At 50.2% G+C, this 101,702-nt stretch overlaps 3 protein-coding genes across 6 annotated transcripts; 2 read left to right on the forward strand and 1 right to left on the reverse strand.

Annotated features, from left to right (window-relative positions):
- Positions 1-1,356: 1,356 nt before the first annotated feature.
- Positions 1,357-12,841, forward strand: LOC144720787 (vimentin-like). Of its 2 annotated transcripts, XM_078597827.1 has the most exons (9): positions 1,357-1,944; positions 3,071-3,131; positions 3,752-3,847; positions 5,473-5,637; positions 6,451-6,576; positions 7,067-7,287; positions 7,927-7,970; positions 9,125-9,198; positions 10,818-12,841. In XM_078597827.1, the coding sequence occupies exons 1-9, from the start codon at positions 1,427-1,429 to the stop codon at positions 10,851-10,853; spliced, it is 1,341 nt and encodes a 446-aa protein (XP_078453953.1). In that variant the 5' UTR covers positions 1,357-1,426; the 3' UTR covers positions 10,854-12,841. The 2 variants fall into 2 exon arrangements, with proteins under 2 accessions (XP_078453953.1, XP_078453955.1); XM_078597829.1 differs by lacking the exon at positions 7,927-7,970 and having other exon boundaries at positions 10,818-12,022.
- Positions 12,842-18,690: 5,849 nt separating this feature from the next.
- LOC144720788 (rho GTPase-activating protein 21-like) lies at positions 18,691-56,651 on the forward strand. Of its 3 annotated transcripts, none has more exons than XM_078597830.1 (24): positions 18,691-19,204; positions 24,631-24,804; positions 25,538-25,583; positions 26,523-26,615; positions 27,992-28,070; positions 29,082-29,136; positions 29,729-31,556; positions 32,351-32,479; positions 32,828-32,942; positions 34,875-34,932; positions 36,566-36,715; positions 37,479-37,781; positions 38,558-38,619; positions 40,244-40,383; positions 40,979-41,127; positions 42,688-42,843; positions 43,525-43,603; positions 44,236-44,309; positions 45,473-45,562; positions 45,948-46,073; positions 47,000-47,041; positions 47,627-47,732; positions 51,264-51,298; positions 52,424-56,651. In XM_078597830.1, exons 1-24 carry the CDS (start codon positions 19,139-19,141, stop codon positions 54,173-54,175), a joined length of 5,907 nt encoding a protein of 1,968 aa, XP_078453956.1. In that variant the 5' UTR covers positions 18,691-19,138; the 3' UTR covers positions 54,176-56,651. The 3 variants fall into 3 exon arrangements, with proteins under 3 accessions (XP_078453956.1, XP_078453957.1, XP_078453958.1); XM_078597831.1 differs by having other exon boundaries at positions 32,831-32,942; XM_078597832.1 differs by having other exon boundaries at positions 26,526-26,615.
- A 13,073-nt stretch (positions 56,652-69,724) lies between these two features.
- LOC144721119 (pancreas transcription factor 1 subunit alpha-like) lies at positions 69,725-72,666 on the reverse strand. Its single transcript, XM_078598515.1, has 2 exons — positions 72,179-72,666; positions 69,725-70,751 (listed from the first exon to the last, which is right to left on the reverse strand). The coding sequence occupies exons 1-2, from the start codon at positions 72,664-72,666 to the stop codon at positions 70,457-70,459; spliced, it is 783 nt and encodes a 260-aa protein (XP_078454641.1). The 3' UTR covers positions 69,725-70,456.
- Between the last annotated feature and the right edge of the window lie 29,036 nt (positions 72,667-101,702).

Below are 101,702 nucleotides of genomic sequence, written 5' to 3' on the forward strand. Positions count from 1 at the left end.
GAGAACATGCAAACTCCATATATATGGTAGGTATCAGGGTTGGGATCAAACCCACGACTTCCTGCAGTTAACATCTCGCCACGGCGAGTCGGACCTTTCAGGATTTGTTTCAGTTGGGCAGTTAACATCCAGATTGTTTGCGTCACTGCTATCAGCATAAACATAAACCCCGGTAAAAACCGGTTTGCCGCCCATATAGAAATGTCTGGCAGCAAACACAACGCGTTAAGCTCTTAGAAGAGACACGACGGGAGCTGCCACATTGGTGTCACGATGAACACACTGAACTTGCAATCCAGAGGTCGCAGGTTTAATTCCATCTTCCAGCACGGCAGTTGAAACAACGGTGCAACGTTTCTTCAATTTCTCACCTCCCACAATTGTCCACCTAGCAGTGTAAATGGGTACAGCAGAGTCGATGATCGGCAGGTCACGTGCGGTGGGGTCAAGTGTGGGTATGCCCGCACGCCTCTTCCAAGATGTCTGGCGAGCATGGACGAGCAGACCAAATATCCCCCTGAGAGGCTCTCTGGAGCTCAGTCTACTGGAGGCCATTCCACCAGCAGTAGTGTGAGCAAGAGATTGCAGGGATGCGATTTTCCTCTTAAATCCATGCTATACACAACGTTTAATAAGTTGCTTAAGTGTTGGAAGTGCACGCTTGTCAGAGGCACCAAGCGTTTACATAAGAGATGGGAAGGGCGTCAATGCGTTGATTTGTGCGTTGGCTCCTGAATTCAATGCTTGCATTGTGTGGCCCAACCTCAGTTACAAGTTGTCCAGATACTGCTGTAGCAGACGCCTCTTCAGGTGTTTAGCAGCAACAAAGTAGCCTTCCACGTGAGTAACAAACACAATAAATAAGCAGACAATGCCTGCTTCACAGATCCAATCTTCCACGTTAATATATATATTTTCCACATCCCATTAGCCACACGGCCCGGGAGTAAATAATTTCAGCAGCCCCTGTTCAACACTGGAAAATGATGTGGGAAAAAAACGTATGTGGAGGGACACACGTGCATTGCTTATATTGTCCACGACGTCACTGATGATGATGGGATGAGTTGGTATGAAGAGAAGGGAGTGAGCCTTGGCCAGGAACCCGCCTCGGCCAGGAAGGATGATGAACGATAGTCAATGATAATAAGGTAGTGGCAGCCAAGGATTGGAATGCGTCCATCCCAAGGAGCGGAGCTCGGATGCCGATGTTGTTTGTGAGGCGCATGGAGCTGCTGCTGGTGGTGAGAGGTGGAGGAGGTGGTGGGAGGAGGAGGCGGAGCGGCACGGATCGAAGAGGTGGTGTGGGAGGGGCTGTGGGTGCCTATAATAGGAGCTCAGACAAACTGAGGGGGCTCTCTGGACGCTCGGCTCCACCTCGCTTGTCTCATCCGCCTCGTCCACCTCGTCCATCTCCTCCGCAGCCATGGGCTCGCAGCGCGTATCGTCGTACCGCCGCACGTTCGGCACAGGCAGCGCCTACAGCCCCCGCTCGCTGTCGTCGCGCTCCTACGCAGGCAGCAGCAGCAGCGTCGTGCGCTCCTCGCGATCCATGGCCCTGGGCAGCAGTGGCAGCGTGGCCTCCTCCCTGTACGGCCGCTCCTACGTTAAGGCCATGCCCAACCAGAGCGTGGACTTCTCGCTGGCCGAGGCGCTCAACGCCGACTACCGCACGACGCGCACCAACGAGAAGGTGGAGCTGCAGGAGCTCAACGACCGCTTTGCCAACTACATCGATAAGGTGCGCTACCTGGAGCAGCAGAACAAGGCGCTGCTGGCCGAGCTGGCGCTGCTCAAGGGCCGAGAGCCAACCCGGGTCGGGCCCCTCTACGAGCAAGAGCTGCGGGAGCTGCGAGCGCAGGTGGAGCGGCTCACGGGCGAGAAGGCCCGCGGAGACGTGGAGAGGGCCAACCTTCTGGACGAGCTGCAGCGACTGCAGCAGAGGTGAGCGAGACCAGAGCTGCTGAAGAATACTACGAGTCACACGATGACCAAGCAGACCATCCGTCCGTCCATATAACACACACAATGATTTATGGACACATCTCCTCGACCATACGCCTTGGGGGAGTGCATTATTTCAACAACATTGGTTCAACGTAGAACCCACAGAGAGGGCCCTAGCTCATACACATCTGGCATTTTCCCAGTGCAAGCAAGCCTGACTCTGCTGATGAGACTGTCAAAACCGGCCCAGAGTGTGTTTGTGTTGAACCAATGCTGCTAAAATGTACGCATTGCCACGAGGAAGGCTGTGTGGCTGAATGGATGTGTAAGAAATACGTGTGTGTTGGATGTGGAAGAACAGCTATACGGGCATATTGTCTGTTTGTCTATTTTGTTGCTTATTTTCTCCACAATGTTGGAGTGTTGGGGGATCATTTTAGTGCCGACGTTTCAGTACAGAACCCTCAGCCATGAGCGTGTCTCAATATGCTAGACGCAGCTGTAGTCTCTCTCTCTGGCATTGACTTCGGTGTGTACGCTGCTCTGGCCGAGCAGTCCCCGTGTATTCACCTCGAAATCGCGTAAACACGAGGAATCTTCATTGAGTTTCTGGTTGGGCCGCGAAATGATGGGGCCATATTTCTGTCTCAGGAGCCTCCCCCACCTGACACAGCCACAGTAATGAAAGGGTCACGTGCGCCAAAGTTGAACAATGCGCCGAGCTCACCGGGAAGCTGCAGAGTAAATCTCACAACCAAATCCAGTAATTGGATGCACGACGTTCCGCTTCGTACTCCGTCAAGCAACTTCAGGAAAAGCCAGAAATCCAGAATAACTGTGTCAGCAGAGCAGACTTGTTAAATCGGGTCATAACCTCACAGTAACTACCAATCACAATTAAGATATACATTAACCTTGCAAATTAATACGCATGCATAATGTATCTCAACCAATGATTAACAAACACACATCATCCAATATAACTACTACATGTATGAACGCGGTGGTAGACTGCAGCAAGATAGCATTGCTGTGTTGCCTGACGTTGAATGTCGGGGATTCGAAATATCATAATTGTTGGTTATTGAATGCATCACCAACCTCATATTGCATCATCTGTCAGGCTTCAGGAGGAGACCGCTGCTCGCGAAGAAGCTGAGAAGAGCCTGCAGGCCTTCCGCCAAGTGAGTAACGTGCACGGCTTACATCAGTGGTCCCAGAATTTCTGAACCTGCAAAATAACGGCACCATCCACGTTCGCAATATTCCGTGGACCGCCGTGCACCAAATAATATATTTTCATGTGCTGTAAAAGTGCTATGAAGTATTCATCAAAATCCATAAAAGTATTAACTTGATCTATATCGACGAATATGTCGCTGTGCAATGGACAGTAAAGACATATGGTGTCTTGTGTAAAAAACTGAAGTATCTACAACACAATAGCTGAGCAGACTATCTGCCTCCTGCACATATCTGTTCCTCCACGTGATAAATTCCAGCACAGTGTATTTTTCACATCCCATCAGCCGCATAACTTCAGCAACATTGGTTCAACGCAGTCACGGCCCCGTATCTAACACAAGAGAGTTCTTGCCAATAGACATCTGGAAGTTCACCAGCATTGGTTCAAGCAAGCCTGAATCTGCTAATGAGACACTGCATGTGAGACTGGTCCCGAGTGTTGCCGTCGTTGAGCCAGCGCTGCTGAGAAAATGCACTCACAGGAGGGAAGGTCGTTATTCGCTCGTGCGTACCCTTGTGCATTTGCCGCCGATAATGTCCACGTCCCCGCGTACTGCAGGACGTGGACGATGCCACGCTGGCACGCGTGGACCTGGAGCGGAAGGTCGAGTCTCTGCAGGAGGAGATCGCGTTCCTGAAAAAAATTCACGATGAGGTGACGTGCATTCACCTGGCGGTTCACTCTCGGAGCACAATGCGCCTCATTTGAGTTGTCACGTTGGTCTTGTTTGTCCATGTGTGAGCTCAAGACACCGCGGTAGAGACCGACCTCGGTCAATAAAAGGGCAAAAACAATACCGTCAATGGCGGAGCCAGGATGAAAAATGATAGGAGTTGTTAATAAGTAAGGACTTGTCCCTTGCTTTTTATTCGACGCGTGTGCGGCGATCGCGCAGCCATCGATCGAGGTCGAATTCGAACCGTGTGTGATCGGCATCGCGCTGGCTGAAGGAGTTTGCCTTCAGGGAAGTCGTGTACTGTATACGCAACTGCGCACAATTCTGAGTCACTTATAACTGCTTTGCCGTTACTTATTGCCAATTATGTCCTATCATCTCATAGAGTCCCTGGCACATAATAATATGCTACACAGTGGCAGTAGGGGTCGCAAAATGCCGATTTATTACTAATAAACCCCAATGATCCGATCGAAATTTGGGATTTCGATCGGATCATTGGGGAGGCACGTGCCCCCCCCCCAACTGGCTCCGCCAGTGAATACCGTAAATACAAGTACTATACAATAACGAACAAAATCATAGCAAAAACAACTGCACTGCAGGAGAAATCCAAAATGATACACAAACATGGAACAATATTAATACATTTCAAGTCACAAATGTTAGAAAATCACTGATAGTAAACGTAAGTTACATGAACATCAAGATAGATTGCGGGTGGTCATTGCACCAGAGTGTACACACACTTGGCAGCTCAACATCAAAATTGCCTCCACGTGATACATTCGCCCTTGTTTCTCAGTTCAAAGATAAAGGTGCAGCCCTGCAATTGCTCGCTCACGCCACTGCTGGCAGAAGGGTCTCCACGAGAGGGAGCTCTCGTGGTATTTGCTTTACTCTTCCATGCTGACCACCCGCGACCAGCCCATCGACTTGCTCTGCTGTGCCTATTTACGCTCCCGCCGCTCATGCTACTGGGTGGACAGAGGCGGTGGACAAAGGGAGATTTGAGAAACTTGTGCCATTTTTTCAACTGCTATGCCAGGAGATCGAATCGAACCAGCGACTTCTGGACTATCCAGTGCGCTGACCATGACCCCGCGGCAGCTCCCTTCGTGTCTCTGCAAGGCGGTGGTGATGCGTGCATGTTAAAGAGGGGAAATAATGATCGCATTGTTGTTCATATGTAAGGCCTTACAAGGGCTAGTTCCACGTTATATTCAAGAGCTGATTCAATCTCACGCCACTCAAGTTCTTAAAAGTACATCTGCCAGTGGTGCCCTTTTATGTATAAGCCTCGATCTTGGCAGCATTCTTGGGGTGATCGGGCATTCACTGTGGTGTCCCCCTCGGTGTGTAACTCCCTGGAGATCAGGCTAAAAACACATATTTTAAGAACTGCTTTCTTCTTATCGACTTTGTTCCTCTCTGGACCTTTTTTGCCACCCGGATCTTTCTTGACCACCTTTGCTATTTTCATGCATGCCCCCTTGAGATATCGTGATGGGTGCCTAATAAGTACAAATTGTTATTAACTATATATTTGTTACCGTTTCTTTTATACAAAACCCCCGATTTGCACGCTGCGTCCCGCATCCAGGAGCTGCGGGAGGTGCAGGTGCTGGTGCAGGAGCAGACGGTGCACGTGGAGTACGACGTGGGAACCAAACCCGACCTCACCGCCGCCCTGCGCGACATCCGCGCCGAGTACGAGGGCATCGCGGCCAAGAACGTGGCGGAGGCGGAGGAGTGGTACAAGTCCAAGGTGCCCTCGCTGTCTTCACCCACTGAGCCCAAATGGCGTCCCGCTGCTCCTATGAGCATTGAGTCAGCCAGTGCTCGGCTCCTTTTTGCAACCCTGCGGAGCCAGTGGTGGAAATGTTGCATTCCTATGGCAGGGGCGAGTCTAACGATAAGGCAACCACTGTTTGCCTCCCCACAAAACGGTACTTTATTGTATCGACCCTGAAGGGATGGATGATGAGTTTAGTCAACCCTCCTCCAACTGGGATTTTAACTCGCAACTTTCTGATTGTGAGCCACTTACTCTACTTCTGAGCCACCTGGCTGTTAAATCAGAAGCAGTCGTTCTAAATGTTTAACACATCTGACTACTGATGAGACCAATAATGTTGCTGATTAACATTCGTGTGGAAAGCCATGTAACTAAAATATGTTGTTTTAAAGTTGACTTATTAACTCCCCGAAGGCCGTGTGGCTGATGGGATGTGTAAAAGATACTTGTGTGTTGTATGTGGAGGAACAGATACATACAGGCATATTTGCTTATGTATTTTGTTGCTTATATTCTCTACAATGACGCCAATGATTACGTTGTGTTGTTGGAGTGTTGGAGGGATAATTTCACTGCTGACGTTTCAGTGCAAAACCCTCAGCCATGAGTGTGTCTCACGATGTAAGACGCAGCTGTAGTCTCTCTATGGTATTGGCTTCGGTGTTGCACACTGCTTTGGCCGATCAGTCCCTGTGTATTCACCTTGAAATCGCGTAAACATGAGGATTCTTCATCCAGCTTCAGGTTGGACCACGTGATAATCTGAACCCATTTCTGCGACAGTTTTTGGATCTGAGCGAGGCAGCCGTGCGCAACAATGAGGCTCTGCGCGCCGCCAAGCAGGAGCTGATGGACTACCGCCGCCAAGTCCAGGCGCAGCAGTGCGACATCGACTCCCTGAAGGGCGCCGTACGCATACCTTGTTTTTTTTTTAACACAATCACTGAGCACAGGCCCAAGGCCCCAACATGTGTGGGTGAGTGACTGAGTGAGCAGGTGACTGGTTGGTTGAGTGAATGGTAACTGGCATTTGAGCACAGGTGCCCAGGGAGAAGTCCGGAGGAGAAGGTGGCAGGGGAGTGTTGTAGATGTGATTCAGCATGAACGGCTACGCTGGTTGGGGAATGTGTGCAGTATGAGGGAGGATAGCCAAGCAACTTGGAAGTTGGGAAGAGAACATGGTGGGATATGATCAGGCAAGACGGGGGGAGGGCCGATTGCCGAGACAGGTGACCAAAGGGAAGAGAAGACCTCAGGCCAAATGGTAGGACACTGGCAGGGCGGATATTGGATGTCGTATGTGGAATCTGGCAGAGGAGAGAGAGCGTTGGAGGAAGTGTGGTGGCTTCAGTGGCTTTGACCAGGATGACCTCATGATTTCGATCTCACGTCAATGCAGAATGAGTCGCTGGAGCGCCAGATGCGAGAGATGGAGGAGCGTTTCAGCGTGGAGTCGGCCAATTACCAGGACACGATCACGCGCCTAGAGGACGACATCGGGAACCTCAAGGACGAGATGGCGCGCCACCTGCGCGACTACCAGGAGCTGCTGCATGTCAAGATGGCTCTGGACATCGAGATCGCCACCTACCGCAAGCTGTTGGAAGGAGAGGAGACCCGGTGAGTGGCTACGTTTTGAGTTATGTCATGCGGCACGGGAGTGGTGTCCGTGCCGATTTTCCGTTTGAGAGACTTTTTGCACTCATCCATAACGAGTCATTAATGGAAATGAGAAATCGCGTGAGAGGCCCAACAGGTTCTTGAGGGACACGGAGCTAACGGGGGAGGTATCGCAAAAAATAACTATTCACGTCATTAAGGAGAATTAGTAACTAGATAAGGAGATAATTCACCTCTTTTCCAGATCTGTCCCTCTACATACAATAAAATACGAATACCATCAGCCACACGGCCTTCTATATAGGAGTGCATAATTTCAGCAACATTGGTTCAACGCAAGCAAACTCTCGACCGGCTTCAACACTCAATTGTCTCATGAGCACGGTCAGGCTTGCTTGAACCAATGCTGGTGAGCTGACAATTGTTTATAGGCATGGCCTCTCTCAATCAGATATGCATCCTTGATGCAAAACTATTTAATACAGAATACAAAATAACCATGAGGGTCGTCGTGGAGAATATAAGTAACAAAATAAATAAGCAATGCGCCTCACTCGCTTATCTGCCCCTTGACATGAAGAATAAAAGTATATTTTCCATAAGTATTTTAATTTTATAAGTATTTTCTTCTGTTCATAGGATTGCTCTACCAATTCAGCAGCTCGGATCTTTCAACATAAGAGGTGGGGTCTCCTTAATTTTAGTTTTTATGTTCTGACTACAACAAAAATAGAGTTTGTGTATCAAATAAATTTTCTTTAAATAGTTTACAGGGGTTGTCTTGATTCAACTACTTCTGGTAACTAGTGCACGTGGAAAATCCCTCGAGATGGAACATCTCACGTGTAAGGAAGGGTGTCCAGGGTGTCAACGCACACGCGCATAGCAACTACGTAATGATACGTAAACGAACATTCTACATCTATAACTTACGCAGTGTGCTTTCATGCAACGTATATCTCACCTAGTCAAACACACACGTTAACTACAGAAATAAGTAAATGGCGCACACGGCTAGTTCATGTAGAATGTACTCCTAATTCAGACGTTGAGTGGTGAGCGAGTTTTAATCACCGATTTAAATCAGCTGGGACTGTCGGCACGAGTTGGTGGGTCTGGGAGATGGTTCCATGCTGAAGCAGCTCTGTGTCTGAGTGTGCCTGTGCGGGGTTGATCTCTAGGGACGGTTAAAATGTTGTGCCTGTCGGACCATGGAACAGGGTTATTGTTGGAGTGAAACGAGAGATGTTGAGTTGAGGAGGGGGGGGGGTAAATGTTTACATTTATTGTGGGTTGGCTCGGCCCTTCTTCCCTCTGTGGGTGATCAAATTATTTCCACTCTGTGGGAAAGTCAACAGTGGTTGACCTATAAAGAATAATCCCTTTTATAGGAATGTGGAATTTCCACCAACAGCTCATCATGTCTATAAACAGGAGATAAGCACCACCTCAATATGTACTCATCCGAGCAGGATGGCACGTTGACGATATGTGGATAGGGGAGGCCTGGTGAGCCAGGCTTCTGCACTGGTGAAGAGTCACACCAGGCTACTTACCAGAGTGATCTCCTGCACATGTCCCGTTTACAGCACTAATGGGCCAGTGGTGGAAATTCCACATTCCTGTGATAGTAGTGAGCCTACCCATCGGGCAATGACTGTTGTCTTCCTCGCCACGTGGTACTCGTGGTATGGACCCCAGAGGGGGGATAACGATGGACTGAGTCGACCCCTATCCAGGATTTGAACTCGCAACCTTCCGATTGCGAGCTTCTGGAGGGTGGAATCGGCTGCCTTTGGTGTTGTTGACGAGACTGACTCGCGATCTCCTTTCTCAGAGTCCAGCCCATCCCATGACGTGTACAGCAAGAAGACTGTGCTCATCAAGACGATTGAGACGCGCGATGGGGAGGTGAGTAGCTCTGTACTTAAGCAGACAAAGCACAAATATTTGTCCCTCAGCATAAAAAATAAGATATTTGTATACATCCGATCAACCAAATGGCCTTATGAGAGTGCATAATAGAAGCAACATTGGTTCAATACAAGCAAACTCTGGACCGATTTTGACATTCAGTGTCTCATCATTAGAGTTGGGCTGATTTGAACCAATGCTGATGAACTGTCAGATGTTTATTTGTTGCATTCTTTGATTAGGATCACAGAGGTTTACATGTTCGGGCCATTGCCCAAAATATGTCTATGTTTTGTTTCCTTTGAAGCCTGTAGCGTTATTACCGAACGTGTTTGAGTTTTTTTTTTAAATAACGTAATGTTGGCCACAGACGCTGATAACAAAGCGCTGTCCTGTGCAGGCCGTGGTGTGGGACTTAGGTGTGCAGCTACCAATGTCATTAGGGGGGCTATGTAAGCTACGACTGTGGGCCCCCCTCCTTTCTCCCGACTCACTTTTACTGAAATAGCTACGGATGTTTTTAACCCGTATACTATATATAGTTATATGTCAGGCTATAACGATATATCATTTAAGTTTCACCGTGTATTGGGTGTGAAGGAAGACAGTCTCACAATGACAGTATTAATAAATAAAAAGATGTCAAGGTACAATACTGACAATTAAGTTATTGTGCGTCTTGATTTCATGCTGGACCCATCGGTCTAGGATTTCGTCAAAGGGGGTGAATCGTGCAACTTTATGCTGCTCTATTGATACGATATCCCAGATGCGTTAATCTGGCTTGGCCCATGGTAGACCGCTGGTAATTTTTCATGATTTTAAAAAAATGATTTGTCTTAACATGTTTTACTTGCTTATCTGTCGATTCGGGGCCCCGTTGTGGCCGACTGGGCCCCTATGCGTCGCATAACGCTGCCACATGACACCGCCATAGTTGCACCCCTGGACTGAATTATAGACGTTTTGCCGATGCACAGGCCCAAATGCCCTAAACGTCAAGTGACTAGCAACACACAGCATAATAGATACAGAGTTAACACGCATCTTGAATTGAGCACGGTTATTAGAAATGCTTTGGGAAAAGAGACGATGATGGGAGGGAATTCCTTAGTGCAGCAGTGCGGGGAAGAAGCAGAGAGAAGTGGACAGACCTCCAGTGTGGTGGTTGAACATACCACACTGGTGAAGTTCACGGGAACAGTAACCATGGCAGTAGTAATAGAAGAGTGATAAGGAGGTGACTGATCGCTGGTGATTGAGTGACTGGAGTGAATCGGCGAGTGCTGGATCGTCAATCACCCTGACTGCTGCTTCACTCTGAACTCTGTCCGACTGTAGCGAGGCATGAACTGGGTGCTCCACCCCAGGTGTGACAGCAGCTGAGCTCCAGATTCGGCCGAATATTTGCTTTGTTTAGCAGCAGCAGTAATAATTGGAGTTAAAGAGGCTTTGTCACGAAAAAGAAAACCAAGCTCCTGCGGTGCCTCCTTAGCCAGATGATTAACACAGCTGTTCCATGACAGCACAGAGCAGAATGCTGTGCCAAGCAGATTACTCGTGTTGCTATGTATTTTTCTTTACAAAAATGTGCGTGTGTACGATCGACTGTGCAGGTGATCACCGAATCCACCAAGAAGGAGCACATCTAAAGAAGTGAAATTCCAGCCAACGAGTATTCTCCTATCCCTACACCCACACCTCGTAGCCACTATTAAACCTCCATCCGCACCATTGACATGCACCACAGTTATCACACGTTATTTTAGTAATGCCTGTGCAAATTTAACACGTACCAGGTTTTCACAGACAATATTATGATTCGTAAATGATTTTTGTGTAGTTAAGATCCTCCATCATTCGACACGGCCAAACAAATGAAACTGTTGCGTGTACAAGCGTTTAACAACGCACCAATTAGAATTGTTTCAGCTCACTGGTGAGTTTAAGAATTCTCACAACCAACATAATCAAGAAAATCCAGGAATAAAATCAAGGCAACAATTCTGACTTTATGCAGTTTTCTATAGATGATTGGCGTAATTTCAAGCAAAGCGGCGCATCTCAATGAACGTGGTTGCAAGGTTTCTTCTTTAACTGACTGGCGAGCTCACAGAATATTTGGTGTGTGTTAAGCGCTTATACACGTGGCAATTGGATTTCTTTGGCTATGTTTGGTGGTGGAGGTTGTGCAAATGTTGTGCTTTTTGGTTTTGGTGTTGTAATATTTCCTTAAAGCATGCTCATATGTTAGTTCAACCTGTTAGGCCAGACTGGCAGTGGCTTGGGGAGGCCTTGACCTAGCAGTGGATTGATCATTGCTGATGATGATGAAGCCAGACAGGTGACACTATCCGATATGAGGTCTCTAGTCAGTACATACCTGGTGGCTGCTCCAGAACCCAGCCACTCTTGAGACCAGTTGCCGAGCACAAGGCGCCAAAGGCCCAATACACCAAGCGGCCATGCAACAAACATCACCCGTCAGAATTGTAATAGATAAGAGTTAACACGTGTCTTGATTCGGGCAAGGTTATCATAGTAGTGTGGGACAACAGACAATGGGAGGGAATTCCAAAGTGGAGTGGTGCGAGGGAAGATGCAGGAAGAGAAGGATTGTGACTTGCAGTGTGGTGGTAGAACATAACGTTGATGAGAGGAAACAAATCACGTGTTGCCATTTCCGCAGAACCGTTGTTACGATGCTTATTTGCTTGACTGCTGTCTGCAATTTCCGTGACCTCGTGAATTGTGTACATGGTGATGCACACCATGCACACGTGATATGATATGTAGAGATATGATGTGTAAAGAAACCGAACGATCTTATGTTATCTTAATTAGATTTATATAAAAAAAAAATCAAACAATATGCCTCCATACATCTGTCCCTCCACATGAGAAGGGCCAGAGATCTAAAGGTATGTTTTACATATCTATTCAAGATTTCGGTAATGCATAATTCCTGCAGATTTGATTCAACACAAGCAACACTCCGGACGAGTTTTGAGATTGTGTCTCATAAGCATTCAGACTTGCTTGAATCAATATGGGCGAACTGCCAAATGTTTATAGAGGTCACCCGACTGCGTTGGACACAGAAGTATACGTGTAGGCAAGCCTGTCTCATCGGCAGTGAGCCTTGCTTGAAGACCATGTGACTGGAGAGACATGTATGTGGAGGCGAATGTTATGTTTAGTTATATTCTCCACAAGGACGCTAATGATCGGTGGTATAGGTCATGATAATTGTATGACGGCAGCATTCAACTGGCTCCACGGGAAGAGCTTAGACGAGTAGAGGAAGTCGACCACTTAGAATAAATACTTTTAATATTTGTATCCAAGTGTGACCAACAGAGCCAGTGTGACTTCATACAGGGCGTACACTGGGCTGGCTATTCTGATTGCAAAGTATACTGGCATCTGGGCTCGGTGCCAGCTGCTTCACACGTTGGCTAATGCCTGGTGCCTGTAGGGTGTAGAGGAGTGGTCATGGGGCTGCTCAGGGTCAGTGGAACAGAGGTAGATGGGGCGCAGTGGTGACGCGACGCGTGATTAAACTCTGAGAGCCATTTTGTAATAACATACTTTATAATATTATAGGTGTCGTTACTATTAATAAAGTGATAACCCAGGATGCACGAGATATTCATTTACATTAATGACAGCCGCTGGTTGATTGTAACCAGTTGGTGCAGTGCGAGTGTGGAGCTGTCATTGTAGAGATGCAGATTTGGGAAGGAGGCGAATCCTCTGCGTCTTGTTACATTCTCCACAACGATGCAACTTATCATCTGAAGTAATTATTATAATGTTCTAGAAAGGGTAGAGAGCTGACATTTGATACATAAAGTGAACTCCATTATTTTAACTCTTCACCTATTTAAACTAATTCTATGTTTTGGCCTCCAAAATCTTTTGAGCAAACATTTTGAACGTTGCGCTTCAGTCATTGAAAGGGTTCAAACCAGATGATTGATAACACGTAAATATCCACATACTCACAGAGACCCATTGACTCGCAAAGAGAATCATGGACTTAAATAGAGACCCATGGACTCACATAGAAATCCATGGACTCATATAGAGACTCACAGACTCACATAGAGACCCATTGACTCACATCGAGACCCATATACAGTAATCTCAGAGACCCTAGACTCACACAGAAACCCATAGGCTCACAGAGAGATATATAGACTCACACAGAGCAACATACAGTCATGTAGAGACCCCAACGACTTACATAGAAACCTACAGACTTACATAAAGACCCGAGACTCACATATACATATATACTCACACAGAGAAACACAGACTCATATAGAGACTCACAGACTCACATAGTTACCCACAGACTCACATAGATACCCATAGACTCGCATAAAAGCCCAAAGACTCTAGACTCAGAGACCCATACTCACACAGAGACCCATAGACTCACATTGGCTCACACAGATTCACGTTGAGACCCCTAGACTCACACAGACCCATAAACTCACACGAAAGCCATCACCTATTATTAGCATTTGCCCAAGATCCGAATGCAGCATGACCCTCCTAAAAAAAGAGTATTGAGACTCGGTAAAGCTTTCCTGGGTGTGTACGTGCCGTGGACCGTCTTGGCTGTCGCCTGCTCGATCCCCCAGAGCAGGTGTCCAGGCGCCCTCTGGCGGCTTCCACGTGCAAGTGAGCAACCCGAGCAACGAGAGCGAGCGAGCGCCTCGGGGCCAAGGGGCGACCCCGTGACTCTGCAGCGGAAACACTACTCCCTCCTGTGCTCGGAGCACTAAAAATAATCTGCCTTTTAATGAAATAATAATATACTAAGATAACATTTATTGCAAAGTTTGATTAAAGTTCTCTGAAATAAATTGAAAATATTATCTGGAGAAAGAATGACATGAATAGGAGCACACTCTGAAAGCGGAGAGCAATTTTTAATTATTTGTGAATCCCTCCTCTTCGGTGTCGCTATCTATTATGTCTTCCGAACTTCTTTCGTTGTTTTAATGCAAATCAACGTTTATTTGTTACACGGATAGTCCCGTGTCAGTTATCCAGCAACGGCCCGCAGCCTCTAACAATAATTACTGTTCACGTCGAGAGGAGCCCAGCCAGCAATCAGCCAGGAAACTCGAGGCATTGATTAAGTAATTAATTATTACAGGTAGGAACAACAGGTACCACACTGCCCACCAGGGATTGGTTGTCTGTCGTGCATATGGAGAGGGGAGGGTGGGGGTGGGAGGGGTGGGGCTGGGTGGAGAGGGGAGGGTGGGGAGGGGCTCGGTGGGCAGGGGAGGGTGGGGAGGGGCTGGGTGGGGAGGGTGGGGCTGGATGGGGAGGGGAGGGTGGGGAGGGGCTGGTCACCCCGTGATGCCCTTGTAGTAGGTTCAAGGAGACTTGGACGACGTAGTCGGAGGCGCACTTATTTATTGAACGTTCCACTATATACAGGCCAAGATATACAACACTCGAAGGGGTATCGGCCCCTTCACCCGTCTAACAGGGAACCCCACAATCTCTATCCCGGCTAGCCTACTCCCAGGTCCTCCATTACAGAGCTAGGGGAGGCTAGCTGACCCAGCTCTGGCCAAGCTGGGATTACGGCACCCTGAGTCCCCAGACCGGCTCTTACAAGAGCATCGGTTCTGGGCTCTCGGGGCCACGCCACTTGCTTGTCCTGGTCGGTCCTTAGAAGAACGGCGATCCAGGGGAGTCCCAGGGCCTATCTAGCCGGTCTTCCTTCTTCGCTGGTTTAAGCTAAACACTGAACCCCGAGCCCACCGGCTCACCGCCTTATATAGCAACTCCCCCACCAAGGGGTGGGGCCGTGGGGGATCACAGCGCCGTTTTAGCCCCCCAGGCTAGACGGTGCGGACGTGGATGTAAGCATCCTTCCGCGTGCGGGCATAACCACCCCTGGTGTGTTTGTTCGCCCTCCCGTAACACCTCTACACCCTTATAAAACACAAGGTTTAACCTACACACTACACTATACACGACACGATACACTACACTTATACAGGTAGGAACAACAGGTTCCACACTGCCCACCAGGGATTATTTGTCTGTCTGTCGTGCACAAATGCGCTGTCCAACCAAGTTCCTACCTGCCCACTCCGAAGGAACGTGTTTAGAGAAAGGTAGTTTGATTTAAACGTAGCTGCTGAGCACAGGGTCCAACCGCCAAACACCATCACAGTTGTAATAAACCTAGTTAACTCGTTTTTTTAATGAAGCAAAATCATTATTAGCGATTTAGAAAAATAAATGATGGGAGGAATAAAGCAGAAATATAACTGTTGAGTGGTGGGTAGGTGAGTGGATGAGTGCGTTGTTGGGGCCTGGAGTGTGGTGGTTGAGTGGTGGTTGAGTGGATGAGTGGGTGAGTGTGTTGTTGGGGGCTGCTGTCTGGTGGGTGAGTGGATGAGTGGGTGGGTGGATGAATGTGTTGTTGGGGCCTGGAGTGTGGTGGGTGAGTGGATGAGCGGGTGAGTGGATGAGTGGGTGAGTGGATGAGTGGGTGAGTGGATGAGTGCGTTGTTGGGTCCGGGAGTGTGGTGGCTGAGTGGTGGGTGAGTGGATGAGTGGGTGAGTGGATGAGTGTGTTGTTGGATCCGGGAATGTGGTGGCTGAGTGGTGGGTGAGTGGATGAGTGGATGAGTGGGTGAGTGGATGAGTGTGTTGTGGGGGCCTGGAGTGTGGTGGGTGAGTTGATGAGTGGATGGGTGGATGAGTGTGTTGTGGGGGCCTGGAGTGTGGTGGTTAAGTGGATGAGTGGGTGAGTGGATGAGTGAGTTGTGGGGGCCTGCAGTGTGGTGGGTGAGTGGATGAGTGGGTGAGTGGATGAGTGTGTTGTGGGGGCCTGGAGTGTGGTGGTTAAGTGGATGAGTGGGTGGGTGGATGAGTGAGTTGTGGGGGCCTGCAGTGTGGTGGGTGAGTGGATGAGTGGGTGAGTGGATGAGTGTGTTGTGGGGGCCTGCAAGTGTGGTGGGTGAGTTGATGAGTGGGTAGGTGGATGAGTGGGTGAGTGGATGAGTGCGTTGTTGGGGCCTGGAGTGTGGTGGTTGAGTGGTGGTTGAGTGGATGAGTGGGTGAGTGTGTTGTTGGGGGCTGCTGTGTGGTGGGTGAGTGGATGAGTGGGTGGGTGGATGAGTGTGTTGTGGGGGCCTGCAAGTGTGGTGGGAGAGTTGATGAGTGGGTGGGTGAATGAGTGGGTGGGTGGATGAGTGTGTTGTGGGGGCCTGCAGTGTGGTGAATGAGTGTGTTGTGGGGGCCTGCAGTGTGGTGGTTGAACACAGTGTGGGTGAGACGATACAGTCCGTGTCTGGTCGACCGAGTTGTGAACTCACAGGTGTACTCTAGCTCCCTGACGTTTTGTGTTTTATTGGAACGCACACCGAAGGCACATTTTTTTACAAAACATTTGCCATTGCTTGTGTTGCTCCTTAAGACATGGCCATTAAGGACTATCTTTTTATAGCCATGCTTTGAAGGGTGATATTTTCAGGACAACTGGAACCCAGTCCTGTATCCTGAGTCTCTTTAGGAGTATTACTTTGTGATTATCGAGGGGGTTGTCTATTACTCAATAGCTATTAAGTGACGATTCACATTCCATTTTAAACTGGGCATCAGAAAACATTTAAAACATGTCATTCTAATCAATCTCCATGGTGTAAAATGTCCAAATCTTAATGACTCCACCTCTTTACCATCTCTGTTTTTGTACTATGATGCAGGGTCATCTCCCACAACGTCACCTATTTTATATTTTTTATTTTAATTGTCCTTTAATTTAATTGTCGGGGCGCCACGATGGCGAGATGTTAACTACCTCACCTGATATGCAGGTCGTGGGTTCGATCTCTACCCTAACGCCTGTATATATTTGAAGTCTGCATTTTCTCCCCGTGGTGGAGTTATCTTGCGGGGTTTTCCCCTCCACGTTTAGAAACACGCTTTGGCTGCTATAAAATCTCCACATGATAAGCCACTTCGTTGAGCTATCATTTGTGGCCAGGTCGCTTCTGAAAAACAAGATATATTGTTCAGTGGGCCTAACCTGGTAAAATAAAAAATAGTGTGGATTAATAGTGCTTGTGCACTACTGCCAACGCAGCATCACAAGATAAATAGTTGAATTCGGAGTGAATAAGCGAGTGCTGAATCAGGAATCACACTTGAACACTGCTGGCAAACTCGAGGAGGTGTCTCAGACGGCCGTCAGCTTGTCTGTTGAGTGTCCCGCCAACCAGAGTCTGTCTCGAGGCTCGCGCCGGTGCCTCCCTCCCGCTTGGTGAACTCAACCTCGAGACATGCAACTCACAGTCGATGTCAACTGCGGTCACATTTGCAACTGTGATTTGCGAACTGTGAATGTGTCATTTATCATGAGTATAATATATGTTAATCGCTGTGCTTCTTTATGGAGCCGTCCAATGACGTCACGCACCTAGGTGGCGGGGGGGGGGTCAGACATTTGTGACGATGTGTGACGAGGGCGGGGGGGTTTGAGAAATGTGACGTCACATAAAAATGCGCAACTTTAAATAAATATTAACAACACGTTCTACTTAATTAAATAGACTTTTTAATAAATGTTTTCTCCTATAACATCAGAGTGCAGCGCCACATTAAATCAGCACTACAATGACAATAGTTTAAAGCGATTTGAAGCATGTTTTATTTTGGGGGGGGGGGGTCTAACTTTTTGTGACGCCGTGTGATGAGGGGGGGTCAAAAATCGGCCGAAATCGCGTGACGTCATTAATGGACGGCCCCTATTGTTGTTTTGATCGATTTTACGTACGATTGAGTTTACGATATGACGACCCCACCTTGAGCTGGACATAGTAGAAAGAGGTTCATAGCTCATGGGGGATATTGTTAATGTCTGTGAATGAACCTTCACCAACGTATATTGGTGATTGTGCGGCGTTGGCTCAAGAACAATTAACAATAAAACAAACTCAACAAATTCGTCGGTCGCATCGGTGACTTAAAAAAAAAATATGATGTATAATGTATTATGAAGGGCCACTGCCCGAAACATCGCCTGTTATGCGTGTTTATGTTCAGGCCACGCAGCGTAATTTACCAAAGTGTTGAGGTTTTGTCATCAGCCTGACTGCTCCAGGAGCCAGAGGAGGGAGGAGGAGTCACAGGGGGGGAGGAGGCGGGGCGGGGTGAGGGGGGTTGAGGGGGATGGGGGAGTGGCTGAATTGGGGGGGGTGACTTTGGGGGGGGGGTGAATTTTGGGGGAGGGTGAATTTGGGGGGGGTGAATTTTGGGGAGGTGAAATGGGGGGGGGGTGATTGGGAGGGGGTGATTTGGAGGGGGTGAATTGGGGGGGGGTGAATTGGGGGGGGGGTGAATTTGGGGGGGGGGGTGAATTGGGGGGGGGGGTTAATTTGGGGGGGGTGAATTTGGGGGGGTTGACTTGGGGGGTGGGTGGAGCGCCCCCTGGCGGGCGGCCCGCGCCATCGCCGCGTCTCTCGTCGTCTGCGCCGTGAGCCGCCGCCGCCTCCTCTCCTCCCTCTCGCCACCGCCTCTCCGCCTCTCACCGCACCGCGGCGGAGCATGGCCGCGCGGCGCGGCGCGTAGAGGAACGAGGAGGAGCGGGAGGTGGAGGAGGACAAGAAGAGGCGCAGGAGGCAGACGAGGAAGAGGAGGAGTGGTCCCTCGCCCTCCTCTTCACCCCGGGGGGAGAAGGGTGCGGCCTCCCCACCATCACCAGCAAGCAGCACGACGAGCGCAGGAGGAGTGGTGAGACGAGGTGGAAGAGAGGGCAGCGAAATGGAGGAGCAGTGAGAGGAGGCGCGAGAGCGAGGAAGAGGAGTGAAGAGGAGAGGCGAGGAGAGCGGGGGCGGCGACGAGCTCGGCGAAGCAGCAGCAGCGGCAGCAGCGGCGGCCCCAGCCAACAAAGATGGCGACGCGGCCCAGGGAGGCGGACGGGCGGGACGGGGAGGCGAGCGGCCCGGCGCCCCCGCGGGTGAGACGCGCGGGGGGCGCCGCGCGGTCTCTGAGTGCGAGGGGACTCGGGAGCGCGTGGCGGTGGTGCGGGGTGGGGGACCTCGGGGCAGCAGCAGGGGGGGCACTGTGTGCCGTGGCGGACATGGGGTGAGGGATGGGCGAGGGGATGTGGGTCCTGGGTGAGAGGGATGCGGGTCCTGAGTGAGAGGGATGTGGGTCCTGGGTGAGAGGGATGTGGGTCCTGGGTGAGAGGGATGTGGGTCCTGGGTGAGAGGGGTGTGGGTCCTGGGTGAGATGGATGTGGGTCCTGGGCGAGAGGGATGTGGGTCCTGGGTGAGATGGATGTGGGTCCTGGGTGAGAGGGATGTGGGTCCTGGGTGAGAGGGGTGTGGGTCCTGGGTGAGAGGGATGTGGGTCCTGGGTGAGAGGGATGTGGGTCCTGGGTGAGAGGGATGTGGGTCCTGGGTGAGAGGGGTGTGGGTCCTGGGTGAGAGGGATGTGGGTCCTGGTGAGAGGGATGTGGGTCCTGGGTGAGAGGGATGTGGGTCCTGGGTGAGAGGGATGTGGGTCCTGGGTGAGAGGGATGTGGGTCCTGGGTGAGAGGGATGTGGGTCCTGGGTGAGAGGGATGTGGGTCCTGGGTGAGAGGGATGTGGGTCCTGGTGAGATGGATGTGGGTCCTGGGTGAGAGGGATGTGGGTCCTGGGTGAGAGGGATGTGGGTCCTGGGTGAGATGGATGTGGGTCCTGGTGAGAGGGGTGTGGGTCCTGAGTGAGAGGGATGTGGGTCCTGGGCGAGAGGGATGTGGGTCCTGGGTGAGATGGATGTGGGTCCTGGGTGAGAGGGGTGTGGGTCCTGGGTGAGATGGATGTGGGTCCTGGGCGAGAGTGATGTGGGTCCTGGGTGAGATGGATGTGGGTCCTGGGTGAGAGGGATGTGGGTCCTGGGTGAGATGGATGTGGGTCCTGGGTGAGAGGGGTGTGGGTCCTGGGTGAGATGGATGTGGGTCCTGGGTGAGAGGGATGTGGGTCCTGGGTGAGATGGATGTGGGTCCTGGGTGAGATGGATGTGGGTCCTGGGTGAGAGGGGTGTGGGTCCTGGGTGAGATGGATGTGGGTTCTGGGTGAGAGGGGTGTGGGTCCTGGGTGAGATGGATGTGGGTCCTGGGTGAGATGGATGTGGGTCCTGGGTGAGGGATGTGGGTCCTGGTGAGAGGGATGTGGGTCCTGGGTGAGAGGGATGTGGGTCCTGGGTGAGATGGATGTGGGTCCTGGGTGAGATGGATGTGGGTCCTGGGTGAGAGGGATGTGGGTCCTGGGTGAGATGGATGTGGGTCCTGGGTGAGAGGGATGTGGGTCCTGGGTGAGATGGATGTGGGTCCTGGGTGAGAGGGATGTGGGTCCTGGGTGAGATGGATGTGGGTCCTGGGTGAGAGGGATGTGGGTCCTGGGTGAGATGGATGTGGGTCCTGGGTAAGAGGGGTGTGGGTCCTGGCGAGAGGGGTGTGGGTCCTGGTGAGAGGGGTGTGGGTCCTGGTGAGAGGGGTGTGGGTCCTGGTGAGAGGGGTGTGGGTCCTGGTGAGAGGGGTGTGGGTCCTGGTGAGAGGGGTGTGGGTCCTGGGTGAGAGGGATCTGGGCCCGGGGTGAGAGAGACGGGAGGGGCATGGAGGCAAGCGCGGGGAGCCGGGAGTTCTAGGGAGAGCAGAGGGGTCCCCCAGTAAGAGGGATCGGGGGGTCCTCGTGAGGGAAGTGTAGAGGGGAGTTACCGGATTGAGAGGGATTCCGTGGAACGAGGAGTAGGGACAGTGACTGCGGGGGGAAAGGGACAGCGTCTCGGGGTGTGATCGAAGGGGACTGTTGTGGTAGGCGGACTGGAATTACAATCCAGAGGGTACTGGTTCGATTCGAACTCCTGGCGTGGTATTTTAAACAATGGGGCACATGCATTTATTAAATCAGTGCATTCATTGTTTACAGGAAACTGTTGCCTGTTCCTGACTTTCGGAACCGGTAATCGATTCTCAAAACGGTATAACCGGTTTACCGGATATCGGTTAACAATCACGGGTTATATTCTGATAGAGATTCCGGCGTTCTGCGCTCGAATGCTGCCAGTAGCGTTGGAATGTTTGAGTGCAAGCTGCTCTAGCAAGCCATCCACAACGTGCTTATGGGTCGACATCCGGCCTTAACAAGGACCCCCTTGATCATGGGCATCAGTGATAGCTTCCAATGAGCCACATTCAGCCTGGCGCATTCGCAACGCTCGAGCAATGTAGGGCTCATTTCATAATGCACACAAATAACGTAAACACCCACAAACATTTGTAAAATGTGCCTTTTAAACCGAATTCTGAGATCACATGCCAACTGCTGATGTCATTTACTAATTAGTTGTGAGGTACACATCTAAAAACAAGCATTTGTGTCGGAATATCCTTTTTCTTTAATATTACACACCAATGTTCCTGCGTCAACACTCGGGACTGTTTAATTGGGGCTCTTAACTGATGACGATCCCAGCTGAACGCTGCCGGAATGTGCCTGTACGTCACCGTGCCTGATCAGTAGTTTCTTGGTCGAGGGAGTGAGTGGCTTTTTACAAACCGCAGAGTTGTCAGTTATTTCACTGATTGCATTCTACCACCCATGTACCTCCATTTGAATTCCCTAGCGTCCACTACGTGGTATATATTTTTGTGAAATGTCAGTCCCCGAGCACTAAGCAATGCACTTATAGACATCCTTATTGCACACAGATAAGTTGTAACGATCGATTGCATATTCGAATGAGCTTACATTATTAATGCCAGTATAAGTTATTACACACGTAAGACAACACCTTAACACGTATCCCTCCACTTGAATTAATTAATTACTTTTTACACATCCCATCACCCATTTGGGAGTGCACAATATCAGCAGGATTGGTTCAACACACCAAACTCTGGACCAATTTCAACATGAATGTGGTGTCTCATCAGCAGTCAGATTTTCTTCAACCAATACTGATGGGCTGCCAGATTTTTATCAGCAAGGCCCCTTTTCTGTGGAACATGGGTCCTAGTTGAATATTTTTTTTCTACTTATATTCCCAATGATGATGCTCATGATTATTTTGTATGGCCTAGACATATATCGGCAATGTTAACTTTAAATATTTTTATCAAGAGTTAAATTAACAACATTTAAATTTGCCTAAAGAAGAACATTTTCAATGACTGTATGACCTGATATGATGATGTATACGGTTCATGGTCATTCACAATTTTTTTTAGGAAAACTGAAAAAGTGCGCAAAGAAGCATGGAGAGACACATGCTTGGAATTAAACTGAGATACAAAGGAACATATGGTAGGGGGAGTCTATCTATAGAACAACATCCATATTCTCAAGACATTTGAAGTGGGCGTGGGCAGGCCACATCACGGCTAGAAGGGACGATGAATGACAGTCGAGAATAATAACAGAGTGGCAGCCAAGGGTTGTAACGCATCCGAGCAGACATCCATCGAGGAGATGGAATGATTAAATAAGTTTATGTGCAGGGGCTGGGTGGATTGTTCCATCGCAGGGTTATGAGAGGTGGCGGTGGCTTGAGGAGGCTTCATCCGCCAGTGAATTGAAGATGGTTGATGATGGTGAAATTGATTTTGTTTTACACATGATTGTTTTAATCTACTCACGCTTGGCTGATGGGGAAGTGGTCATGGATTGTTTTCTGACCACCCTGTTACAAGTAGCGTTCATGCTGAAGTGTCATTTTGTATATTACAGGACCATTACACTACATTTCAGAAGTTACACAGGGATGAGCCTGAATAATGCTTGGATACGTGATAAAAATGCATAATAGGTGGTATAGGCTGATAAACGTTGATGCGCAGCAATGACAGTGCAGAAACAATACATTGCATTTATTTTGCTTCTGTGCTCCCACATCTGTGCCCCCCCCCACCCAACTTCAGCCCGCACTGGTCAGTGTGGTAAAGTATAGTCAAATAACCCCTAAGACTCAAGGCATGCGGAAGTCTTTATCCAGCAGTGGATTAATAAACGGCTGCATGTGTACATATTTATAACGTACTGATGCGACAGTAAGAATTTGGACAACAGTCCAAGTGATTTCCTGCCCAAATGCACATTGAGGCAGTGTTCATCTCCTGTTTACAGCCCTGCACAACCAATGATGTACATCGCACATTCCTATGGTAGGGGGGGGAGTCTATCTATAGGACAGCCAGCATTGACTTCTCCGCAAAGTGGTACTCGCTTCATCAGCCTTGGAAGAAGGGATAATCGACTGAGTCAACCACCAACCAGGATCTGTACTTGCAACCTTCCCGATTGTGAGCTGCTTGCTCTACCGCATGGTCGGATGCATTTTTTGTGCATTTATTGTAATTCATCCAACAGATATACACAACTGGTATGCCTCTCTTGGAAACATCCACATGACTTTGCCTGCATCACGGAGTCAATCGGAGCGCTGCTGTGCCTTCTGATGGCTCAGCACCATTACCTTCACATAGGCTTATTATTCGCATGATTATTATTGCCACTGCAGACATTGAGCCAAGCAGTGACCTACGCATGTCCTGTTTTAATAACCATGTGATTGTATGGATGCTATTTGCCGAGTGCACACTACTACAGTGCGTTTGGTTGGTAGTGTATATCAGGCGTGGTTGTGTTTAGCTTTGTACGCCGTTGCTGAGCACAGGCCCAAAACGGTAAGCAGCCAGCAACAAACAGCACCATTAAAGTTGCAATACTTCAGACTGAACGCATTTCTTGAATTGAGCTACTTATTATAAGACCTTGGGGAATAGAGACGTTGAGAGAGAATTCCAAAGTAGAGCAGTGCGAGGAAAGGTCGAAAGAGAAGCGTCGTCACCTGCAGCATGGTACTTCAACACACTATGGATAAGACATAAGTCAGTCTGGTGAGGGAGTGGGTGTGCAAATGAGTAGGCGGGTGAGTAGGTAAGTGAGTGTGTTGTTGCTACCTGCAGGAGGGTGGTTGAACACCATAGTGCAGGAGGGTGGTTGAACACCATAGTGCAGGTCACAACAACACACTCGGTCGCTCATTCATCCAATCACCCACCAGACCGACTGTTCTATCTCATCCATGCTGTGTTCAATCTCCACACTGCAGGTCACGACACTTCTCTTTCTGCTTCTTCCCTTGCACTGCTCCACTGTGGAATGCTCTCCTGTCGTATATTTTCACTAAGCTCTTACAATACACGTTCTTAATTCAAGAAACCTGTTAACGTTTGTCTATTGTGACTGATGTACAGTGTGTTTATAGTGCTGATTGTTGCTACCACTTTACACTTTGGGGCTTGGATCTGTGGTGAGCAACTGGGACTGCTGACTTGAGTGCTTGATTATTTGTGTGAATTTAATGACGTGTTAATTGTTTTGTTGATTGGCTGCAGACGCGGTTCTCTGGCAATGGTAGTGTGGTGGGAGAGACGGAACGGGTAGTGGATGAAGACATCTTTTCCTGGTCTGGTCCCCGCACGGTCATACTCCACAAAGGGCTCCAAGGGTTTGGCTTTACTCTGCGCCACTTCATTGTCTACCCACCAGAGTCCACGTCCTACCAGAAGGTACAAGCCCTGTACAGTCTTATTATCATCATCAGCCATGATTAATCCAGTGCTGGATGAATGACTCCCCAAGCTGCTGCCACCTCTCATGATCCTGAGATGCAACAATCTATCCAGCACCTGCACACGAATAGATCTCATCACTCTTTCTCCGAGCTCGACGTCCATTCCTTGGCTGCCACATGGATCCATTTCATTCCTTGGCTGCCACTCCGTTATTATTTTTCATTGTCCCTTCTAGTGAAGCATCCTGCCCAAGCCGACTATTTTTTTTAACGCTTTGGATATCTTCAACCTGCGTATGTTCTGTAATCCATATCTTCCACCCTGATGTCTCATTGTAATTCCCGACATGCACCTCTCTATGCTGTCTATAGAATACACATATCCTGCTATAACACTTGTTTTCCCACAAAACCTTCACGGAGTGTCAATGATAATTATCCTAAAATATATCACAATGTCATGGCAATACAGAATAATCAATGCAGAAGTCCAGAAGAGAACATGGCAGGTGAGTGTTGTAAATGTGATTAGGCAGGATGGGGGAGAGACGATTGCTGAGACAGACATTGGAGTGGTCTCCAAGAGTCTGGCAACCAATAGGAAGAGAAGACTTAAGGCCAAATAGTGGGATACTGTCAAAGCAGATATTTGTGGTTGTATACTGTTTGTCTCTGGCCACATATTTTGGGCCAGTGCTCAGTAAATTTTTAAACTTTTTTTTTTGCAGGAGGAGGAGGCAGAAAGGGGGGGGGACCCCTGTCAGCTCACTGCAGGTGTGTGGTCACCTGGTCGCACTCACCTTTCTGGCATGAGTACAGGGATATGAGATTACACGCTCTGTATAACGTTCCATTCATTTTTTGTTGCATGTTTCCCTCTGAAACTCAATAATAAAGTGTTAATCAGCAGATAGTAAAAAAATATAGGTACAGCCCTGCAGTTGTTAGCTCAAGCCACTAATGGTGAAAGGGCCACCACTAGAGGGCATTTTGTCTGCTGCTCTACGTTGATCGGACACGTTGCTGCAAGAGGTGGGCATAGTCACACTCTACCCCAATCTAATTCTCGCGGTAGTGCACCCATTCATACTTCTGGGTGGACAGAGGGGGTGGGCGGGATTTAATAAACTTGCACCATTCATCTGCCACACCAGGAGATGGAATCAGATTTGCTAATTCTGGATTGCAAGTCCAGTGTGCCGAAGTTAGTAATATTATGAATGTTCCCTTTGTAATAATGAATTCATAACATTTTGTATGTATATGGTACTTAAATGCTAAAGGGCCTTGCGTCTTGTCTCACACGTTTTAACAGTACCCCCAGTACGTTTGTCTCTGTGTGGCAACAAGGTGAATCGGCACCAGCCATTAGGGACGATGATTGCTATGTTTCCTAATTTATCATTTTGTGGTGTAATATTTTTAGTTTGGAAAATTTAGACTGACACCGGCACATAATGGCCTACTCGTTTTAAATAAAGTCACGGGACCTTCAATATCCACTGTGAAGCAGACGGCATGAAGTACTTACAATAAATACACCGTATTAACCAGGGTAGTCTGTCGGTGTTGAACCATGAACCACTGCAACAAGCAGCAAACATGCTGCCGCTGGTGCATCTCACTACCCTAGTTTGTATCACCAGTTCAGTAAGAGAGAGAGAGATGTAGGTCATTCGCATCGTGCTCTGCTTGCTCTGCTGTGCTGCACAGAAGCTGGCAGGACTCGGCAGGAGCCCATGGACACCATCTTTGTGAAGCAGGTGAAGGAGGGAAGCCCAGCGAGTGAGGCTGGCCTGCAAACAGGTGCCATCTTGCATTGCCTTTATACCAATGTCACATACAGTGTTCCGCCATGTGGCTCAGTGGCAGAGTGAGCGGCACGCACTCAGACGGTTACAATTTAAAGTTTGTTTTTATTGGTTACAACATTTTTCGTTGACATTTTTCACCAGAAGAGTCACTTTGGATTGAACATCTTGTATGCAAGTGTCCAGTGTGTCAGTTGAAACATACATTCTAGATTTGAAGCTTTCGTGACTGCAAGGATTCATATTCTTAGGTTTTTTCGGTAAAGTCACGTAGGTAAAAAATTAAAATTATTAAAAGTAAAATTAAAAAAATTAAAAATCACTACGTTTCGGAGGCAACACAAGCTTCCGTCTTCAGGTGGAACCGTCACAGCTATCGTGCTGTGACGGTTCCACCTGAAGACGGAAGCACGATAGCTGTGACGGTTCCACCTGAAGACGGAAGCTTGTGTTGCCTCCGAAACGTCGTGATTTTTTATTTTATTTTTGTTTTACTTTTATTAATTTTAATTGTATTTATTTACCTATGTGACTTTACCGAAAAAACCTAAAAATATGAAACATACATGACTAGCATGAATTTACACGTATGCAAGCATGCATACACATATATAATCGCACGTACAAATAACAACACATATACAAGTATACACACAACAGCCACCATTCAGTAGCAGTGATGTCACCATAGTTCTTGCACCACCAGGATTGGTGCACTTTGAGGTAAGGTGAATGTGGAAGGCTCCCTGGCAGGAGGTCACAGGACAGACCCAGATCTTAATGGGATGACTGACTGAAATGACTGTCAGATGCACCACATGTTCTCCCCACTTTGCCAACTTGCTGCGTTTTAGCCGCCCAGGGCTCCACTCATTGTGAGTGTCGCTCCTCTGTCCTCAGTGAGCAGAAATTACCATATCAGCATACATAACATAATTGACCAGTCGGGAGCCACCCCAAGACTGCACCTGAGCATCAATCAGCCTCACACTCTTATCAGTGTGATATATTCACAGATAAATACACTTGCACATCTACACACATGGCACACATGCAAACAATTGGGGTGGCCATATACAAATTTTCAGGCTGGCCAGCCGAGATCATCCTGGGTAATGGTAGTCCTATTAATTTACTCAACCCTACCATAAGATTGTGGAATGTCCGTCCACCACTATACCAGAGCTGTAAATAGGATTTGAACACCACCTCATAGCTCACTTGAACAGGAAATTACTTTGACGTTTGGACTTTTGCATTGTGTTAAACATCCACATTGCATATGCACATGCTTTGCGTCATCATGTGTGTGCATAAGTGCAGTATTATTTAAGAAACAGTGTAAAACACGTTCCTTTGTGATTTTTCTAGGAGACAGAATTGTGCAAGTTAATGGTGAGAGCATCATTGGTAAAAGCTACTCTCAAGTCATCTCTCTCATTCAAAACTGGTGAGTTTGTTGTTTCTCTCTCGTGTTGTTTCAGAATGTACACATGTATTCTTAAACACAGTTGCTGCTGAGCACAGGCTGAAAGGCAAAGGCACAAAATGTCAAGCGTCCAGCAACAAACGGCACTCACTCGAAAACTCGCCCTCCCATTGACACCACACTGCAGATCACAACACTTGTTTCTCCTCTTCCCTCGCACTGCTCAACTTGAGAATTCCCACCCATCGTCCCATTTCCCAGAATTGTATAATAACCTTGATCAATTCAGAAATGTGTTACTATTCTGGGAAAAGAGACTATGGGAGGGAACTCCAAAGTGGAGCAGTGAGAGGCAAGAAGGAGGAAGAGAATGGTCATGATCTGCATTGTGATGAGTGATTGGGTGATGGAATGGTTAAGTGAGTGAGTGTTTTTGTGACCTACAGTGGTGTGAGACGAAACAATGTGGTAGACAGTCCTCGACATGGGTGGAGGAATCAACGAGTGAAGTTCATGGGAACAGTAACCATAGTAGTAGTAATATAAATGGAGTTATGTATTTTTGTGGTCTGTCGCAGTATGTTGGCAGTGCACATGATAGTATGGGGAACCGTGTCTAACACATGCACACTGCTTTCCCGTTAAGCTACGTTTGTGTGTAATACGTAAAATCATGTTTAGCTTCATTGTGGAGAATGATTAACAATGGTGGTTCTCCACAACAATGCTAATTATTATTTGGTGTTTTGTATTATATTTGTTGACCTATAACCCATGTCTAAGAGAAATGCTCCTTGCTTATAGATATCTTGCAGTTCACCAGCATTGATTCGAGCAAGCCTGACTACTCTTGAGACACAGAAAGTAGAAATCGGTCCATAGCTCTTGTATTAAACCAATGCAACTGAAATTATGCATTCCCACATGGCTGTGTGGCTGACGGGATGTGTCCATTTTTTTCTGTGGAAGAAGATATGTGAAGGTGCCATATTGTATGATGTTGTGTGTGTATACACTTTGTGTGTGTTGCAGTGATCTGCTACTGCGGCTCTCTGTGATGCCCAAGGATGAGGATATTTTACAGTTGGTAAGAAAATGTATAATCATTATTTACTTATGACAGTTCTAAATACCAGGTGGCTCTGCGGTAGAGCGAGCAGCTCGTAATCATATGGGGATCTATGAATTAAATGCACCTTATACATATAAATTATTATTAAAGGTTGCAAATTAAAATCCTGTGTTTATGTTTGACTCAGTCCATCATCCCTCGAGGGCCAATAAAATGACAACCACTTTGTAGGGAAGTCAACAGTGGTGGTCCTATGGATAGACCTTCCCCTGCTATTTGAATGTAGAAATTCCACCACTGGCACATGGCTTTAAACAGGAGATGAACACGGCCTCAATCATCATTTTAGCAGGAAATCACTTTGGCTTTTGATCAAATTCTCACAGCAGCCGCACATTATAAATATGTACATGTGCAACTGTTTGTCAATCCAATGCTGGATGAAGGCCTCCACATGCCTGTAGGTTTAAGTGGTTATTCAACCATAACACTTAAGCATTTTTGGAACTAATTTAATCAATTACATCATTAAGATAAAAAATATTGTGCACTGTGAATTCTGTAGGTAACGTTGATGTATTAACGGTGTAAATATTTATATTTTCAGGCTTACTCCCAAGATGCTTATTTAAAAGGAAATGACTCTTACAAGGGGAAGGCCCACAACATCCCAGAACCTCCACCCATGTCTAGCTATCCTTTCCCAAGCACTTCTGGCATCTCTCAACCAGGCTCCAATGTCGCCTCCACATGCGGCATGGGACCAGCATCCTCTTCTTTCGACATGCCAATTCCCCCTCGTTCAGACAGTCTCACAAAGTCCAGCCCAGTTCTCTACGCACAGGAGAAGGGTGGCATGAAGACATTCATAGTACCACCAGGAAAAGTTGTAGATCTCACAAGCATGAGCCACGCTTGCCAGCCACAGAGAGCAGACTCGCAGCAGGTCTTGCGCAAGGCATCTCTTCCCGCGGTGCCCGCGGCGATGCCGGTTAGCGTTACGTCTCGGAGTGCGCTGCAGGAAGCGAGCAGCCGGATCGGCGAAGCCCTCGTCCGGAAGTACATGTCACAACCTCATGACGCGAACCAGCCCTATTCCGCGGGAGCCACGTACGCACCGCCCGGTGGGAACTACTACCTACCCTGTGGCGGCACTGACCCGGGCAGTAACCTGGCGCACGCAGGTGCAAACGTGAGAGAGGGAGGTTGGGATCAGTACCCGACGTACAAGGATTACCGGCGGACGTTCGGGACGCGTACTCTGCAGGAGCGGCTGGACGTTCTGCGCGGCACTTCTCACGCCGCACCACACTATCCACTGCCCCCACCGCCCGACAGCGCGACGCACTATCGCACAAGGAGCTCGTCGCAGGACAGGGGCCAGCAGGGGGCCGGCAGCAACCGCTGCCGCAGCGCGTCTCAAGACCGACTTGGGGAGAACGTGCAGACCAAGGAGTGGGGGCGGAGCGTGTCTCAAGACGCTCTCGCGATGGAATCCCCCCCGGCAAGCTTTCCGAATTGCCGGACCCACTCCAACGACAATATCGCCAGGTCCGGCAAGTATGAGTTCTCGCAGCAGAAGGATTCAGCCGCACGTAATTTCTCAGGCGGTTTAATGAATGCGATGGGGGACGCACCTTCCCAGAGCAACGTGTGCACAGCGACAGAGTCGGTCAGGTTTCCTACCGAAAGGGGCACGTACTCGAGCCAGGAATGCCGGGATTCATCGGACAGGGCATGGCCGCGAGGTTCTGAGAGGTGCCGTGGTGAGAACACAGGCAGCTCGGGCATGGCACCGGCACGCTTCGAACCGCCCGTGTTTGGCAAACGCTACGACGTAAAATCTCGCGCCGGGAAGTTTAAGCCGGATTATTCCTCGACATCAGTAAAATCGCAGCCTCCAGACTCGAGGAAAACAGACGATGCTCGAAACAGCGTAGACGCCTACCACTGCAGGTCAAAGTCCCTGGAATCTCGAGATTTGCTCAACAGCGGCCTACAAGTGGCCCCGCCGCCGCAGCTTGTAAGGGCCGAACGCACCGTTTCGGAATCGGACAGTCAGAGCGCGCCCACTCGTGTGCGCCAGGGCTGCTCAGTCCTCCAGGAGACCAAGGATAGGACCGGCTCGTACCCTGCACTTCACAGCAATTTGACCGCTGGCAGGCAGCAGCAGCAGCAGAGATCACCGGGTGTTATAGAGCTTGCCGCTACATCTGGCGTAGTGCTGCGGGAAAAGCCTCCTTTAGGCCGGCCTGCACCGCCGCTACGCCACCCTTCATACATCCTTGCGGTCGATGCGCAGGAAGCAGGCCTACACCCTGGCTGGCTGCCGACTGACCGCAGGAAGGGCTTCCACAGGGAGGTTGAGCAAGAGGCTGTCAACAAGGTCAGCGAGACCCCTGCAAGCAGCTCATTAGCTGCAATTCCCTTCATAGGTGAGTACGAGGCAGTGAAACTTCTATTCATCACTGATGTTTGTGTGTCCTAAAACCCTCCACCACCCAACATAGCCACACAAATATTAATTGTCACTTATAAAAGTTGTTTAATGCGCCAATTGTTGTTTCCGCTTGCTGGTAAGTTGAACAATTCTCACGTTTCACTTCTGATAGAGATAAGGAAGTGCATTTAAGAAGTTGGGTCAAGTGACACGGTTATTTTGAATTCCTGAATTGTATTCTGACTGTAGATTTTTATGAAGATGCAGGACGTAATTTCATGGGAATAATTTGGTACATTTGTTTGTGAGTGTTTTTACCGACAACATGTTGATGTATTTAAACAAGCAACGCTGAAGGCCATGTGGCTGATGGGCTATATAAAATGTTTTGTGGTGATACAGACGTAAACTAGACGTATTGGCTAATTATTTATGTTATTTAAACTCTCCACAATGACGCGAATAATTATTTTGTGTTGTGTATTAAATAGTTTTGTGTCAAACTAGGACTCATATCTAACATCTGGCAGCCTATAAACATCTGGCAGCTCACCAACATTGGCTCGAGCAAGCCCGGCTGCTGATGAGACTGAATGTCAAAACTGGTCCTGAGTTTGCATGTGTTGAACCGATGCTACTGAAATACACAGTTTTTTTTATGTTGTTTATTTTGTTATTCATTTTCTCCACAATGACGCTTGTGATTATTAATTAGACTTAAATATTCTATAATTCACACGATGTTATACACCTGCTAATTTCTCTGCTTTCTTTTCCTGTGTTCTGTAGATGAGCCTGGGAGCCCTGGGGAACAGGATAGTGAAGACATTTCTGCCTCGGCCGTCGTCTCCTCACAGAGGGGCCCGCCCACTATGGGCACTTCTGGCGTTGTACGACACCAGTGGTCTAATGATCCCGGTGAGACATTTTAACATGTGCCCGGCGTTGGCGCAACTTCTCACTTAACACAGATCTGTCACAAGTGGCAAATTACAGTCAAGTTTCACATTTATTTTGTTTATCACCGCGAGAACTTGAGTGAGACCAAGATAGGATAATTTGCAGGAGTGATATCGATATGAGTGCTGTAGCTCTGATTTTTTTTCCGCTCAATTGTTGTTTTTATGTTCTTATGTCTCTTTGGTGGCCCAGGTCACTCCTGCGAATGAGATTATCCTTGTCCATAGACTTCTCACCACCTGGTTGCACAAAACAAACTTGAAATCTCTCTTGATATTATTGATGCATTTCTGGTTCTCTTTTTAGAAGACGCCGTAAAGGGCAGTCGCAGGTCGTCCTATCTGCTTGCGATGGGAACGGAGCGCTCCAAGTCGTACGATGAGGGTTTGGATGAGATACGTGAGGAGGGAAAGACTCTTCTGTGAGTGTTGCACCTACCGAGATGACACCAGTGCTCGCTATAGTAATTCGTGTCAAAGTAATTTCCTGCAAAAAATTCCATTGCAATCCATTACCGGTTCCTTACTTTAATTGATTCTGAAAAGGGTTACCAGTTTACCAGTCACCGATAACCCTGCATTATTTAATGTTGTAAAAAAAAATGCTCGGTTGAGGAGTTATATCCTCCTCAACTGAGCATTATGTCTGTGCTCATTGCCTGTTTACGACCCTGCAGAGCCAGTTGAGGAAATACCACCAGTCAACGAAAAGGGACGAGTCTCCATCGGGTAGTAAACCACTATTGACTTACCCGAAAAGTGGTACTCAGGATTATAACTCGCAACCTTCAGATTGCGTGTCTCCCTCTCTGCCACTGAGGCACCTGACCAACAACACTACCTTGACCTAACAGCATTTGTAATCTGATGTGCAGGCAAGATACATGCCTTGACTTTGTATTTACAGTGCATGCGTGTGACCCACAACACAAATGGCCTAGCACATCCCTGCGACATGATCTGCCTCTAGTCTTTGTACTCATTCGCTTATTGATAAGCAGCTTCATAAATAGGCAGGCAATGCACTTTACTAAAGTATTATTTCACACATCCCACTAACAACACAGTCTTCGGGGTGCATAATATCAGCAGCGTTGATTCAACAGAAACAAACTGAACTAATTTCGACATTCATTGTCTTATAGCACAGCCCGGCTGGCTTGAACCAATGATGATGAACTGTCAAATGTGAATAGGCAAGGGCCGTTTCTGTTATACGTGGGTCCTAGTTCTATGCAAAACTATAAATACACAATACAAAGATGAGGTGTATTGACTGATTATTTATTTTGTTACTTATACTCTCACTGATGCTAATGATTTATTTTGTAATACGCAACGTAAGATTGTTGCTGTTAGCTGTTACTGTTGCATATTAAGAATAGCCAGCTTGCATAATTTGTTTAAAACATATTGTGCAGTGAAGTGCAGAATTAAATCTTCTGGAGTATAGTAAATATGATGATGGTTTCCCCCTGGAAATTCGTAGTTCATTTTTGTGTTAGGCCACGTAGTGGTTTGGCCAAATTTCTGTCACAAGACCTTCCAACACCGGACACAGCCAAACAAATAAAATTGTCACATACAAGTGTTTTAACGACGCACCAATTAGTAGTGTTTCAGATCGATAATAATTAGCTGTGATACTGCGATGTTCTGCATATTTATTACCTAATTTGGTTGTGAGAATTGAGCTGAAACAATAATTGACATGTTAAATGCTCCATTGGAACCTCATTTGCCAGTAAAAATATGATAATTGGTTTTTTACCCTTCTATCTGGCAACAAAACGGACACCTTTTTTACAAGGAGTCATGTTTATATAGACCACAATACCTGCAGTCATAATGCAAACAAAAACATAACTCTGTTAATGTGCACTGTCCTTGAAGTTGATTGGTCCACACCCGAGACAGCTTTCCTTAGAGCCTAGTCTCACATGAGTTGGACCAGATGACGCCAAAAGGCGCACAACTCAAAGACAATGCACCATCAGAGTATGAGAGCTCGGGGATAAGCATTTACACCATTGGAACCTCATTTGCCAGTAAAAATATTATAATTGGTTTTTTACCCTTCTATCTGGCAACAGGTATTGTGGTCTATGTAAGCATGACTCCTTGTAAAAAAGGTGTCAGTTTTGTTGCCAGATAGAAGGGTAAAAGACCAATTATCATGTTAAATGCTTATACACATGACCGTTTTATTTCTTTGGCGGTGTCGAATGGTGGAGGGTCATGTGACAGAGCTTTAGCCGGATCATTACATGACCTAACACAAAAGTACATTCTGAATGATAACATTGGCTGTAAAGAAGTCCGTGTTCACTACTGATAATAGCGTTGTCTCACAGGAAACAGCCAAAGCGAGTGCCAAGCATCAAGAAACTCAAGAACTTCTTTTCTGAAGGGGTATGTGTTGTACAATTTTAATATTATAAGGGATTTACTGATTGGCTGGTGACACGGCTCAGTGACTGCGTGTTCAGACCAGGCAGGCCACCCTGGTTAATAACGCAGTGTGTGTGAACCGTAAAATATTACACCCCATCTATTTTCACTCACAGTGGATGTTGAAGATCCTGTTACATCTTTCGAAAACAGTAGGCCACTGTGTGCCAGTGCCACGGTCCAAATTAGGTTTTCAAGTTTCTCCAATTGGACAATGGTATAAGAGCTTGGGACGAGAGACGATGGGAGGGAATTCCTAAGTGGAACATTTCGAGGGAAGAAGCAGAAAGACACGTGTTCTGACCTTCAGTGCGGTGATTTAACAGAGCATGTGTAGAGGTGTTACGGAGGGCAAACAATCACACTGGGCGTGGTTATGCTCGTACGCCAAGAGGTGCTTACATCCACGTCCGCACAGTTTAGCCTGGGGGGCTAACACGTCGCTGGGATCCCCCACGGCCCCACCCCTCAGTGGGGGAGTTGCTATATAAGGCGGTGAGCCGGAGGGCTCGGGGTTCAGTGTTCAGCCTTAACCAGCGAAGCAAGAAGACCGGCTAGATAGGCCCTGGGACTCCCCTGGATCGCTGTCCTTCTCAGGACCGACCAGGGCAAGCCAGTGGCGTGGCCCCAAGAGCCCAGAGCCGATGCTCTTGTAAGAGCCGGTCTGGGGACTCGGGGTGCCATAATCCCAGCATTAACCAGAGCTGGGTTAGCTTGCCTCCCCTAGCCCTGTAGTGGAGGACCTAGGAGTAGGCTAGCCGTGACATAGATTGTGTGATCTCCCTGTTAGACGGGTGAAGGGGCCGATACCCCTTCGAGTGTTGTACATCCCGGCCTGTTATGTACATTGTGGTTAATAAATAAGTGTGCCTCCAACTACGTCGTCCAAGTCTCCTGGAACCTACTACACATGTATTAGACGAAATAGTCACTGATGAACAGTCTTCAACATGGGTGTAGGAAACTTTATGGGTGAAGTACAGCAATAGTTACTATGGTAGTAGCAATATAAAGGTTCAAACGGAGGCGACTGATCGCCAGTGATAGTGCTGGATTGTCAATCACCCTGACTGCTGCTTCACTCTGAATTCTGTCCAAGTGAAGCGAGGTAGGAACTGGGTGCTTCACCCCAAGTATGACAGCAGCAGGATTCCAGTTTCAGCAAAAAAAATGTTTGTGTAGCAGAAGTAATAATTGTTGCGCGTTGAAGATGCTTTGTCACGGAAAAGAAAGCAAGCTTTTGCGATGCCTCCTTAGCCAGATGAGTATTATAAATGTTCCATGACAGCTTTGAGGAGATTGCTGTGCTAAGCAGATGAATGTTTTTTTCTATGGATAAGAATAATATTGTTCAAAATATTTGGAGAAACTTTGCTATTGTCAGTCTTGCATTATATTGTCATGGGATTTTTCTTTTAGTTTAACTTGACCATGTTTATGTCACCCTAATCGAGAATTGTGTTCGACTCAGTGGTGATTGACGGTTAAGTATTTGCCTGTTGGACAGCTAAATGCCTATTATTTTCAGCTTGTGCTTTACTTGAGTATCATGTATCAAGAGCATTGAAGGAGCCTATGTGATTGCGATATTCAGATTGTGGAAGACCCTGAGTTCACGGAGGATGCAGGAGCAGGACCGTACCGGAGGCGACGCTCTACATCAGACATCACTCACTTGGGCCTGGGAGGTGACGTCACCAAGCAGGGCTGGCTGCACTTCCGCTTTCATGGGGAGAAGGCCAAGGTGACCTTCAGAGCATTGGTGGCCGTTTGAGTTGTTAGACAATAACCGGTAAACTGTAACCATTTGCAGAATCGATTATTGGTTTTGAAAGTCAGGAACGAATGCAGTGATTGGTACACGCGAATGTACAAATGGCATGGTGGCCTAAGTCACCCTGTGGTGCATTGCCCTCATTCCTCAGTTAATAGGTAAAAGTGTAGCCCTGCAATGTCTCACTCATAACACCGCTGGCAGAAGAGTCTCCACTAGAGGGAGATCTAAAGGGTCTTTGGTCTTCTTGTCCACGCTGACCATACTTGTTGGAAGAGGTGGAAATACCCACACTTGAACCCACCACATGTGACTTGCCAATCGTATATATCTGTTGTACCCAACTGCTGGTTGGTCAGCGGCTGGGTGGACATTTATCCTGAGCCCAACTTTACAGGTTAAGTTCTTCTCACATTCCTGTAGTCTTTCCCATTGGGCATTATGATGACTTGTCAGCAAATCCGAGGTGGATAATGTCGTGTCCTTGGAACCCTCCACCAACCGACACAGTCAAACAAAACAAATCGTCACACATACGGGCGTTTAACACGTCAATCATTTACACTTTGGCTCACTGGTAGGTTGAAGAACAATACTCACAATGAAATGTACACATTTCCTCATGATGTAGATGAGATTTGGTCAGATCATTGCGTTGCCTAACCCAGAAATCGATTGTGAATATCTCTCGTGTCCTGCCCCCGACCTCTCACCCCAATGTGCCGCCCTGTAGCGATTAAGCGGCAGCACACGATTGTGGAAGCAGGTGTACTGCCTCCTGCGAGGCCACACACTGCTGCTGCATAAAGACAAGCGCGAGGGCGGCGGAGCCGGCGAACCTAGCGTCCCCGAGGATGACCACCCCGTGAGCATAAAAAACAGCCTGGTGGACATCTCCTACAGTGACACGCGGCGCAAGAACGTGTTCCGTCTCACCACGTCCGACTGCAGCGAGTACCTGTTCCAGGCGGAAAGCCGGGATGAAATGCTGGGCTGGATTCACGCAATACAGGAAGGTAGCAACCCAGATGGCGAGGTGAGTGGCGATGCAAAACGAAACGCTCTGAATGTCATGAACATTGATTGCACAGTTGTGGAGCACAGGCCCAAAGGTTCCTGAGATGAAAACCAACCAACCAGGTGGCTCCATTGTAGAGCATGCGAGTTGAAATCCTGGTTCGGGGGCAGGGATTGACTTGGCCCATAAACCCTCCTGAATCGATTAAATTAGCACCACTTCATAGGGAAGTCAACAGTGGTTGTCCTGCGGACAGACTCACCTTGTCACTGGCTCAGGGCTGTAAACAACATTTGTACACAGTTGCTGAGCTCAAGTCCAACGGCCTAAAATGTAAAGTTTCTAGCAATAGCCTAAAATGTAAAGTTTCTAGCAATAAACAGCACTTTAAAAGTTGAAATGGATAAGCATTAACACGTGTGTTGAATTGAGCCAGCCAGGTGATTATAAGAGCTTATCCAAAAGACATTTGTAGGGAATTTCAAAGTGGAGCGGTGATTGAAGAAGCAGGAAAGGAATTGTGCTGCCCACCTGCAAGTGTGGTGGTTGAACACTGTCAATGACATGAAATATTCGAGTCGTCGACATGTGCGGAGGAATCAATGATTGAAGTTTAAGTGATTTTTTTTTCTTCCAGGTGAAAAAAATCACCGAGCCTCGTAGCCAGACGTAGGATGTGAATGTGGTGGAGTGCTGCACTTCGGAGCGGGTCTCCGACCAGGGGTTATTTTACACGTCTTCCTGTTCGTCCACACCTTACTCTCGATTGTTATAAATAACTATTTTGTTTTTAGGACTCTGGGGCTCTGAGCCGGGATCTGATAAGCAGGAAGATAAAAGAATACAGCAATGTCAAGTAAGTTGTCCTGGAATTGATGCTTTGAGATTCAGTAGAACCTCTGGTCACGACCATAATTCGTTCCATAACTTTGGTCGCAACCCGATTTGGTCGTGACTCGAACCTAATTTCCCCATTGGATTGTATGTAAATACGATTAATCTGTTCCAGACTCTTACGAACTGTATATAAATATTGTTTCTTAAAGATTTTTAAGCACAAAAATAGTTAATTATGCCATATAATTCATAGTGTAATAATAAACTAAATGTAAAAACATTTAATAACACTGAGAAGACCTTGAACAACAAAGAAAACTAACATTGCCGCGTCAAGGTTTAGAATCGTTCAACAAGATGATTGTTTCGTCTGCTACATCAGTCGGTCGATTCTGAGAGAGAGAGAATATTCGTATGAGCAATTCATGTTTCTATTGAAAGTAAGTTTACAGTAATATTTGGGTACAGTATTGTTTTTGGAAGCATTCACCGTAATATCATGTGAACTTTTACTTCACTGCATCATCGTATGAATGATGCGAGAAGAGATTAACGGGTTCTTATGTTAGCGATTTACGTACTCAGTGCTTTCGCTCTCTAAATTACCGCTTGAGTGAGGGGGGAGGGGTATGTCTACACTCACGAAATTAATATCTTACTAGGAATTTTATATAACAAAAGTTATATACATAACTGTTACGCTTTATGTTGTTTGTAAACAAACAACAGGAAATTTGGCACTTACAAAAAAAATGGCGCGGAAGGGGAAATCGGCCGTGGCCGTGTTTGATCGCCACCTGAGTTTGTGTTCGTGACCAGATTAAAAAATTTTGTGAATTTTGTGGTCGGAACCTGATTTGGTCGTGGTCAGAAGCATTCGTGACCATAGGTTCCACTGTATAATAAAAAATGCTTGTCGAGACCACCGTTCATGCAAATCGCATCTCAAAACGCAGTAGCAGGATTCGTAATGCATACATTTCCCACAGAGGTACGGAAAACCACAGGCAAGTTGGAAGTCAGCTAGAACCGGTGCTGCCAACAATTGCCCAAGCTCTGGTCCTATACCAGAATGTCTGGCAAACTCCATTATTTTACAGATTTTTGTATATTTTATTTTTTGTACGTTATGTGCTGTTACATTTAAATTAATCTTTCTGGATATGCTCGTTGGCCATTTGCATACATTTTACCTTGTGGTTTATTCCTTATTTCTGACGGTGACTGAATTGTGCATATTATGTCGTCGAGCATTTTCGTAGATGCGTGTGTGTTTTTCCTTGTGCATGTGTGTTCTTGATATTTGTTTCACTCATTTATCCTGAGCCCAACTTTGACATTTCTTCGAACAATAAATCTGTCGGAAGGTTAATGAGAGCTTCCAAACTGTTAAGAAAGTGGGCTTGGGTAGAATACACTACGAGAAGGAATGATGGTCAAGAGTGGCAGCCAAGGAGTGGAATGCATCTGAGAGGATGTCCACCAAAGACATGGAGAGATAAGTTCGGTTCCATTTTTAGGTACTGGATGGATTGTTGCATCGCAGGATTGTGAGAGATGGCGATGACTTTGGAAGGCATTCTTCCAGCAGTGGATTGATTATTGCTGGTGATGATGATGGTGTGTGTTTGTATTTTGTACAGTGCACTAAGTAACAAGGTGGAGCCATCTCCTCGCATGCTCCGACAAACACTGGGAAAGTCAACGCTGCTGGGGCCCAAGTCTGAGCAAAGGGTCCCACGATCTCCAAAACAGGACTCGGATCGCAAGGCTGGCTCCAAGGGTGAGTGTGCCCTACCTTCATTCTGTATTCACTCTACAACTGGTGCTACTTTGGTTACTGTTCCTGTGAACTTGACTCTTTCATTCCTCCTATATTGACCAGACAGACTGCTTCATCTCCTCTATACCTTGTTCAACCACCACACTGCAGGCCCTAACAACTCACCCACTCGCTCGCTTACTCAACCATTCACACACCCACTCACCCACCAACCTACCCTCTCAATCATTCAACCAACACACTGCTGGTCACAGCAGTTCTCTTTCTCCTTTTACACGCACTGTTCCACTTGGGAATTTCTTCCACATTGTCTCTTTTTTATCAAGCTCCTATAATCACCTTGCTCCATTCAAGAAATATCTTAACGCCTTTCATTTTGCAGAGCTTAGATATGCTCGTGTTTTAATAGCTTTAAAAACAAATTGTAATTGCACAAGTGCTGCTGTGTTTGTGTATTTACACTCGAGGCCTGCAGCGCATCTATTTTTTAAAATATTTCACCTGGAAAATCCCTTGAGATGGAAGACCTTGTTTGCAATGATGTCCTCAATGCCTCACATTTGCGTGTCCTCTTGTGGTGAATGCCGTTTCGCAGAGGACCTGAGCCCCCCTAAGGACAAGGCACTGTGGCGTAAAGGCATCCAGAGCATCATGAAAAATCCGTTTAGTGGAAGATCAAACACAGACGCAATGGCCATGTTCGGAGTGCGACTTGAGGACTGCCCTCCAGGCCTCCACAACAAGGCACGTGAAATGTTTGCCATGTGAATGGGCTAACTTGCCATCCAACACCATGCTGCGCCCGATTATAGTATATTCACGAGCAATTATAATAAAAAAAACACAATGTTAATAATTGGCCAAAATAAATTAGAAACAAATATAGAATAACTAATTTGTGATGGTTAATGTCCGTCTCTGCTTTTTGCTGAATATGCCGCATTACAACTCTTGGATTGATTGATTGAATCTGATTAGTTGTTCCTGTGAGGTCATGCCATCTCTTTAGGAAACCCGGTCAGCTGACACAGTTATTCTGACTTCTAGATTTTCCTGAAGGTGCCGAAGCGATTGCAATTGGTGCTTTTATAATTGTGCACCACTTAACTATTACATTTGATTGCCCGTGTTGGGTGGTGGAAAGGTTCAGCACAAATATGGCCGGATCATTACGTGGTTCAGCCTAAAACTCAATTATGAATTGTACTTTTGTCCAATGTGGTAATCGTCACCCTGATTTTAACCATTCTCTGTTTTTGGAAGAGGTTCTCTCAACTTTGTCGGTGTGCGGATTTGGAACAGTGTAGTGCCTCTAATAAAGCAAAAACAGCAACTGTCACTTTTGCTACGCTCAAGGCCAAGTGTGTTGCTGCTCAAATGAGCACTGAGGCGGTTCTCATCTCCTGTTTACAGCCCTGAGCCAGTGGTGGAAATTCCTCATTCCTATGGTGGGGGCAAGTCTCATACATAGAAAACTACTGTTGACTTCCCCACAAAGTGGTAGTCATTTTATCGACCCTAGATCGATAACGAGTCAACCCCCAACCAGGATTTAAACTTGCAACCTTTCGATTGCAAGCCGCTCATGCTCCCGCTGATCCACCCGGCTTGCTCCTGTCATATATCTCGACCAATTTGCATATCTAGTTTCACAAATTGTCTGACTTTGAATGACTGTCACTTGTATTGTAGTGTGTGATAATTAGAAACATTCTAGCGACGTTCAAAATTCCCTCTTTACATCTCCCCAATATGAATATAAACGTGATTGTTTTAGTCATGTACTAAATTGGCTTTGTCAAACTAGGACTTATATCTAACAGATAGGGTCCTTGCCTATAAACAACTGGCAGTTCGGCATTTCTCCAAGCAAGCCTGGACTGGTTTCGACATTCATTTTCTCATCGGCAGTCAGGCTTGCTTGAATTAATGCTGGTGAACCGCTGATCTTGCAGACAAGACCCTCTTTGTTTACAATATGGGTCGTAGTTTTGTGAAAGCTGTGTAATCCATAACTTAAAATAATCATGAGCATCATGGAGAGTAAATCTTGACTTAAAGCTTTCGTGACTGCAGGAATTCATATTCTTGGGTCTTTCATGACTTTACCGAAAGACCCAAGAATATCATGGAGAGTATAAATAACAAATTTAATGGAGAGAAGGATATATGAAAAAGGGCACATTGTCTTTTTATATATTTTGTGCGTTAAGCTTCACAATGAAGCTTAAGATTTATTTTGAATAATAACGTATATGGGAACATGCGTTGGTGGCTGCTGTGTGCGTGTTGGTGTGGATGCAGTTTTTGCCGCTGATCGTGGAGGTGTGCTGTGGGCTGGTAGAGGAGCGTGGGCTGGAGTCTACGGGGATCTATCGTGTCCCCGGCAACAACGCTGCCGTGTGCAGCCTGCAGGAGGAGCTCAACCGCGGTGTAACGGAGATTGACACCAACGATGATGTACGTGAGGGGTCGCCTGCATTCACATCGAGATGTTGCCATGTCGCTTTGTTTACCAGAGGGTAAAACCCATTCTTATTATATTCGTGGTTCTTTCGGTAAAGTCACGTAGATAGAAAACAAAAATGTAAATTAAAAGCAAAAAAACCCACGACGTTTCGATCGCAGCACAAGCGGTTTTCTTCAGGTGCCGCTGATCGTGGAGGTTTCTTTTCTCTACACCTAAAGAAGACCGCTTGTGTTGCGATCGAAACGTCGTGTGTTTTTTGCTTTAAATTTAGACTTTTGTTTTCTATCTACGTGACTTTATCGAAAGAACCAAGAAAAGAAGGAAGCAGACAAGGGCATAATGATAGAGGTTTTTTTTGGGTTAGATCGCGTAAATATATAAATGTGTCGTTAAAACCCGCCACCATCCAACAACAGCCAACTAGTAAGTGTTGTCACATAAACAGGACATGCCAATTCGTCACAAGTACAGCACACCGGTGTGTTGGAGAGCCAAGCCACAACATTTACACTCAATGGTTAGCGCACTGGCCTTGGAGAATTGGTCACTGTTCTATTTGGATAATGGGGCGACAACAGCACCCACAGTAACCACAGGTAAAAGTAAATGTGACGACATTTTTAGGATGTGTTTTCCAACAACTCTTCTCTGCTCGTCATTTAAATTTTCAGAAATGGCGTGACCTGAATGTCATTAGCAGTCTACTGAAGTCGTTCTTCAGAAAGCTTCCAGAGCCACTCTTCACTGACGGTAACTCGGCAACCAGCGTCTGTCCCTGTGCGACTTCCCTGGTGTGTAGAGTACATGATGGACCAAGTGCTTGCCAATAGCTACACGGGACAGTTCTAGGATGGAGGTGTATAATGTCATTATTTCTTTCATTGCTTGTATTCAGAATCCGATGATCTATGAAGCTCTTTTTCACACATATCCAGTATTCTCCACAATTACACTCATGATTGTCTTGTGTTATGTATTGTATAGTTTTGTGTTGAATTGCGACCCATGTCTAACAGAGAGGGTCCTTCCCTATAAACATCCAACAATGGTTGAAGTAAACCTGACTGATCACGAGAACACTGAATGTTGAAACTGGTCCAGAGTTTGCTTGCGTTGAACGAATGTTTCTGAAATTGTGCACTCCCATAAAGAAGGCTGTGTGGCTGATGAGATTTGTAAAAAATAATGTATGCACAGATATGTGGAGGAGGACATTTTCTGCTTATTTATGTTCTTATTTTCACAATGAGGCTTATGATTATATTTTTTGTGAAGCAGCAGGATGTTTATATTTTATCGTGCGTTTTTTTTACGTTCAGGGAAGTGACTCCTGCTGTGCACTGCGGAATCCTGCAATTCAAATAAACTGTTTACCTTTCCAGAAAAATACTATGAATTTATTGATGCTAATCGGATGGAGAATGGTGTGGAAAGATTGAAAGCACTTAAAAAACTGGTAAGCAATTTACTCTAAGGTGTACTGCAAGTATTGGACACTAGCATAAATGAAATTCACATGGAATATTCACCGTATTTGTCATTAAAACTGTCTTACAATAGGACAAATAGAAATATGTATTATGCAGGAGTAATTCAGAGGTCAAACAAAATTGGGCATCTGGGTTAGTGTGGATTCTAAACAGCCTGCATCTGCGACTGATGGTGATTATTATTGCACTTCAAACTTGACTTAAAGCTTTCGTGACTGCAGGAATTCATATTCTTTGGGTCTTTCGGTAAAGTCGCGTAGATAGGTTAAAAATTATAAAAAATAACAAAAAACTACGATGTTTCGATCACAACACAAACGATCGTCATCAGGAGGAAAACAGTGGGGGAAAGCTGCTTAAAGCAGACTGTTATAGTTAAGTGGAAAGCCTATTTACGTGACTTTACCGAAAGACCCAAAGAATATGAATTCCTGCAGTCACAAAAGCTTTAAGTCAATATTGAGAACCGCCTCTATAGGGAGGGTTTCCACTTGACTATAACAGTCTGCTTTTAGCAGCTTTACACCTCTGTTTTTCTCCTAATGACGATCACTTGTGTTGTGATCGAAACGTCGTAGTTTTTATTTATTAATTTGTACCTATTAGCGTAACTTTACCGTAAGACCCAAAGAATATTATTACACTTGTTTACCCAAGAATGGCTCACAGAGTATCGGAACTCTTTTTCAAAAGGGCCCTACCATGTTTTTGCAGTAGGGGGTGACGATTGCCATGTGTTTGGATGTAGGGTGATTATTACATTCGAATCTAAACAGAGAAAAACATGCGACAAAATACAACTGCAAGTGAAGCTATCATACAGATCCGACAGCTCGGCATTGCAGTGTGAGTTAGACGGAAGAATAACCAAGGACATGTGTGAGGTGACCATGTGGGCCTGTGTTCAGCAACTGTGTTAAAAGTTTTTAATAAAAAGACCTGCTTACTGACACTTTTCCCTAACTGCTGCAGTTAAGAGAGTTACACTACACTTCGGTGTGTTATATATATATTCACGTTTACCCGATATGCACTCTTGTACTGGAGGATATGCTTTTCATTTATGTAGAAAAATATGCAAGATATGCGTTTACAGTGAATAATAATAACATTTGTTGTATTTCTATAGATCCATGAGCTCCCAGAGCATCACTTCCACACATTGAAGTTCCTTTCAATGCATCTGAAGACCATAGCAGAGAACTCACCCAAGAACAAGGTAGAGCCAGGCTGCTCTCTGAGGGTGGGGCGCTGTGTGTAGTGTATAGCAGGACAAGACGGTGATTAGCTGTGTGATATGAATGCTTCGACTGGTTTGCTATGCATTGTTCACGGTGGATTGTATGTGTGTGTGGATGCCCCATGGGGTGTGTTTGTGAAAATGTATGGGTCAGGTTTTGCATGTGTGATTAGTCCTTAGCATTGAGGTGGAGCTCACTGACCCTTAAAAGATCTGGACACAGTCCCATCAGTGAGCTCTTCCAACTGTGGCCATGGTGACGTCTTCATCCCATTAGTCTATGTAGGGTGTGTGATGTGGGAGTGTGTGGGCTATGGTGTGTGTTTGTGTGTGCATGCTGAGTAGTGGGATGGTACCTTTTCAGATGGAGCCCAGGAACCTGGCCATTGTGTTCGGACCCACGTTGGTCCGTACTTCTGAGGACAACATGACCGACATGGTTACTCACATGCCAGACCAGTACAAGATTGTGGAGACACTGATACAACACGTATGTTTAACATATTTCTGAATGTAATTTCTGCCTGTACCCTGCTCTGGTGTTAATTTTATGTCTTAAGATACGTAGGTTTTCAGAGCCAATATGATTCCGAATTTGAGTTGTGCCACGTAATGATCATGGAACCCTCCACCACCCCTGACATGGCCAAACAAATTCATTTGTGTATTTGCCCAATTAAAACCATCAATCAGTGTACCTGTAAATGATCAAATGCGTTGCTTTCTTTATATGACAGTGTACCCTTACAAGGCTGACACAGTGGTACCTACTGAACAACAATGAAATATCAGACAGCACACATTAACATACTTATGTCTCCACATCAAAAATGACATTTCTTTAACACATGCTTTCAATCACACAGCTTGCTGGGAGTGCATGTTATCAGAAGCATTGGTTCAATATAAGTAAATGCTGGACCAATTACATCAATCATTGTCTCAGCAGTCAGAGCTTGCTTGAACAAATGATTTTGAACTTATTGCTTATTTTGAACCAATGCTGATGATATGATGTACTCCGAGATGGCCATGTGGCTGATGGGATGTGTAAAAACGTATGTTTTATGCATAAAATACCCAACATGTAAAGGTGGCACGCTGTCCGCTTATTTTTTGTTACTTATATTCTCCATGATGTCGCTAATGATTGTGTTGTGTAACATAGTTTCTTCCCAGCATAATTTAATGGCTCCAGAATGTCCAAAACAAATCGAGTATCTGCTTGTCATCGTACAGGAATCGGGGTCATCGATACAGCTGCGTACTCTGGATTGCTTTACCGTTATATTTCCAGAATAACTCTTATCGATTGCCGTGCTATCACAGAATAATACCTGGAAATGTAATTTTGCTCATTGTAGTGATTGGTTTGCTTTCTGTGGTCCTCACTGTCACGTATGTTTTCTCTTTCAGTACGACTGGTTCTTTACGGATGACAGTGAAAACGACGCAACTGTGAGTAATTACTGTTGTGCTGCTGGTGGGAGGGAGGGATACACATCAAGTTCACGTAGACTTACTGAACATAAAATACCCAAACGCACATACACAGCCCTGAAAGGTTTTATTTTACTCTTGTTTACCCTGCAAAGCCTCCCCCAGTCTCAAGACCTTTTCAGGAGGGTCCTGATAGGGTTTCAAAGTCGGAGCGATCCTAATTTAGTAAAATGTTGTGTAATTTTTGTAATTTGGGCCATGACGCCGACACATAATGGCCTATTTTTCTACGAATTATGTGACTGGATTTAGAATGTCAGCTGTGAATGAAAGCAGATGGGCGCGTAGTATTTGAATACACACCATAGTGTTGACCAGGCTGGCCTACCAGATCGAATTGCGTAGCTCTGCAACTAGCGACAAGAACTAACTCGAATTGGAGATGATGAGCGCTAGAAACAGGGGGTTAGACGTACCCACACGCTGCGTGGAGACCGCATGTTGGCTCTCGAATGGCTGCGGTTCTGAACGCTGACGAGGGTGCGGTGGCAGCATACAGCGGCATGGCGCGGTGAGTGTACAGCACCTGTGTGCCTCCTGCAGACCCCCTTGCAGGACTCTACTGCTGTGGAGGCCCAACCCATGCCCAATATCAACCACCTTCTCACCAACATCGGCCGCACTGCCTCCAGCCCAGGCGATGTGTCCGGTAAGCTGTTTGCAGTTGGACCGGTCAGTGACGGTCCGATGCTTGCCAAAACCGCCACCATGCCACCTGACGTGACGCGTGTGTTTACAGGGCTCCGTGTTGATGTATTTCAGGTTTTACCGGTTACTAACCGTCACTTCCGACCTACTTAACTCTGCTCATATGATTAACCTTGCATTCGACTCTACGAAAGAATTAGCCACACACAACTTGCCTTCGCCTTCCCCAGCGTGAAGGTGTGTTGCGTGCTAATGGTATTCCATCGTGTGCGGTGTTGTCACCTAGGAGACTGCTGTCCCTTTTTGTGCTGCATATAATATGTGGTTGGTCTGAGGGTGCAGCTTGTAACACAAGGTGCAGCAGTAGCATACCACAGGGTTCAGCTCTCAGGGTATCGCACATCGCAATATTCCAACTGTAAATGTCATGCGGGGAGAGGTCTACAGGGCTTAACTCCCTTGTCTGCTGACCAAGTGCAAACATACTTCGTTTATAATAGATTTTTGGGTTAGGCCACTTAATGATCTGGCCAATTATTTGTTGTGTAACCCTGCACCAACTGACAATCAAATTGTCTCGTGTACAAGCGTTTAATACACCAATGATTAATATTCCAGCTCGCCGGTAAGTTGAAGAACATTTCTCGAGAACAAATTTGGCATATTAGATCGGTCATTTCACTTGAAACTGCATCAACGATGCTCGGGGCATCAAACTAGCCAGTCAGAGTGTGGCATGTAAAACAAAAACAATAGCCGGATCCATTGCATGGCATATGAAAAGTAAGTTAGAAATCCTCTTTGGCTGCAAAAGCATACATTTAAATGTAGTGTGCTCCGGTGAATAAGCTTATCCTGGAATTGTAACTCATCTTTGTATGAAACTGACCTAACTGGAGAAGAAGTGATGGCTGTACCTCGCGCACGGCGTGAAGAGTCGTGACGCTTTACCTTGCGCGCACTGTGACCGCAGAGGGCTGTGCCCTTGGCTGCCGCTCCGAAGGGGGGCCTCACTTTGCCATTGAGGCGTCGGTGGGGGCTCCCCCTCCCCCTGGCACGGGGCCCCCCCTCCCAATCCCCGGACCCTCCTTAGGCAATGCCCTTTTAGGCCTAATGGACGGATGGAACTGCGGCAAAAAGGAGACGTGCTGCCCCGCGTGCACCTGTTTGACATGTCAGAAACTGTGTCGGCATTAGCTGCTGCAGCTCCTGCTGGTGGAGATGTGGGGGACTCTTGCCATGTGTTTGAGTGTTTAATACCGAGTTGAGGTTCGGCCAGCATTCTTGTTTTTTTACACGCTCAATTTGAATATGTTTTGTAATTCTCAAAGCAGACACTGAGGATTTGTGAGCGGGTACGATACATGTTCCGTGTTGTGTCGTGTTCTGTCTGGAGGAAGAGACGCTCTTAAGTCAGCACGTCGTGGACTAACATATCTAAAACTATGATACTAAAGAATAATGAACGTTGTTGTGGAGCAGATAAGTACGAAAATGAAGAAGCAGACAATACATCCTCCATATATTTGTCCCTCCACCTAAAAAAAGAAAGAAGTACGTTTTACATGTACCATATATTTGTGTATATATTGTGTGCAAAGGTTGGACCCATATCTAAGAGAGTGTCCTTCGCTATAAGATTTGTGGCATTGGATCAAGAAAAGCCTAACTGCTGATGAGACAAGCATTTCAAAACAGGTCCAGTGTTTGGACCTTCTATTTAACCATTGCTTCTCAAAGTATGCACTCCCAGAAAGCCATTTGACCAATGGGGTGTGTAAAGAGATTTTTTATTAAAAAAATTGTCCGGAGGGACAGATTTGTGGAGGTTTACTTTTGTCTGTTTATTTATTTGGTTTCAAAAATATAGTGTTAAGCTTTAAAAATAAATGTTCAAATTATATCTCTGCCTTGAAAAATATTCACCCATAACCCCATCAAATTATTGTCTTGTATTGGGCAATGATAATTGGATAATGGCTTGCTCAAATCTTAACTGTCCTATCCTGTGATTGTTGAATGGATTTTTTTCTTTATATGCCATGCTCTATCCACTGTTACCCTGCCTCTTGCCAGTGGGGTTCATTCGCTTGTGACGTGTCACTGTCATGTCACTTCACCGCACTGCGCCCATGCTCTCAGATTTCCAGCATCAACTAAACCTCAAGGTTCTGTCTCACGCAGACGTGTTCCTGAATTTTGTGTTTCTGAAACGGAAATAAGTAATGAGTCATAATTTTATTAGACTTGGCAACGTAATAATGATCTGGCCAAATTATCATGAGTACAAGCGTTTAATGTGCCAGTTAGTATCATTATGAAACAATAATTGGATCATGAAATGCTTGTACATGTGACAATTTCATTTGTTTGGCTATTGGATAGTGGAGGGTCTTTTGACAGGTATGTGGCCATATCCTCACCTTACCAAATGCAAAAATCAAGAATGAATCTTAACATTGGCTGTGAAAACTACTACGTGTTAAGTTAGACATCAGTAACATCTAGAATAAACTGGATGTTTTTATCGCTAATTTGGCTGTAGCTTTGCTAAGTATCTTGGCTTCCTGGAATTATTTTTTGCCCTATTTTTTTTGTAAATTTATGAATGCCCGTTCGTGTTCAGAAATTTAATTGGATTGGTAACAGGTGCTCTGATAGCTTTGTAATTTTCTCGCGTAGATGAGTTACTGCATCAAAGCCTCGCTGGCTTGCTTTAAATACAGTTGATGAGCATAGAGCCCATAGGCCCAAATTTCCAAACAGCACCTTCAAAGTTGTGATAGATATATACAGAGTTAACTTGTTTGTTGAATTGAGCAAAGTTATATTAAAAGTTTGGGAAGAGAGACGGTGAGAGGGAATTCCAAAGTGGAGCAATGCAAGGGAAACAGCAGGAAGATAAGTGTTGTGACCTGCAGTGTGGTGGTTGAGTGGGTTAGTAGGGGAGTGGATGACTGCGTGGGTGAGTGTTTGTGACCTGCAGTGGGGAGGTTGAACAGTGCAGATACGACAGAACAGTCTGCTAGACTGAGTCCTCACATGGATAGAGGAATCAATGAGTGAAGTTCACAGAAATAGTAACCATGGTAGTAGCGATAGAAGAATGACAAGGAAGTGACCGGACGCTAATGAGCGAGTCACTGGAAAGATCAGCGAGTGCTGCGTCATCAATCACCCTGACTGCTGCTTTATTCTAAACTCTGTCCAAGTGCAGCGAGGCAGGAACTGGGTGCTCCACTCCAGGTGTGATAGCAGCAGGACTCCAGCTTCAGCAGAATTTGGGCTTTGTATGGCAGCAGCTGTAATAATTGTATGCAGCTATAGAGGCCTTTAACTTTTCAGCTTGTGTTACATATGGGATGTGTGATTTACTTCATTTGTTGTCATTGTCTACAGTTCTTATAATCATCTACTGCGTGTGCATTCTGTGTGCACGGTCATCTCATTCACAAAACACTGCCTGAGTTATAGACCTGACAGTGTTGGAGCCCGTAGGATGCTTAATTCTGAATTCTGTTTGTTGTTGCAGACACTTCTGCCACAAGCGACTCTGCCAAGTCAAAGGTAGGATACCTGCAAGTTTACAGCTAAACACATCGCTTTATATGTGTGTAGTTCACCAGATTGACAAGCAGTAACATAAAAACTAAGTATAACAATGAAGCAAATAGTAATCGGATCAAAAACAACCAAATAGAAATCAGAGCAAACGCAACCATTTCAAAATAAATTAAAAACAGTGCACAAACATAGACAATATTAAACAATATACATTTCCCATAAGAAATATTTACTGGGCCAAATCACTTTTAATAAGCATTATTTGTGAATTGAAGTTTCCGAAGCATCACAATGGGATTGATTGTTGCAGCAGTGTGTAAACAGACAGTGTTGTGTCGGATGCAAGTACAAGTGACGTTATCTCACAGAATCGATAGCTGGGCATCAGACTGTGGTTCAGATGGAAGAGTAACCCAGCGATGGATTCCAGGTGTTGAGCATTAACAGAGACTTGAGTGAGAACCGTGAGGTTTCTTTCCTAATTACAATGCAATTTTTAGAACTTCATTTACACCATACGTAGCCAACCGTGCTAATCGGAGGTGCGGTGCTGTGGAGCATCTAAGATGTTTATGGTTTTGGTCCTTTGATACCTATGATAGATGAGACCGGTTACACTGGCTGTCTGAACGATGTGACGTTTGTTTTTTCCTATTGAACTGCGAACGTGTGTGTATGCGATTCATCATTGCTTTATTTTGGGTTAGGTCGTGTAAAAATATGTGTCGCAAACCCCTCCTCCACCCGACACAGCCTATGGATAAAAGTGTTGGAGTACGAATAGCTCGTGTCGAGCGGTGTCAAAAATGATGAAAAATAAGAATGGTTTTACCCTTTTTGGCAATGAAACAGGAGGCGTTAAGATTTTCAAACACCAAATAGAGACCTTTTGCAAGGCGTCAATTCTGCATTAACTACGCATGCTTGTAGCAAAACATGCAAAGAAACATGTTTCTATAATTTAAGCATCGTCTTTGAAATGGATTGGCCTTGTTTCACCAGTGTTAGACCACAGGCGAGCAGTACAAAGACAATGCAAGTATCAGCACTTATAACTCGGGTCGAGCTGTTGTATCTATAGGACCATTTTGCCAGTATAAAAAATTATGCAATTATGTGTGTGTGCAGGTTTCCCTGGGGTCTAGCCGTGACCTTTACAGCAGAGAGCTGATCCCCTCCATCCTGGCTGCCGCACATCGCAAACGGCGTAAGCTGAGAGGGAAGGCCGCTCCTGGCAGTTCAGACGAGGAGCTCGAGTCTGGCTTCTCCAGAAACAACAACGCCCAGCTGCCCTCCGCCCGTGCCGTGAAGCCCACACACGAGCCCGAGACCAGCGAGAGGCAACTCAAGAAAGACTCCGGCTCCGACGCTGCCACCGTCGCGACCACTGCAGTTTACAATCCCCATGCCAACCGGTGCGCAGAGCTTCCGCGGGCCGCCGGGTTGAGCGATGCCGCACTTGCGCTCGGACACAGGGAGCCCCTGAGCAGAGCGTCTGGCCTGACGTGCAAATCGACTTCCAGCCCCACGTTGGGTGGCAGCTTTTCTTCCCACGCTGGCCCAAATCATGGCATGTCAAGCCAGGCCTTTCTCTCCAGCCAGCCAAGGCAGCCGAAGGCCCATAAGGACTTTGTTGTCGGCCCCTGCTTGGCCGACGAGCGGCCTGGTGGAGGCGACGGTGGACCGCTCTCCTATCCTCGACACCGGTACCCAAAAACAGCTGCAGCGGTGCCCAGGTTCTCCGATTTGAAGCTGTACGAGAATACGGCGATAACCGATGCAAACTCGGTGACGTCCGACTATTCCACAACTTCCTCGAGCAACTTCCCATGCTGGGAGGCGGCTGCTGCGACGGAGGACACGCGCAGCTTGAGCGAGTCCCGCGACGAGGAGGCGGACGACGAGCAGAGCGAGCTGGTGAGTGAGGTCGGCGGCACGCACGACTCAGACGACGAACGCCTCGTGAGTGGGAGCGGCCGCGGATCCCGTCTGGACGGCTCCCCTGTGAGCTCGCGCGAGAGCATGGCCGGCACTGACAGAGGGATCGGCAGCGGCTCGTCCCGGCAGAAAACATTCAACTCCTACCGCCTGATCGAGTGCGACACCCTGGCACGGAAGCACAGCGGCCGCAAACGCGCAGGTCCCGCGAAGAAGCAAGACGTTGCGCAGAATCCCTTTAAGATTTCGGAACAAGATTGCGATGCCAAGTCCGCTGCGGAGCAGTCGAGCTCCAGTTTGACGTCAGTACGATCCGCGAGCAGCGAGACTCTGCCGGTGGCGGGCCACAGCGAGCCGGCCCTGCACTGGAGGCCGCAGATCACGGACCGTCTTAAGAGCCGCCTGAAAATCTCGGCCGACGACATGTTTGGGACCAGAAAAAAACCGGCGGAATCGAAGAAGGCCGACATAAAGCGGCGACACACGCTCGGAGGCCACAGGGACCTGGAGGGCTGGCGGGAGGGTGGGGAGAGCCACGCGGGGGGGCGCCCAAAATCGCCGCCGCCGCTGCTGCAGCCCAGGAAAGAGAAGAATCTCTCTGCCATCGACCGCCTGAAGCCAAAATGTCGCTCGCAGGATTTCTGCATCTCAGGCTGGATTGAGAGGGAGCGGCTGCGGGGCAGCAGCACCGATCTGGACGGCGGGGCGGTGGGCTTCTTGGTAGAGAGGCCCGAAGAGGCAGCCACAAGTTCGGCCCTGCCTCTCAGGCGTGCTGGCGTCCTTTCTGAAGAGGCCCCCTTTGCCCCAGGGCCTCCTGGCTCACATGGCGATGACAATGCTAACGTGTACAAGGCCGAACCCCGGCCCGGGGACCCCCGCCCTCATAAACTCACGCAGCAGCAGCAGCAGGTGTTAACCTCGCGCTTCTACCAGTACTTGTGAAAGCATTTACCTACCTGGGGCACATTTGCATCAATCATTCATTAAAAACAACTTTTTTAATTTACATTATTCGTTTTTTCTATCATTGTGGTATTTTTAGAAACTACAGCACAAGTATATAGTGGACGCTGTGATGTTTTAGCTTGGTGGTTTCCTACACTAATTATGCGCGGTGCATTTCGTACGCTACATTCGACTGAGCAAATTGGTTGGCTAACATTTTTCTAAGTGGCGTGAAAACACTTCAGACCTTATTTTCTTACTCTAACGAAAAAAACTGCGTTTTATTTTTACATTGTACTTTTAAAACAAACCTAACAGCATACCGAAGTTTTAATTGTTTTAGCAGTTGAACACATAGTTACAAGTGACGTGTGGACCAATTGCCGCGAGCATGGTGGCGCGTGTTCGTGTTTGGAGGCCTCGCTCAAGCTCGCTCACGCCTGGGCCACGCTCTGTGTGCGCGCGCATGTTCTCTGTCCACACAGCTGGATGACAGACACAAGTAGTCTTAATCAAGTAGACTTCTGTCTCATCTGAATGGGCACATGAAGCTGTGGTCGGGTTGTTATACAGTCAAAACATTACCGGTTTGCCTCCCCTATAAACATAATGTCTGGCAATAAACATAACAGATTTAGCTTCTAAACTGAGGAAACGATGAGAGCTACCACAGTGGACTTGCAATCCAGTCGTTGCCAGTACGATTCTATCTCCCGGCACATCTATTGAAGCAATGGTGCAACGTTTCTCAAATCCCCCGCCACCGCCACTGTCCACCCAGTGGTATAAATGAGTTACACCGCAGTTAGTCATTGGGCAGGTAGTGTGGTGGGGTAAAGTGTGGGTATCCTACCACCTCTTCAAACACGTCTGGACAGCGTGTAAGAGTCGACCAAATAACCCCTAGAGCCCCCTACATTGGGGGCTCTTCCACCAGCGGGGGGGGGGGGGGTAAGCCAGCAATTCCAGAGCCCCGCCTTCATCTTTTAACTGAGAAACGAGCAGCAATACACCACGCAGCGGCGTAGGCCGCCGTTCACGCCTGCCAAATTCCACAAGAATCGGTTACCGGTTCTACTTGTCAGGAACCGGTAACTGATTCTGAACCAGTTGGCGTTTAACAACCCTAAGCTTGAGCACACATCGCTTCAGGGCCAGGGGCGTGGATGGCATGGCTTGTGTGACCCTGAGTATGGGCCAGGCTTTTGGCTGGCACCGTGCATGTGGCCACCAGTGCTGCTCTGCCAATAGTATATATTATTAGGGATCAAAGCATTATGTGCATTCATATTTATAGCTAGCTTTTAACTTCACTTAGCGTGTGGGTAAGGGATTTTTATATTACATGCCGAGCAAATCAAAAAGTTTTAACCCGTGTGTCCACATACACAATTCCCAGGCAAGAGGAAGCTTGAGATGCGCAAGGTTTTGTTGAACGTGTGGGGCACGGGAGAAATGGGCTACAGGTGTTTTAAGCTCCGGGCATCAACTTAACATTTTAACAAATGCCCTCCTGATGGGATTGGTGGCCCCAGTTGGCAATTTAATTGGAGCAAGCCCAACCAAATGAGTGCCAGCGAGTGTGGATATGTACAAAATTGCCAAAGTGATCTTGACTCACAATAAGGGAAAGTAGTCTGCTGCTGGCGTTGTCTCTAGTTTCACTGCTCTATTGTCTTATATTTTGATGTTAAGTCGCGGGGAAATGTAGACACGTACCATGCCATGTATAGCGCCAATTACAAGCACCGGCTGCCGTGTAAATAACACCACGACATTTTGCGCAGCGGTTAAAAGGTTACTATTTAGCAGCTGTTGCTAGAATGGCCGGATATATTTTTGTACGAGGTTACTATGCAAAATTCGTGAGGTCGAGGCGTGGCTGAGTGGCGCTGGGCTTGCGGGGCTTTTGGGGAGGGGGGCTGGCCCTTCTGTGCCGTGGGGGTCCCTTCTCTGTGCCGTGGGGAGCCCTTCTGTGCCGTCGGGGAGTGGTCCCCCGCCTGTGCCGTGGTTTCACGGCGAGGGTGGCAATCCCCAGCACCTTGCATTAAGATTTTAAAAGTGCCATTTCCGATGCTGAAGTTGATGGAGCGAGCCCACGCCACGGCCTCGGCTGCTGGCCCTGTTTGCTTTAATGTATAGTTGCGTATTTATTTGTTGAACAGTGTTAAGTTTGGCCATGAGATGGCAACGCTAGAACTGCAGATGTAAAGTAAATTCCGTATTTAAACCGAACAAAAACTACTAACTTTGTACATTGTTACACTTCGCCGTCATATAATTGCAATAGGGTTTGTAAATGTAAGCATGTATATAGTTCATGATTGTCAGAAGGAAAAGAGCTGTAACCTGACACTATAATAACAAGCTGCATGTAAAATTAATATATGCTACGTAATGCTGTATCACAACGATCGACTTTCAAACGGAGACGCTATCTACACTGGAAATAAATTGACTGCCATTCCACGTGCCCCTACTCCTCACCCTCTTGCCTTATTTTTATTTGCACTTTAATTTTAACTTTGTGTTGTTTTGCAAAGTAACACTTTGTTGTAATGCGCGTGCTTTCCTTTATTACGCATCCACGCTTCTTGCAGAGATGCTTGCTATTTTTGAAAATGTGCCAGGGCTGATCGAGGTGGGTAGGGTTACACCAGGACACTTGAAGGGAGTTTCTTGTGTTACCAGCCGCCTCGTGGGAAACTCGGTCACCGGTACGCCACACAAGCAAACGTACAGAGCAGTAAACGTAACACTTTTACTTTTAAAATTAACTGTCGATCGGCAGGTCACATGTGGCGGGGTAAAGTGTGGTTATGCCCACATCTTTCAAAACACATCTGGTAAGCCTGGAAGAGTATATCAAATACCTTTCCAGCTCGTTGGTGCCTGACTTCACCAGTTATCGTTTAACGACCCAAAACTCCTGCTTCCTTCTCGTTTCCACCAATAGTTGAGCTGTTAACAAAAGTAAATCATTCAAGACGTGATTTACAAGAGCAGCGCTTCTGTGATAGGTGCGGTTTTCCAGTCGTTTCACTCCAGAAAATCATCCGTGCAACACCCCCTCCAGAGACAGCTGTATCGTTCAGCTTGCTAAGGTTCTAACGTCGCACCGTGTGACGAGCGCCGCGTTTTATACAGACGGTGACATTTATTTACTTACAGGATTGGGAGCCGTTAAAGTTGCTAAGTTTTAGAGCAGATTCCTGTACACGAAGTAGGGGACTGGGAATGAAGGATATAGAATGTTTTTATTATTATTTGCTTTATTCCGCTTGTTTACCCGGGAAAGCCTCGCTGAGGAGGCTCTTCTGACTTGAGTCCTATTGAGTTTCCGCAGCAGGGGGCGGTGATTGCTGTGTTTCGCAATCGATTCATTTGCTTCACTCGCATCCACTGCGCGGCAGACGGCACGTTCTTATGGTTAATACTCAAGTTAATACCCAAATTAATACCCAAGTATTAACCAGGGTGGCCTGCTACCTCGAACTGCATCCCTTGACAACGACGACCGTGCAACTGCTGGGCCCTGTCGTGTAAAATTCCATACACTTGTGTGGTATGTTTATGTAAACGTGGAATAAAAATGTAGCTTTCAACTTGTCCGGCCCTTTCAAATAAACTCACGAACATGACTGAATTTGATGTAATTCACCTAATTGTCTTCGTCTCAGGACGTCCTACAAACGTTCAGAAGCGTAGCTCTTAAAATAACCTTGCATTGAGCAATGTGATTTTAAGAGCTTGAGAAAAGACGATGGGAGAGGGACGAAGCAGAGAGAAGTGTCGTTGCCTGCAGTGGGCTCACGGTGGTTGTTACACGGTGGAGGATGAGATGGAACAGTCAACGTGGCAGGAGGAGGAGGTTGTGTTGTGGGTCGAGTGGATACGGGGAGGACGCTGCAAGTGCTCCTCGGCCATCACGCGAGCTGCGCTGATCCGTGCAATTCCCGGCCACTGCAGCAGCAGACGAGAGCAGAACGTGTCGAGTCTGATCTGGACCACTGTCAGTCAAATAAATAAGCACACAAATCGCCGACCTCTCCACAGAAATACAACTTTTTACACACCGCATCAGCCACACGGCCTTCTGGGAGTGCATCTCAGCAGCATTGGTTCCACACGCGCAAACCGGACCGGTTTTGACATTTAGTATCTCATCAGCAGAGTTGGTCTCGCCTTGAACCAATGCTTGTGAACTGCCAGTTGTTTATCGGCAAGGGCCCGATGTATAGGATGTGGTTCCGAGTTCCATGCAAAACGCTCCGTATCCGTGTGCATATATTCGCTTGTTGATTTAGGACATCCGTCCGAAACAACGTTCCCTTTGTCCATGTGAGCAACAGAATGAACCCGCTGGTCTCCACAACCCTGCTGTGTGCGGTCACTGGAGCAGCATCGGCTCCGCATTGTTGCTTGTCCGCTTTTGGGGCTGATGCACAAACCCACGGACACGGAGCCCAGACGGTGGCAGCCAGGGACAAATCATTTGCGCTTGCGCACAACTACCAGATCAGTCAGTCTGGCAATCTTGTTCGAACTTGTTATAACTCTTCATACATATATACAGGATAAATAAGAGACTGCGCCACCACATATCCGGCCCTCCACGTAAAATAAAATCGTTTCACTCCTCCCATCAGCCACTCTGCGAGTGTTTCCCTTCAGCGTGCGAAGGAGATGTGTGGGCGAATCTTCTGCCTGTTTATTGTGTTGACGAAGTTCTTACACAGCGACGCTGGTCATTGTTTCGCGTTGTAGAATCTATCTTTCATATCCGCGCTCGGCGAGAACGCAGTTTGAATGGCAGAGGTAAAGCCCCGAGTCGCGGCGTCTCCGGGGGCGATCCATCCACTCTGTCCCTTGACTCTGGCGCTGGAGATGAAAGCCACCACAACTTTAAACATCCAGACAAAGGCAGGTCCCATTCGGCCGGACAACCCCCCTGCCCCCCCCCCTCTCTGCTCGGAGACCCGCGGCCCCCCACCCTCGCTTTGGCGAGTGACAGGTTTTGTAGTCGCGGTTGCTCAAAACCATCTGCAGAGCAGGCGAGAGAGGCCCTGGGCAGACAGGGAGCGGGAGGGGGCTGTCATCATGCGCACGCATATGCATATGAATTCCTCAGAAATTCTCCACACAGGCGCGGCGCACAATGGCCGGCAGTACGATGACACTTGGGGACAAAACAACGCGCGCCCTCTCTCGCTCGGCCCCGGCGCTTTATTAATGTTGCGGAGGGAGAGGGGAGAGAGCCGCGATCCATCTTCCTCACTCGCGCGAGGATGATGCGCGTCGACACTGCAAGCACGCAGCGGAGTGCGGTCTGGGCTCCGACTCGCATCCATTATTCGCGAGCTCCGCGCCGCGTATGACACGCGGCTGCGACCGCGCACCGAGAAGACAGAGAGAGAGAGAAGGAGCGAGAGGAGAAGAAGAAGAGAGAGAGAGAGAGAAGGAGCGAGAGGAGAAGAAGAAGAGAGCTGCCCCGGCGCGAATGCGCTCCGCGTGGGTCCCTGTGTCCCCGCCGAAGGGGTCGGGGTTGGGGGTGCGCGCTGACTGCTGGCGCCGCGGGTAGGGGGGCTCGGGCCGCCCGCGGCTGGGAGTGTTTGGCGGTGGCCTGGGGGTGACGCTCCCATCGGGGGGGATGGGGGGGCCAGGCGAGGGTTGGGGGAGGGGTGGTGGGGGGGGCAGCCGGCCTGTTGGGCCCGAGTCGCCACCACCGGGCCACCGGGCCACTCGCCCCTTTGTCTGTGCGCGGGGTCGCAGGCTCGGGCCCGCGGGACGTGGGGCCGCCGCCACCGCCGCCTCGTCGCGCTGCCATTGACTTTGCTGCTTCAGCTGCGCTGATGTCAACCGCGGCAAGAGCCACCAACAGATGGCAACTTTATCTGCGCCGTGCGTGGGGCCTTTGAGGCGGGAGGACAATGTCCTCCTCCCTCCCTCGATCAAAACACTCGACAAAGGGGGACAAAATATGAGCGGACGCCGCGAGTTGCCTTCCGCGCCAGCGTCCGGCTCCAGTTCGACTCCGCGTTGTGGGGAGTGGCGGCGCAGTGGTTCGCGCTACGCTGCGCTACGAACCCGTCGGCCCGAGTTCGATTCCCGCTCACGGCCAACGCCAGCGACGATTATCAAGCCAGCCGAGGGCCTCCCGTAGGTCGACTCAGCCTCAAATCAGTACCTGGGGCGATGTATAAACATCGTCACTGGGGAAACAAAGGCGGCCAGGCGTGGTGTTGGCCACCCACCCACTCGTGTGCCGTGCCGCCCTTCATAGATGCTCGCTAACAGCACTCGTCCCGACAGTCTAACAAGGCTATACGGGGGATATTTTTGTGCGGGGTCACAGTTTGTGGGGGTCACCGTGTGTGGGGGTCACTGTGTGGGGGGGTCACTGTGTGTGGGGGTCACTGTGTGTGGGGGTCACGGTGTGTGAGGGTCACTGTGTGTGGGTGTCACTGTGTGTGGGGTCACTGTATGAGGGTCACTGTGTGTGGGGGTCACTGGGGGTCACGGTGTGTGAGGGTCACGGTGTGTGAGGGTCACGGTGTGGGGGTCACTGTGTGGGGGTCACTGTGTGTGAGGGTCACGGTGTGTGGGTGTCACTGTGTGGGGGTCACGGTGTGTGAGGGTCACTGTGTGTGGGGTCACGATGTGTGAGGGTCACTGTGTGTGGGGTCACTGTGTGTGGGGGTCACGGTGTGTGGGGGTCACTGTGTGTGAGGGTCACGGTGTGTGAGGGTCACTGTGTGTGTGGTCACTGTGTGTGGGGGTCACGGTGTGTGGGGGTCACTGTGTGTGAGGGTCACGGTGTGTGAGGGTCACGGTGTGTGAGGGTCACTGTGTGTGTGGTCACTGTGTGTGGGGGTCACGGTGTGTGGGGGTCACTGTGTGTGAGGGTCACGGTGTGTGAGGGTTACGGTGTGTGAGGGTCACGGTGTGTGGGGGTCACTGTGTGTGAGGGTCACTGTGTGTGGGGGTCACTGTGTGTGGGGGTCACTGTGTGTGGGAGTCACGGTGTGTGAGGGTCACGGTGTGTGGGGGTCACTGTGTGGGTGTCGCTGTGTGTGAGGGTCACTGTGTGTGGGGGTCACTGTATGTGGGAGTCACGGTGTGTGAGGGTCACGGTGTGTGGGTGTCACGGTGTGTGGGGGTCACGGTGTGTGGGGGTCACTGTGTGTGGGTGTCGCTGTGTGTGAGGGTCACTGTGTGTGGGGGTCACTGTGTGTGGGGGTCACTGTGTGTGGGAGTCACGGTGTGTGAGGGTCACGGTGTGTGGGTGTCACGGTGTGTGGGGGTCACGGTGTGTGGGGGTCACTGTGTGTGGGTGTCGCTGTGTGTGAGGGTCACTGTGTGTGGGGGTCACTGTGTGTGGGGGTCACTGTGTGTGGGGGTCACGGTGTGTGAGGGTCACTGTGTGTGGGTGTCACTGTGTGTGGGTGTCACTGTGTGTGGGGGTCACTGTGTGTGGGGTCACTGTGTGTGAGGGTCACTGTGTGTGGGTGTCACTGTGTGTGGGGGTCACTGTGTGTGGGGTCACTGTGTGTGAGGGTCACTGTGTGTGGGGGTCACGGTGTGTGGGGGAACACGGTGTGTGAGGGTCACGGTGTGTGAGGGTCACTGTGTGGGGGGTCTATGTGTGTGAGGGTCATTTTATCAGGGTCACTGTGTGTGGGAGTCACGGTGTGTGGAGGTCACTGTGTATGAGGGTCACTGTGTGAGGGTCACTGTGTGGGTGTCACTGTGTGTGAGGATCACTGTGTGTGAGGGTCACCGTGTGTGATGGTCACTGTGTGTGGGGGTCACTGTGTGTGAGGGTCACGCAGTGACTTGTATGGAGACGGGAGACCCTGCCAGAAGCTGGCAGCTCGGGTGCAGTTTAATATAAACGAGTTCATGAAATGCGTTTATTTAGGTATGTGCGCGTTGCTATATTCAGCCTCGTCTATAACAGCAACAATGTAGTCGTAGTCGTCATTCTTCAGAGGCGCCTCAACAGCCCGAGTTCCTAAAACATGTTTTGGCGAGTGAGTGAGGTAGGGAGCGAGGGAGCATTGGGCCAGGTGGCTCAGCAGGGGAGCGAGGGGCTCGCAATCGACGGTTGCGAGTTCAATTCTGGTTGGGGTTTGACTCAGCCTAACATCATCTTTCCGGGATCGGCAAAATGAGTACCACTTTGAATGGGAAACCATCTTGAGAGCCACGTGGCAACGCCCATTTTTCTTCTTTCGTACGGCTGTTGCAGGTGCAGAGCAACATCTACAATTCCACATTTCGGTGGTGAAGCCAAATAACCGCGTGCGGAGCAGCGGAGTGTATCGCTGCGATGTCCCCTTCGCAGTCGCGCAGCTAGCGTGGGGTCGGCCTTGGCCCCTCCTGGTGGCCAAAGCGACGTGTTGGGGTCCCCATTGACAACCACTACAAGACATATTTTCAACAGTGTAAAAGAACACAAACGTATTTAAAACGCGGTTTAAATGTATTTTTTTAACGAAAATGCTTTCATTTACGTTCCACGTTTTATTTAAATTTAATGCAAATCAAATATTGGGGCCTCACCTGACCGATTGCCGAACCCCCTGAGCCGATAATGTCGTTACGACGCCACTGCTCCTTCGTTTCGTGGATCGAGCATTGCGTCGTTCTATGTTGCATGGTCTGATCTGGATGACCACAGTCGCACACCACTGGAGAGGTTTTTTTGTTTGTTATCAACGCCCATTAATTGCTGTCGATGGTCACGGACTTGCGGGCCGCGACGCTGCCGGTCTGCGTGGACATTCTCCATCCCCAGGTTGAGCACAATTCGCCTTTTGGGTTTTGCCGGGCATCTCCCGGTGTTGGCGCCCCCTGCCAGGAGGATGAATGCGTCTCGCGGGACACTCGGGACCCATCAGGAAGGCCAGGAGGGTCGGACTCCAGGACGTGTCGGGCTCTTCAATCGGGTTGATTTTTTTGCATTACCGGTAACCGCATGAAAAAATTATCGGTAAAAACCGGTTTTTAGTTTTCCACACGTATAGACTCGTCACGTTAGCTGTTAACTAAGAAAATGAGCTGCCGTGCGTGGTGTAATGGTTCGCACACGAGACTATCAATCCACTCCATCTCCCGGCGGCAGTTGAAAAAATGGTGCCATCTTATATTTCGCTGTCCACCCAAACAGTATAAATGACTGATCGGCAGGTAGCGTGTGGTTGGGTAAAGTGTGGGTACGTTCACCTCTTCCCAAGAGATGGAAGAGTAGACCAAATACCTTACAGAGCTCCCTCGAATGGAGGCTGTTTCGCCAGCAGTGTCGTGAGTGGGGCATTATAGGGGCTACGTCTTTACTTCTTCACTGAGAAACGAGGGCAATAAACTACGGCGGTAGCTTTTTGGCGGCCGTGCCGTTTGTAGGTTCGCGTACGCCACACATCTTTTTCATTGCTAAATCACCACTGGAAAATCGATCATGGAAACGGTTACCGGCTTAGCAACCCTTTGCCAATCAGGCGTTTGTTTCACTTTGCGTGCTCGTGTTTGGTCGCTGCAACGTGGCGCTGACGTTCCCTGTTCGCTTTCGAATTTATTCCTGCACGGTTTCCATGCCGCAGCCTGCGCCCCTGACCCCCTCCCGGTGGTAAGTTCTGACCCCCCCCACCCAACGGGGCCCCGCGCTCATTACAGCCGCTGGCCGAGCGCACGCGGCGACCACAATGGGACGATGATGACGGAGATGCGCGCGTCCTCGGGGCCACCGGCTCGACTCGCCATTCATCTCTGGCCGAACAAATGTTTGAAAAGGACAACGTTAGTTTTACCTTTGTAAAGGGCAACAAGTTGCCCCGAATAAAGAGAGGCGCGCTCATTGAACGCGGGAGAGATTAGCGGAGCGGCGTGCGGGAGCGCCGCCGGTCCGAGCCGCGTCTGAGCCGTGAAGAGGCGCGCGGCGCTCACTCGGTTACCTCCACACCCCCCCCCCCCCCCCGGCAAAGGGGGCAGAAGCAGCGCTTTGTGCCAAAGGGCAGCGGCTCTTGTGTGCCCCCCCATCCCGCGCCCCAGGCAGAGGGATTCTCAACCTCCTCGCGGCCACACAGCCCCCGCTCTCCCTTGCGAGACGAAACAATCACTCGCGTCGTGCGCGCGAACAATGCGAGCACGAGAATCAATGCAGTGGACAATGACTCCTCCCTCTGTCTGTCCCTCCGCCCAAAAAAGATACAAAAGTATTTTTTAACACATCCCATCAGCCACGCTGCCCTCTGGGAGTGCATAATTTCAGCTTCATTTGTTTAAAACAAGAAAGCACTGGACCCGTTTCGACATCTAGTGTCTCATCAGCAGTGCCACGCTTGCTTAAAGCAATGCTGGTGAACTGTCAGATGTTTATATGCAAGAACCCTTTCTGATAGATATGGGTCCTAGTTCAATTCAACACTGTTTTCATTCGGATTAGATTATTTGGGTTCGATCACGTAATTATCTACTCTTGCGAATGACGTCACGTGATCTTTAGCATTCACTGTGAAGCAGGAGGAGACGCGTCGTATTTTACCTTTAATCCTCCCACAGCATTAATAAGGGCGACCGCTGGATTCCAACCGTTAGCCTCTACAACAAGCGACGAACGCGCTACCGATGGGCCACGTCACCACCAGACCAAGTGTTACAAATAAAACGCGTTGCACAACGCCTTTGTAGAGTGTCTGTCGTGGGAGAGACACGCGCGGAGGGATGTGGATCCAGCGTCTGTTCCGTGGTCTTCCCCGAGAGGAGCGCGCTTGTCTTCGCACTGCGCTCGTCTTGAAGCCACGGGCGCAGTGGACACCTCCTCATCTCCCCTCCTCTCTTTACTCCACCGCCCTCTTTCCATGACCTCTCATCGGTAATCCTATTCCTCTATGCAACCTCCTCCTCTCGCTTCCCATTATCGTGTCATTATTTGGTGTTTTGGTGTCTCCGTTTGGTGTCTTTGTGTCTCCGTAGAGTAAGGCAGGGTGACAGTGAGGCAGCGTGAGCGTGAGAGCCAGACGGGGTGAGCGTGACACAGGGATAAAGTGAGACAGGGTGAGAGTGGGACGGGGTGAGGGTGAGGCAGCGTGAGTGAGAGCGAGGCAGGGTGAGGGTGATACAGGATGAGGAGGCAGCAGGAGGGAGTGTGGGGAGCAGGACTGACGAGAGGGGGTGGGGGAACGTGGGGACGCGGAGACCGAGGGACGCCAAAAGGGGCCGTGCGGAGCCACGGGTTGCCATTCCACACGAAGCCTTGAGTTCGCGAGAATAAGGGTGCGAGGGAAGATGGGCGAGTAGAGGAGGCGGGTGAGGAGGGTGTAAAGTGGGTGAGGAGAGGAGGTGGGTGAGAAGGAGGGTGGAAGGTGTGCAAGCAGAGTAGGTGGGCGAGGAGGAGGGTGGAAGGTGGGTAAGGAGAGGAGGTGGCTGAGGAGAGGAGGTGGCTGAGGAGGTAGGCGAGGAGAGGAGGTGGGTGAGGAGGTGGGCGAGGAGAGGAGGTGGGTGGAAGGTGGGCAGGCAGGAGGGAAGGCTCAGGCTGCCCGCTCCTCGCGCGCCTCCCGCATCGCGCTGCGCGAGTGGGCGGCGCGGCGCACGGCGCCTTTGTCCGCCTCCATTGAGCCGTGCCGCTCCCGCTCGCCGCGTTACGCATGCGCGCAGCCTGCACTTGCCGCTCCGGGCAAAGTTTGAGAAAGTTTGGCAAAAGTTTCTCAAAAGTTTCCCAACTCCGCGGGGGTCCCGTTTTGCGGTGCTCGCCGGGGTCCCGAGGCCGGAGCCGGCTCCTCGGGGGCCCCGGGGACCCCCGGCACGGAACGAGGCCGCGCCTTTTACGCCTTTTACGCGCGGGGGGGAGCGCGGAGCGAGGCCGGGCGGCGCGCGCCGCGCTCCTCTCGGCCGCGCTCCTCTCGGCCGCCGCCTCAGCCTCTCGCTCTCCCCCCGCCGCCTTTGTTCTACGATAAAGTGAAAGCGTTTCTAGCAAAGGGCAACATTTAACCGTGTCTACTACCTCTCGCTCTATAGTGCACTTGAGCTTGGCAATCTTACTGTGAAAAAAACTCCCCATCATTGAACGGCGTCGTCCGCACCTGTGCTCCGTGCATTCACGGGGACACAAAAACAGCACGTTTCTTTCTGCCCTAATTATTCAAAGCCCGCAGTGGCCGGGGCCAGCATGTTGTGGTCTGTTCCTCCTTCCAAATGTTTTCTACAGATCCGCTGATGCTCATTGTTAGCGCTCGCCAAAGCCCCCACGCTCCCTTTTAGCGCGAGTGAGTGCGCGGGCTCTCCTGCTCTCAATCGCAACATCTGCTTAATCGTAGCGGATCAAAATATGGGGACACAAAACACATGTAATGGTTGATTTGTTAAATCCTGGTAATGAGTTATTAACAAGGGGGGACAATGGACAGTATGGTGAGTGCCTTATGGTAGCGGAGTGACTCTGTGAAACGCTTGACGGCGCGTCCGTGATAGATGGGGAGCTGGGTGGCGCGCCAGGTGATGGTAGGAAAATCAATGCGGATTGCTCGAACACAGAGGAGACTTTTCTCCACGTGAAAAATTGACGAACATAAAATGCAATTGGCCCCTAGCGAGGCAGAAGGTCTCTGAGTGCGATTGTGAGCGCGCGCGGGCGCAGAGAGCGACAACAAAACGCGGCGCGCGGGGTGAGGGTCGTGCCTCACCGGAGCGCCCATCGTGAGTGTAGATCGAAAAAACCCCCGTGTTTTTATTAAAACACATGCCTTGCTTTATTATTGACATATTGTGCAAAGACAATAGTTAATGGTACATTAAAGACGGACAAACCATGCCAACACGTCTTGGACTTTGTAAGAGCCTCTCGCTCTCTCTCTCTCCCCCGCGCTCTGCTTGTTTAGGCAGCTGCACCCGGCCCACGTGACGCGCCGAGCGAGGCTGCGGCTCCAGGTGCTACCAGCCCGGGTGGTGTGGTCGCCCGGGTGGTGTGGTCGCTCGTATGGGATTCTGAGTTTGGGTGTGTTGAATCATTATGAGTGATGTTTGGTGGTTGTCTGAATTAAGTGGTGGTCTGGGTGGTGTCGTGGCCCAAGTGAATGCGGTGGCCTGCCTGGTGCGGTGGCCTAGAATAAGTGCTGATCCGGGTGGTAGTGTGGTAGCCCTCGTGGTTTCTGTAGCTGTGGTGATGTGGTGGCCTGGATTTAGTGGTGGTCTGCGTGGTGTGGTGGCTTTGGTAGTGGGATCATCCAGGTGATATGGTGGCCTGGATTTAGTGGTGGTCTGTCTGGTGTGGTAGGCCGGGTGATGTGGTGGATACATGTATTGTGTGACGCCTTGGGAGGTGTGTGGTAATGCTCGTGGCGAGGTGGTTAAGATCGCGTGTAGCATGGGCGATGTAAAGGTGTGAGCGGTGTGCTCATGTATGTGGCGTGGTCATCTGGACGGGGTGGAAGCATGGGTGCACTGCGGCACTGGATATAGTTTGGCGGATTCTTGTGTGGTGCGGTTTCTTTCTTGCTTTGACAATGTGCGTAGAGGGATGGATCGAGTGCTATGGCTGCGCGAGTGGTGGCCTGGGGCGGTGTGGTAGTAATGCGTGGTGTGGCGTGAAGAGTCATGTGGTAGCATGGCGTGTGTGGTGGCCCTGAAGGGTTGTGGTTTCCGGCAGGGATTGATGGTCTGGGCGGTGGTGTGGTGTTCGGTGCTACGGAGCCTCTCGGCAGCCCGAGGTTTTGTGGCCGAAAAGGCGGTCCCATTGAAAGCCGTGGCATTTGGCCAGTGGGTCGACTGTGGTGGTCGACAAAGACGAATTTCGCCAGGTGGCCAAGGTGGGTGCTGGGATTCTGGGATTATTGTGAGAGTCCTGAGAGCTGGGGGTTGGAGTAGCGCGCGGGGCTGGGCGGGTGGATGGATGTGGGGGGTGGAGGTCGGCTTGGAATGGGGGCACCTGTTGGCGAGAGTCCCCGCGTCGTGGGAAAGGGGTCTCGCCTCTGCTTCCATGCGGGAGCCCCGCTCTCAGAGAGGATTCAGGCCCTGGGACCTGGCCAGGAAGACTCCTCCCATGGGGGCGGCGGTCTCCATATGGCCCCGCGTCGCAGCAAGGCGCGCTGCTTGGTTTCCGAATGACTCATGGTGGCATTGGCGCCGTGAGGATCACGTCAGGGCGCAATGATCGTGACGAGCTGCCTTCTGTTACAACATTCACTGCACAGTGAAGATTTCCATCGTATTTCGGTAAACTCCCACCCCGGTAATTCTACGAATTGTGGTTCAAGTTTCGTTCAATGCTGACATTTATTCTCGAACGTGGCACGGTGCCTCCCGCAAGCTCCGCGCGTCGCGAGGAAACTCGAGGTCGCGCCCGGCTGGCAGCTCGTGAGGAGCCCAGCCTCGCGCATCGCCGTGTGCGAGCCCGGTGCTGCTCGTCCCCTCGCACCTCCGCAACACTGGAAGCACGTGCAGCCAGATCCCTTGTTCTTACAACATCCGCGTGGGAGTGAGCACAATACACACACAGAGTTTTGGCTCCCTTGTTCGTAGAGTCGTCACACTGGGATGAGCGGCAGCAACATGGTGGGCTTGCTGGCGTGGCGCTCTAGGGGTTAGGACGCATTCTTTAAAACGTGATGAACGCGGAGTCGTGTGGATGGGGCGCGAGCAGTGAGATCGTCTGCATTCATCGTGGCTACTGCTGCTGCGTTCGCGCTGCTCAGTGTGGGGCGATGCTGCTGCTGCGTGAGCCGCGGTGCACACGAATTACAACAATAATGATTATTGTATCGTAATCATAACGCGGCTGGGGCGTTGGAGGGGGAGGGGTGATGCCCTCGCTTAATGCGCGCCGCGTTCCGTCGCCGCCGCTGCGCCGCACGGCGAGCGGTGACACCGCGGACTCGTGGCTGTTGTGGATGTCGCAGCCTGGCGTGCGCTAGGAAGTATAGGATGTCTTCTTGGGGCGATGAACATGACTCACCGTTTGTCGTAGAGGTTCGCGGGTCATTCCGACAAGCCGCGCTAGTTAATACTATTAACGAGAACAATTTATAGTGGACGATACAGATCCAATGACGTCAATCGAAAGGAGTGTCTGCGTCACGGTCCAAATTTGTCAAATTACGCCGCAAATCACTCAATTGGGAGAACAGGTACAGCAGCGAACTTCGGCGCCTACTGGCCGACTCACGGACGCTTGCAGGCCCCAGGTGCTGGAAGTCACCTTGATGCCACACAGGAACAGCTACCACTGCGGGTGTCCTTTCAAATGTATTGAGTTTAGATGCAGCGCGAGTCACTTGTCGCGTGTAAATCCGAGCGACATGCGGCGCTACCTTGGCCACTGGGGCTGGTGCGGTGCGGAAATCACGGCAGGCACCGACAACTCACAGAAACCCCATTGGCTTTATTCAGAAAGCATTGAATTCCGTCGCGGAAGTACAGCAGATATTGCACTAGGTGCACTCAAACAGCATTCATTTATTTAATTACATCACTATAAATTATATTCCTTAAATACTCAGTTAAATACCAGTCGCATAAACGCTGCACATTCATCAATAACACTGTGACCTTAAAATTAAATACATGTAAGGTGACGTTTCGGGCAATGACCCTTCTAAAATTAAGCAGGCTGAAAATATAAGAGCTTTAATTGTATATTGTCACGAGCTTTTATGACGCTAGTTTCATCATCGTCGTAATCATCTTCATTATAATCTTCATGTTGCCATGTAAACACGGACACTGTGTGTGTCATTGCGTAATTGATGTGTGTGAGTAGATATGGCTGAGTGTGTGGGCCGCCTTCGTATCCCTAGTGACGATGTTTACACACCGCACCAGGTACTCATTTGAACCTGAGTCGATCTAGGGGAGGCCCAAGACTGATTTAGATAATCGTCACTGGTCTTGGCTGTGAGCGGGAATCGAATCCGGGTCGCCGAGTTCGTAGCGCAGCGCGCAGACCGAGGCAGTCCCGAGGTCTACTCAGTCTCAAATTAATACCTGGTGCGGTGTATAAACATCGCCACTGGGGAGACAGAGGCTCCCCTCGTGTGCCGTACCGGCCTTCATAGGTTAACTATCTTTCGCACCGTACGTAGCCAACCGTGCTCCCTAACATTTGTAAGTGGCATTGCGTGTTTGCTGTGTGTCAGTGAACAACCTGGGACCCCTTGCAATTGCGGAGATCCATCTCGAAGGATTAACCAGGCGAAATGAAGAGACGCGTTCCTGTGTAAAGTCTGTGCCTGGGATACGGGCCCTGTCCCCGAGGCGTGAGACCGGGACCGGCCTCGGACCCCTTCCTCACCCGAGGCGCGGGGAGCCCGGGGTCGCGGGCCCCCCGTGCGGATCCTCGGGGGTCCACACTCGGCCGGTCCGCACCACCTGCTGCCCTCGCCGCTGGCGCTCGTCCGACCACGAGAGAGAATGTCCGCTGAGTGGGGGGCTCCCGGGGCAGGCCCCCACCGCCCTGCCAGCCACAGCCGGGAGACCTTTGTCGTGACTGGTCGCCAGCTCCCCCCCCGCAGAGGGAGCCCCTGCGTGCAGGCAGAACAAGAGACGTTTCGTCAGCGACCCCGGCACGGGAACGGCGAGTGCGCTGCGCTCTCATCCAACCCCGTCTCGATGGCTTTCTATGCGCAGTGAGCTTGTAAACATCGGGGTGTCTCCTATATCAGGTCCCTTTCAGAGCCGCCAGGGGGTTGCCCCTGCGAGCATCCGGGAGTGACTGACGGTTCCATCTGCTGAGGGATGGTGGCGATCGTGTGCAGGCCACCTCAACATTATGACTGTCGGCATGGGGTCACCACCACACTGGCTGTAGCTCTGAATGATTACCTGTTGTCTATCTGCCTCACACTCACTCACTCCCCATCACATAGTCTCACGTTCACACGAAGACTAATATTCTCTTAATATATTTAACAGACATTTGAGGCAAGTTGTATTACTGAGCACCTATGAAGACTGGCACAGCCCCACGATGGGGTGTGTGGCCAGCCGCCTTTGTCTTCCTCTTGCCAATGTTTACACACCGCACCAGCTACTCATTTGAGGCTGAGTCGGCCTATGTGAAGCACAGGACCGGTTCAGATATTTGTCACCGATGTTTATCGTGAGCGGGAATCGAACTTGGGTGGCGTAGCGCACAAACCGCTGGGCTACCGCTGCCCACACTCAACAGCAACCACGAAGTGGCGGTCACGTCACCACGGCGCTTGTGCCAGGCCAGTTGCACTTTGAGGAAACGTGAAATTACGAAGGCCCGCTGCCAGGAGGTCACGGAATAGACCCAGGTGCCATGGGCTGACTGACTGAGATGACTGGCCGATGGAATAACCGTGCTCCCCACGATGCCGTCCGGCGCTCCGCTCGTTATTGTGAGCGTCGCTCCTCCGCCCTCCGTTGTTGCCGGACTGCGACTGCCTCCAACTCCCCAGCAGCGTCCTTCACGAGCCTCCTCCACAGAGACCGATCTTGACACCGCTTGTACCGGTCATAGGACACCCTTTCCTGTACCACACAAGTCCATCTCTTCTCTTGCCTGTGCCGCGCCCATTGAGCCCCCCCTATCCGGCAGAACAGAAGCTGCTTGGGGGCATGATGGTTCAGCGTCCCCACACTCTCACGCAGCGTTACTCTCATGAAGTGTCACTCAAAGATCCCCGTATAACATTCATAAAAATGTTAAAGCAAAGTCTGTTTGCAAACCTATTACGGCCTTGACGGCACACGAGGGGGTGGGTGGGCAACACCACGCCCGGCCGCTTTTGTCTCCCTAGTGGCGATATTTACACATCGCACCAGGTACTCGTTTAAGTTTGAGTCGACCTAGGGGAGGCCAGGACCGGTTCAGATGATCGTCAATGGCGTTCGCCGTGAGCGGGAATCGAACTCGGGTGGCTGGGTTTGTAGCGCAGCACGCTAACCACTACACTACCGCTCCCCATTATCACCCTCACGCACACCCTGACACACACCGTGCCACACACCCTGTCACACACCCTGACACAGCGTCACCCTCACGCACGTGCAGCTCGGTGGCTGATGACGACTTTCCTGCCGTGCCCGTGGTGCGCGGCGCCCCGCGTCTCCTCGGCGCGCGTGGGCCGCTCCGCGCCGCGCACCATCTCGCCCAGGAAGGCGATGTAGCCGATGGCGAGGCGCAAGGTGTCCACCTTGGACAGCCGCCGCTCGTAGGGTAGCGTGGGGATGTGAGCGCGCAACCCCTCGAACGCCGCGTTGATGGACTCCATGCGCCGCCGCTCGCGCTGGTTCGCTGCCTGTCGATGTCGCTCCGAGTCCCCCGACACCGCGCCCGCGCCGCGCCTGGGACGTCTCCTCCTCCTCCTGCTGCTGCTAGCGGGCCCTGCCACGCCGCCAAGCAGCAAGGAGTCGCGTCTCGGCAGCTCCGGAAAAAGGTTGTCGTTGCAGAAGTCGTCGGCGACCAGGAACGGCGGGGAGAAGCAGCCCAACATCACCATCCCGGCCAAGGCGCCGCGCTCCGCATCCATTGCGCCGCGCTGCGCCACGCGGGGAGCGGGGCTCAGGGTGAGGGAGGGTCGGCGGCCGGGTTTATATGGGACGCGCGCGCGCGCACCCACACGCGAGACGCGCGCGCGCACCCACACGCGAGACGCGCGCGCGCACCCACACACGAGTCGCGCGCGCACACGCGCACCCCACACACGAGTGGCGCACACGCGTACATGAGACGCGCGTGCACAACAACAACCGACGTTCGCCACTATGTGGTGGCGACGTCACAACGGCACTTGTGCCAGGCTACGTGCACCTTGTGGCCACGTGAAGTGTCGAAGGCTCGTCACGAGACAGTCGACCATGCGTGAGTTAACTGATATGACTGGAAGATGCATCACCTGCGCTCCCTACTGTGCCATACGCGCTCACAAACAGACACGCGCACAGACAAATACACGCACACACAAGCACAAAGACAACAAATATAACATCCCCCGTATAGCCTTAACAGGCCTCTGGGGCAAATGCGGTTAGCTAGCACATTTGAAGGCCGAAACGGTACACGAGAGGGTGGGTAACCAGCACCACACCCGACCGCCTTTGTCTCCCCAGTGGCGATGGTTAGACACTGTACCAGGTAATTATTTGAGGCTGAGTCGATCTAGAGGAGGCTCAGTAACGGTTAAAATAATCGTGACCGGTGTTGGCAGTGAGTTGGGAATCGAACTCAAGTGGCCGGGTATGTAGCGCAGTGTGCTAACCTCCACTCTACCGCTATCCACAGACACGCGCACGCGAGGCATACCGCGCAGAATTGCAAAATTGTCAAACAATTCACACAAAGACACACAAAGACACGCACACTTCCGCACACCCCCATAACACGACGCTTGTGCCAGGCTAGGATCAACTTGAGGCCACGTGAAGTGTGGAAGGCTTACAGGTTACCGGACAGACCAGGTGTAGTAATGTATTTTATTAAGTTTTTTTTATTTTATTTTATTATTTCCCTTCTACGTGACTTTACCGAAAGAACCAAGAAGACCAGGTGTAGTAATGGCTTGACTGAGATGATTGATAGATGCACCACCTGTGCTCCCCACTGTGTTAATCTGGGGAGTTCTATAGACTGCCCACCCAATGCAGCCATTAGCAGCTCCAGTAAGCCACAGTCCTGAACCTCACCTATTTGCCCTCAGCACCAGGGAGAGGCGAGGACGATGCCAAAGCCAAGCTGCAAGCGTTGATGACTTTTCGCTTGACCCTTTCATCATCCATAATACAGTAGAGGTTTTTGGGTTAGATCGCGTAAATATGTGTCGTTAAACACGCCACCACCTGATACAGCCAATTAGTAAGGTTTGTCATGAAAGCAAAATGTGCCAATTCGTTACGAATACAGCACACCTGTGTGTTGGAGAATAAACCCACAACATTTGCTATTCGAGTACGACGTTTCGCCAGTAATTACAACTAGCATCATCAGGCATATGAGCCAATCAGGTGCGAAGGATCAGTGGTTAATGTATGCATATAAATGATAATGACATCCATTACCGGTGGGGTTATTCATAGCGTAATGAGCATACATTATGCATGCACATTTGCATGCACAAGATGCATGTACATCCTGCCGTTTTGGGTGCAACAAATCGCAATACCTGTTATCGTCTGCTCGCATATGGTGGTCTGTATAGGCATGTAGTTAAACAGTGTATTACTTAATAATTCGCTTCCAAACAGCACTAAGCCTGTAGCTATCACAAAAATTAAAATACATGTTCAATTTCGATAGATTCTCTAATTAGTCTTGGCCAGTAGTAACCAGGTAAATTCTTAACTGACTGTGATGTTTCCATCCAACCTGCCTATGTCAGCTGTTATTTCGACTCTCTGTGTTTCTCTCTCTATGCCTATCTCTCTTAGATCTCTCATGCTCACATGTCCGTTGCATTGCACTCTCATGCCTTTGGATTGCAGTCATGCTCACAGGCTCTTTGGATTACACCCGTTGGGTTGCACTCCCTCGTCGAGGAGGCCGCTCTTCTTCTACTTCTTTTCTACAGTTACAAGCTAATTTCTCACATTAACATAGCCACTTGCATGCCCTCTAATTTCTCACATTAACATCATGCTAATCCCTCACTTTAACATAGCCACTTGCGTGCCCTCTAATTTCTCACATTAACATCATGCTAATCCCTCACGTTAACATAGCCACCTCCGTGCCCTCTGATTTCTCACATTAACATCATGCTAATCCCTCACTTTAACATAGCCACTTGCGTGCCCTCTGATTTCTCACATTAACATCATGCTAATTCCTCACTTTAACATATCCACTTGCGTGCCCTCTAATTTATCACATTAACATCATGCTAATCCCTCACGTTAACATAGCCACCTCCGTGCCCTCTGATTTCTCACATTAACATCATGCTAATCCCTCACATTAACATAGCCACTTCCGTGCCCTCTGATTTCTCACATTAACATCATGCTAATCCCTCACGTTAACATAACCACCTCCGTGCCCTCTGATTTCTCACATTAACATCATGCTAATCCCTCACATTAACACATTAACATAGTCACCTCCGTGCCCTCTGATTTCTCACATTAACATCATGCTAATCTCTCATATTAACATAGCCACTTCCGTGCCCTCGTCTAGGAGGCCGCTCTCCTAGCTTACTTTTACATGCTAATTTCTCACATTAACATCATGCTAATCCCTCACATTAACATAGCCACTTCCCTGCCCTCCTCGAGGAGGCCGCTCTCCTATCTTACAGTTACATGCTAATTTCTCACATTCACATCACTAGCGCCGGCCACTTCTTTATTACCCTTGAGCTACACCCATTTCAAACCTTTTTAAACCTTTAAAAACAGTCTGCCTCAGCATCAGACTATGTTTTCCCACCTGATGGTGGACGCTTGTGTTGCGCCCGAAACGTCGTGATTTATTTTATTTTATACCTATGTGACTTTACCGAAAGAACAAGAGTACAGTAGTAACTAATCTTGCACATAACTTCCACATTATCAAAATGAATTGAGTTGACACGCGTGTTCTGCCAATGCCGACAATTGTATTTGAGAGTATTTAATATCCCTTTGGTGTTCTTTTAGACTCATGCTAATCATTCGTCCTGTCTGACCAAGATAGTACAGTATTAGCCACAGGAGCAATTAATCTGGTACACACCTTCTGTTCATAGCTTCGGTAATACATATTTAGTACCAGATATTAGGTTTTGTATTACATGTGAAGTATTGGAAAATGACGGCAGGAAACTCCTTGACGGGAACACACTTCTTTTTATTAAATCTTGACTTGTAACAATACAACGCGTGGCCTTTCTTCTTCACAATGCGGTCACCATACAACGGTACAACTCGTGACCTCTTCTTCTTCACCCTACGCTTCTCTTGACTCTCTGGATTCTGTGCTGCTGGCTCTCTGTGCCTCGTGTAGACTCCGCGCCTCGGCTACACTCCTCTCTCGCCTCGTGTAGACTCTGCGCCTCTGCTACACTGTCCACTCGCCTCGTGTAGACTTTGCATCTCTCTCTCTGGCTACACCGTATGCATACTCGGCTCGTGTAGACCTTCCTCTCTCTCTGGCTACACCGTATGCATACTCGGCTCGTGTAGACCGTTCTCTCTCTCTGGCTACACACTATACATTACTCAGCTCGTGTAGACCGTTCTCTCTCTCTGGCTACACACTATACATTACTCAGCTCGTGTAGACCGTTCTCTCTCGCTGGCTACACACTTATACTTTACTCTCCTCTATTCTCCATTACTCTCCTCTCCGGGCTCTATCTCTGCACCTTCGTCTTCATTCTTAGATGGTTCCACTTCTGCCCCCTGCTCCTCTGTGCATCACCTTATATACCTCTTCTTCCCGGGAGACGGAGCGGATGCGGACCTCAACGTCGGCACCGCTCCTCAGTTACCCAATCCCCACGCGCTATCCCTACGATCCGGTTCCGCTCAGCGCGTGTTTCCACTCCCCGACCAATCACACCGCGCTGCTACCCGATCACTCCCTCTGGGCGCGTCACCGGCACACAGCCAATCAGCAGCACTACCCCCACTCGCGCACTGACGCCTGCTCCTCCCCGTCAGCGCGCGTCACCACACACACACCCGTACATACGCGCTGGCACACGACATATACACCCAGCGCGTATCACCACTACATCACCCCCTCCCACATAGCTCGCAGCCGGCCCGGCTGCTAACAACAACCAACCGCGACGATAAAACGACAACCAACAAAAAAAAACCCCGTAACCCCCCGAGTGTGCCCCGTAACATAACACAACAACAACAACAACAAGAATAACTATGTACAGATTGACAATGAACACGAAAAGTCAACAATAACACGATACGAGCAAATTCGAAAACGAACGCGCCCCACGTCCCTGCGGCTACACGCAGTGACGAGGCGCTCCAACTGCCCCGACTCCTCACGAGGCAGGTCATGCAAAGTAGCACGACCTGGCGCGAGTCCGTCTGGCTGGTCCATCGTATGGGGCGGGACACTGACGACCGTCCGGCGGTTCCGGCTGCTCCAGACGGCGCGGAACGGGCCTGAAAGGGCCGGCCCCGCCGCGGAGACCCGGCCGCCGGTGATCGGCAGCTGTCAGTTCCGAGACACCTGGGAGCAGATCAGGCGAAAATACGTGTGGATCAGGCAGAGACATTTCCCCCTCTGGGTCGCCGGTCACGTCACACGCCCGGCCATCACGACACAAGGGGAGGCCATATGGAGGCGAGAACGGTTTCAGTCGGGAGGGGTGAACGTACCAACGGCGCTTTCCCCACTTTATCTGAACGCACTGGGGCCGTGCAACGCGCACGACCTCCACGGGTCCCCTCCACGGTCTCAACAATTTAGGCGACGTAGCCAAGGGTGCCTGAGGGCAATGCAGCCAGGCCCTGTCACCTGGTTTCCATTCGTGCATGGACACCTTCCGTGCCCGCAACCGTTCATTAGCAATTTGGCGAGCCCGCGAATTAAGCCGTGCGGCCTCCCTCGCCTCTGTCAGCTTGTGAATATTAAACTTAATATGTTCTGCCAAATTAGAATTAGTTCGTGGAGCGGACAGGCCAAGTTGCGTTTCCATTGGCGGGTCAGCTTCCCGACCGTACATCAAATAGAATGGGGAAAACCCCGTAGCTGCATGGGGGGCCATTCTATACGCGGCAAGGACTCCCGGGACCTGCAGGTCCCAATCTACATGTGCCTCGCACACCTGCTGGCACAGCATGGAAGTCAAAGTTTTGTGGAGTCTCTCCACCATCCCGTCAGTCTGCGGGTGGTACGGGGAGGTACGCACCTTCTTGGTACCCAACAGATCGCACACCTCTTGCAACAATTTACTCGAAAAATTTTTACCTTGGTCGGTCAGCAGGCGTTCGGGAGCCCCCTTGTCCAGGACATAGCCCTGGACGAAGGCATCCGTCACAGCCGCTGCCGACTGGTTAGCGAGAGGCCACGCCATAGGCCATCGGGTAAAGTATTCGACCCCCACTAACAAATATTTATTCCCTCTCGGCGTGACTGGGAAGGGCCCCAAAATATCGAGTGCAACGAGCTCGTTGGTACGCGAGACCTGAATAGATTGCAGCGGTGGATTAGCTGCCACGGCCGGTGGTTTACGCCTGGCGCACTCAACGCACCCCTTCAGAATATGTACCACATCACTTCCCATTCCCGGCCAGTAATAGTCACGCTGAAGCAGGGCAAGCGTCTTGTTAACTCCCAAGTGCAAGAGGCGTTCGTGTGCCGCCAAGACAACCCTCCCCCTCACAGCGGAAGGCACCACGAGTGCGTTCCGCCGGGACAAACTGTCCCATCTCAATAACACGCCCTGCTCAAGTACATAGGAGCCAGTACGCTCCTGGTCCCCCTCGGGACCCCCAACCTTGCGGCGCAATGCTAGCAGCGAGCTGTCCGCCATCTGGAGGCGGCCCCATTCGCTGAGCGACAGCGAGAGCAGCGAGTCCCGACCCTGAGAGGCAGTGGAATCATCCCCGATCGGTGCGCCCGCTGTCGCAGCCAGTGCCCCCATCACCCCCGCAAGCGTCGGTTTACAGCGCGCCGATCCCGACAAACACGCGCATTCATCACAAGGCAACAACCGCGACAAGCAATCGGCATTAGTGTGTCGCAACCCCTTACGGTACGTAGTCGTAAACTGATAGTCCTGGAGGACTTCCAACCAACGCGACAACTGGCCCGAGGGCTGGGCGACCCTCAATGAATACTGTAGCGCCGCGTGGTCCGTTCGGACTGTAAAGTGACGACCATAGAGATATGGCCTAAACTGCTGCACAAAAAAAACAATGGCAAGCAGCTCGCGACGGGTGACACAGTAGCGCTGCTCCGCCGGAGACAACACCCTACTACCGTAGGCGACAACTCTTTCGACACCCCCAACGACTTGGGATAGCACCCCCCCAATGCCCGTGTTGCTAGCATCCGTGTCCAGCAAAAAGGGACTGGCAAAATCGGGATAACACAAGGGTGGGGCACCCACCAAGGCGTCCCGGAGGGAGCGAAACGCGGCCTCCTCCTCCGGTCCCCATTTGAACTTCACTCCCTTCGCCGTTAGAGCGTGCAAGGGTTTTGCAATAGTGGCGAAGTGCTCAACGAACCGCCGATAATAAGAAGCAAACCCGATGAAACTACGCACGTCGGAAACGGACGTAGGTGTCGGCCACGAACCGACACAATCCGTCTTCGCGGGATCGGTGGAGATCCCCGAAGAATCGACAATGTGACCCAAGTATCTAACGGACCTACGAAGGAGGTGACATTTGGCCGGTTTAAATTTCAACTTAGCCGATCGCATTCGCAAGAACACCCCTCTCAATCGCCGGAGGTGTTCTTCAAACGTTTTACTGAAAACAATGACATCATCCATATAAATCAAGCATGTATCCCACTGCAAGCCCGACAAAACCAGCTCCATAAGTCGCTGAAACGTCGCTGGAGAGGAGTGAAGTCCCATGGGTAACCGGTTAAACTGGAACAGCCCCCCTGGAGTCCGAAATGCTGTCTTAGGTTTCGACTCTTCGTCGAGCGGCAACTGCCAAAACCCCGATAACAAATCAAGAGTCGAAAAATATCGCGCACCAGACAATGCATCGAGGGACTCATCCATCCTGGGGAGCGGATACGCGTCAGCCACAGAGATCTTATTCAGGCGACGGAAATCAACGCAGAATCGCAGGGACCCGTCCTGCTTCTTAACCAGCACAATAGGCGCTCCCCACGGGCTAGAGGAGGGCGAAATAATATCGGCTTCTAGCATATCGTTAACAGCCGACTGAACATGTTCCTTCTCCACGGGACTCAGTCGGAAGGGATTTAGCCTGACCGGCGCCGCATCGCCCGTTTCAATGTGATGGTGCAACAAATCCGTGCACCCAATGTCATACTTATGTTTACTGAATACATCAGAGAATTCAATGAGCAACTCGCGCAGCGCACCCAACTGCGCCGCCGACAAATCGTCCGAGGCGGCACATAGCGAATGGACCCACTCAAGGTCTTCCCTTGGCTCAACGTTCCGCGCGGGGCTCGAGCCCACCTGCGCAACCAACCCATCATCCCCAGGGACCTGCGCCGCGTGAGCCAGCACGGTGCCCTGCGGAATGACAGCTGGTCGCGACCCCGCGTTCAAAACCATCACAAACGGATCCCTGTCAGCCCGCACCAAAGTGTGAGCCACCGATAAATCAAGACCCCCGACAGCCTTGTTAGAAGGACCCAAAAGCATACTCTGTCCCGAAGCCTCCCTCACCCATGGTTTCCGCAACCGGAGGGGAATCAACATCTGTGAACCCGGGGGCACTTGCACTGTCTGCGTCGCCACCGCTTGTATCGTAGTGCACGCCGTCCGAATGTCAGTAGGGCCCGTCAAAAATGAAATCCGGCGACCCGATGGCAGTTCAATGCATCGTTGATCGATAAGAATTTTAATAGGCATTTTAGCCAAAAAATCAGTGCCCAAAAGACACGGAACTGCCAAAGAAGACGAAACGAAAACGGGTCCCGACAATTTGATATCTCCAATGCAAATGGACGCCCTAACCTGACCGATAATGCCCAACGATCCCCCATTAGCGGCGTAAAATGGCACATCCACTGGAAGCAGCGGACGACATTGGACTGGAAGAATATTATAAATGAGGTCCGATATAATAGTTGCCGATGCCCCCGTGTCCACTAACACCCTAATCTCAACCCCATCAATAGATCCCGTAACAACGGACGAACCCGCCGAAGCAGCCACAATTCTATGCCCCAATTCCGCCCATTCAATGTCTCCCTGGTCCCGGCCGAACCCCCCTCGCCGAACCGAATCCCCGAACCTTAACCGGCCCTCCCCCGCCGCAACGCGGCGTCCCATGTGTGCCGAATAAACAGGCCGAGCGTGTGAGGTGCCGCGACTTGCCGGGGATTGTAGAGATGACTTGGGCTCTCGGTCGTCGTCCAGCCGAGCTCTCATGGCGCGCTGCCGCGGAGCGCGGCACCCGGACGCCACGTGGCCCCGGAGGCCGCAGTTATAGCACGTGACGAGGGTCGGAGTAGATCTTGGTTGCTCCGACTTTCGGCCCGATCGCAGAGGCGACCGGGCCCCCGGCCTCCAGTCCCCTGGTCGTCCCGTGGCGAATGCCTCCTCTCGTGGGCTGACGACTTGGGGTTCGGCGACCACCACACCCGGGGCTGCGACGACAGCAGCGTTGCAACCAACGCCTTGCTTCCGTTTTAGGGCCTCGTGTGCTTGAATACTCGTGGCGACTCTCAAAGAAGAAATATCAATCTCGTCAGCTGTGTTGATAGGGACCCCCAGGTCCTGCGCCAACTTGAGCAGCTGCTCCAAAACCATCGCGTCTTGGCCCTCCTCGTCCATCCGAGGGAACGCAGCATCAGCAAGAGCCAGCAACGCCGTGCGATAGGCCAGCGCGGTCTCCGTGGCCGCTTTCCGTCTTGCGTAGAACTGATGGCGGCACGTAGAGGGAGGTCCGTAGACCCTGGCCAACAAACCCAGCGCATCCTTCAGCGTGGAGCGGTCCGACTTCCGTGCAGCCCTGAAGGCCGCGAGCGCATCGTCGTCCAGCATGGCGGGCAATGCCCGCAGCGCCGTAGCATCGGACCACGCTGACATCTCTTGATGCGCCAAAAACCTTCGCTGAAATTGGCCCCAGTCTCCGCCTTCCGCCTTGAAGGCTGACAACGTGGGCAGGCGCTGCTGAAAAATGAAGTCATCCGCCTCGTGGTTCCTCTCCGCCTGTCCGTCGGTGTCTAAGATGGCGGCTCCAGCAGCAGACGTAAGATGGCGGACCCCCTCGCGCGCTGATGACGTCGATGCGCGCGCTTGGGAACCCACCACCACGTGGCGCTCGCCGTTCCCGCCAAAAGTAGGCCCAGGCGCAATGGCGGGAATCCCCCATTCGTTTTGGCGGGAATCTGCGGGGCGACCTTGTAAAATGTCCCCCACCGTCCCCGCTCCTCCCGACGAGCTGATCTCCGCCAAGATGGACGCGGCGGCGAGCAGCAGCTCCGCCAGTCGGGAGTGCGCCTCACGAAGCCCGGCGTCGGTCCCCGGTCGCTCGGCCGGCGCCGTCGACGGACCCTGCAGCGTGGGCAAGTCCTCTTCCTCACCCCCCGCCACCAGCGGCCCCGAGTCGTCCAGGTCTTCCTCGCGGTCAATCCCGTGGGTCCTACGGGTCTTCCTTGTCTCCATACTTGGAAGCCCGTTTCACTTCTGACGCCAGATGAAGTATTGGAAAATGACGGCAGGAAACTCCTTGACGGGAACACACTTCTTTTATTAAATCTTGACTTGTAACAATACAACGCGTGGCCTTTCTTCTTCACAATGCGGTCACCATACAACGGTACAACTCGTGACCTCTTCTTCTTCACCCTACGCTTCTCTTGACTCTCTGGATTCTGTGCTGCTGGCTCTCTGTGCCTCGTGTAGACTCCGCGCCTCGGCTACACTCCTCTCTCGCCTCGTGTAGACTCTGCGCCTCTGCTACACTCTCCACTCGCCTCGTGTAGACTTTGCATCTCTCTCTCTGGCTACACCGTATGCATACTCGGCTCGTGTAGACCTTCCTCTCTCTCTGGCTACACCGTATGCATACTCGGCTCGTGTAGACCGTTCTCTCTCTCTGGCTACACACTATACATTACTCAGCTCGTGTAGACCGTTCTCTCTCTCTGGCTACACACTATACATTACTCAGCTCGTGTAGACCGTTCTCTCTCGCTGGCTACACACTTATACTTTACTCTCCTCTATTCTCCATTACTCTCCTCTCCGGGCTCTATCTCTGCACCTTCGTCTTCATTCTTAGATGGTTCCACTTCTGCCCCCTGCTCCTCTGTGCATCACCTTATATACCTCTTCTTCCCGGGAGACGGAGCGGATGCGGACCTCAACGTCGGCACCGCTCCTCAGTTACCCAATCCCCACGCGCTATCCCTACGATCCGGTTCCGCTCAGCGCGTGTTTCCACTCCCCGACCAATCACACCGCGCTGCTACCCGATCACTCCCTCTGGGCGCGTCACCGGCACACAGCCAATCAGCAGCACTACCCCCACTCGCGCACTGACGCCTGCTCCTCCCCGTCAGCGCGCGTCACCACACACACACCCGTACATACGCGCTGGCACACGACATATACACCCAGCGCGTATCACCACTACACATGTACCGTACCAAATTTCACTCAAATGTTTTGTTTCGTCAAAAAACCTGGCTGATTTATCAGTTACTCCTGCAATGTGCTTGATCAGTTTCAACGCTTGTGCTATTTGATTTGGTTTTGGCATTCAGTGCCCTTATGATGTTTGCATCATTGTAACCGTTCAATTGCAGCGCTTCTTTAACATGTGTAATGACAGGGTGCCATCTGCCGACCTGGAAGGGTAACCACGGGTATGGGCAAGGTTAAGTAACAACAAATCAGAAGTGGGGCATATCTGGGTTAAAGGTAAAAGGTGGGATTAGTCGGGAAGCTCTGGGAACCTGCTCGAAGGTTCTGGAAGGAGGCGTGGCCAGAGGCAGGGCCAGGCCACGCCGCGAGGTATATAAGGGGGATGGAACCGAAGGTTCAGGGTTGTTGCAGGGTCCTGGGTCCTGGCTGCATCGCTGCTCGCCGTCATCTTTCTCCGTCGTCCGGCCGCATGGAAGATCCTCTGCACGGCTCCCATTGCCGTCATTGTCACAGTAGTCAGTCAGCTGCGTGTATGTAGAAGGGTCGGCTATGCGTAGCTAAAGTAAAGACATATATATATATTACCCAGTGTTGTGCCCAGTGAGAGGAAATATTATGATAATAAATAATAAGAAGCCCTCTACACGTCGTGTCTCGGAAGTCGCACATTACATTTGGAGTCAGAAGTGGTGGAAAAGAAAATGTTCTTACTAGTCAGCGAAGGAAGAAGTATGTCTAAGTACCAGAAGAAACGGAACCCACTTGTGGCATCTTCCGAAGACGATGAAAACGAGACGCAAGATCTCCTAACAGCCCTGGGAACTGCGGTCCCGATTATTGAAGCCACGGTGGGAGAGTTGGGTGCGCCAGAGACAGTGGGACCGGGAGCAGCCTCTCTGCAGCAGCAGCCGCCTGAAGAGGGCTGGCGCATGGTGTCAGCGCAACTTGAGCTCTTGCGGGCGACGGTCTCGCAATTGGTGGTGCTCAAAACGGCGACTGCAATGGAGCGGCGGACTACACAGACCTCACCGGAGAAGAGCAACCAGGCGCCGGGGTTCGACATTCTGGCGGGAACGTCCACAAGCGTGACGGCCGCCATTACACGTGGCGCGGAGAGCACGTGGCCATAGGCCACCATTACGCATGGCGCAGGAGAGGCGTGGGCGTGATTTGCTGGAAGCGACGCCCACTGGTGGAAACGGGGAAAGAAGAACCATACGAACTCGCCGATTACCTCCTGTTAGAGAATTCGTTTCGGCAGGGGGCGATTGGAGCACCTTCATCTGGCGTTTTTAAGCGGCCTTCCGGTCGGTGAATTGGACCGAGGAGGAGGCACTGAAAGCTCTGCCGACAGTTTTGGCCGACGACGCTCTTGCTGTCTTCAGGGCCATACCCACTGCAAAGAAGACTGCACTTCAGGGTGCTTATGCTGAAATGGCGGAGGTGTACGAGCCACCTTCTGATACGCGCAAGAAGTTTCTGCAGCGTAGGTGAGGGGAGGTGTTGTATATGTTGGGTTTAGAAATTTTAAAAAAATTATAAAAATTAAATGAAAATAGAAAAATGTGTCATTTTCAGAAATTTGGCTAATTTATGTAATTATGCAGATTATTTTATGCTATTTGGGAAGGTGTAATTGTATTAAGTTATGCAAGTGTATTTAATTATGCTAATGCATGTACTTAATTAGGCTTTGATTCGTTGTCTAGGGTTGTATTATCAATCGAGATAATACAATAAATTGAAGTTATGCAAGTGTGATGTAAGTGTAATGCGAGCGTAAACGGGGTTCGCTGCTGGGCTCTGGCCCAATCATACAGACCAGGGTATTGGGGGGCGGAGCCCAGTATGGGGGCATATGGGAGGGCCCGCCGTTCACCTCGGGTCCAATCGGAAGTGAGGTGAATGGGGGGGAAGCCAGCAGGGCGCTATGGGAAGGCCGGATCTGACGGTCCGGAAGGGGAGGAGACATGATCACGTGGTAAAGGGGATATAGGTGGGAGCCCGGAAGGGCTCCGGGTCAGTTGTTAAAGTGAAGAAGCTGGACCACTTTGGGTGGCCAGAGGGTATCTGCGCCATCAGCCACGTGGCTGGAGGAGCTTCGGCACACCGTCGGCCAGCGGTGTGCGGAGTGGGGGAGCGGAAGGACTGACGAGGGAGCGCGTGCGGGGTGCACGCAAGGAGACGCTGGTCCGCTGTCAGGACCAGCGGGGTGCGAGCAAGAAGCTAAATAAAGAGCAACGGAGACCAGCAGTGTGTGACGAAGTCCTTTATTACATTGGGGTCAGAAGTGCTTCGAGATGTCTAAACATCTCAAGAAGAAAAATCAACCTACGCCTTCTTCAGAGGACGACGAGGACCTTCCTCCAGCGGTGGCGGTCCCGAACACGGAGGGCGCGGGCGGGAAGGCGGCGAGCGACACGACAGGTATACAAGATGTCGTCGCGGGAGCCGGGCCGTCTGCGTCTTCGGGCACCGAGGACGGCTGGCGGCTCGTAGCGGAGCAAATTGATTCGTTACGGGCCGTTTTGTTGTACTTCGTCACCCTGGTCGCGCCAGCGACGATGCCATGACAACCACACGTTGAGCCTCTCTGGGGGGAAAGTTCCGGTGGGGCCGAGACATCCGCCATTGCAGCCTCTGCGAGTTTTCCCGTCTTCCCCGACACGCAGCTGGACACCACCATCTTGGGCGCGGCCACGACTGACTCACGGGAAGCCGCCATCTTGTCACCGCCACGTGGGGCGCCCACTTCGGGTGACAGCAGCTGGGGGACTCGCAGCCACCATCTGACGACTATTAAAGAATTTACCGTCGGAGGGGATTGGAGCGCATTCGCTTGGCGCTTTGAATCGGCTGTCCGCTCCGCCAAGTGAACGGATGCAAAGGCCTTGGAGGTTCTGCCAACGCTCCTCAATGACAAGTCCTTAAACATTTTCCGCTCCATCACGGCTGCGAAGAAGGCGACGCTGAAAGGGGCTTTCAACGTGATGGCGGAAGCATACGAGCCTCCGGACGACGCACACCATAGATTTGTCCAAAGACATCGGGCACCGGAGGAATCACCTGTGGCCTTCCGTGGTGCTGTGATTGCGCTGGCCATGGCCGCGTATCCCGAGACTGAGCCCGACTTGTTGGAGCCCTTGATACTGGGGAAGATGTTTGAACTGTCCAAGGACTTGGGCATTCCACTGCCCATGTGCGGCCACGAGCAGCTGACCTCCCGGTTGGCTGCCAAGTGCCTTGACGCGCAGTTTAACTTGCGCCGTTGGGCGCAGATGGCCACCTGGATGGGCGGTCCGACCATGGAGGGGAATGCCGTTGGTTGGACACCGTCGAAGGCCGTCTTCGTCCCGGACAATGCGGGGCCTGGCGATCTCACTGCGGCGGCGGCCCAGTGTATTCCACGGGGGAGAGCGGTGTTGAGCTTGGGGCCCTCATCGGCGGATCACTGGGACGCCGGGGGAGCCAGGCGACGGGCCGACATGGCGTGTTATCGCTGCGGACGTCTTGGACAATTCGCGCGTGACTGCCGGAGTCGCCCTCGTCCACCTCTTCGCCCGGAGTTCCCTACCAAGGACGCGCCATCGACGCCGGACGGTGACCCGTGTCAGGCAAGTCGGTACGCATCAGACACCCAGCAAGACCTGTCATCTCATTCATCATTGTCGGAGTGCGTTCTGGGTGCCTGTTCTAATGGGGGGACTCTAAGTGATCCGCGTCGGACGATGACGCAGTGGCGGAAACTGGCTCGCAGAGTCGTTGCGGCCACCACTGGGTCTTCGACCGTGCCAGGCTCTATACAGGGGATTGACGTGCGCATTTTAGTTGATTCAGGCGCGTCCGCCACTATCATCTCGGACGTTATTTTCCATCTCCTATCCATTTCGCCATTGCGGGTACGTCCGGTTTTCGATGCGTGTGTTGCCGCTAAAGGGGGGAGTATGGGCATCGTGGGTCAGGTGGAAGCACGCATTTCCGTTGGGGATGTGTCGGCTTCGGGGACGGTGTTGATCTCCAGGTCCCTCGCTGTGCCTTGCTTATTGGGGACCGATTTCCTGGCAAAGATGCCGATTCAGATAAGGGTCAATCAGGGTTGCATTGAGTTACCGGGGGGCCATAAGATTTTAGTTTTGCCGTCGCCGTGGGGCCGGTTCATCCCGGACCTCCCGGTGCAGGTGCTGTCCGACTTTTCGGTCGACATTCCGATGGGCTCGCAGATGCTCATTCCGCTGCGCTATCGGAAACCCGTGCCTGGGGTTGAGGGGGCGGCGGGTGTGTTGTTGTCGCCGTCCAACGCTGTTACGGGCGGCCTGGCGCTGGTCGCAGCCCGGACGATTGTTCGGCCGGGTCAGCCTCCGTTTTTGCAAGTGTTAAACGGAGGCGCGGACAATGTTGTGGTGCCGGCCGGTACGGTCTTGGCCCATGCCACGACCGCTTTCACTGCCCATGATGATGCGGATTGCCAGGGTCTCGTAGCGGGGGTTTCGGCTTCTACGTTGCAGGACGATCGATGGATCGCCGGGTTGTGTCAGGAAAACGCGTCCCTGACTACGTACCAGCCGTCCGCACTTTGCGCACTGCTGTCCAAATATTCCAACGTCTTTAGGAAAGATGATTTCTCTGTCCAACAGCCCATGGGGTGCTCCGGTGGTCCTGGTGAAGAAGAAGGATGGTAGCCTGCGATTTTGTGTTGATTTTCGGAGGTTAAACAAAGTGTCAGTTGCAGACGCTTACCCCCTGCCGCGTATGGATGATTCCCTCGATGCCTTGCCCGGAGGCAAAATTTTTGTTCGACTCTCGACCTCTCTTCGGGGTTCTGGCAGCTTCCCCTGGACGAATCGTTGAGGGAAAAGATGGCTTTCCGTATGCCGCAGGGCCTGTTTCAGTTTAATTGTCTCCCCATGGGTTTGAACGCCGCCCCTGCTACGTTCCAGAGGTTGATGGAACTCGTGTTTACCGGCCTGCAGTGGGACACGTGCCTAATATATTTGGACGACGTCATTGTTTCCAGCCGCACGTTTGATGAGCATCTTCAGAGATTGAATGCTGTTTTTGTGAGGGTGCGTTCCACCAATTTGAAATTTAAGCCCAAGAAGTGTCACCTTTTGCAACACTCCGTGCGCTATTTGGGTCACATTGTCAGCCCTGATGGTGTGGCCATGGACCCGGACATAACGGTGTGCGTTCGGGACTGGCCGACTCCGGTCACGGTGGGAGACATACGTCGATTTGTTGGGTTCGCTTCCTATTACCGCAGATTCGTTCCTAATTTTGCTACAATCGCTAGACTGCTGCACCTCCTTATGGCGAAGAACCAGAGGTTCAAATGGGGGCCGGCGGAGGAGGCGGCGTTTCGCGGCCTACGCGATCACTTGGCATCAGCGCCGACGCTGGATTACCCTGATTTCGCTTTGCCTTTCATTTTGGATACCGACGCTAGTGACACGGGTATTGGCGCCGTCCTATCGCAGTGTAAAGGTGGCGTCGAGCACGTTGTGGCTTACGGGAGCCGCGTTCTCTCTCCGGCGGAGACCCGCTATTGCGTCACCCGACGGGAATTGTTAGCTATTGTGCATTTTGTCCGCCAATACCGGCCGTATTTGTATGGCTGGAAATTCATTGTGCGCACGGACCATGTGGCTTTGCAATACTCCCTGAAAGTTGACCAGCCATCTGGCCAGCTGGCACGATGGCTGGAAAATTTGCAGGAGTTCTCGTTTGATGTTCAATACCGTAAGGGCTCGCGTCACGTTAATGCGGACGCGCTCTCCCGACTGCCGCAGGGGTCCACCTGCGCGTATGCCTCTGGCACGAATAGGTGCACGCGGGTTCCACTGCCCCCGCGGCCTGTCATGTCCGCTGTGGAGAAGCCCGCGGCTTCCACGTGTCCGGAACCGGCTGACGGGGTTTTGAATTTGCCGCGTTCCGTGTGGGTTCGTGAACAATTGCTCGATGACTCGCTTGGGGCCTTGCGGAGTCAGGCTGCAAAGTCGAAGGGGTGTCCGTCATCTGATGGGATGCTGGGAGCAGCTCTCCGTGCCGGGTTGTTGATGTGGAGAGAGGACTTGCAGGGTCGCTGGCGCCTTGTTGTGCCGTCGTCGTTGCGATACGAGTTGATTCGGATTCTGCACGCTGAGAAGTTGTTACATCTCGGGGTGCAGAAAACCTTGTTGACGTTGCAACGTGATTATTTTTGGCACGGCATGACGACTGACGTCGTCGTATGTTCACCCAGTGCAGTCGATTAAAGTGACGCGGGTTAACGAATCTCGGGGGAACAAATTTTTGTTGGTCGGGGTCGAATATCTTTTGCGATGGCCAATGGCTTGGCCTTTGCCCGACCAGTCGGCGTCGTCTAATATGGAGGCATTCCTGTTCAGGTACGTGATGGACAAGGGGGCGCCGGAAAGGCTGCTTACGGACCAAGGGCTAAATTTTTCTTCAAACCTATTGCGGGATGTGTGCGACGCACTGGGAACTAAGAAAGTTCAGAAATCTCCCTACCATCCACAAACTGATGGGATGGTTGAACGGTTGAACTAGACCCTGTCGGCCATGCTCTGCCATACGGTTAACGAGAAGCAGGCCGATTGGGATTTGCATATCCCGGGAGTGCTCTCCGCTTACCGGATGGCACCACATGCGTCGACGAGGTATTCACCTTTCTTTTTGATGTACGGTCGGAAGAATGTGCCGCCTGTGGAGGTCCAACTTGACACGCGGGCAAAGGGTCATGTTAAACTCCTCCCCGATTCGCGAGTCCGTTCGGCGCGTGTCAGTAGCGCGGGACGCGGCCTGATTGGCTACGGCCAAGACCCAGGCCCGGAACGAACGGTGCTCCCGGCGCTCTCATCGTGGGTCCCCTTGGCGGGTGGGGGACATGGCCTGGCTCCACTGCCCACAGGTGCCGATGGGGACCTCCCCTAAGTTGCACAAACCCTGGCAAGGGCCGGTGGTGCTGATTGAGGTCCCTAGCCCACAGTCCGCATGCGTTCGGGTGGGGTCACGCCGTTGGTATGTTCACACGTCCCGATTGAAACCCTACGTTGCCCCGCGTGTCGAAGCGTCATCTCCTAACGTTGCCTTGCCGGTGTCTGTCGCGTCCGACGTGCCACTGCCCATGCCTGTTCAACCTGCAAGCGTGCCTGTCATGCCTCCTGTAGACGGGCCGATGGTGATCCTACCGGACAAAGGGATTTCTCCACCGGTTGGGCCTACCACAGCGAGGGGGGCACCTGCTTCCGCTGCCCCTCCAACCTCGCCGAGGTTGCAGCTGCAAGGGGCCCCGATTACGGGCCTCTCTGGTGAGTGGGGTGCTGCGAAGGACGGGCCTCCATCTGCGGCGGATGATTCCGATTCCGCCGCTCCTCAAACCCTCTCGGGACTGCGATCTCCAAGGGCGCCGGTTCTCGTGAAGGACGGGCCGGCGACCCACACTCGTTCCAGATCCCTTCCCTTTCATTGATTGTGTTCGTCGTCATTGTGCTCTCCGTTGTGTCTGTTGTGATTCGTGAATGTGTTGCCATCGCTCACATTATTTTATCCTGTTTCAGCCGGGACGGCTGGTCTTTTACATCGGGGGGGGGGGGGGGGGTCATGTAATGTGAGCGTAAACGGGGTTCGCTGCTGGGCTCTGGCGCAATCATATGGCCCGGGGTATTGGGGGGCGGAGCCCAGTATGGGGGCCGGATCTGACGGTCCGGAAGGGGAGGAGACAGGATCACGTGGTAAAGGGGATATAGGTGAGAGCCCAGAAGGGCTCCGGGTCAGTTGTTGGAGTGAAGAAGCTGGACCACATTGGGTGGCCGGAGGGGATCTGCGCCATCAGCCACGTGGCTGGAGGAGCTTCGGCACACCGTCGGCCAGCGGTGTGCGGAGTGGGGGAGCGGAAGGACTGACGAGGGAGCGCGTGCGGGGCGCGCGTGAGGAGACGCTGGTCCGCTGTCAGGACCAGCGGGGTGCGAGCAAGAAGCTAAATAAAGAGCAACGGCGACCAGCAGTGTGTGACGAAGTCTTTTATTACATACGTATGCTGATTAAGCTCGGCTAGGTTATCTAGGGTTGTATTATCAATCAGGATAATACAATGATTCTCACTTGAACTTTTACTGATTATGTCTTCGCGTTTTTATGTCAGGTCTCAAAATTCAGATCTCTCCGCAGGATACAGTTCTTATAATTAAGATTATTACACATTAACTTAGGAAGGCACCACTCAGACTCTTCTGTGTTAAGCAACTTTCATTTCTAAACAAAAACATAACACTCTAATAATTTTTATGCTAGGAATGTCAACACAGTACTCCTGGAGATGTCCTCCTCATTGATATGTACATTTAACCCTCAATGATTACGTTTGTTAAACTGGGTAACAGAACAATCGGTTAATTCCTCAGAGTAAAGCGAGCATACACGGCGACGGGAAAGAGTCCTTAAAATTAAATGTGACAATATTCACACAAACATCAATAAAGAAACATGTGCCTAAGGCAAAAGTAGACCTCAATGAATTCATTGGTAAGATTATGCAATTAACGAAATGTCTTGGAACAATGGTCTGCGGCAGTGCCTGCTTGTCTAGCAAATGTTATCAATTGGTTAAAGCTTCAGTAAATTCGCGGGCAAGATTCTGTGATCAAAAGAAACATTCCAACACAATAGCCTCCCTGTGAATGTGTAGATTCGTAACATAGATGTTTCTAAATGTTTAGTTTCATCAATGAATTCATTGGTACAGTTACGCAATTAACAAAAAGAATGACAAATACTTCTAAACGACCATATCCACGTAACTCAATGGACAGCAATGCTTTTCACGATCAGCTAATAGTTAACGCACCACCTTAGGATGGCCACGCTTTTTGAAACCTGAAGATAATTTTGGAGTACTCTTATTAGTCCCGATATGTGCGAAATGTGTGTGCGGGTGTATTGTCTCCTTGCTCAACTCTTTGCGTTAAGCAGATGCCGAGGTGGGGCGTTTCTTGTACCAAAAATGTTTTGTTTCCTGCTGAGCAATGAGTCGTGTGTGGGTGTGTCATACACACGGCGATCTCGCCCTTTTTTGGCGGCAGCTGCAGGCCTGTCTGCTGCTGGATGAGCTGAGTCGGCACTCTTGCTCCGTGCTCTCTGGCGATGCCCGATTGCGCTCGCAGGTCGTCCGCTGGTCGCCGGTGCCGACACTCTTGCTTGGTGGCGCTGGTTGCGTGCTCTCTCTCCTGCTCCGTGCTCTCTGGCGATGCACGATTGCGCTCGCAGCTTGTCCTCTGCTGCTGGTCCTGTGTGATGCTCGCTTGGTCGATGCTTGGCGCTTTCCGCCCTTACTTCAGGGCTGCGCTGGCTCAGGCTCTTTCCACTGCTCCATTCTCTCTCCTTTGGCGGGCAGCTGCCAGCTTCACACGGACACCCGCCCTTACTTCAGGGCTGCGCTGGCTCATGCTCTTTCCACTGCTCCAGTATCTTTCCTTTGGCGGGCAGCTGCCAGCTTCGCGCTGGCGGTCCATGCCGAACTCAGCACCAAGCAACACCATGCCCCGGAGCCTGCCCCTCGCAGTACTAAGTTGCATGATCTGTGTCCTTGCTTGTACGTGAAATTCTCTCCCCTATCTGCGCGTCTCTTGCGAGAGAAAAAAAACAGATGCCCTCTGTCTCGTTCTCTTCCCGTGGCCGCAGCCACCTGATTGCCCCCCCCCCCCCTTTGACCTTTGACTGGCTGCTTTCCATACTATGTTTATGTTTGGTTCCCCACCCCCTTTCTGCCTTCGTGGTGTCCGCTATCTCAAGGAGAGGCCCTCCTTTCATACATAATTGATTGCTGCCATGTGTTGTGTCAAATTGTTGCAAGACAAAGGCGGGTTGGGCTCTGGTCCTATGGAATACATATTATCTTGGTTGTGTGTGATTTACATATTTCGCCTTGTATCTCTTTTGACTTACCCTAGGTCTAATACTTCATGATTATTATGCGTGATGTACCATAGGTATTCCGAGGGTTTTATTAACCTTTTGCTCTCCGTCCGTGTCACTAGGGATCTGTGCTTTTTATTCTCGAGTTATATTTTGATATCCTGAGGTTGGAGATATAGCTAAGTTTTGACTTAAGCCTTTGTGATTGCTGGAACTCATGTACTTTGCTTCTTTCGGTAAATTCACATGGATAGAAAAATACAATAACAAACAATATATGAGGTGAATAAGGGTTAAATAAAATTAGTAATAATAAAAGCCACTAATATAGACTGCAGTCTATAATGTCGATTTGTTTCTTTTGCTAAGTTTTGAACTTTACCGAAGTAAAAAAACGCCAGTTGTAACGCCCGATTGTCCCTGCTATGTGCCTGTGTTTTACAGCTCTTGAGATTTGTTTGTGAACTGTCCAAAACGTCCGTGGAGGTCGTGTCATATGGTCATTTGACAATCTGGAGATTTCCCAGATCGTCGTTAACCTCCCTTTGCCCCGGAGTTTATTATTTAATGGCTCTTTATGTCCGCCTCCCTCCAGTTGCTTTAATGTGGCAAGGCAGCTGAGTGTGAGGGGTGGGGTGTGCCTCACCCTTGCATGCCCCATGCTCACCCCGATCGATTATTTAAAAAAATATTGGCAAAATTATTCTTAATATAGATTTTTGGAAAAAAAGCCTATATATACAACAGAGGTCGAGATGCCTCTCGCCTACCGCAGCGCGTTGTTGGCGCTGGGAGAAGCGGCGTACTCCGTGGTGGACCCGAAAGCCCTCGACTCGTTTGTCATGGAAAGAATGTTGGGTCTAGCACGAGAAATGGGAGTTATCTTGCCGGTGATTGACGAATACAAACAGACATCCCAATGGGCCGCCAGATGCCTGCAGGCTCACGAGAATTTGCATCTATGGTCATAAATGGCGGTGTGGACGGGAGAATCCAGTCGAGATGGTGTGCCAAATGGGTGGTCGCCACAAAATGTTGTGGTGCAGCCGGCTGTGGACCGGCCGTCGGACGAGGACGTCGGAGCTGCGGTCCCGGTGTGGAGTCGGAGTCGTGGAGATGCCACGCGGCGTCAGAGGAGCTGAAGACTGCGTGAGGAAGAGGATCGGCTGCTGTGGAGGCCCTTGCTTACCTGCTTTTGCTGTGGCCAGCCGGGGAATTTCGCGCAGGGGTGTCAGAACCTTCCTCGAGCCCCGACGATGACTCCGGCGCCCCCGGCTCCCCCGACGTCTGCATCTCAACTCCAACAGGCGAGTCACGGTACATCAGACACCTGGCCCATATTGCAATCTCAGATATCTAGGGGTTCGAGGGTCATCTCCACCCAGCATCACACACATATTGACGCCGGGCGGCATAATTTTATTACACAGGGTTGGCCTAGCTCAAGTACACAGTGCAGGAAAGTGGCCAGTTGAGTGATCGTGGCTGCTGCGGGTTCCTCGGCGGTGTCGGGTTCGATTCAGGGAATTGAGGTTCGTGTCCTGGTAGACACTGGTGCTTCTGCCACCATTTTTCCGACGTAATTTTTCAATTGTTGCCGATGAGTAACCCTCATGGGAAACTAGTCAATGCGTGCATCACGGCGAACGGGGGGAGTGTGGGTATCATTGGGCAGGTGGAGACCCACGTCGAGTTGGCGAGATCGCTGTTGTTGAGCCTGTGCTGATCTCGGGGATGCTGGCGGTGCCCTGCCTGTTGGGTACTGACTTTTTGAGTAAAATGCCCGTTAAGATCCTGGTCGATCAGGGCTGTGTGGAGATGCCGTCGGGCTGTAAATTGTTCTTTTTACCTCCAAAAGTACTGTAGTGAGTGTTACAGTCCAGGCCCTTTCCAGGGACACGCTGGAGATTCCACCAGGCTCGCAGATGCTTGTACCATTGCACTATCGCAAGCGGTTGCATGATGTTGATCCAGAGGCGGGCGTCCTTTTGACTCCGTCCAACACGGCGACCCTTGGGTTTCCGCCAGTAGGCGCACTGACGGTCCTTCGCCTCAACCAGGAGCCATTCTTGCAAGTGCTCAATGTGAGGCCGGGGACGGCTGTGGTCCAGGCGGCATCTACGGGCGTCATGTCAGCTCTTGAGGAGGTAGAGCTCGCCGAGGTTGTCGCGCCATGTGACAGTGTTTTGCACCTTACGCACGCTGAGTGGGGGCGGTTGGAAATGGAAGATGTGTCCCTTATGGCCTTGCGGCGTCAAGCGGAGTTGAGCCACAAAGTGTCTGCTCTCACTGATGAGCCGTGACCGGTCCTTCAGGAGGGCCTGTTGATGTTAAGGGAGGATGTATTGCACCGTTGTCGTGTTATCGTCCCCACCGCCCTTCGAGGGAATTTGACTCGGGTGGTGCATGAGGACAAATTGTTGCATCTCGGGGTACGGAAGACGTTACTAACGTTGCAACGCGATTATTATTGGTCGGGGATGTCGAACGACATGTACCACTTGGTTCAAAGTTGCCTGGAGAGTGTGCGTAGGAAACCCCTGCTGAGCAAGTCCCAGCCTCCGCTCCAATCCATTTCGGTTTCGCGGAGTAACGAGTTGGTTGCACTCGATATCCTTGGGCCCTTTTCCGGCCACACAGAAGGGGAATAAGTTTCTCTTAGTGGGTGTAGGTTGAGTATTTTTCACGATGGCCTATGACCTGGCCGCTGCCTGACCAGTCAGCAGCTTTGATTGCTGAGGCGTTTATGCACGGATATGTAATGAGCAAAGGGGCCCCTGAGCAGCTGCTCACTGATCAGGGGTGGAATTTTTCTTCGAAGCTGCTGCGTGAAGTTTGTGACGCGCTGGGCACTAGGAAGATTAGAACATCGCCATACCATGCCCGGACGGATGGGATGGTGGAACGGCTGCATAGAACCCTGACATCCATGCTGTCAGGCGGTTAGTGCAGCTCATACTGATTGGGATTTGCATGTTCCGGGTATATTGGCAGCGTATAGGATTGTCCTCCATGCTTCTACGGAATGTTCGCCATTCTTTATCATGTATGGGAGGGAAAATTAACCTTCTATGGAGGTTCAATTGGGGTTGTCAAAAGAGAAAGGGAACTCTAAATTCCCCGCGCCTTTGCACATTACGCTTGAACACGTTTCGGCAGCCTGGGAAGCAGCCAAAGTAAACACCACCAAAGCACAGGCAGCTAATGAATGGAATGCAGGGAAGCGGGACCACGTACTGCATTGGTCCATAGGTGACAAGGCGTGGTTGCATTGCCTGCAAGTGCAAGTGGGTACATCCCCTAAGTTAGATCGGCCATGGCAGGGCCCAGTGGAAGTGGTCGAGGTCAGTCGGCCGCAGTGCATGCGTGCGTGTATGGGTAGGCCGTCGCCGTTGGTTTGTCCATCCGTCGCGGTTGAAGCCATTTGTTCCTCCTCGAGCTAACACCTCATCTCCAAACTGTGTATGGCCAGTGTTTATTGTGTCTGACGAGCCAGGGGAAATGCTGATGGAGAGCGTGCACCAGAAGGATTGTATTGTGCCACCTACAGCTTCCAAGCCCTTGAAGGTTGATGGATCTCGAAGTCTCACCGAACGCGAAGAGTCGCCTGCTGCGGCCGGGACCACAGCACCTGTGAAGCCAGAGATGGAACCTACTTCTCTGGGTCTCCCGGTGGAGCCCACATCACCTGTGAAGAAGGCGAAGATTGTTCCGATGGATGGGCCGGCATCGAGAACTCGGTCTAAATGTTATAGATTCCGATAATAGGAATGTCCCTGTGTGTGTGTAGGAGGGGGTTGGGATCGCTTTCCTGTGTCTTGTGGAGAATTAGTTTTTCTCTCCTCTCTCTTCTTCCCTCCCACCCTCTTTCACCTCTTACCTTACCTTCTTAGGTTGCTGATCGGATCCTTCCTTTTTTGTCATTGCAGATTGTTCCGCCTTATACAAAACTTAGACAAGATCGTTGATTGTTAATTCGTTTTATTGTGGAACTTATCTGCCTTATCTGTGAAATTGTTGTTAACATTAGCAGGGACGGCTATCTTTTATACGGGGGGGGGGGGGGTGATGTAATTACCTGTCAGCCTGGAAGAGTAATCCCGGGTATGGGCAAGGTTATGTAACAACTAATCAGAAGGGGGGCGTATCTGGGTTAAAGGTAAAAGGTGGGGTTAGTCGGGAAGCTCCGGGAGCCTCAGCGTCAGCCAAGATGTCGCCCAGTGGAAGCAGTCGCAGCGCTGATGACACGGCGCCACTTGGTTGGACGCCGTCGACCCTGGAAGTTCCTCCCGCCGTAGCGGGATTTAAAAAAAATTGGCGATAACGGCGGCAGCGGCATCCGTTGGATGCTGCACCGTCTCCCCCAAAGCCGCAGCAGCTTCCACCCGGTGTTTGTCGCCCAGTATGGCGGTTGCGGCTTGGAGCAGCTCCACGAGGCAGAGATGTGCCTCCCGCAGTGGGCTCCGTGGTGGCAGGGAAGCGGCGGGCGGCGAAGCGGGTGGCTGCTTAGCCGGCGGTGCGATGCCGTCTTCGGGCGGAGTTGCCGCCCCTGCCCCCGCACGGTCGCCGCCGTCGCTGTCCGGGCTGCGGGTACGTGTCTTCTGTCGTGTCTCTATGTTCACTTCCGACACCAAATGTAGTGGGTTTTATGGAAGTCGGAGACAAATCTTGGAGGTGACACTTTTATTCAACATAAACACCCAGCAGTACAGTCCCAGTCTCACACAGGGCAACGGCCCTTCTAACCACTGCCTGGGGAGGTACTGCCTCCGGGCTAGCGTGCCCTAACACGCGGCCCTAGAGGAGGCTGCACTGACCCGACCCAGCCAAGGTGCGGGTTCCGACTACTGGCCCACTCGGACCCGGCCCTTACAAGGACGTCGGGCCGGAGGTTCCCAGGGTCTCACCACTGGCCCACAGAGTCCCGGCCCTTACAAGGGCAGCGGGGCTAGGTGTACCAGCTAGCTGGTCTTTTGGCTTCTGTCTTGAACTGGCCCCGGGACCCTTCCCGGGGTCCGTTTTCTTTACCCAGCACCGGTGTGTCAGCCCCTGGCCCCGCCTACCTTCCAGAGTTCCAGAGGGGGCTCCGGTGGATCCCAGGACACCCCGTGGTCCCCTCCTATTGGGAGGGGTCCCGGGGGATCCGAGAACATCCCGCAGCCCCCTCCTGCTTTGGGGTGAGGGATATAGCGACTGCCCCTGCTGGTAAGTGTACGCAGCCCATTGACATCGCTACACTTGTGTAGTGACACAAATACTGTCACTATAGTGTTTGCTGCTGAGCGCCAGGAACCTCCCCAGGAGGCTTGAGGGACACGTGACAGGGAGCCGGGAGCTCCTGACTTGATACAACAGGGGGCGTGGCCGAGGGCGAAGCGAGGCTGCGGCCAGGGAAATAAAGAGGGAGCCCCGAGAGGGATCGTGGCTCGTTGTGGGGATCATCCTGAGGGTCTGCGTCTCTTCGGGCTTCGCTTTTTGCTCTTCGTCGTCGGTTGAGTCTTAGCTCGGTATCGTGGGTCAAACAGCGTGTGTGCTGACTGGCCCGTTCGCTACAGTTAACTCACACGCACATAGATAACAGTATAGCTCAGACATGGGCAAAGTACGGCCCGCGGGCCATATACGGCCCGTTGGGCTTTTTAATCCGGCACGCCGAACTTGTCCAAATATTATTATTAAATTAAATGTTACCTTCCTCCTGTAATGCCCCCATTTCCCCATTAGATGGAGCACTTTGTGTAATTCAACAAAACAAACAAATCTTAACTCCGAGTTCTCTCCGAATTTCACGAGTCCGTTCTAGACCCCACCGTTTTTTAAAGAGTTTTAAGCACAGAAAACATAATTAAAGTTTGAAAAATCATTAATTATACAAACTTTTCAATAATTTCTTTCTTCACTTCGATTTCAATTTTCTTTAAAAACTTCTTCTCACCAACATTACCACTCATTACCACTTTCTCCGAAGGCAAGTTTGTAAAAGAATACATGGTACAGACAGCAGACATCTTGTGTCCGGAGATCAAAAGCAAATTTGAAAAAGTCAGTTTATCACGCAGGACTGTGACTCGCCGTGTGGAACTGATTGATAAAAATATAGCCAGTCAATTAAACAAAAAGTCTGATTCCTTTGAATTATATTCACTAGCACTGGATGAAAGTACGGACGTAAAATACACTGCTCAGCTCCTCATTTTTATCCGAGGCATTGACGACAGTTTTGCGATAACAGAGGAGTTTTTGACCATGGAGTCCCTGAAAGGAACAACGCGGGGAGAGGACTTGTATAACCAGGTATCTGCTGTCATCGAAAGAATGACGCTACCTCGGAGTAAACTTGTCAATGTCACAACGGATGGATCGCCAAATTTAACTGGAAAAAATGTTGGGCTGCTGAAAAGAATCCAGGATAAAGTGAAAGAAGAAAACCCTGTCCAGGATCTTATTTTCCTTCACTGCATCATCCATCAGGAATCCCTGTGTAAGTCTGTATTGCAGCTTAATCATGTCGTGAATCCAGTCGTAAAACTTGTGAACTTTATACGAGCAAGGGGACTTCAGCACCGTCAGTTTATTACGTTCCTGGAGGAAACTGATGCAGATCATCAGGACTTGCTGTACCACTCTCGTGTCCGCTGGTTAAGTTTGGGGAAAGTGTTACAACGAGTGTGGGAGCTGAAAGAGGACATCATCGCATTTTTGGAGTTGATGGGGAAATCTGACGAATTCCCTGAGCTAAGCGACAAGAACTGGCTTAGTGACTTTGCGTTTGCTGTGGACATATTTTCACACATGAATGAGCTGAATGTGAAACTGCAGGGGAAAGATCAGTTTATTCACGACATGTATACATATGTGAAAGCCTTCAAATCCAAGCTCACTTTGTCCTCCGGACAAATTGCGAACAAAACTTTCGCTCATTTCCCCACACTTGCCATGCAGGAAGAGGCACCGCGAAACGCAAAAAATACAGCAAATCGCTTGAGGACCTGCACGGAGAATTCTGCCATAGGTTCTCTGATTTCGAAAACATTGAACAGTCACTTCAGCTGGTGTCCTATCCCCTGTCACAAGACCCTGAAACAGCACCACAGGAGCTGCAGTTGGAACTGATAGATCTCCAGTCTGACTCCGTCCTAAAGGAGAAGTTAAACTCTGTTAAACTGAATGACTTTTATGCTTCACTTAACAGAGCCACGTTTCCAAACCTCCGGAGGACTGCACAGAAGATACTGACTTTGTTTGGCTCGACTTATGTGTGTGAGCAGACATTCAGCGTCATGAACGCCAACAAAGCCCGTCACAGATCAAAGTTAACGGATCAGCACCTCAGATCTATCCTGAGAATTGCCATAACCAAAATAACTCCAGACTTGGATGCACTGGCAAAAATGGGAGATCAACAACACTGTTCCCACTGAAAGTGATGATCTGTTGCTGCAGCGAGGTTAGAGCCAAATCTCCATTACACAGCCTGCGTGGCTGCTCTAACCTGTTAATGTAGATAATAAATAAGTTCAAGTGAGGTAATTGGTTTGGGTGCAGGCCTCAGATGTTTTCATGATGTTTCATCAGTCACGTTACGACATGTTTTTGTATTGTTCATGTTCGTGCAATTTGTTAAATTTCCTTGCAAATAAATGCTTTGCTACCTGTTAAAGGCCAAATCCTTTCATGTAATGATTTTTACATGTCATTTATATTAGTTCACACAAACACTCCATCCATCTGTTCCTGGCCCGGCCCCTCTGTCAAATTTTAGAACCCATTGTGGCCCGCGAGCTACACCTAGGGGCCGTCCATAAATGACGTCACGCAATGTTTGACGATTTTGACTCCCCCCCCCTAATCACATGGCGTCACAAAAAGTCAGACCCCCCTCAAATATGACGTCACAAAGCTCTGCCCCCACCCCCCCAAAAAAAAACATGCTTCAAATCGCTTTAAACTATTGTCATTGTAGTGCGTATTTAATGTGGTGCTGCACTCTGATGTTGTAGGAGAAAACATTTATTAAAACGTCTATTTAATTAAGTAGAACGTGTTGTCTATATTTATTTAAAGTTGTGCATTTTGATGTGACGTCACATTTCTCAACCACACCCCCACTCGTCACACATCGTCACAAATGTCTGACCCCCCCCCCCAGGTGCGTGACGTCATTTATGGACGGCCCCCCAGCTATAGAACCCGAAGTGTTCAGAGTAGGTTGTTTATTAAACGTGTTGCCTCCAACTATAGTGTGTGCGCCTCTGTACATCACACTGTTTGTTAACGTGACAAACCTTACTAATTGGCTGTCGGGTGGTGGCAGGTTTAACAACACATTTATATTTATGAGATCTAACTCACAAACTTCTATTATGGATATTGGTCGCTCAAGCTAACGTGTTAAA

Source organism: Lampetra planeri, chromosome 10 (assembly GCF_965212315.1).
Source record: "Lampetra planeri chromosome 10, kcLamPlan1.2.h2, whole genome shotgun sequence".
Lineage (NCBI taxonomy): Eukaryota > Metazoa > Chordata > Hyperoartia > Petromyzontiformes > Petromyzontidae > Lampetra > Lampetra planeri.

Coding starts and splice junctions, on each gene's coding strand:
- LOC144720787 (XM_078597827.1), top strand. CDS start 1,427: ATGGGCTCGCAGCGCGTATCGTCGTACCGCCGCACGTTCGGCACAGGC. Junction 7,971..9,124: donor CGGATCTTTCAACATAAGAG/GTGGGGTCTCCT, acceptor CTCCTTTCTCAG/AGTCCAGCCCATCCCATGAC. Junction 9,199..10,817: donor TTGAGACGCGCGATGGGGAG/GTGAGTAGCTCT, acceptor TCGACTGTGCAG/GTGATCACCGAATCCACCAA.
- LOC144720788 (XM_078597830.1), top strand. CDS start 19,139: ATGGCGACGCGGCCCAGGGAGGCGGACGGGCGGGACGGGGAGGCGAGC. Junction 43,604..44,235: donor AGAGCCACTCTTCACTGACG/GTAACTCGGCAA, acceptor TTACCTTTCCAG/AAAAATACTATGAATTTATT. Junction 51,299..52,423: donor GCGACTCTGCCAAGTCAAAG/GTAGGATACCTG, acceptor GTGTGTGTGCAG/GTTTCCCTGGGGTCTAGCCG.
- LOC144721119 (XM_078598515.1), bottom strand. CDS start 72,666: ATGGATGCGGAGCGCGGCGCCTTGGCCGGGATGGTGATGTTGGGCTGC. Junction 70,752..72,178: donor AGCCACCGAGCTGCACGTGC/GTGAGGGTGACG, acceptor ATGAGAGCGCAG/CGCACTCGCCGTTCCCGTGC.